This window comes from Canis aureus, chromosome 20 (genome assembly GCF_053574225.1).
Source record: "Canis aureus isolate CA01 chromosome 20, VMU_Caureus_v.1.0, whole genome shotgun sequence".
NCBI classification, from domain to species: Eukaryota; Metazoa; Chordata; class Mammalia; order Carnivora; family Canidae; genus Canis; species Canis aureus.
In genome coordinates, this window is record NC_135630.1 from 37,007,216 (window position 1) to 37,119,325 (window position 112,110).

The 112,110-nt window shown below is 42.4% G+C and overlaps 1 protein-coding gene across 9 annotated transcripts; it reads right to left on the minus strand.

The window, feature by feature from the left end:
- Positions 1-2,420: 2,420 nt before the first annotated feature.
- On the minus strand, positions 2,421-102,569 carry CFAP221 (cilia and flagella associated protein 221). 9 transcript variants are annotated; one of them, XM_077861387.1, is made up of 25 exons: positions 102,415-102,569; positions 100,323-100,507; positions 98,012-98,112; positions 90,571-90,657; positions 90,327-90,425; positions 89,253-89,333; positions 88,559-88,659; positions 70,285-70,388; positions 54,633-54,792; positions 50,741-50,861; positions 50,545-50,656; positions 50,238-50,346; positions 47,547-47,634; positions 42,840-42,929; positions 40,981-41,079; positions 38,054-38,159; positions 35,630-35,763; positions 33,961-34,041; positions 33,196-33,303; positions 32,976-33,107; positions 17,611-17,769; positions 16,535-16,626; positions 10,810-10,902; positions 7,389-7,484; positions 2,421-2,709 (listed from the first exon to the last, which is right to left on the minus strand). In XM_077861387.1, the coding sequence occupies exons 2-25, from the start codon at positions 100,459-100,461 to the stop codon at positions 2,601-2,603; spliced, it is 2,601 nt and encodes an 866-aa protein (XP_077717513.1). In that variant the 5' UTR covers positions 100,462-100,507; positions 102,415-102,569; the 3' UTR covers positions 2,421-2,600. The 9 variants fall into 9 exon arrangements, 8 of the variants coding, with proteins under 8 accessions (XP_077717513.1, XP_077717515.1, XP_077717514.1 ...); XM_077861389.1 differs by having other exon boundaries at positions 102,387-102,559; XM_077861388.1 differs by having other exon boundaries at positions 102,382-102,559.
- Positions 102,570-112,110: the final 9,541 nt, after the last annotated feature.

Genomic DNA, 112,110 nt, shown 5'->3' on the forward strand with positions numbered 1-112,110 from the left:
TTAGACACTTTTCATATTTCCTTCATATTATTTGATTCAACAAACATTTATTGAGAGCCTGTGTTGTACCAAACATCTTGTTGTATGCTGGGGACACATAAAAGTAGCTACTGTCCTTGTGGGGTAAACATACTGTCTGATTTCTTTAGATCCAAACTGATTGATTTTAGGGCCAGGAAATTTTCTCATTTTTGCTTTTTCCACATTACAAATTTTAAAGAACAAATAATTAAGTAAAATATAAATATCATTATGTGATGCTCAGAAACCCCAAATCTGAACATTTAAATAAAAAATAAAGAAATATTAAAACTGTAGGACATCTGGGTGGCTCAGTGGTTTAGTGTCTGCCTTTGGCTCAGGGCATGATCCCAGGGTCCTGGGATTGAGTCCTACATCAGGCTCCCTGCAGGGGGCTGCTTCTCCCAATGCCTCTGTCTCTGCCTCTCTCTGTCTCTCATGAATAAATAAATAAAATCTAAAAAAAATATAAAACTGTAAAACTCCCATTGATTTTCATGTGGTATAGAAAACACTGGATTCAGAATCAGGCAGTCCCGGTTCTGTCCAAACCTGGCTCTTCTGTTAATTGGGCAAGTCCATGAACCTCTTTGGGCCTCAGTTTCCCCATATATGTCTCCATAATAACAGGCAGTCTATGTCTCAGAACATTGTGAGGATCATTGAGAAAATACTTCAGAAACCGAAATCCCTAAAGAAGGAAGCAATTATAATTACTTGTAAAATGAAGCAATGGTAGTGACTTACCCTAAGGTTCTGTGGTTTTCTATTTCTCTGGCTTCAGAGGGAAAAGCTGAGATAATCCGAGTAAACACAAGAGAGAAGGAGCTGGCAGGTCTTGAGAGACCACTGTTTAACCCTGAGCTCCTCATTCACGCAGCCAACCTTTGACTATATCCATAATCCCTGTAGAACCTGGCTAACTGATCTGATAGGAAGTCCCCAAACTTCATGATGTCAGTGATTCTACTGAAGAAACTTTTTCTAATGGGGTTGATGGTGGAAAACAATACATATAAGGTTTCCTTGCCTTTTCCTATCTAAAGGTGGTCTGAAAAAGGAAGCAAAGCATAGAGAGACTACTTTCTTTGGAAGTTGGTTTGTTTCATGGTGGGAATTTCGGGCTACAGAGTATTTGGGAAGCAGATGAGGCCTTTCTTGTGGCATCCACCAGGTGGCACCAGGTCCCCAACACAGGCATGCAATCTTTCAGAAGGCCCACCGCCACCGGATAGAGCCTGGGAAGGCAGGGGGAGAAGCAGAAGAAACTGTCCCTTATTTATAGATGGGGAAACTGAGATGGATATAAATATATACACTGACAGGAGCACAGGTTCAGAGCCACATAACTAGCCCTGAGCCCAGGGCCCCTGGGTGGCTCAGTGGTTGACCTTTGGCTCAGTTCTTGATCCGGGAGTTCTGGCATCAAGTCCCACGTTGGTTCCCCACAGGAAGCCTGCTTCTCCCTCTGTCTGTGACTATGCCTCTCTCTGTGTGTGTCTCTCATGAATAAATAAAAAGTTAAAAAAAAAAAAAAGAAATGGGTTTTACAGACTGAAGCACACTTGTGTATCTATTATACTGACAATGACCAAATGGTCATTAACAACATTTAATTATCTAATGCAAGTAATTGCCTCAAACATACCGTAGCTGGAGTCCTGTCCCTAAAGGGTTTTGGTTTTATGATGGAAAAAAAATCCCAGAAAAAAATGTCAGAATCAATGAGTTAAAGAGGAGCTCTTTTAAAACTGTGCATATAGTCTGCTATCGGCTACTTAAATGTATGCACACACACACACACACACAAAAAAAGGGATGAAGAGAATACATCCTAATGTCCTTGGATAGTTCTAGGTTGTCATATAACCCTAGTGCCATCAGTCTTTCCAGCTTGTACAAATGGAGTCCTGTTAACATACACAATCGAAATGCCTGGTTTTCACTGATGTGTTCACAGAGACTCCTGACCCCTTGGCAATGACCTTCTGCCTCAAGTGTTTCTGAGAGTTTCCAGAGGGATATTTTCCAGTTACTTCCAAATGGATCTGCAAGCTTGAGTCACCTGTAGTAGTGTCCCCCTCCATTTCCAGTCCATGCTCATGAGTGTGTGCTGTCACATACATGCCTGGGGAGCCAGTGTCCTCACGAGGGCTCTGATGCTCAGGGGCTGAGGGGCTGCTTCTATGCAGAAGGGAGAGAGCAGCCCCTTTCTGGCTCCTCCTACCTCTGCCCCCACCCCACCTCGTATGTACCGCACCTACAAAAGGCTCTCAGGGATGCTGGTCAGCACTGGCTCTTGGCTCTTGGTCTCTCCACACAGTGGGTGGCTGGAAGCTTGTTCCAGAAGTCTCTGTGACAGCACTGAACCTTGGACCAAGAAGCTTCAAACACTGCTGTCACACTAGGGACATTTTATTTTTAAAAAGAAAAATTATCACTTAAAAATATATACATTATCCACATTTCAGGTTGATCCTCTAGGAAGTTTAATTCTGAAAATGGCTGGAATGTAAATGAACTCAGAGGACCACAGCGATTGGCGGAAAGCCAACAAGAGGAATGGACACTGGAGATTTTTATTCTAGAATCAGGTAGGAGTTGAGAGCTTTGCCCCGCAGAGTCTTCATCTCCTCCAGCACCTTTTCTCCTGCCTTCTCCATTGGCTGTGCTTGTTCTTTGGCCTCTCTGCATATCAAACACCCAACAAGGACACATTAGGGTACTTGGTGACAGCTCGGGTCACCCATCCACACCCAGATGCTGGTTTAGGATTGCAAGGGTTCAGTGAAAGGCTGGAGGACTTGTTTTATGTTTTTATATATGATTGGTATCATACATATATATATTTAAACAATATTTAGTGATAATTTAGTTTCCAGTGAAAACACTTGGCTGTTGTGATTCAAACCTGGCTTCTGATCTTAGCTATACGAATTCTTTTCTTAATTTTTTTAAAATTTAAATTCAATTTGTCAACATATCGTATAACACTCAGTGCTCATACCATCAAGTGCCCCCCTTAATGCCTGTCACTCAGTCACCCCATCCCCCCACCCACGTCCCCTTCTACAACCCTTTGTTTCCCAGTTAGGAGTGTCTCAGGGTATATCTTCCTCTCTAATTTTTCCCCACTCAGTTTCCCTCCTTTCCCTTATAGTCTCTTACACTATTTCTTATATTCCACATATGACGATTGTCTTTCTCTGATTGACTTATTTCACTCAGCATAATAGCCTCCAGTTCCATCCATTGCTACAAGAATTACTTAGCATGACCAAGTTCCCTAACTCGGGTTCTGTTTCCTGATGGACAGACAGTGGTCATTCCCTCTCTCCATGTTGTCAAAAAGATGACATGAGAAACTACTCATAGACATCTTAGCATGATGTCTTCTAAACGTTCAGTCAGTACTAGTTGCTTCTTCATGTCTGCAAATAACGTAGACCTGTAATAACTGTGAGTCTGACAGTGGCTCCAGAAGTGGGGGAATCAAGAGCAAGTGTTCTGTACCTGGACTGAGTGGTGCCTGGACCTTTGCTGGGTGTGGCAAGGGGGTTGCTGGGTAGAACTTTCCAGATATCTGGGAAGGAACTGAGGGGTGCATTTGGCTGAAAGGACAGATGTCTGAAGATTGTGAGCTCAGCTATATCATCTGCCTAGATGGGAGAATATTATATAATCTCAAGTACTTCTGGAACGTTTTCTAAACGGGGTGAAATGTAAAGTGCCGGCAAATGCCTGGCAGTTTTGAACAAGCAGAAATATCTGAAAATGAAGAATTAAAATGTCCCCTGATGCGTGTCATAAAAATATTAATTGGTGTCATTCAATGGAAGCAACTTTAAACATATATGGGTCATGTCTCCCTTTAAAGATACTAATGGATGAGTGATCCTGTGGAAATCGTCACTCTCGCAGTTTCTTGGATATTTTACATGATTCGCTTTAGTGGGTCTTGAGGTGCCTGAGATCACCACCAGGACAGAAAAGAATCTCTTGAGTTAATTACACAGGCATGGAGGGATGATTCTTTGCATCCACGAAAACAGAATTTTCCAAAGACCAAATAGCCTTCATGGGAAATGAAACATCACTGATATGTTCTTTTTGTTCTATCCAAGCTCTGGTTGTATGTGTGTCTGACAGCAAGGATGCTGGTGGCTTCTGGCTGAGGCTGAGAAGGTGAGGAAAGGGAATGAATATGGACACAGAAGACAAAACTGAGCATCAGATAATGCTTGATATGAGCTGAAGAGAATTTCTGAACCAATGGAACTTTCCAAAACCATCCAGTGGCTATCAACCTGTTGGAATATTCTTCAGCCAAGAAAATGATAATTATGTTGATAATTTTGACCTGAAAAAATGTACATAAAATAATTTAAACTGAAAAGTGGGTGAATTGAAAATGCCATGATATGTCTATTGAAAGTGGGTAGAACGTATCTGTGTTTTGAAAAAATTAGAAGCTAATTTGTCGTGCAGGTAATGCTTAGAGTTCACTGTTAGTTTATTTTTGTGGGAAATACATAAAAAATACCATTTGGGTGAATACATAAAGTAATAACTTCTTTCATTTAGTAATAATTTGAGGGACGCCTGGGTGGCTCAGTGGTTTAGCATCTGCCTTCAGCCCAGGGTGTGATCTTGGAGTCCCGGGATTGAGTCCCATGTCAGGCTCCCTGCATGGAGCCTGGTTCTCCCCCTGCCTGTGTCTCTGCCTCTCTCTCTGCCTCTCTTATGACTAAATAAATAAATAAAGTCTTTAAAAAAATAATAAGTTTATAATCAAGTGGCGTTCAACATTTGCTCTGTAGTATAAAGGGTGAAAGCCACATTAAAGAGCACGTGTGAGCAGAGAGGGTATTGGACATTACTCCATTCACGTGGCAAGCATTATTTTGGGGGGGGGGTAAGTTTTGAAATAGAAAAAAAAAAGGTTTTTATTTAAAAGTCTCAGTCTATTGTTTGAAATCTAAAACAAAATGCAATGCAAAGTGCATCTATCTGTTGAGGCCTATGGGGGTTTATGTGTTACGTATTATAACATGATATTTTATTGGTAATTACCTGATCAAAGCACACAGAGGCTCACTGAAATTCTATTTAATGTTTTTATTTCCTAAATTTTCTTTTCCTAGAAACCACTAATCAGTTTTCTGAGAAGTGCTGGTTCCTGAAGGCCTCTAAAACCATCACAAACAAGCCAAAGGAAGCCCATACTACTTTAAGATATGTGGGGAGAATCCCTTTCAGAAAAGGAAGGGCCTCCCCAAACCACTCCAAAGTTATAAGACAAACTGAGATATTTATAACATATCTAAGAAAGGGTAATTATCCTTAAGGTATGAGAGACTCATAAATGAATAAGAAATAGATAAATGCTTCCTACAGAAAAGGCAAAGTAAGTCCTTCATTAAAGAAAAAAAGTAATTGGTAAGCACAGGAAAATTTGTAATTTCTTTTTTTAAAGATTGTATTTATTTATTCATGAGAAACAGAGAGGCAGAGAGGTAGAGACACAGGCAGAGGGAGAAGCAGGCTCCCTGAAGGGAGCCCGATGTGGAACTCTATCTCGGGACCCCAGGATCACGCCCTGCGCTGAAGGAAGAGCTAAACTACTGAGCCACCTGGGCTGCCCAAATTTATAATTTCATTTGTAAACACAGAAGTTAAAGTTAAAATAATGAGAAGGTCCTTTTTAAATCACTCCTATTGCTAAAGAAGAAAAAAATGATAGTTTTCCACATTATTTAGGGCATTTGAATGTGGACAGTCATGACCTCTGCTGGTAGGAGGTATGTTGATGTACACTGAATGGCAATTAAACCATATACAATAAAATCTTAATATGCACATTGATCTAGCATTTATGTTTCTAGAAATTTATCTTGAGGAAATAGTTCCTAATAAGTATGCAAGGAATTATGGCACTATTGGTAACAACAAAACACTGAAAAGAGTTTACATGTTCATCAGAAAAGGGTTGGTTAAATAAATTATGGTGAAATATAAGGATATATAGCTATATATACCTATATTTATAAATATGTCCATAGTATATTGCTAGATAAAAGTGCAGAAGATAAAACAATATGAATAACATGATTAAATTTTGTCAAAACATGTAATAATATGTAATTAATATAATTGTATTAACATTAATATACATTATCATATTATATATATTAAATATATATATCAAATAAGTAAATATTTGGAAGACTTAGCATCAGAATATACAAGTTATTGCCTCTGGGTGGCATTATTGTTTTTATTTTTAAATTTTTAATTAAAAAAATTTTTTTAAGGGGAGCCTGCCTGGCTCAGTCGGTTAAGTATCTGCCTTTGGCTCAGGTCATGACCTTGGGGTCCTGGGATCCAGCCCTGTGTCAGGCTCCCTGCTCAGCAAGGAATCTGCTTCTCCCTCTCCTTTGCTGGCCACTTCCCCTGCTTGTGCTCTCTCATTCTCTCTCTCTCAAATAAATACATAAATAAATAAACAAAATCTTTGCAAAAATCTTTAAAAGATAAAATCTTAGACTTTTTTAAATCTCTACACCCAATGTGGGGTTCAAACTTAGAACCTTGAGAACAAAAGTCACATGCTCTACAACTGAGCAGCCAAGCAACCTTTTTAAATATTTTTCTGTATTTCTGATTTTTTAGTAATAAAAAAGGCATTTTTTTTTCAAAGAAAAAGAAGTTTTAAAAGCCTATCTGGAATTTCAAACTTATAAGCCATTGGAACTATAATGTGGTTATTTCCATTACAACCATATTCATTGAAACCAATTTTTTGAGGGATGATGACGATGTGTTTGCTTAGCTCTTTGGCCCTTGATGGAGAGGGGGAGGGGAAGCATATATGTTTGCTGAGCATCTATTTCACATCAAGCAACTGGCTGGACATCCTTGCACTAATATCTCATTTAAACCTCACACCGCCTGTGAGGGAGACTATTTTGTGTAGGGCATAAATGAAGACTCTGAAGCTCAGTTAGTGAGGGAAGCAACTTGGCTGGAGATCTCACGGGTCATAAATGGTGGGGCTGAGACTTGGCCGCAGGTCTCCTCTGGCTCCAGAGCCCAGGTTCCTTATACCGGATGAAACTTATTCAGTTATCAATAACAAACACACCTCTGAAATTAGATGATAAGCAAGTGGGAAAACTAGGTTCAGGTTTTAAATATTTACTTGCCAACCACATTTGAGAGAACGTAATAGTGCATAAAATAAGATACACACAAACCTCTCCTTTTTTTAAGCCTGAGATATTTAGATTTAGACAACATGACAATTCTCTACTTCATGTAGGACAAATTCTATCAAAAGGCTGCCTTTGCCTAAGGCATAGACTTACTTCTCCTTTTTGGTGTCCTTGTGATCCAACATAGGGAATTCTGCTTCAATTATTTCTGGAGTCAACATAACTTCTATATTCTGTTCGCAGAGCTCACTGAAAAGGAAGAAGATGCTTAGCTGGAACGGGTTTTCCTTCCCAAAATAAAATAGAGTAATATTGTGATCATTTAAGAGTTCTGCAATTCTTGTGACTTCCTTTATTTTTAAGATTTTATTTATTCATTCATGAGAGACACAGAGAGAGGCAGAGGCTTAGGAAGAGGGAGAAGCAGGCTCCCCACAGGAACCCAATGCAGAACTCAATCCTGGACTCCGGGATCATGTCCCAAGTCAAAGGCCACCCAGGAGTCCCAATTCTTATGGCTTCCAATGTTAGTTCTCCCCACTTTTGTTGAGTCTATGTTAAGAGAAGCAATAAGGCTGATAAACTGCTTTCCACCAACAATGGTGGGAAGCATTATAAACAGAATAAAAAACAATTTTTATTTTATTAAAGATTTTATTTATTCATGAGAGACACACACACACACACACAGAGAGAGAGAGAAGCAGAGACACAGGCAGAGGGAGAAGCAGGCTCCACGCAGGGAGCCTGACGCGGGACTCGATCCCGGGACTCCAGGACCACGCCCTGGGCCAAAGGCAGGTGCCAAACCGTTGAGCCACCCAGTGATCCCCTAAAAAATAATTTTTAAAGTGGGGTTATAGAATGCATATTCTTTTCAAGTGCACATGATATATTTACCAATACTGGCCAAATCTTGGACTGTAAAGGAAACCTGAATGATTTCAATTTCTTGAAATCATTCACAGTATGTTCTCTGACCCCGGTGGAATTTTTTTTTTGAAGAATTTATTTATTGTTCATGAGAGACACAGAGAGAGAGGCAGAGACATAGGCAGAGGGGGAGAGGGCTCTTCACAGGGAGCTTGATGCAGGACTCGATCCCGGGACCTGGGATCACACCCTGAGCCAAAGGCAGACGCTCAACCACTGAGCCACCCAGGCACCCCTGGCCCCAGTGGAATTTAAATAGAAATCAATAGTGAAGAAGACAATTACAAAAAAATCCACAACTGCTTTAAAAATGAAATAATATATTTCTTTTTTTAAAAAAAAGATTTTATTTATTCACGAGATACACAGAGAGAGGCAGAGACACAGACAGAGGGAGAAGCAAACTCCTCGCAGGGAGCCCAACATGGGACTTGATCACGGGACCAGGATTGCGCCCTGAGCCAAAGGATGCTCAACCGCTGAGCCACCCAGGCATCCCTAAAAAATGAAATAATATATTTCTAAATAACTTGGTAAGGGAAGAAATTAAAGAGATCGAGGTGACTTTTATCCTGTGGTCTGCTATCTGCTAGAGCAGGGGTCAGCAAACTTTTTTGTAAAGCACTTTGCAGGTCATACAGTCTCTTTTACAACTCTGCTTTTGTAGCATGAAAGGAATAAAAAAAATTCATACACGAATGGGTATGGTTATGTTACAATAAAACTTTATTTACAAAAACAAGTGGTGGCCAGAGTTGGCCATGGGCCATAATTTGCTGACTCCTGACCTGTAGCTTTGTTGTCTGATGGTTAAAGCTTGTTTGCTGCAGGTATGGGTTCCAGCTGGAGGAAAGTGGAGAGAGAGAGAGAAAGAGAGAGAGAGAGAGACTGAGACCATGGAGGAGATACAGTCACTCCTCCAAGGGTCCTGATAAGAGTGGAATATCTCTCATCTCACATTCCTTGGATCAGGGCCTTGTCAAATGGATTACTTTCTTGCAAGGGAAATAACATTTTAGTTTCAACAACTCTACTATTTTAGAAGAGAATGGATATTTTGATAGTGGCTCAGCTAAGAGAAATGCTTCCAAGATCAACAAAGGTGTCAAAATTTGGAATTAAAAGCAGGAACACAGGGGTGCCTGGGTGGCCCAGTTGGTTGAGCATCTGCCCTTGGCTCAGGTCATGATCCCAGGGTCTTGGGATCAAGCCCCTTGTCAGGCTCCCTACTCAGGGGGAGTCTGCTTCTCCCCCTCTCTCTGCTGCTCCCCCTGCTTGTGTTCTTTTTCTCTCTGTCAATCAATTAATCAATAAAATCTTAAAAAATAAAAGCAGAAGACCATTCAGCCATGATACACAGAAGTGGCATAGCAAGGTTCTGTTATGGAAAGTACCCTTGGAAGACACAAGAGCTGTTCCAGTCCCATACGATTGAAAACTAATGACTGCTAAGCAGCCGCATGATGGTGCTTGGCAAGCATTAATTTTCCGTGAATAGTTTCCTGTCTCTAAGGTGGGGATAACAGCAAGACCTCACTGTGGGGGATAAATGAGACTGCATGCAAAGCATTGTGCTGGACACACAGATATTGCTTGGTAAATGTTTGTTATAATTACCACCCTTGTCATCAGAGTCAGCATGATCTCCTGTAACTCTGACAACTTGCAAGAAATAGGTTCTATTATTCTCATTTCAAAGATGGGGAAACTGGGTCATGATAGGCCCCACATCAGTGCTGAGTGGAAGAAAGGTTAGCTATGTTTTGGCTTCCTGGTCATCTCCCCATTGCCCCATTAGACTGGACTTGTTCCTCTGAACCTCACGCAGATGTGTACCATCCAGCACCCTCAAGGTGTCCTCGTATAATGGTTTCACTAGAAGGCACTTGAACCTTCCTGGTTTGGAGCTTCAAACACTCAGGGTAGGTATTGCCAAGTGTTGGTGTGCATAGGCAAGTCTTAGAACTGGATATATGCCTCAGATATTTAGGATTTCACTAATTATTTACATGTAAAAATGTTGGAATGGGCACAGCAACAGGAGATCCAAGGCTGTTGGATGCTCACCAGTAAAATGAAACATAAGCTATTTGGCTTGAAGCCTATAGTTTTTTTGCTTCTCTAAATCCCATCTTCTTTCAAGTACTAACCCAAGTCCATTGAGCACCAGCTCTGCCCTTCCCTCCCTTGAGCTCCTGGAGTACCTAAGGATCGGCAAACGTGAGGCTGCAGAGATCGACTATTCCCCACCAAGAACTTAGCATGCTATTCCGTAGCTAGGGGTAGGGGTCAGTGTTGGCTTCAGCTCATTTGTGTTGCAGACTTGCACTGTGTGCTCTTTGGAAATCCCTCACAGCAGCTAGTGCATTTTTGTGGAACGGACCACTTTAGAAACCAAACATGGGGGCACCTGGGTAGCTCAGTCAGTTAAGCATCTGCCTTTGGCTTGGGTCATGATCCCGAGGTCCTGGGATCGAGTTCTGCATCAGGCTCCCTGCTCAGCGGGGGTCTGCTTCTCCCTCTCCCTGCTCTTGTGCTTTCAGTCGTTCATTCTCTCTCTCTTTCTCCCCCATCAAATAAATAAATAAAATCTTAAAAAGAAAAGGAAGGAAAGAGAAAGTAACCAAAGGTAAAAAAGTACCGTTCAGCTGTTTCCAATCTGTCTTCTTCTGGTAGGGCGTCAAGAAGGGCAGGGACATTTTTAGGAAGCATGGCTAAATTGAAGGAATCACAGCTGTAGAAGAATCACACAGGCAAGGATAAATGCTCACATCTGCATTCTTGGGATCTTCACACAATTTGCTAAAGCACTTTTGCTTTACCTCTGGAGAGGACTTTACCATTCCACCCCTCGCTCCTGAAAAGCTGCTCATGTTTCCCTACAAAGGCAAGGGTCTCCAGGCAAATCCTAGAGAATGTGGCCAAAGAAGCTATTTTTTTGAGTCTGGAAACAGAACTTTCAGGCTGGTAGTGTCTAAAATAATATTATTTCTGGAGGACACAGGATTATATTTGGATAGTTCACTTTTCTTAATATTTTCCCCCATCTTTACAGTCTTCCTTAGTTGTTTTATTCAATTTCAAACCCTCCTCCCCACCCTCTGATGTATTATTTGGTATTATATATTTAGAGCCTTATATAAAAATTCCTGGGTATTGAGCACATTAAAAGCATTAAAATATAGAGAAAAAAATATTATCCTAGAAGTTTGCAGAAGACTGTTTCAAGATGGTAGAACAACCATTTGCTTTTTTTTTTTTTGTCTCAGCTACTTATAAACTTCTATTATTTAAAAAAATTTAAATTACTTATTTTTAAATTTGAAAAAAAATTTTTAGAGAAAGTGAGAGAGTGAGCAAGTGTGAGCCGAGAGGGGCAGAGGGAGAGTAAGAGAGAGCATCTTAAGCAGGTTCTGTGCTAAGCGTGGAGACTGATGCAGGGCTTGATCTCACAACCTTTAGATCATGACTTTGAGATCATGACCTGAGCTGAAATCAAGAGTTGGATGCTTAACTGACTGAGACACCCAGGTGTCTCTACTTAAAAACCTTCTAAAGGAATAAAAATGGAACACACAACAAAGAGAACAGGAGAAGAAATACACATAGATAAAAGTTTTCAACAGTATGCTGGAATAAATTTCTGGCAGCTGGGAAGAGTGTTGTCTTGTGAAAAAGAGTACACAGTGACAGCGTAGAACACACAGGAAGGAAACCAACCTCCTCATGGACTGTAGAAAGATTGCAAGCTGAGGGTAAGGTAGGAGGCAGACATGGAAAAACAGGAGGATTAACTGAAGTCTCTTTGGCATGTGCATATATGTCTCTGGGATAAGTTTTTTTCTCTGTTTTTTTCTTGTGCAAAAATGCACGGGCTTGTCAAGTACAGAGTATGAATAAAACAACGACGAGTAGTTTTGTAGCTGTACAAAAGAGTGAGAAAGAGAGCTATAAATTAATATCCAGTGATTTTCAGGAGATGTAATAAGTAAAAAAAGCAAAGTGCAGAAGAGCATATCTAGTGTGGTACTTTTTGTATAAGAAAGAAGGGGAGGGGCGCCTTGCTGGCTCAGTTGGAGGAGCGTGTTACTCTTGATCTCAGGGTAGTGAGTTCGAGTTCTACGTTGGGTATAGAGTGACTTAAATAAATACTTTAAAAAAATGAAGAAGGGAAGTAAGAAAAATAAATATATTCTGCTCAGCATTATGAAAACTGGAAAAATAAGTTAGGAGACTCAGTCAGCTATCGACAAGGATGGGAGGGAGGTGGGCAGCACTGACACCTCTTTGAGTATGCCTTTTTGTGTAGTTCTGATTTGGAGAGCATGTTATTGTTCTACGTATTAAAAAAAAAGATTAAAAAGATAACAGAGGGGCTGGAAAAACTCCAGAATGAAAGTAAACTGAAGCAAATACTATTTCATGTGGATTCCATCATTATGGTGAAGGGGAAGAAAGAGAGAAAGAAAAAGGAAGAGAGAAGGAAAAAGAGAAAAAAGAAAGAAGGAAAGGAAGGAATGGAGGGAGGAAGGAAAGAAAGAAAAAGAAAAAGAAAGAACTAATTCAAGAAACTTACAGTATTTGACTAGTCATAGATTTTTGTTGTTGTTGTTGTTGTTGTTATCTAGTCATAGTTTTGGTGGGATGTGGGTACAGGGGAACTGCAAATAAGCCTGAACTCTGTTTATCATGTTTATTAAAGTGGTTATAGGTGAAGCAGTTGTGAAACTATTTTGGACGTTCTATGAAACTGATTAATGAGTAAATGTGTTAGGAGCCAGGGATCTCACAGTGGAAGAGGGGACATACAAATACAGATTGGAGGAAAGCAGGCCATAGCTTCATGGATATGGACTGGAACCGTAAGCATTGGTGTGAAATTCATAATTTGTAAACTGCGTGCGTATGTGTGCTTGTGTGCGCACTATAGGTACGTGTGTGTGTGTGTGTGTGTGTGTGTGTGTGTGGCTTGTCTGCTGTGGAGGCCAAGAAACAAACCCTCCCAGTGGCACTGTGTACACCTAGCAGCCAGGTTTTGGTTTTAAATTTTTTTTAAATTTTTATTTATTTATGATAGTCACAGAGAGAGAGAGAGAGAGGCGCAGAGACAGGCAGAGGGAGAAGCAGGCTCCATGCACCGGGAGCCCGATGTGGGATTCGATCCCGGGTCTCCAGGATCGCGCCCTGGGCCAAAGGCAGGCGCCAAACTGCTGCGCCACCCAGGGATCCCTGGGTTTTGGTTTTAATACTGTCCCTCGCTAAGGGGAGCTGGGTGCCACCACCCTGACTTCATGACAAAGCATGCACGTCCTACCAGACAAGGCCACCGCCAGTTTAGAGCAGGGTGGTCAGAGGGGAATCCGGCCGAGCAGTTACTGGGAAGTGGAGAGTCCGGACCACTCCCCGGGGGAGCAGGCTGGTCTGGGAAGCCAGCCTGGCCACCACCAAGCTCTTTTCATGAGACCAAACTTATCCAAGTTTTACATTCTGAGACCACGTTCCTCTTTCTTTTGAGTGTGTGTTAATACATTCTTCTGAAATTGAAATGGGGAAGACAGTAGATGGAGGTTGGGTACTTTGTTTTGCTTTCCTTTGTTTTAATGCTTTTCTTGGCAAAGCAAAACTCTGATAGCCCTAAAATGGTTCTCAAAATTCTTCTGGACAGGACTCTATGTTAATTAATTGAATTTAAAAAAAAGAAAATCAAAAAAATTCTTTTGGACATTTCACTCATCCATAAAATCCAGAAGTCAGGGTGCTACTGGATTAGATAATTTCTTCTGTTGGCTGCTGACTCTCAAGATTTTTATGGAAGTCCTGGAGAGACTTAGCAAGTTCTCACAGAATTTATTAAGGAGCAAAAAAGCAAAGTGGGCTGTTTTGCTTATTATGAATACAAAAAGGACTTGGAATAAATAAGCAGTAAATAACTACACCACGTGGTTTGACAACACATGGATAATTCTCAGGGGCAAAAGAAACATCTCATAATAGGTAATTTATTCAAGCAAAATGACTGCGAGGTTGAAGTATCACTAATGGATTTATAGGAATAAACAAGAATACCATTATTATTTCATAACTGTTTTTTTAAAAACAAAGACATGGTCTAGAATCTTACATCATGGAAATCTATGATAAGGAAATGTAGCCTCCTCTCTTGAATTTATCATCTGTTATGCAATTATGGTTTATTTTGAAACGAATTGGCCCAACCGAGCACTCAGGCACAGAAGTTGAAAGTAACAACTCATAGTTGGAGAGTTTTCTTTAATTCACGTAGAATTCATGTTTAATTCATGGTTAATTCCAGCCCAGGTAAGTGCATGCTGACTGCTTTTTGAAAGAACAGCCTCAGGAGGTTTTTCCAAGGACATTGCTTTGGGAAAAAAAAATAGGATTTTTTTCCCCCTTAATTCTTGAGACTTGTGTGTGCCGACGGCTGGTGGCCACTTTTCGCCATTTATCCATTGTTCATTTTGCTTATTCAGTTTCCTGACAGCATCCCATAGACAGCTCCGCCTGGTTTACTGAGTATGTGGGTGAAGCCAGTAAAGTGTCCTCACCCCACAGGGAAGGCAGGCAGGGTGGCAGACTGTCGCCATCTGGTGGCAGCAGAGGCACCGCAAGGTTTAGTGGCTGGGGGCGGTGGGGGTGGGGGGCAAGGGGACACGCAGTTATTAAGGATGGTGCTGGATGCTCCATATCATCATTTCACTCTGATCCCCACAAGGGCCTGGTGAAGATGCCATCACCGTCTCTGCCTCACCGATCAGGGAGGGACTGTCCACAGGGCTTCCGTAATAAGTAACTTGCCCAAGGACCCAGAGCAGGTGACTCAGCTAGTGAGAAGCAGAGGCGGACTCCAAGGTCCCTCCAAGATATGCATTCTCTCTGCAGTGCCACTGTTTCCTCTGATTCTGGAGATTTCAGACTGTAGAAATACGCTCAAGGGAAGGGCAAAGATGCTGAGATTTTCCAGATGGTTCCAGGATGGATGAAGCATGGATGAACCCACAGAAAAGAAACTTATATTTTTTGAGCCCCTACCAGGTCCCACACCCCAGGTTGGGTGATTTTTGGTATGTCTTCTGTTCATCTCCAGGCAGAGGATAGTAGCTTAGATGCGCTAACAGAAATAACCTGAAAGGGACAGTGTGTGCAAATGCCTAGGGGAAGGAGGCTGAATGTTGCTTAATTCAGGAGGGGCTTTTCTTCCAGCAATGAAGAAGTTAAATTCAATGTCCTAGAGTCACAGACTGGCTTTTCAGGGACCCCTCCAATACCTGGGGAGGGTGGAGAGACAGGTAGTATATACAGGGTCATGGCACATCCAGAGAGCTCTCTTACTCCTATAAAATGAAAATGTTGATCCCCTTGTTCTGACAGACAAGAGGACTGGGAGAAGAGACCGAGGAGCATGGCTGACGTCACACAGCTCCTGAAGGCCAGCGCACTCTGGGGAGGGATGGGCTTGAGTTCCTGCCTCAGAGGATCGAGGGGATGCTGCTGGGAGTCAGGGCGTGGGAGTGAGGGCGTGGGAGTAAGGGGGTGGGTGGTGGAGTGGTATCTTGCTCACCTGCTGATCCTGCATAGTGGCAGAGCTCAAGCTTCTTGGGGTAGGCTCATTTTGGATCAAAGGACTTGAACGAAAGGTGACTGCTGATGGCCATCATTTTGGACACTAGTGACACCCACTCGCCAATAACCTATTTAACTATGTTTGTAAGGACAATGGGCTAAATAAGCAAATTCAGAGGCTTAGGAGTGGATAACTAACCAACCAAAGTCCCAAAGAAAAGGTGTTAGACTCCTTGTTTGAGATCTTAGGGTTTGAAGAGGTGCTAAATGAGTAAACTAGCAAAAAATGTGTTTTCTCTAGATTTTTTCTTTGTTTCGTTCAACAATATTCTTGCCTGCCTGTTCCGTTTCTGCAGCTGAGCTCTGTCTGTGTATGACAGTAGTTGTGGGAACTCACAGAAAATGCCAGGCTGTAGAGGAGAGAGAAGTACCTCCTCTGGAATTGGATATAGAGGGTGTAGAAAGCTAATTTTGGCAATTCCAAAATGTTAAAAATTGACCATGAGTATTTCAACTGAATTACATGGATTGGTTGTCCACGTTTATCAAAATATAGACGATCAACCACTTGTGACATTAATTTTTTTAAAAGTATATCTCAATTAAGATAATTCAAAATATGTGAATCAGTTATACATCATCATATCTCCCCAGCTAGCAAACTTCCCTCATGCACCTATAGTAGGATTTGACACAATATTGGCAGTTAACTTTGAGGGTCACGGCCTCTGTAATCTGTGGGGCAAACATATCTCTGGGAGACGAATAGCTGGGCTGTGGCTTACCTCTGTGTTGTGTCTATCTTCGAGGTTTCAGGCAGGGATGAGAGAGCCAGGGGCTGGAACTTCTTCCAGTGCATTATCCCCGGAATGATGTCCTGTAGTGAGAGTCAGGCATAGAGTCCCACATATAAGGGAACTGGCTGGTGAGGTCAGGTCTAGGAAGGACTTTCATTTCATGCAACTGACTTTTTGGCAGTCTTGAAAGCTTAGCTACAAAATTTATCATTTCATTAAATTCGACTGAATTTTTCTGAGGCTAAAAGACAACGTCTCTAGCAGAAGACATTAAACAAAGCTACATGGCACTTGTGTCAAGGGAAGATTTCCAGGGAGGGCCCACTGCACAGTGATGACTCACGGGGTGAAGTGGGAGATTTGCTTGCCCCTCTGTGTGTGGGGCAGACTGGGGGATCCAGTGATGGGTAGGTGTGAGGGATGCAGGAGACGGTAGGATTAAGGGCCACATGGGTCCCTGCACAAGAACATGTAGATCAGAAAGGGAAGTGGGGAGCCCAGGAAGAGGAGGTGGTATGAGGTGTGGTTGGCAGCAGCAGGGCAGATAGTGATCTGAGTTCGGGGACGTATTGAGTTTACATGGCCTGAGGGCCACCTCTAAGAGATGTCTCTGGCCATTTGGGCCAGGTTGGTCATCTAAGGGGAGAAGGAATTCTCTGGAGCCTCTTCCATACTGTGCATTGGTCACATCACCACCTCATCCATTCTGATGTTATACTCGCTGGAGCCAAAGAAAGAGGAGGTCAGACTAAGGGGTTTCGCCTGGCACGTGACCAGTTTTTACATGATTGAACTAGGACTAAAATGAATATTAGGCACAGCTTTCAAGTGCAAAATAGAGTAATAAAGATGGAAAGGAGGGCCACAGACAGCCCTTGGGAGGTGGGTATGGACAGGATGAGAGCAGAGCCGTGGCCGGCCAGTATGAGAGTGTTCTCTTTCTGCTCTGCAGCTCTGGCTGCAAATCTTTTTCTCAACTCCAGCTGTATCCCTGCATCCCTGCCCCCCTGCCCTTCCCTGAAGCCCAGGGCCAGCTCAGCCGCTGAGCCTGCCGCTGGCATTACCGTGTGATGGAGAAATTGCTTTTGGGTGAGAGGAATGCTGGACCCCCTGTGGGACTCCTTGATGAACTTGTACTTGGGGTGAGGGCACAGATGGTAATCTATCAGGGTTTCTGCGTAGGTCAGGGGGTGCATCACAGCAAATAATCCTGGGCTGGGATTCTGCAGGAGAGAGGGAGAAAGAAAGAGAGAGAGAGAGAGAGAGATAAAAAAAATCTCTTTTGTTTACCAGTTTCTAAGCCAGGCCAGGCCAGGCGGGCGACGGCGAATGTCGTCCATGGCTCCTGCTAGCACTAACACTCTGCGTCCCTGTCAGTTTGTCTGGGAAAGAGAAGCAGCTACAGAGAGCGTCCTCAAACTGGCAGCAGTCACAGTTATTCATAACTGTCACTCTTCCTGGTTTAAGAGCTTCAGTGCATGCCATGTGGCTTTACTAAGTTCTCATGGAAACAACTAGAACTGAAGCCAGGACTTAGAAGACTTAAAACAGCTTAAAGTTCTGTATTTATTCTAAATTTGATGAATCAGGGGGAATTTATTAAATAAGCAAACTGGTTCTAAAAAGCAAATGAGCTTCTGGTTTTGAAAACAAAAATAGCTTCTTAAAAACTACTTTAAAGACAAGAAGAGGATGACATTTGATAGATCAGGAAATGTCAACATTTAATGTTGTTTTGGTAATGTTTTTGGTTCAGGAAGGCTCCATTTGGATGCAGTATCTGGTTTTAAGGGAGATCCTGTTTTTTCCCCTAATTTTCCAACAGAACTGATGGAAGCCCAGAGCAATTATATCAAAATATGAAAATAGAGAGCCTTTCAATTTCGTGTCCTTTCTGGGGTTGGTCTAACAAATCCTACCTACTCTTGTCCCACACAACAACGGAGCTTTTGCCCCTCATGGCTGTTTCATATCAGATGTTTAAGAACAGCTAGGTTGCCATTTTGTTCTTTTTGTCTGTTCTTATGATTTTCTGTGACTTTTTTTTTTTCTCAAAACGACGAACTCCACATAGCTTATGGAAACCCCATCTCACTGCCAAGAACCAACAGTCTCCCACGATGAATACAGCTAGACTGGGAGGGGTGTGGGCACCAGAGCACCCAGATGTGAGGGAAGGGAGAGCCTCACTGTGGCATAGGAATCAGGTGTGGCCCAGGCAGGAACACTGCAAGAGGGACACCTAGGTGGTCCGCGGTTGAGCCTCTGCCTTCGGTTCAGGTCATGATCCCAGGGTCCTGGGATCGAGTTCCTCATTGGGCTCCCTGCAGGGAGCCTGCTTCTCCCTTTGCCTATGACTTTGCCTCTCTCTGTGTGTCTCTCATGAATAAATAAATAAAATATTAAAAAAAAATAAAGGAACACTGCAAGAGTGTCCACTCTTGGTGCAGACAGGCTGACCTGTGGCTAGAGCTAGAGAGGAAGGTGGGGAGAGGACCCTTGCCTGAACTTCAGAATACAAAGGAAGCCAGAGGGCAGAGAGAGAAGGATGCCCACCTATAGGGGTCTGCATCACCCATAGCAATGGAGAAACAAGCAAAACCTTCAGGGAGCACTTGTGGTTGGAGGAAGAGTTAGGGTACATATCTACATATCTATGTTTGACAGCAGCAGATTCTTTGTGGGTTCCTCAAAGCACCGCGTGGGGACAGAGACAGAAGAGCATGTAACATTGGGTTCCACCCTCTGGAGCTCAAGGGAAGAACCCTTACCCAGAAGGGGGTTAGGGAGCTGGAAGGGAACCAGGTGAAAGGTGGGGGCCCTAGTGGGACAAATCTGAGAACAGATGGGAAGGTGGGTGGGGTGGAAAGAGGACAAGGAGGGTGGTGGCAGGGGAAGTAGGGGACATTTCCTGTTCCAGTGTATTATGGAAGAAGAACTCAAGGATGGAAGACAGAGAAAGCCCCCTCCCATCCTCTCTGGGTGGGCCAGGTCCTTTGCATAATTATACCCCAGAGATATCCAGAAGAAGAACAAGGAGAACTTTGGCCACCCCCTGGCCAGGAAGTGGGGGAGACCAGTGGGTCTGAGGAAGGGAAAAAGGAGTACAACTCCACTTCCTGGGTAGGGGGAGCCACTGGAGCATAACAGGCTAATAACTGCTGACTCCTGCTGCCAGGGAGTCCCCCCACCCCACCCCAGGTGATGAAAGGCCAATCAGGAACATGCCTGGGAAGGAACTCCAGAGGGAATAGGGTAAGAGTGATCGAGAACCCCCTGGGGAGGGGAGCTTAGCGCGTGACCTTCAGCAGTATCCCTTATACTGCTTGACTGAGGGTGTGTGTGAAGTTGCTATGTGGCCAACTCTCTCAATCTGTCCTGGGGGCCAAGCAGATTGAATGACATATTTTTGGAAATGGCAGTATCACTGTCTTTAGTGGTTGTCATATTTCACATTCCCCAGGCGTGGCCTCTCTTACCAGAGCAAGTGGTCTGAGTGGTCATCCCATAATGGTTTTAATTTTTCTCAAACTGATGCGTGCATGTGGTAACAACTCACTCAGCCTGGAAAGATTTATGAAGAAAAGCAATGGGGATCCCGAGGACCCTTCCTGTCCCCTGGCCCATATCCCAGAGGCTGTTCCTTCCCATTATTTCTGAGTTTTGTGTCTCTAATGGTCACTACTCTAAACATTATACTTATTCTTCCATTTCTCTATTATTAACCTCAGACAGAGAGTATCCATTGACTCATTACTATGCAAGATAAAGATTTTGTTCATGTACACAAATGCTCCTTCCAAACGTATTCCTTCCAATTTTGAAAATCATATTGTTATATTTAGTTCTCCTGTGAGTTACCTTTGAGACATGAAATGACCCTGATGTGGGACTTGATCCTGGGTCTCCAGGATCACACCCTCTGCTGAAGGTAGTGCTAAACCGCTGCGCCACTGGGGCTGCCATTTTTTTTTTAAGATTTTATTTATTTATTCATAGAGACATAGCTAGAGAGAGAGAGGCAGAGACACAGGCAGAGGGAGTCTTTTTTTTTTGTCTGATTTATTTTACTTAGCATAATTATTCTGAGAATCATCCATGTTGTTACATGTATCAAGAGTTCACTTCTTTCTAGGTCCCTCAAAAAAATTAAAAATAGAAATATCATATGATCCAGCAATTCTACTTCTGAGTATTTACCTAAAGAAAATGAATATATTAATTTGAAAAGATATATACATCCCTATGTTCACTGCAGCTTTATTCACAATAGCCCTGATATTGGAAGCAACCCAAGTCAAGTGTCCATCAATAGATGAATGGATAAAGAAGATATATAAAATGAAATATTACTCAACTCTAAAAACACTGAAATATTGCCATTTGCAACAATATGGATGGACCTGGAGGATATTATGCTAAGTAAGTCAGATAGAGAAAGACAAACACTGAATGATTTCATTTACATGGAATCTACAACAAAACAAAACAAAACAAACAAGAAATGAGACTCTACAGAGAATGCACTGGTAGTGCATTAGAGGGGAGATGGATAGGGGGATGGGTGAAATAGATGAAGATTAAGAGGCATAAACTTCCAGTTATAAAATAAATAAGTTATGGGGATAAAAAGTACAGCATTGGAAATATAGTCAATAACACTGTGATAACACTGTATGGTGACTACACTTACTGTGGTGAGCACTGAGTAATGCATATCAATGTTGAATCACTACATTATACACCAGATATTAATATCTCATGTCAAATGTACTTCAATTTTATTTTATTATTATTCTTTTTGGAGAGAGTGTGAAAGCAGGGGGGTGAGGGGCAGAGGGAGAGGAGAGAGGGAGAATCCCAAGCAGGCTCTATGCTCACCACAGAGTCTGACATGGGGCTGGATCCCATGACTCTGAGATCATGACCTGACCCAAAATCAAACTGACTGAGCCACCCAGGTGCCCCTATACTTCAATTTTAAAAAGAGGAATTCATTGCTTTCTATTACTGAAGCGTATTCCATTGTATAGTAATACTACAGCTTGTTTATCCATTTACCTGTTGGTAGATACTTGTTTCCAGGCTGGGGAACATATAAAGCTGCTATGAGCATTTTTGCATAAGTTTCATTCTTCTGTTTATCTTGAGTAAATACCTAGGACCAGAATAGCTGGATCATATGATAGGTACATGTTTAGTACTAACTTTTTAACTTTGTTAAAAAGAAGCTGTCAAACTGGTTTTCAAAGTAGTTGTACCATTTTACATTCCCACCAGCAATCTTAATTTTAGATATTCTAATGAGATCTATCTCACTGTGGTTTTAATTTGTATTTTGCTAATGATGCATTATTTTGAGTATTTTTTCAGTGTGTATTTGTCATCTGTGTATCTCTGGTGGAGATATTTTTCCAATTCTAAAATTGGGTTATTTTCTCAGTATTGAGTTTTGAGAGTTTTCTGTATTCTGGATACAAATCTTTTACCAGGTATAAAATTTCCAAGTATTTTCTCCAAATATGAGATTTATCTTCTCCTTTTCATATTTTTAAAAGATTTTATTTATTTATTCATGAGAGACACACAGAGAGAGGCAGAGACACAGGCAGAGGGAGAAACAGGCTCCCCACAGGGACCCTGATGCAGGACTTGATTCCAGGACCCTGGGATCATCACCTGAGCTGAAGGCAGATGCTCAACCCCTGAGCCACCCAGGTACACCTTCTCCTTTTCTTAGCAGTTTCTTTAGAAAAGCAGGAATTCTTACTTTGGACCAAGTCCAATTAGTCCAGCCCCCCCCCCCCCCCCCATTCATGGATTGTGATTTTGGTGTTGTATCTAAGAAATCTTTGTCTAATCCAAGGTCACAAAGATGTCCTCCTGTGTGTTTTCTAGTTTTCAGTTTTGTATTTAAGTCTATGATCAACTGACTTTTGTAAATGGTATGGGTTTCAGATTGAAGTTCTTTTATTTTCATTTTTGGTAAATGTATATCCAAATGTTCCAGCACTATTAATGAGGGATAGTCAGAAGGAAGGCAGGCAGGGACGGGGCCCCTGTCCTAAGATGAAATTACCCTTAAAAGGAAAAAGACCCCTTCCTGTTATTCTAAGGTTTACTCAGTGCCTCAGTTTTAAGTCTTCCTACCGGGAGGACTTATAACTTGTATGTGACAGGAAGGGAATAGCCTTGGGTGTCCTAACCCAGGCCTGGGGCCAGCTTACTAGCCAGTGGAATATTCAAAGAGCTTGATCTGGTGGCCTGTGCTGGCCAGCATGCTTTCAGGCAGTGCCTTTCCCAAATAGATGGATGAGTGTGCTGACAAAAACCTGATTGGGTGACAGGCACATGGAGGGCTAATCAGGTTAAAATAGCCCACACCAAAGAGCCCATAAAAGCTCCTAGATTTAAATGCCAAATTGGCAACTCGAGTCCCTTCCCTCAGTCCCTTCCCTTCCCTTCCCTTCCCTTTGTATTATCACTCAATAAACTTTGCTTTCCTATCGCTCAATAAATTATGCTTTGCTCTCTACCACTCTTCGTCTGGTCTACCTCTTCATTCTTTGATGCAGAGTGACCAAGATTGCAAGCACCAAGAGAAATGAAATCCTGACACTATTTTTTCAAAAGACTATCTTTTCTCCCATGAATGTCCGACCTTTGTCAAAAATCAACTGGCTACGTATGTATGGATGCATATATTTCTGAATTCTCTATTCTGTTCCACTGATCTGTTTGTCTATTTTTATGCCAATATACTGTCTTGATCACTGTAGCTTTATAGAAAGCTTTGAAGTATTTGTGCTTCAAAGTTGTTTTGATGTTTTTGCATTCCAAATAAATTTTAGAACAAGCCTGTCAATATCTACCAGAAAAAAAGGTGAGGGGGGGCTGTCCTTCTCCAATTGACTTACTTCACTCAGCATGATACCCTCCAGTTTCATCCACGTCGAAGCAAATGGTGGGTATTCGTCCTTTCTGATGGTTGAGTAATATTCCATCGTATACACAGACCACATCTTCTTTATCCATTCATCTGCCAATGGACACCAAGGCTTCTTCCACAGTTTGGCTATTGTGGACATTGCTGCTATAAACATTGGGGTGCGGGTGTCCCGGCGTTTCACTACATCTGTATCTTTGGGGTAAATACCCAGTAGTGCAAGTGCTGGGTCATAGGGTAGCCCTATTTTTAAGTTTTTGAGGAACAGCCACACAGTTTTCCAGAGTGGCTGTACCAGTGCACATTCCCACCAACAGTGCATGAGGGGTTCCCTTTCTCCACATCTTCTCCAACATTTTCCTGTCTTCTTAATTTTTGCCATTCTCATGGTTGTGAGGTAGTATCTCATTGTGGTTTTGATTTGTATTTCCCAGATGGCAAGTGATGCAGAGCATTTTCTCATGTGCTTGTTGATGTGTATGTATTCTTTGGTGAAATTTCTGTTCATGTCTTCTGCCCATTTCATGATTAGATTGTTTGTTTCTTTGCTGTTGAGTTTAATAAGTCCTTTTAGATCTTGGATACTAGCCCTTTATCTGATACGTCATTTGCAAATATCTTCTCCCATTCTGTAGATTCTCTTTTAGTTTTGGTGACTGTTTCTTTTGCTGTGCAGAAGCTTTTTATCTTGATTAAGTCCCAATAATTCATTTTTGCTTTTGTTTCCCTTGCCTTCATAGATGTATCTTGCAAGAAGTTGTGGTGGCCAAGTTCAAAAAGAATATTGCTTGTGTTCTCCTCTAGGATTTTGATGGATTCCTGTCTCACATTTAGATCTTTCATCCATTTTGAGTTTATCTTTGTGTATGGTGTAAAAGAATGGTCTAGTTTCATTCTTCTGCACATGGCTGTCCAATTTTCCCAGCACCATTTATTGAAGAGACTGTCCTTTTTCCAGTGGATATTCTTTCCTGCTTTGTTGAATATTAGTTGACCATAGAGTTGAGGGCCCATTTCTGGGTTCTCTATTCTGTTCTATTTTTCTATGTGTCTGTATTTGTGCCAGGACCACACTGTCTTGATGTTCACAGCTTTGTAATACAAAAAGCAATGTGAAATCTGTCATTGTGATGCCCAGCATTGGTTTTGTTTTTCAATATTCCCCTGGCTATTCGGGGTCTTTTCTGATTCCATACAAATCTTAGGATTATTTGTTCCAATTCTGTGAAAAAAGTCCATGGTATTTTGATAAGGATTGCTTTGAATGTGTAAATTGCCCTGGGTAGCATAGACATTTTCACAATATTCATTCTTCCAATCCATGAGCATGGAATGTTTTTCCTTCTCTTTGTGTCTTCCTCAATTTCTTTCTGTAGTTTTTAGAGTATAGATCCTTTACTTCTTTGGTTAGGTTCATTCCTAGGTATCTTATGCTTTTGGGTGCAGCTCTAAATGTGATTGATTCCTTAATTTCTCTTTCTTTAGTCCCATTGTTAGTGTATATAGTGTATATATACACTATAGTGTATATAGTGATTTCTGTGCATTGATCTTGTATCCTGCCACTCTGCCGAATTGCTGTATGAGTTCTCGCAATCTTGGAGTGGAGTCCTTTGGGTTTTCTGTATACAGTATCATGTCATCTGCAAAGAGAGAGAGTTTGGCTTCTTCTTTGCCAATTTGAATGCCTTTTATTTCTTTCTGTTGTCTGATTGCTGAAGCTAGGACTTCTAGTACTATGTTGAATAACAGTGGTAAAAGTGGACATCCTGTTGTGTTCCTGATCTTAGGGAAAGGCTCTCAGTTTTTCCCCCATTGAGAATGGTATTCCCTGTGGGCTTTTCATAAATGGCTTTTAAGATATTGAGGAATGTTCTCTCTATCCCTACGCTTTGAAGAGTTTTAATCAGGAATGGATGCTGTATTTTGTCAAATGTTTTCTCTGCATCTATTGAGAGGATCACATGGTTCTTGTTTCTTCTCCTGTTGATGTGATCTATCATGTTGATTGTTTTAGGAGTGTTGAACCAGCCTTGCATCCTGGGGATAAATCCCACTTGGTCATGGTGAATAATGCTCTTAATGTACTGTTGGATCCTATTGGCTAGTATCTTATTGAGAATTTTTGCCTGTGTTCATCAGGGATATTGGTCTATAATTCTCCTTTTGGTGGGGGTCTTAGTCTGGTTTTGGAATCAAGGTGATGCTGTCCTCATAAAATGAGTTTGGAAGTATGCTGTCCCTTTCTATCCTTCAAAACAGCTTTAATAGAATAGGTATTATTTCTTCTTTAAATGTTTGATATAATTCCCTTGGGAAGCCATCTGGCCCTGGACTTTTGTGTCTTGGGAGGTTTTTTGATGACTGCTTCAATTTCCTCACTGGTTATTGGCCTGTTCAGGTTTTCTATTTCTTCCTGTTCTAGTTTTGGTAATTTGTGGTTTTCCAGAAATGCATCAATTTCTCCTAGACAGCCTAATTTGTTGGAATATAGCTGCTCATAATATGTTTTAAAAATCATTTGTAGGGCAGCCCGGGTTGCTCAGTGGTTTAGAGCTGCCTTCAGCCCAGGGCGTGATCCTGGAGTCCCAGGATCGAGTCCTGTGTCGTGCTCCCTGCATGGAGCCTGCTTCTTCCTCTGCCTGTGTCTCTGCCTCTCTCTCTCTCTCTCTCTCTCTCTCTCTGTCTCTCATGAATAAATAAATAAAATCTTTTAAAAAAATAAAAATCGTTTGTATTTCCTTGGTATTGGTTGTGATCTCTCCTCTTTCATTCATTATTTTATCAATTTGAGTCTTTTTTCTTTTTAATAAGACTGGATAGGGGTTTATCTATCTTATTAATTCTTTCAAAGAACCAACTCCTGGTTTTGTTGATATGTTCTACAGTTTTTCTGGTCTCTATTTCATTGAGTTCTGCTTGAATCTTTATTAACTCTCTTCTTCTACTTGGTGTAGGTTTTATTTACTGTTCTTTCTCCTGTTCCTTTAGGTGTGAAGTTAGCTTGTGCATTTGAGTTTTTTCCAATTTTTTGAGGGATGCTTGCATTGCTATGTATTTCCCTCTTAGGACAGCTTTTGCTGTATTCCAAAGACTTTGAACAGTTGTATCTTCATTTTCATTAGTTTCCATGAATCTTTTTAATTCTTCTCTAATTTCCTGGTTGATCCACTCATCTTTTAGTACGATGCTCTTTAACCTCCACATGTTTGAGTTTCTTCCAAATTTCTTCTTATGATTGAGTTCTAGTTTCAAAGCCCTGTGGTCTGAAAATATGCAGGGGACAATCCCAATCTTTTAGTATTGGTTGAGACCTGATTTGTGACCCAGTATGTGGTCTATTCTGGAGAAAGTTCCATGTGCTTTTGAGAAGAATGTGTATTCAGTTGCATTTGGATGGAAAGTTCTGTATATATCTGTGAAATCTATTTGGTCCAGTGTATCATTTAAGGCCCTTGTTTCTTTGGTGATGTTCTGCTTAGAATATCTGTCATTTGCTGAAAGTGCTGTGTTGAAGTCTCCTACTATTAGTGTATTATTATCTAAGTATCTGTTTACTTTGGTTAATAATTGATGTACTTGGCGGCTCCCACATTAGGGGCATAAATATTCATGATTGTTAGGTCCTCTTGTTGGATAGACCCTTTAAGTATGACATAGTGTTCCTCTTCATCTCTTACTACAGTCTTTAGTATAAACTTTAATTTATCTCATATGAGGATTGCCACTCCAGTTTGGTTTTAAGGACCATTTGAATGGTAAATTTTTCTCCACCCCTTTATTTTCAGGCTGGAGGTGTCCTTAGGTCTAAAATGAGTCTCTTGTAGACAGAATATAGATGGATCTTGTTTTTTTTATCCAGTCCAATACCCTGTGTCTTTTGATGGGATCATTTAGCCCATTTATGTTCAGAGTAACTATTGTAAGATATGAATTTAGTGTTATTGTAATACCTATTCAGTGCCTGTTTTTGTGGATTGTTTCTTTGGACTTCTTCTTTCTTTTACAGGGTCCCCCTTAATATTTCTTGCAGAGCCAGTTTTGTGGTCATATATTCTTTCAGTTTCTGCCTATCTTTGAAGCTCATTATCTCTCCTATTCTGAATGAGAGCCTTGATGGATAAAGTATTCTTGGCTGCATGTTCTTCTCATTTAGTACCTGGAATATATCCTGCCAGCCCTTTCTGACCTGCCAGGTCTCTGTGGAGAGGTCTTCTGTTAATCTGATATTTTTCCCCATATAAGTTAAGAATCTCTTGCCTTGCACTGCTTTAAGAATTTTTTCTTTATCTTTGAAATTTGCAAATTTCACTATTAAATGTCGAGATGTTGAATGGTTTTTATTGATTTTTTGGGGGGGACCTCTCTATCTCCTGGATCTGAATGCCTGTTTCCTTCCCCAGATTTGGGAAGTTCTCAGCTATAATTTGTTTGACTATACTTTGTGGTCCTCTCTCTCTCTCTCTCAGCTTCTTCTGGAATCCCAATCAGATGTATATTCTTCCTTGTCAAGCTATCATTTCCCTAAGCCTTTCCTCATGGGCTCTTACTTGTTTTTCTCTTTTTTCCTCAGCTTCCTTCCTTACCATCAACTTGTCTTCTATGTCACTCACTCTTTCTTCTACCTCATTAACTCTCACAGTTAGAACATCCAGTTTGGATCACATCTCATTTAATCTATTTTTAATTTCGGCCTGATTAGGTCTCAATTCTGCAGTAACGAAGTCTCTAGAGTCTTTTATGCTTTTTTCCAGGGCCACAAGTGGCTTTATAATTGGACTTCCAAATTGAATTTCTGACGTCGTATTGAAATCCAAATTCTGTAACTCTGTGGCAGAGAGTACTGTATCCAGTTCTTTCTTTTGTGGTGAATTCTTCCTTCTAGTCATTTTTTCCAGTGCAGAGTGGCTGTATGAGCGGGCTAAGTCAAAAATATCAACCATGACCTAAGTAAAATACACCCTAGATGATTCTGAAGAGGTCAGAGACAGGAAAAATAAATAAAAAAATAAAAAAATGAAACAAAAGGACCATTAATGTGAAAAACAAATTTTAAAACAAAGTAGTAAAAATAAAAAGCCAAAACCTAAAAACAAAGAAGAAAAGAGAAAAAGAAAAAGAAATAAAGAAAAGAGGAAAAAGAAAAAATAAAGGGAGGAGATGGTGGTGGTGAGGAAGTGGTAGTGGAGAGAGAATGTAGTCTACCTGAGGAGTCCTAGAGGGTGATCCTCTTGGTTCTGAGTGTATTTTGTCTGTTAGAAGATGCTTAATCTCACATTTATATAAACCAGCAATACTTATATAAAGCCCCAACTTTGACAAAAACATAAACAAGATAAAAGAGGGGGGCAGAATGGGAAGGAAGAGAGAATATAATCTCACAGATTGCAACAGCGCAGTATTCCACTTGGTTCTGGGTGTATGTTGGTCGTGTTTTAGAAGGTGCTAACTTCAACCATTGTAAACCAAAACGAGGCAGAAAAAACAGAAAACAAAAGAACAAAAACCCCTGTCTCATATATCTACCAAAATTAAATTGAATATGTTGAAGGGAATCCAGAAGTGAAAAATATATGTAACACATGTAATTGCAGAAATATTAAAGTCAAAAGGAAAAAACTTAAAAATGAAGAGCTGGTAAAATATTGTAGTTAAGATGGGAAAGGAGAAAAAATATTGGAAGTTCTTAGTTTGATATAAAAATGAGTCATAATGGAAAAGGGGAAAAAAAGGACCTTCTAGTTCTATATACTATTTTCCCTCAGTCCTGGAGCTATCCAGCACTGCTTGGTCAAGAACTTGCTCTTCCCCTGTCCTTCTAGCTGGTCTTCTGGGGGAGGGGCCTACTGTGCTGATTCTCAGGTGTGTGTACCTGGGGGAGATGCCCCGCCCCCTTCCGGGTGCCAGGCTCAGTGGGAGCTGTTTACCCCCTGAGGACTCTGTTCCCTGGTGGCCTTGCCTCTCCCAGTCACAAGGCACAAAGAGGAAAAACAGCACTGGCAGCAGCCAGATTTCCAGCTCTGGAGTCAGCTCATCCCGTGTAACCAACTGCAGTCTCCCAGTCCGCACTGGCCTAGGTGCTCCTGGGGCCAGTGTGGTTCACTGATCTGCACAGCTTGGGGGCACCCAGCGGCAGGAGAGTCCTCGCCATCCTGTGCCCTTCCTGCCTCCACCCTGGTCCAGGGAGAGTGCAGGATTGCCGGCTTTGTCCGCTGGGCGCCCTGGGATCCGGGGCTCTGTGCTGTTGGGCCCGCAGTCCCGGGGCCACCTCTCCCGAAGGGAATGGGGCACAGCCACCTCCGTCTGGAGCACCCCCCCTCCCCGCCGTGCACCACAAATTCAATTTTTAAATAGACATGGAGTTAGTAGAGTTATCAATCCCCTCTTGAATAAGATTTAATAGTTTGTGCCTTTTAAGAAATTTGTTCATTTAACCTGTTGAACTTACTGGCATAAAGTTTTTTATAATATGAACTTATTATCTTTTTAATATCTGTAGACTCTTTCATTCCTGATAGTGGTAGTTCATGTCTTTTATCTTTTTCCCCCTAATCTGTTAGATTATAGGTTTATCCATTTTATTGATCTTCTCAAAGAACTAGCTTCTCTCTGTTGTTTTTCTTTTTTCTATTTCATTGGTTTTCAGATTAAAGATTCTATTCATTTATTTATGAGAGACACACACAGAGAGAGGCAGAGACACAGGCAGAGGAAGAAGCAGGCTCCATGCAGGGAGCCCGAGATGGGACTTGATCCTGGGTCTCCAGGCTCACACCCTGGGCCGAAGGCAGCACTAAACGGCTGAGCCACCAGGGCTGCCCTCAATCTAATCTTTATTACTTCTCTTCTCTGCTTAGTTTGGATTTCATCTGTTGTTCTTTTTTGAGTTTAAAGGGGAGGCTGAGGACATTAAGTTCTACCCTCGTTTTCTAATGTAGGTGTATAGCATTATAAATTTCGCACAAATTTTTTTGTGCTCTCATTTTCATTAAGTTAAAAATACTTTCCAGTTTTTCTTTGGATGTCTTCCTTGAACAATAGGCTATTTTAAAATATTTAAAATATTTAATTCAGGGTCCAAATTTTGGGGGGATTTTCTAGACATCTTTATGCTATTCATTTTTTATTAAATTTCTTCAAAGTCAGAAAAAAATACTTTATATGATCTGGATATTTACAATTTTATTGAGCCTTGTTTAATGGTTCCAAATATGGTCTATCTTGGCAAACCTTCTGTCTATACTTGAAGAGAATCTGCATTCTATTGTTTTGGGGGATAGTGTTCTAGCAATGCCAATTAGGTCAAGTTGATTGATAATGGTATTTAAATCTTTTATATCCTTACTGATTTTCTATTTACTTGTTCTATCAATTATTGAGAGGGAAGTGTTGAAATCACCAACCATAATTGCAGATTTGTCTGTTTTTTTTCCCCCCTTTGCAATTCAATTAGTTTTTATTTCACGTATTTTGAAGCTCTGGCATTAGGTGCATAAATATTTGGAATTGTTGTGTCCCTTTGATGAACTGCCCCTAACCTTAGGTTCCTAACCTAAGGCATGCTCTAAGTATTTGTGGAATTAATGAATTAATAAATAACTGCTGATATTCTCTAAGGAAGTATGAGTGTGACTATGGAAAATTCCTGTAACTCCTCTAGACCAGTTTCCTTACTTTTAGAATGGTAAGGGAGTGGTAATAGATGAATCTGGGGGTGGTGGTGGTAGATAGGAGATTGAAGAGTGTTTTTTAAACCTTGCTGTGCAGAACCCCATGGTTTAGCAAGGACATCATCCTCAGGAGAGCCCCCTACCCCACTGCCATCCCAGCAAGTAAGTGGGACTCTAGGTATTTTATATATTGACTTCCTATGTCAAGTTTCAGGTGACTGGAGGGCTCTTGTACTAAAGGAAGTTTGAAAAGCACAGAGTTAAACATCCTGTGAGGTTTTCCCAGCTCCAAGATTCTAAGTCTCCAAGGCCACTCCTCTCAACCAACAAGACTATGAGAAAATGCCTCATGATACCCAATGCAAACATTACAGCTCTCAGTAGGAAGGCAGCAAAATTCAGAGGAAGAGCTCCTGAGGGAAGCAGCCACGAAACAGGCAGCTTTCTGTCCATGGCTCCTGCACTGACTGGCTGAGTGACCTTGAGTATGACCACCAGCATCTCTGTCCACACTAGAGATACAGATTCTCATTTGGAGAGTCTCAAAAAGAGACTTTCTCAATTAGTATTTAAGATTCTCCAGAACGGTGTGTATGTGTGTGTCTGTCTTTAAAAACAGGGATGCCTGGGTGGCTCAGTGGTTGATTGTCTGCCTTTGGCTCAGGGTGTGATCCTGGGGTCCCTGGATCAAGTCCCGCATTGGGCTTCCCATAGGGAGCCTGCTTCTCCCTCTGCCTCTCTCTCTGTGTCTCTCATGAATAAATAAAATCTTTAAAAAAATAAAATAAAAACATAGACCATAACTTGGGCAACGACTATGGCATTTCACTGGTGATCTCACTGTTACATACAAGCTCATCAGATTTCCTGTCTGGGTTTCATTCATTTGGGACTTGGGTAACAGGAAATATAAGGGTTGGAGGGGGTGTCCCATGAGGGCAGGCTGGCATAAGTGAAGGCCTGGAGGAGGAGGGAAGTGTGTGATGTTTGGCAGAGACTTATGCAGGGGTGCAGAGAAGGGGGGTGGTTCTGTTGTTGGCCTCACGCAGGCTTGGATTTAATTTAGAAGGAGATGGGGAGTTAGTGAGTGTGGAGCAGGATGGTGGCATGATTAGGAGGTGCTTCAGGGAAGTTAATTGAGTGTGGCTACAGAAACGAAGTGGAACAGAAAATCTATAAGGCAGAAGCATAAGTATGGAAGGGACACACTGCCAAGGATAGAATCAGGGATCAATATAGCTCTGAGTGATGAGGTTTGGGCTGATTTTACTTTCTATTGTGTTTTCTTTTTTCTTTCTTATTTTTTTTAACACTCCATATATATATGTATGTGTCTATATGCATATATACACACATATATCATATATATAATTATATGATATTAGAAAAGATCATAAAGCTATTGTCATAAACATTAATAAATACTGAGATTGTTAAAAGGCTAAGGCATTGATATTCTTCAAACAATAAATGATGGCAAGCAACTTCAAAGGTGAGATACCGTTGAATGTTTGTAATTCCAAAAACAGAAATATATTCCTAATTCATGCTTCTTTTTTTTTTTATTTATTTATGATAGTCACAGAGAGAGAGAGAGAGGCAGAGACACAGGCAGAGGGAGAAGCAGGCTCCATGCACCGGGAGCCCGACGTGGGATTCGATCCCGGGTCTCCAGGATCACGCCCTGGGCCAAAGGCAGGCGCCAAACCGCTGCGCCACCCAGGGATCCCCTAATTCATGCTTCTGTTTTCTTATAAAGTAAGTCCTGAAACAGGGGAACATAGAACATGAGACTTGCTGAGTGGTCACTTACGAATATATAAAGCGGGTCATAATTTGGAGACATGGCTAAGGCGTCAGGTGGTCTCATGCCCAAGACCGAGGTCTTGCCGGGGAGCTGGGGTGTAGAGTCCTGCTTGGGTAGAGTAATGATGGTGGCCTCATCCTGTGAAGGGACCAAGCATTGTGTTAGTCTTGATGTTAGGACAAGAGGGGAAATGTGAGGGCAATTCTTACAGGTGGGGATATATTACCTCTGCCCCTTGCTTCAGAACTCGAGCAAGCTTTTGAGGTTTGTAGCTTGTTGATGACTTCTGGACACAGAATGGCTGATACCCTTTAATTTTGTACTGTTGAGGAACCTAAGGTCAGAGGTCAGAGAAGACAACTGATTGAATGTTCTTAAATACTCATCACCAATTAATGGGATTTAATTCTCAATAGCCACATTTTTGAGTTGCCTGATGATGATAAAAGGAAAATGACCACCATGTTGTAAACATCACATTGTGGGAACTATTAGTATGCCCAGCACTGGAGGGATGTTAGTACAGGTCCCAGACCTGCTCCAGGTCCCTGGTCTGGGTCCCAGCACACGTGTTGTATATTTGCAATTACTCTCGTGTACCATAGGGCTTCCCTGTAGAAATACATGGAACACTGATTTGTGAATTTGCAATATTGATATTTTCAAAACCAGGAGTGGCTATATACATCAAGAAAGGCTGACTAACTTTTCTTCAATTCACCTTGTGTTTTTTCTTAAAATCGCTAATAAATGTAGTTCAGATAGCTTCATGTATGCATAATACATCGTATATCCAGAGTAAAGATCCTGGTTTCCATAAATCACGTATGTTATACTTTGCACATACATAAAATAACAGCAGAAAAATACATGTAGTATGCTATGGTGTATAATCTATAATAGAACAAAACTAATAAAATGATATAAATTCAAGAATATTTCGTTTACTTCATAAGAAATCCATTAATTAATATCATATGACAAGTCTGACCTGCAGACTGAGGAAGGAATAACTCTGCTTGATTTGAGTTTCTGAAGATTTAATTGGAACTGGTCCAAGGCCATCAGGAGCCTAAAATGTGGAAATTCAAAAACATTGACACATAATCAATGAGGAGCAAAAGTAGCTGTGTTTCTATTGCCATACATCCTGTAACTTTCCCGTGACCACAGTTTCTACTTGATGTGTAGGGCATGGAGGCAGCGTTGACCAACCTCTCCTCCTTGTCTCGTGGTGTATGTGATCCCTTTTTATTTTCTACTATTGTGGGTACTGCCACTGACACCCAGAATCCCCTCAGGCTTAAAGGATTCAGTTCCACTACTTGGAGGAGTCCTGTTAATGAAAACAATTTTCAAGGATCAGTCCTCTTCAGGAGTTGCCTTGGCTGAAGGGAGCTGCCTCACTGAGGTTATGTGTTCTTCCTAGGGCAGCCTGCCTTCAATCACAAGTTGAAACAAAGGTATAAATATCAGGTCCTCTGACTTCATTCCAGCTTTGGAGCTCTTCATGAGTCCAGCTGAGGCTTTTGTCCAGAATAGCCGTGCTCCTTCTCCCTGTCCACACTGGTACCCACTGCTTCCCTTCCATAGGAGCTAATCTCCAAAGCACTATTTTCCTGCATGCTGTTTGCTTTAGTCATCCAGAGAACCTGGAACAGTGCCTGACATACTATGGATACTCCATAAATACTCTACTTCACCTAATCTAGGACACCATCATTTTAAAAAAAGATTTTATGTATTTATTCATTCATGAGAGACACACAGAAAGAGAGAGGCAGAGACACAGGCAGAGGGAGAAGCAGGCTCCATGCAGGGAGCCAGACGTGGGACTCAATCCTGGGGCTCCAGGATCACACCCTGGGCTGAAGGCAGCACTAAACCGCTGAGCTACCCGGGCTGCCCAAGGACACCATCATTAAAGTAATATGATATATTGCTAGTATGCGGTTGCTTATATGACATTTCCCAAATTCAAAGCCACTAAATATAAAAAGAATTGATGAAATAAAGTATCTATGGAGTGAACTACAAATCTTTATAGACGGGAGTGCTGAGCGTTCTTTCATCAACCCTAAGTTGATGAAGAGAAGTCTTTGTAGAACTAAGGCACCAAATGAAACGTGTAAGATGGGAACTCCTCAAAAATAATGAGGTGGGCAGTATTGTGCCCATAGGCAAGAAAATGAACTGTCACACCTCTTGCCAGAGAAAGACAGAATTGTGAGTCTCTTGGGTTGAGCATCAGATCTGGGGGCCACTCTTCTCTGGCATCTCCATTTGCCTATAAAGCAGGAGGGCCCAGCTGAGCAGGACCTGCCTGCCTAGGCCAGGCCCTCTTAGATTCTCCATCTGCCCTTTGTTTCTCAGGCCCTGTTCCTGGTCTATCAGGAGGGGACTCTTGTTGGGTTCCAGGCTGGAAAGCACCCAGCCCAGGTTACCAGGGAGCTCTGCACAGGTGTATCAGGTGCCAGGTAGGTGGCAGTAAATGATCTCTGGTTTCCCACTGATCATGAGTCCCTGGGCAAAGATGTCCCCTGGGAGCTTCTCAGGAGGAAGTGGAAGGACAGAGACTAAGGTAGGTCTCTTGCCTTGATATCTGCCTAACAACCATTTGATGGTTCCCGATCCCTACCCCACAGCCTAACAGCACCCACCAACTCATTGGAGCTCTGAGGAGGACTGTAGGATGGGAAGGCGAAGGGGAGCACTTCCTTAGGTGACACAGAGAACCTGCTGGAGTAATCATCTTGACTGATCTGACCCAGGAGGTATCTGGAAGCATTTTTGTCTGTGGGTGAAAACAAAAGAGCACTTTTAGGGGAGCTCTTGGGGAGTATTTGTATGTGAAACCATCATCTTTATTTGCCACACACCAATCAGTGGGCACTTGCCTCACGCCATTTGGAGAAGAATATATATATATGTGTGCATGCATACGGTCCCATTTCTAGTTTTCTTTTGTTCTTTACCCCACCCTTTCCCCAGTTTTTTTTTAAAGAAGATTTTATTTATTTATTCATGAGAGACACAGAGACACAGGCAGAGGGAGAAGCAGGCTCCCTGCAGGGAGCCCAATGTGGGACTCGATCCCAGGACCCCAGGATCATGACCTGAGCCAAAGGAAGACACTCAATCACTGAGCTACCCAGGTGCCCTTCTTCTCTAGTTTTTAAAGACTTATTTACTTCCAAAAGCTACAATTCCTAACGAAAGCGTCTCTGATGAATATTCTTTGTCCTTGTCAGTAAAGAAAAAGATGATGTGAGAAAAAGCTCATGAAGACATTTTACAGGGGTCCTTACATAATTTCACAGATGAACATTACAATATTTTAAACAAAAATTTCTTCTTTAGAGACATCAATAATGGACATCAAAATAACATAGGAGGAATTTTTAAAAAGCATAATTAAAGAGCAAAAAAAAATGGCTCTGAAAAACAAAATACCCATCTAGATCTTGCAAGGGAGGAAGAAGAGGAACAGGTGCTCAGGGTCTGAGCCTGGGCACGAGAGCTCCTCCTTCCCTTGGAGCTGTGTGGATCCTGTGCCCTGGACATGGTTTGGGGGCACTGTTTATGAGGAGGGACAGGGTCCCACTGTATGTCATGCTCAGTGGCTGCTGGGTATGTTCACAGTGAAGGACTAGACAGGCTGCTTGTCTTCTATAGGACTCTAAGCCCTGCACCTGCTGCCCCCCAGCCCACTCCTTTGGTCCACCCTTCCATGGTGAAGACCAGCCCGCCCTTTTTGTGATGAATGGCAAGTCTTTTTTTGCCTCTCATGATGGACTCAATAAACAGTACTGGATCAGGCTGAAAAACACCCCAAGAGCATTAAAATACAATAAAATGTTTTGAAAAAAGTACCCATCTAGCTCTTGAAAGAGAGGAAGAATGAAGAGCCAGGCTCAGGGGTTCAGGCTAGGGAGGGCAGGAAGGGCTTGGAAGGACTGGTGCCAGCCTGTGGGTCTGCATACGAGCTGCAATCGCTTCTCGGCCTTTTGGCTAAGATCAAGTGCATACGAGCTGCAGGGTAAAGAAGATGGTGATGGGAGCCCAAACAAAAGCCATTGAGAGTGTGCCTCCAACGGCTTAGTCAACCCAGGGCATCCAAGGACTGGAATTCCTTTAAGTAGTGAAGATAAAATGAGATAAGAAGCTTTACATGCAGGACACCTCCATGGCTCAACTGGTTGAGTGGCCAACTCTTGATATCAGGGCTGAGAGTTCAAGCCCTGTGTCGGGCTCCATGCTGGTCATGAAGCCTACTTTAAAAAAATAAAAATAAAGCTTTACGTGCAAGTGCTAAATTGTGACAACACTCAATGCAGCCAGTCAGTCAACAAGTATGAATGTCGACCATCCTGGTCTCTCTGGTGTTGAGAACTGAGGGCACGAAACAAGAGGTCAAACCACAGCCAAACTTCACAGATTTCACAACTTGGCTGTGTCAGCTGGCCTAGCTAACTATCGGTTGGGCAGGCATTTCAGCCAAACCTGGCATGGAGGTCTGAATCATGTCCTGGGCGGTAGGCTTGATGGCAGCCCCCCTCCCAAGAGGTACACATTCTGTCCCCTGGAAGCTGTGACTTTGTTACCTTCCACGATCAAAGGGACCTTGCAGGTGTGAGTAAGTTAAGGATCTTGAGATTGGGAGATTGTCTTGGGTCATCCGGGTGGGCCCAATGTTGTCACAGAATCCTTGTGAGGGGAAGGCAGGAGTGTCAGGGTCAGAGGAGATGTGACAAATGAAGCAAGAGGTCAGAGTGATGTGAGGAACGGGCCTCCAGAAGCTGGGAAGGCCAGGAACAGACCTCCAGAAGGAGCCAGCCCTGCTGGCAGCTTGATTTTTAGACTTCTGACCTCCAACAATATAAGATCATACATTTGTACTGTCTTAAGTCATGAAGTTTATGGTGATTCATTACAGTGGCCACTAAAAAAAAACCCAACAAGGACCTAATAGATGTGATTTACGAAAATGTTTTACGTCTATGCAGCTAACTTTATTATACAGAAAAGTTATGCTCAGAGGACTTAGGGTCAAAGCTTTGCTGCCCTTGGCAGCCGTGCTCTACCTGTTACTATAGACTGTCTTCCTTTGCTCAGCTTTCTGATTATGGTCTCTTTGTCTATATTATGAATAGCAGTCAGCATACTGAGTAATCTTCGATGAACCATGATCTGGAATTAGAAGAGATGATTTCAAATTACTAATTGGCACATGTTCAGTTTGACATTCAGTTTGATTCACGTTCCCCAGCCACGGCTGAGCCCCCTGCTCTAAGTGAGAATTCACAGGGGCAGTGGCACACTGCCCTAAACTGAGGCCATGGGGACTTCAAGGTCTTGGCAATGTTGACCGGCCTGGATACAAAAAAAGACGGAGTTGTCATCTGGCCTTGTCCCGCCCAATTTATGAGCCCCATTTTTCTATTTCCAGAGTGGAAAGACTGACTAGTTCCACATTCCTTCTTTTCAGTGTATCTGAATTATAATGCTCCCACCGTGTTATTTTCAAAGTGGAGGGACCAAATAAATGGATGATTCCATAGGACTAGGGCTGTGGATCATGGGCGATGCTAACTGTATACCACTGGGCTTTGCACTCTGAATGCATGCTGCTGGAAGGGACTGCTATCTGTGCACGAAGCTGTGGCTGAAAGGACCACACAATTAAAGGACTTCCACAATTAATACCACTTTCCATCCTCTCAGGGACTCTCATTTAACAAATAGATAGTATGAATTGCCAATGCTATGACCAGTTCTGTTCAAGGCATTACAGATACAGTGAGATCAAACAATTGCCCTGCTGTACCCAACTGGGGTGTGTGTGTGTGTATGTGTGTGTGTGTGTGTGTGTGTGTGTTGGTGAGGGGTGGTCGTGGTTTACAATAAACATTTAAATGAATCAACAAGATAACTACCATGAAGAAAAGAAAAAAGAGTAAATGCATGAGGGCATGCCAGAGGGGCTGGAAAGGGGGGGTGGTCTGGCCACTGATGCAAGGGTAATTAGTGAAGACCTCACTGAGGACATGAGGTTTGATCTAAGACTTGAATGATGAGGAGAGAATGATCTAGGGAAGAGAATTCAGAGCAGAGGGGGAGCAGCAAGGATGAAGATTCTGTTTCAGGAAGAAATGAGATATGTCTAAGGGACAGAGAGAAGTCCAGAGTGGCCTGTGCCCTTGAAAGAAGCTGTGCACTTCATTCCAATTGCAATGGGAAGGCTTTGGATGGTTTTACCTGGGAGGGGTATCATGGCCTTTCAGCCCTGGGAATACTGCTCCAGCTGCCGTGTGGGGACTGGAAGCAGAGAGAGCCATTGCACTGGCTTTGTGCCACCTCTCTCCACCACTTTCTTCCCCATGCTGAGCATCTTGTGGCCACCTCTGTTCTACACATGCAGCCCATGCAGACAGGGCCTCAGCAGGGACATGGTCCTACAGGGCAGGTCACACCGAACAGCAAGTTCTGCCTCTCTTCCCCTTAGACTGTCCTCAGTCCAGACCGAAAACACTGCTTGAAGGATAACTTGTTACATAAAATTTGGAGTCCCTTGTACATATGCACCCAGTTAATCTTCACAACAACTCTGTGGGACAGGTCTTATTGTGCTCCCCAGTTACAGAGGAGGAAACTAATAGAGGTTATATAACTTGTCCAAGACCAGAAAGTTCATAAGTGGCATCAAGAATTAGGGGCAGGCAGCCTGGCTCCAGAGTCCAGATCTCAACCACTGTCCTCCCTGGCTTGAGGTGTGGCTTTCCTCCTCATTTGGCCACATTCCAGTGGCCGGGACAAGAGATCTACAGGCAGTATAAGATACAAGAAGCACCACGGGGATCTCTGGCAGCTAACACTTACAGGGGCTATTTCTTAGAAGAAAATAAACTTCCACTGGCCCAAAGAACAAGTGTGCACTGATGAAGGGGAGATGGAGTGGCTTCTCAGTTGAAGGGTGAGGAGCAGAGACACGGGTTTGTAGCAGGGAATAGGCTTGTGTGTTTGGAAGAAGATGAGGACTGGGACAACACAAAGGGTGGAGGTGAGGAGTTGCGGGGTGTAGCACGTGTAGCTGAAGCCAGACCAGGGAGTCATTTGACACCTTTCATTTTTTATGCCCATTGCAGGAAGCCATTGGAAGCTCTAACAGGCTGGGGGGAAAAAAACCAATGTGAAAGTGAAAAAGGCATGGTAGTGAAATCACATGACTTGAAGCCTTAAGACTGGATGAGACACGATCCCACAGGAATTCTCAAGTACTCTAGAACTAACTGATCAAAATCCAATTATGCTAGAGTTTCCATATGACCCAGCAATTCTACTCCTATGTATGTCCCCAAGAGAATTGAAAACACATGTCCAGAAACATGTACATGAATGTTCATAGCATTATTATTCATAATGGCCAACAAGTGAGAACACCACAAATGTTTCAGCTGATAACAGATACGATATGGTGTAATCACACCTGATGGGATCCAACCATAAAAAGAAATGAAGTTACAACATGGATGAACCTTGAAAACAAGCCAAGTGGAAAGAGCCAGTTACAAAAGGCAATGAGCTGTATGATTCCATGCATATGAAATGTCCAGAAGAGGCGACTCCATAGAGATAAAAAGCAGATGAGTGGTTGCCAGGGACTGGAGGATGGAGAGGACCTGCTAATGGGAACTAGCTTTCTCTTTGCGGTGATAAAAAATGTTCTAAGATTAATTGCTGAATCTCTGTGTTGTATATGCCTGAAACTGATATAACAGCATAGGTCAATGACAGACACTTCAATAAAATTTTTTTGAATGTTCTAAAGTGAGATCATGGTGATGGCTGTACAACTCTGTAAATATATTAAGAACCGCCAAATTGTGTGCTTTACAACAGTGAATTTTATGGTAAGTGAATTATATCTCGATAGAGCTATTAAGATTCATTTCTTGATTCCTTGTGAAGAGGACCAAACAAATTATAATTTCTGTCTGGTGCTGGGACTCACCTTGCGTGCTGCTTGTTGAAACCGCCTCTGCGCTCTAAACCTGTTGACCCAAGTATTATTAATGAGTGGGTCAAAATTAGGATGGAATTCCTTGATTTTCTGTGAAAATGGAACACAGGCACATCTTAGATTTAAATTTTAACTCCAGATATGAGCACTTAACAAAAATGTTTTAGAGTCTGATCCTAAATCAAGTTATTATTTATTTGTTCTGACATGCATGGAATGAGCATTTATTCATCACTTTTGGTGTACATAGCAGTATAGGGAATCCTTCTTGTGTGGGGGTACCAAAAGTGGGATTTGAGAGCTGGGTTTTAAGAAATGGACAGTGTGGTTAGAGAAGCTCAAACAAACACATGCAGCCCTGAAGAAGAAGAAGGAAGTCATAGTGAAATCAGTCCTACGTGGTGGGTGCTGGCACTGCCTACATAAGCGAGAGGAGCAGACCCTATGGTCACCACTTCGCCCACCCCTGCCTGGGATCACCACCTTGTGCCTGCGTATTGTGGCACTGGGTGCATACACTGTGGAGCCACCGGTGCCTGTGGGTACACTAGGACCAGCCAGAGCCTCAGGCACTGTAGGTGCTTCAGAGAGAAGCCATATGAAGAAAAAGCCATCAAAAGTGAATTAGGGGCACCTTGGTGACTCAGCTGGTCAAGTGTCTGCCTTTGGCTTAGGTCATGATTCCAGGGTCCTGGAATCGAGCCCAGAGTCGGACTCCCTGCTCAGCTGGGAATCTGCTTCTCTCTCCCTTTGCCCCTCCTCCTGCTTGTGCCCTGTCTCTTGCTTTCTCTCAAAATAAATAAATAAAATCTTAAAAAAAAAAAAAAAAGCAAATTAGTCTTTTGAGATGCTTGGGTGGCTCCATTGCTGAGCATCCAACTCTTGATTTCAGTTTAGGTCATAATCATTGGGGTTGTGGGATTGAGCCCTGCATGCATCAGGCTCCACACTCAGTGGGGAGTCTGCTGGAGATTCTCTCTCTATCCCTCTTCCTCTGCTCATGTGCACACACTCTCTCTCTAATAAATAAATAAATAACCTTAAAAAAAAAGGAATTAATCTCACATTGGCACATGCAGTGGGCTACAGGGGAGAGGGAGAAGGGGCAGATACATGAATAAACAATCTGTCCGATTAGTTGAGGGCAAGACATGAAGGCTGAACTCAGGTGTGGCTTTGTGCAATAGCTACAGGCAAGACTTTGTGGCCAGATTAAACGTGGGAGAGAAGAAAAGAGGTAAAAAAAATTCAGATGTGACTATCCCAGAGATGAAAATTGAGAATGATGGGGTCAGGGGGACATCAGGAAGAATTTTGTCACTGTTACAATTAATGATTGGGGTTTTAACCAGATATTATCACATGATAGAGAACTCTGATGAAGGGGCCACTGTTCCCATTTTATGTTTGGGACACTGGGTTTTTCCCAGGTCCCAAATCTGTAGGAGAGCTAGGTCTCTGCTTCTGGCTTCCTGTTGTATATCCTGCCCTCCAAGCCAGGGGACGAGGAACAGAGGCCCAAGGACCCACCAGGAGGACCTGCAGACAGAGGCTTGGAGAGCAAAGGAAAACAAGGAGACCAAGAAGGAGAAAGTATACAGGTGGAAAGGAGAAGCCAAAGAATTTAATGCTATTGATTTCAGGGGAAACATTAATAATGACTTTTGATGCCTCACTTGCAAATATATAGTAAAAAACATTCTGAAAATACAAATGAAAATGTAAATGCAAATTAAAACTTAGTAAACATCTCTTGGTAAAAGCATGTCTATAAAATTGTTTAGTGTTTTAAAAATAAGCACATAAAGGGTTGCCAATAATTAGCTCCCAAATAAAGGAAAGTTACTTACTTCTTCTAGGTTGTGAACAACACGTTTGTGGTGGACTTCCGTCGTGAGGCGCTGAAATTCCTCATCCAAAACAGGATCTCCCCTATCTAGCTGGGGTTTTTAATCATTGAAAATATTAAAATTGCATACAAATACACACAACTGTTTATCTCTTTAAAACTGATAGAAACCCATTAAAGGATTGGTCACATCCACCCATGAGGTCTGGTTGGGAGTGGGTGACAAGGTTAAAGTGACCTCTGTAATTAAATTCACTGTTTATATATAGGGGATTGTTGCAGACACATGGATTCAGCACTTTATTTTCATAACCAGGGGACAGTGGCTCTAGAAATCATTTCCAAGCCATTAAAAATTCACAGAAAAGATTTTAAGAAACTGAGTAACCATGGGAGTGGATTGATTTCATTTAAAAGAAACTTCTCAGTAAAGTTTCAAGCTCTTCAGAGCTGATTATCCCAGGATGGGGTTTAACAAAGGCGCGTAATTCCTGCCCTCTCCTGGGTGATGTAGCTGGATCAGGGTCTGCCCCTTCTCTGGAGTAAGTGTCCTCTCATAGGCTGCTCCCCTTCCCCACCTCTGGCTTCCCCGTGCCTCCTCTCCTACCCCCCAGCTCTCTCCTATTCCCCCAGAGCCACGAGCCATGGGACACTCCCCTCCAGGCTGGCTGGCTGGGCTTGGATTGGTGTCTACGTACACCTGCCTCCATGGAAAAGGGGACCCTATATGCTGCAATAGCTTGGTTTGTTTTTAACCTGTGGTTTTTATTACTTGTTTGTTAAATTACTTCTAAATATAGCTTGGCTTGTATGTATGCTGTTCATGGTCCATTTTTAAAACACTTAACTGGAAGAAATCTATTCTGGTCAGTACATTAACAAGAGAAGAGAGTTCTATTATGGTCACCAGGTGGTGAGCTGTCTAGGTCTGATTAGCACACTTCAGGGAGTTGAGTCTGAGACCGTGGACTTTTGCCTCAAAGTGTAGATTTTGTGGGGAGAGACTCAGACATCCACCACCACTGAAAATTAAACAACTTAGAAAAGGGATTGGGGGACGTCCGGGTGGCTGAGCCATTGAGCATCTGCCTTTGGCCCAGGGCGTGATCCTGGAGTCAAGGGATCGAGTCCCACATTGGGCTCCCTGCAGGGAGCCTGCTTCTCTCTCTGCCTATGTCTCTGCCTCTCTCTCTCTCTCTCTGTGTCTCTCATGAATAAATAAATAAAATCTTAAAAAATCATTACAACAAAATACTTAAATCCTCTGTCTCTAACAAAACAGTTAAAAAAAAAGGGATTGGCAAGGTAGTTAACTAGAAGAGAGAGGAGGGTGGGGGAGGTCTTATATCTTTATCAAGGCTCTATTTATTTATGATGAATGTTCTAGAATTTACCATCACTGGTCATCTCCTGAGTGAAAGCCCATCATCCCACTGTAACGCCCACACCTGCCACTTCTTCCACATGCCCTGGGCCTCCAGGTGTTCCTTGCCACTGGGTCACCTGCCAGGATTCAGATGCCTGATGAAATCTCCCAGGCACACAGAATACAGTCTCTGTAACACTTGCTATCCATCTGCACTGGGGCTCGTCCTTTCCTGCTTCCCGTGGGCACCTCTGCAAATGCTCACTCCTCTCTGCAGGCCTCTCTCCAGCCCCTGCTCCTGGCTATCTCTGCAGCTGGGTTGGCTTCCTGGGCCACCCAGAAGGACAAGGCCACATGCAGCCTTCAACAGCTCCCTCTCTGCATGCAAATCTGACTATACCATGGTCCCTTCTCCTGGTCAGTGTCAACCTTTCTCTCCAACCACGGCCTACTCCCAAACTTCTTTAGCCTTTTCCTCTGTGATTGCTCTTTGCCCTCAGCATACAAATATTCTCAAGTTTTCCAACTTAGAAACCCCCTCCTTGACACCTCAGCTCCCTCTAATGGTCCATGTCCTGACTCTTCACCCCCAGTCATCTCAACTTCTCAAGAAACCATCTATTCACTTCCATGCATTCCGAGCCATGGCAGTTTGGCTTTTTACCTTCCCCTGTTTCCCAGGATTGGTATTGCCAAGGCAAACAAGGGCTTTCAAGAGGCCAAACACATCATGTGCTTCTCAGGCCTTGCCATCCTGGATCTTTCCCCATCTGCTTTTTCAGTGTCATCCAGTTCTCCTGACACCCCCTCCTCTGACCATTTCTCTCCTGTCTCCTTCATTGTCTGCTGCTCTCCCCTCAAATCATGAAGTTCTCTGGCTTTCCCACCTTCAGCAACCCCTCCTTGTGGCATTCACTTTCCCCAGGTCATGGCACTGTTTTGTGGTCTACTGTCTATGTCTCTGCTGAGGTAGACTTGATCCTGTGGCTGCCACCTGGATGCCCTCCAGTCCCCCCAGATGTAATATGTCCCACATTGAACTTTTCGTCTTCCCCTGTCTTGTTTTTAAGATTGTATTTATTTATTTGAGAGAGAGAGAGAGAGAGCAGAGCAAGAGAGAGAGCACAAGTGGGAGAAGGAGCAGAGGGAGAAGCAGACGCCCTGCTGAGCAGGGAACCCGATGTGGGGCTCTATCCAAGGACTCTGGGATCATGACCTGAGCAGAAGGTAGAGGCTTAACAAACTGAGCCACCCAGGTGCCCCCCCCCTTCTTTGATATTAGGAATCTCATTTAAAATCACCAGCATGGACCCAAGCTGGACACCTAGGAATCATCCTATCCTCTCCCTTTCTTTACTCCTCAGTCACTGCACTTGGCACATTTTAAATTGTCTCTTAATGTTTCTGTGCCCCTTCTGGACTGTGGCTTCTTGAGGGCAGGGATGGTGGCTTATTCACTAGCACAGAGTCTTACAGACAAAGACCCCTCATTAAATACACTTGCGAAATAAACACACAGTTGGGTTTGCCTGTCGACCAAATGCTGGCAATTCCAGCCTTCACTGTCACATTGACCTGGTCGTCCCACGTTTGTGTCACCTTCATCTTTAAAACAGCTAGAAAATATCATCCCATTGTGGGGTAGACAGAAGACTTAATATTTTGTTTTAAAAAGTCAAATGCCAGGAAATGGCACTACAATCAAACTAAATTTAAATGCCAATCTAACAGGTGCCTTCCCTAAATGCTAAGATATACTAATGTAATCATCCTATATTCTTTCTTTTGTCTCTTACAAAAAATAAAGAAATGCAAGATAAATTTATTCAAATATCTGATTTGGACTCAGAAAGAAAATCTTGAGGGGGCATCTGGATGGCTCAGTCCGTTAAGCGTGTGCCTTCAGCCATTAGCTCAGGTCAGGATATCAGGGTCCTGGGATTGAGCCCTGCACTGGGCTCCCTGCTCAGCAGGGAGTTTCCTTCTCCCTCTGCTTCTGCCCCCGGCTCTTGTACTCTTTTCTTCTCAAATAAACAAATATTTTTTTTTAAAAGAAAAAATTTGGGAAGAAAAGGGTATTCTATATGAGAAATATATTCATATCCAACAAGATCCCTATTTTCCCCCAATCTCTCCTACCCAATGCCGCCTCTGTTTGTAGCTTACACACAGCTTACACTCTCAAGCTTAAATATGTGTATTATGGTTGAATTATGTCCCTCTGAAATTCATATGTTGAAATCTTAACTCCTAGTCACATCTTTGAAAATAGTTTTCGAAAATGTAATCAAGTTAAAAGGAGGTCATAGGGTGGACCCTCTTCCAATGTGACTGGTGTCCTATAATTTATAAGTGGAAATTTGGAAAAGACAATGTGAAGGCACAGGGAAAAGATGGTCTACAAGTCAGATTTGGTCTACAAGAAGACAGATCAGTCCCTTATACCTCTTGGAAGGAACCAACTCTATCAGCACCTTGATCTTAAGCTTTTAGAGTGGTAAGAAAATATATTTCTGTTGTTTACACCACCCAGTCTATGGTACACTTTGTTATGGCTGCCCGAGCGGACTAATATGATATGGGATGATTCTGCAAGTCCTACCCTGCAAGTTCTACAAAGGCTAAACCCCTGAGACAGGAAGCCCAAGCCAAGCCCTATCTCCTCTGGCCCATGTGTGTCCTGTGCTCCAGTGACTATGGGCCTGTCCCCAGTGTCCCCTGCCACCTGCCCTCAGGGAACAAGGTCTCTCACACCGTGGTGAGGTTGGGAGTGTGGCACCACTCTACCTACCATTACCATCTCCACCCTCCCCTCTCTGAGCCCACAGTTACTGCCTTGGGAACCCTGCCATGGTCCCTTCCCCTCAATCAGTTTCCAACCCCTTGCTCAGCCCTCTTGTGTGTCTCTGACTTAGAACTTTTGTCTGGCTCTGGCATCACTCCTGGTCACTGTCTTTGGGTCTCTCTTACTTTCATGCCCTGCAGATCATGGGATAGGTGTACATCATGGCCAAAATTCCAGCCTGAATTTGAGGCATTCCCCTCCCTCTGAATTGAATGCCTTTGTCCTTTTACTACCTTTCAAAATCATACCATGTCTTCCAGGAAGTTTTCCACTCAGATGAGCTCTCTCTCTTCTCTGGCTTTTGACACCCCACAATACTTAGTACAGGTCTCTTGTGACATCTACAGCCAGCCTTGATTTACAGTTAACAATTGTCATCAGCCTCCTTCCCTCCCAACCGAACTATGTTTTCTTTCTTCTGATGTGGCATGTTGCATATAGCAGGAATTCAAACTATTTAGTGCAATCAATATCATTGAATTGGCAGTGATTCTGACCTTATATTTGGCGTTTTCTCTTTGCCGTTGTTCAGTGAGGTCTTTTCTAAATTTAAAAGACATATGATCTTTACCAAGGTGCACCTGCCTGGAGAGAAAAAAAAAAAAAACTTCCAGCTTCCAGAACCCGTAAGAATACCATGGTCAATTTGGAGATGGAGTATCTTGTTGATTCTCCACAAAGGGTGCTGAGGAAGGGTGCTGAGATTCTGGAGGAGGGCCATGGGGCAGAGAAGATGTAGAGACTACAGCAGCATAACTGACATGAAGACTGTTCTACAAAAGGAAGCTTCTCTTCTAGCCATGCATACTAAATATGTATAAGTTAAAAAAATCTGGATTATCAACATCACTAGTCATTAGGGAAATGCAACTCAAAACCACAATGACTGATGTGCTACATTACACCCACTAGGATGGTGATGATGATGATAAGAGTGAAGGAAAAAAACAGGCCTTGCCAAGGATGTGGGCAAATTGGAACCCTTGTACATTGCTGATGGGAACATAAAAGGGTGCAGCCGCAGTGGAAAACAGTCTGGTAGTTTCTTAAAAAGTTAAACATATAGTTACCATATGACCAAGAAATTCCTCTCCTAGGTATATACGCCAGAGAACTGAAAAGATATGTTCACACAGGAACTTGTATGTAAATGTTCACAGCAGCATTATTCATACTAGTCACAAAGTGAAAACCACCCAAATGTCCATCAACTGATAAATGGGTAAACAAAATGTAATATGGCCGTGCAATGGAATAGTATGCGGTCATAAAAAGGAATGAAGTCTTGATAGATGCTATGATGTAGATAAACCTTCATATCACATTAAAGAAGCCAGTTACAAAAAGGCCTCCTAGGTATATATGATTCCATTTATTTGAAATGTCTGGCATAGGCAAATCTATGGAGATATAAATCAGATTGGCAGTCATCAAGGGCTGAGAGGGGAGAGAGGAACTGGGAGTGACTTTAATGGATGTGGGGTTTCCTTCTGGAGTAATGCAAATGTTTGAGAGTCGAGTGGTGGCAATGGTTGCACAATCCTGTGAATAACTTCTGCATTGTACACTCTAAAACGGTTAACATGGTGAATTTTGTGCTTGGTGAATTTGGCCACAGTTTAGACAACTCTAATATATAATATATCAATCATGAAGCCTGGCACATGTTCAAAATAAATAGTAGCTATGGTTTTAAAAGGGGAGAAGTTGTCTGGAGAACTGTTTGACCGAAGCAAACTAGAGAGACTTGGAAGCTAAATACAAATTGTCTGACCTTTGTTTGGATGCTGGATTCTTCTCCAAAAACAAACCAGCCAAAAGTACAGATAGAAAGGGCATTATTGAGACAATCAGGTAAATCTGCATATAGGCTGGTGATTATAATGTCATGGCATCAACACTCGATTTCTTAGCAGTGATTATGGTAATATTGGAGCATGTCCTAGTCTTAGGAGTACGTGCTAATGTGTCTAAGAGCGAAGCTTCATGATGTCAGCAACTTACTTTCAAATGCTTCAAAAGCAGGTGTGTGTGAAGTGTGCATTTGTGTGTGTGTGTGTGTGTGTGTAGACAGGGGAAGTATATTTGGCATAATGTCAACAACTGGTGAACCTCTGTAAGTGTATATGGGTGTTACTGGCAGGTTTAAAAAGTTTTCAACAAAAAAAAGTCGGGGGAGAAAATATTCAGTGAATAACCCAGCAATCAAAACTGAATTTAGGCTGTGATTTCAGGTGTGTTACAAAGAAGCACAGGAGGAAGGAAATACACCAGTGTTAAAGTGGTCATTGCGTTACAGCAGATTTTTTTTCCCTTATCTCCACTTAAAAATATTTTTTTCAGGTTTCCTACAATGACATTGTGGCCATTTTTTTTTTTTTTTAATAATAGGGAAAGAGTATTTTAAGAAATGATCTGCAGTTACTTGGGATACTTCCCATTTACCCAGGGCCAGACCATGAATAGAGGCTGTTGCGGAAGGAGAAGGTACTTCTATGAGGAACAAAGGCCACTGTCCTGTGCTAGCAGGGTGGCTGGGGGACACCTGTGAAGGCCTGGGAGGTCAGTGCATATTCTTTCTGTGCAGAAATGTAGAGGTGGGGCATGGGCAAGGGGCCTCTCAAAGACTCCTTCTAAGAGTCTCTTTTTCAGCTCACGAGTTTCTAAAGTTTACTTCAGTGAAATCTCTGTGTGTGGATGCATCTGGTATGATCCAGTAGGACACTGTGGATAGGGCTGCCTTTTGACTGCAGGAACACAAGACAGAGAGGTCTCACGGCTGAGTTTTGGAACATCCCCCGGGAGCCTCGCCCACCCCAGCCTGCACCGCTGGGCTCCCCAGAGACAGTGGGGGCACACAGCCCAGGGCACAGGGGGCTGGGGCAGGATTTGGGGCACCTGGGGAGAGACGGGGTGCTGGTGGCAGTGGCCAGCAGGGAGCAGTGTCCTGGTGTCTCCCACAGTTCACTCTGGTTATGCGACTGTCTGGTGTCACTTAGGCAAGAACATAGCTTGGTCACAGTGATTTATGCCCAATGGAAACTTCTAAGGTCCATTGGAGGAGAGGGAATAATCAAACTTTTCAAAGGGCATAAAAAGCTATTATGTTTCATCATGTCTCATGTATAACAAGCCATTACTAAAAACACTGTACTGTCCCTTGGTATAAATAATTGCTCAATATTTACCACTTAAGGTGATTTTCAATCTCTTCATAAGTGTCGTGTCTGACTTTCTGTTCAAAGAGTGCTTCCTTCATCTGTCTTGTTTTTGAAATCTCGTGGCCTTGGTCCAAGACTGAGGGCAGGAGCAAACAATGATTATACTAGTAATCAAATCAGAATCATTTGCTGAGAGAAAAACACATTTCTAATGGCAAAACATAACAGCAGTCTAACTCAGTTTTGCTGTTGTTGTTCATAAATAGTAAATGTGACAAGCAATAATTCTTTCCTGTTCTGCCAGCGGCTGATTTATAATGGATCAACTAGTTACCTTCTCTTAATTCTTTAATCTTCAATTTTCCTGGTTCTTGGTTTAAAACAGTTGCGACAGCAAATGGATTCGATAAATCTACTGGAAATCTCAGGTTCTGATAGTCAATTTCCTGAGACCAAAATCAGGAGGGAAAATTCATTATTTTGCTTCTCTATTCTTCCTTCCATCATGCTGAGAATAATGCCCAGGTTACCTTAATCTTTGGAGGCTTTAGTTTTTGTGGCATTCGCTGAAAATGTATCTGTGTCATCGCCTTTTCTGGAGGAACGTCCACTCTTTTAGAAAGAGCATTTAATCTTTCAAATTCTTCTAATCTATAGTTTAAAATAGGTATTAAATTACTATATGTTCCAATAACTCAAGGTTCCTATTTTTTAAGGCTTTTTATTTTTAAGCAATCTCTGCACCTAACATGGGGCTCGAATTTACAATCCTGAGATCAAGATTCGCATGCTCTACTGAATGAGCCAGGCAGGTGTCCCACAAGGTTCCTATTTTTATGTTCCTTCTGATAATATCATAACTTTCGGTCTGTTAATGACTATATCTAAATGAAAAATAAATCTGTGTGCTAAAACAGTGGTCTACTAAAATCAATGTAATGTCTATACCAGAGTGTAATCCTCTATGTCAAAATAGTGTACCAGCGGCTGCTATTCCTCACCTTCTCAAAGAACATAACAAGTGGACAATGTGACATGCTGAAAAATGCTCTCCTGGTCTAGTGTTATTCATTTCTAGGCTGTTGGTTTTCAATAGCTAAATCTACTACATTGAAAAAATCTTATAATGATTTATGCTCCTAGTAAAAGCATGATTATGCCCACTGTTTATAGTAAGATCTTTTTAAAAAGTGGTGCAGATTAATGAAAACTGACTTTGGACATATGGAGGTATAGACAGTGCTACTACCATGCCTAGAGAAATTCCTGGAGTTATTTATTATGAGCTGTAGTAGAACTACATCATGTTCAATGCCATGAAGCACTTTTTTTTTTTTTTAGTTTTTATTTATTTATGATAGTCACAGAGAGAGAGAGAGAGGCAGAGACACAGGCAGAGGGAAAAGCAGGCTCCATGCACTGGGAGCCCGAAGTGGGATTCGATCCCGGGTCTCCAGGATCGCGCCCTGGGCCAAAGGCAGGCGCCAAACCGCTGCGCCACCCAGGGATCCCCATGAAGCACTTTCTTAAAGGAGAATGTGCGAACACTTGTTTTGCAGGATTACATATGTCCATTATATTACAGAAATAAGAATACACCAACATTCATTCATTCTGATGAATGAACATTCGCTGAGCACCTACTGAACAGGCTCCACTGCACAACATAGGAGACATGCCAGCAATCTCAAACTTAAGGTCGCCTATGTAAGAGTACCCTGAATGCTCAATGCCCGAGAGAACGTGTCCTTTGATGAGACACATACTGACCAATAGGCTATGATGTGCAGGGCAGAGACACTGGGTTATGGAAGTGGCTGTGGCCCAGCATCCACACCTCATCAGAGCTTACTTACATCACCTCTGCTATAAATATTGGGAAATTACAAAAATTTTTTGAAGGTGTTAAAAAATTAAGTTCCTTAGGCACCTGCATGGCTTAGTCGGTTAAGGGTCTGCCCTCAGCTCAGGTCATGATCTCGGGGTCCTGGGATCAAGCCCCACATAGGGCTCCCTGCTCAGCGGGGAGTCTGCTTGTCCCTCTTCCTCTGCCCCTTCCCTCGCTCACACTATCTCTCTCAAATAAATAAATAAAAATATTTTTAAAAATTAGATTAAGGAATCTAATTGCTGATAATGGAAATGAAGGGGTCTAAGAAAGTGATAAATTGTAATAAGGAGTTACTCATGGAACTTGAGTAGGTCCCTCACACACCATATTCTGAAACAACAACAAAAAGCAACCTGTGAAACTTTCAGAGAACACCGTGGCTAGGATAATTTTTTTCCTTCGTGGTGCAATTCATATGTTACAGTACTATGCACAGTCTGGGGAGACATGCAGGTCTTGAGATGTAGTCCTTGCAAACATTAAGACTGCACTAAATGAGATGAACTGAACTCCAGCTGGGTGACCAAAACATAATAGTTTAGAGATAGTGTATGTCTGCATTTGCAGGGGGCTTCTTCCAGCTTCTACCAGCAACGCTCTCGTATATTTAAGAACATGTCTGTGGGAAGCAAAAATCCCACTCAAGTGATGTCCTTAAGAAAGCCATTTGTATATTGCAGCATATGATGTGACATGGTAAATAGCATTTTCTTGGCCAGTTATCTAATACCAGAAAAATTACTACTGTCTTTTATTTATATCCAATGCTGCTTGTTTATTGCCAGAATTAGTTTATATCTACCAAGGTTACTTGCAGGATTTGGGTTCAGCAGGTCACACTAACATCCTATAGTTGATTTAGGCTGCTTTGAATTTTTAGAAACAAAATCATAATATAAATATATAATAACATTGGGTGTTATACTATATGCTGGCAAATTGAATTTAAATTAAAAAACATATAATAAATCATGAGGTTAGTTCATATTTTGATATAAGAATGTTACTCTACTTTTTAAAAAGATTTTATTTATTCATGAGACACACAGAAAGGCAGAGACATAGGCAGAGGGAGAAGCAGGCTTCCTGTGGGGAGCCTGACGCGGGACTCGATCCCAGGCCCCCAGGACAAGACCTGAGCCAAATGCAGATGCTTAACTACTGAGCCACCCAGGTGCCCCTGTAACTCTACTTTTAATACACATAATGATGTTAAAATGTGATGTGTATCTATATGTGAGGGGAGAGAAGCAATATCCAGCTATTTATCATTTTCAAAAATCTGTAAGGATTTCCCAAGGTTAGAATTTATACTGTGACAAGTTTTCCTTTAGCTTTTATAAAAATCATGCATACTAGGAGAAGCTTATCATTTTGACCAAGTACATTGGGATATAAAAATACAAGCTCACATTCAAAAGGAAGTAGAAGTTCAGAAAAAATTTGTTATGAAATAAAACTTAATCCCATTTCACACCTTTACTCTGACCTGAATGCTTATGATTCTTAAAAAAACAACACCCCCTCTCTGCCAAAATCCAACAAAACCTCCCATGTGGCACGTTTTCATTTTTGCCTTACACTGAAATCACTTGTTAAACATGACTTATTTTGGCTTCTCTGCTGTAAGCATCTTCAGAATGTGGACTGCGTCCCATGAGGCTTTGCAATGGACACCGCACACAACAGGTACTCAATTAATTATAATGTTGGGACGCCTGGGTAGCTCAGTGGTTGAGTGTCTGCCTTGGCTCAGGGCGTGATCCCTGGGTCCAGGATAAAGTCCCGCATTGGGCTTCCTGTGAGGAGCCTGTTTCTCCCTCTGCTTGTGTCTCTGCCTCTCTCTGTGTCTCTCATGAATAAATGAATAAAATCTTTAAAAAAATTAATTATAGTGTTATACTGGCATTTCAAAAATGGTTATGTTCTTCCTGTCTTATGATTTAAATTTGAAAGAGTGGGGTGCCTGGGTGGTTCAGTCAGTTAAATGTCTGGCACTTGATTTCGGCTCAGGTCGTAATTCAAGGGTCGTGGTATCAAGCCCCTTGTCGGGCTTTGTGCTCAGTGTGGAGTCTGCTTAAGATTCCCTCTCCCTCTGCCTCAGGCTCTCCCACTTGTACATACATGCACTCTCTTTCTCAAATGAATAAATAAATCTTTAAAAAATAAAATCGAAGGAGTGCAATACATATGGTCATATATATACATATATGTAACATACATATATATAATACATACATATGGTCAAAAGTTGACCAGCACAGTAGCAGTAATCAAGGAAAGCAAGTATCCCTCCATCCACCTCTTCCTGATCATCTTTTCCCCTCTTGGCAGAAATGACTGCGACAAGCCTAGAGCTATTCTATGCATTACTGTTATATTTTAAAGAGTATTTTCTGAAAGCTCAACATTTTAAGTACAGTTTTGATGGCATTCTGTTATAAGAAAGACAGAATGCAAGAAATAGAGATTTGGATTCTTTTTATAACAAAGTTTTAGGAAGAAACAAAGACATTCCAAAGCTGCCATACGGTAAAGCCACGTTGGGATGGCACGTTCCGGTGAAGACACATTCATATGGCTGAGAGTTGAACTGTGAGATCCACAGCTGCATTTTTATCTGTGCAATCCCATACTGAAATGGTGTGAATTTGACAGTCACGTTCATCTTCCCATTAGCTGGGATTATTCCTGAGGGGAAAGAAATGAGACAACAGGATTCTTTCTCTTGTGAAGCCCTGTCAAAGAGGCTCACACATGCACATACAGACACGTTCTTCCCGTGGCAAGCACAAGTATTTCTATTTTCTTTATATATAGTCTTTTCATTAAATCCATGTGAATCAACCTCTGCATGTTTGCATTGATCTTATTTGCCAATTGCTGTGTTAATTATTTATAATAATTATTTGACTGTCAGTTATATAAATACACATCCATTAGTGTGAGTCAGATACGTGCTCCTAGAACTATAATGTTTAAGCCAATTACCAGATGTTGGTGTTTGGTGTTTTTTTTTTTTTTTTAAGATTTTATTTATTTATTTGTGGGGGGGGGGAGAAAACAAACAGTGGGGTGGGGCAGAGGGAGACAGAGAGAGAGCAGCAGATTCCCCACTGAGCAGGAAGCCTGATATGGGGCTCGATCCCAGGACCCTGGGATCATGACCTGAGCCCCAAAGGCAGAATGCTTAACCGACCGAGCTACCCAGGTGCCCCCAGATGTCAGTGTTAATGCTGTAACAAGGAAAGCTAGGAACATACATACAAGTTTCTGTCCAAATAATCCAGTTCCCAACATTTTGGTGTCATTTGAATCTCTCCTTCCAAATCTTTGGGATGAACCACCGCTCCCTCTGAAGTCCAATATCCCACCATGCCTTATTCCTCTTTTGCATCTCTAGTATCAACAGGGCTTGGAACATAGTAAGTGCTCAACAAGCATGAGAAGAAAGATAAAAGGGAGAAAGGGAAGGAGCGAGAGAGAGGGAAGAAAAGAGTAGTAGACACAAGACAGGCTAATGTTCTCTCTGATTGCCACTGAAGGCTCTTTGGTTTGCCTTCTAGATAATTCCTTATGCCCCTCCTGTATCTTGCCTTTACACGGTCCCTGTAGGGGCTCTACACAATTCCCTCATATTTACTTGGCATACCCTCCTTCCTATGTAGGCACTTCTCCAAATCTTGTACCACTGTCTCCTTTGTTCTCTATGCTCAACCACTTGAGCCTTTCATTTGGCTATCTAAGTATTCACTAAGCACTTACTGTGTGCCAGGCAATGTGTTAGGCACCTGAGAAACAGGAATAAACAGAACAAAGTCCCAGATCTCACAGGGTTTACATTCTAGCTGGAGACAGCAAACAAGCAAACACAAAATGAATATAAAATATAAAGTCATGTCATGAATACCAACAAGAAAAATAAAGCAGGGTATGAGGGAGGCAGGCAAAACATGTCATGCTATTTAAGAGGGGATGAACAAAAGGCTTCTCTGGTGAGAAGATGTTGCAGCCAAGACCTGAAGGAGGAAAAGGACCCAGGCACTCACCATCCCACAGTGAGCTCCTGCTGCCTCAGGGCCTTGGTGTTTGCTATTTCCTCAGCCTGGAAAGCCCTTTGTCCAGATCTTCTTTTAGTTTTTTTAATCCTACTCTCTTAAATCACTGTTTTGCCATCTTCCCTCCCCTAGGCTCAAATACAGTTTTACAAAAGCAAGGTACCTGCCTGTTACTATGTTCCCAGCCCAATAAACACTTGTTGAATGAGTGAATGAACCAAGTTTCACAGGAAACTCCTCCTGATTCTCCATCCTTAGGAGTCTTCACCCCACCACACACTTCTGTCAGCCCTGTGGTACCCAGGTGACACCTAGTCTGTTACCTTCTCAAGTTCATAACTCTCCCACTAGACTGCAAGGCCCTAAAGCTGACACTGGGCCCCAAAGCCCTGGATTCCTAGTGCAGTGCTTCAGAAATAGCTATTTGTCAACTTCCTGAAGTACCAGTCCAAATCTTTTTTTTTTTTTTATTCAATATGTTATTTATTTATCTGAGGCAGAGAGAGAGAGAATGAGAGAGCACAAACAGGGGGTGGAGAGAGGGAGAAACAGACTTCCCGCTGAGTAGGGAGTCCAATGTGAGGCTTGATCCCGAGACCCTGAGATCATGACCTGAACTGAAGGCAGATGCTTAACCAACTGAGCCACCCAGGTGCCCCCAGAAGTCCAGATCTTTAAATGACATCCATTAGTGACCCAAGAGCTCACTGCAGGGGTGAGTGAATCAGCAGAAAGGCAATGTTCCATAGGCCAACCTAGGATCAGCTGAACAGAAACTCCAAGGTGTGCTGTTCAGTACCTTGACCACCTACTAGGTCAGAAAATACACTATCTGACCTGTAGTTCACTGGGGGCTTTAGATGAAGAACATTCTATTGCTTCTGTTCTAGCTCATTAACTTACAAAAAAAAATAACAAGCTCTGGAGCAAGGATTAATGTTTGCCTTGACCCGGCTGATTTATTTTTAAGTGCTTTCAGCCCACACCTAATACATAAAGCACACTGGAGGTGTAGCCCGGGCAACCAGAGTACACTGCTTTTTTCTATTAGCAGGGATACCAGTTAGCACAGCTCTGTTAACGGAACTTGGCTGCAGCTGATTGTCAGATGTTAATAGCTCTTAGCGGTGTGCCTACCTAGCAGAGGCAGCCTACTACTTGGTGAAAACTAATGGTGGGAGAAGGGACTTGCTAGTCTCCTGTTTTGTTTTGTTTTTTAAAGCTTTTTTTTTTTTTAAAGATTTATTTATTTATGATAGAGAGAGAGAGAGAGAGAGAGGCAGAGACATGGGAGGAGGGAGAAGCAGGCTCCATGCTGGGAGCCCAACATGGGACTCGATCCCAGGACTCCAGGATTGCTCCCTGGGCCAAAGGCAGGCGCTAAACCGCTGAGCCACCCAGGGATCCCCAAGTCTCCCGTTTTTAAAGTGAAAAGGCTTCCCCTGTCCCCGAATTACAATTCTGTTTTAAAAAACCCAAACCTCGATTTAATGGCTTCAGTCCAATTTCAGATCACCACCCTTAACATCAGCAGGGATAATGTTAAATCACAGGGCAGGGAGGCTGGTAAGGCAGAGGGAGAGAGGAAAGGAAAATTAAGAAATAAACTAAAGGCTAAGAAAATCCTAGTCTATCAATAAAATGGGTATAATGAAGAAAATGTAGCAACCTGAAAAATGCCGTAATGATTAACGAAGTGACCAGAAATTATCACTGGATCTTTGCCTTGATGATAATTATGTAAAGTATGCATAAATACAGCCAATCACTAAAAGGAGATAGGAAAATAAAAGTATGTTATTTGCTAGGGCGGTTAGGCCCAGGATGGGGATCATTTTTTAAACATTTTTCTTTCATGTCCATACAGCATCATTACAATATTGTTATACTTTTAAAATAACTTTTTCTTCAAAATCCTCAGAAAGCACAGATTATCCTTCCTAAATTATCACAGAGTCATGTAAGCCACATGCTTGAAGTGTTAGTAAGTATTGGTTTTAATCTTCCAGGATTTAGGGTTTTACGAGCTGTGTGATTTGGGGTAAATTTCTTAATCTCTCTAAGCTTTGGGTGGGAATTTAATAGCTGTGTAGTTTAAAAATCGTCCATGAACAAGCTGTTGATGAACTCTGTTTTGAATTCACTGGGCTACAGAAGGGGGGGCTTCAAGAGTGTTCCTCCCATCTGACTCACCCCTATGAATCACATGCCATGCACTGGGACACTTGCAGGCCACCATCACTGCCCAGGGCGTAGGGACAACACTGACTCTGACTCGTTGGGCCCTGTATGAGCTCTGTGGCTTGGCTTGCTACTTCACCCAAGCCTCAGTTTTCTCATCAGCAAAATGGGACAAGGTTTAAAGGAGAAAAGAATGTACAAGGTCTGGGATAATGCTAATTACTCAGTACACAGTGTGTGTCCTATAAATGTGTCCTTCCCAACATTTGTGCCAAACAAAATGAGTAATAATTTATTGTGTCAGGAAGAGCTCCTGGCTGGTCAGTTGGTGGAATGTGTGACTCTTGATATTGGGGCTGTGAATTGGAGTCCCACATTGGGCGTGGAGCCTATTAAAGAAAAAAGTTACAAAATATAAAATGTCAGGAGGCTCTGGGTAACTCGGTTAAACAGCCAGCTCTTGATTTTGGCTCAGGTTGTGATCTCAAGCTCCCTGGATGGAGCCCCACTTCAGGCCCCACATTGGGCCCCATCCTCAGCAGGAAGTCTGCCAGAGATTCCCTCTCCCCCTGCCCCTCTCCTGTGTGCTCTCTCTCTCTCAAATAAATAAATAAATTTTTAAAAAATAAATAAAATAGGGAATCCCTGGGTGGTTCAGCGGTTTAGTGCCTGCCTGCAGCCCAGGACATGATCCTGGAGTCCTGGGATCGAGTCCCACATCAGGCTCCCTGCAGGAAGAGGAAATATTTCTTGGAAAAAGTTATATAGTTGACTATGAATCATGACAGCGAGGGGCACTGACGCCCTGTGAAACTGAACACCCATATATAACTTTTGCCTCCCCCAAAACAACAAATAGCCTACTGTTGACCCAAAGTCTTATCAATGACATGAACAATTAATACATATTTGTATGTATGTTCTGTGTATTATAGGTAATATGCTTACCATAAAGCAAGTCAGAGAAAAGAAGATATTAAAAGAATCATAAGGAAGAGAAGATACATTTGCAATTGTGCTGTACTTATTGAAAAAAAATCTGCATAGAAGTGGACCTGCGCAATTCAAACATGTATGATCAAAGGTTAACTGTACCTGACTCATTTGAGTTCTAAAGAAGGAAGACGCAATTGCCTCATGATGCCAAGCCACGGATGAGTTTCCCAAAGCACTAGGTCTTTCTTTTTGCAGCACAAAAGTGCCAAATGCAGGAGATTCTACTAGTCAAAACAAGGGCTGGGCTGCCTCTGGGAAGGTCTATTTTAAAATTTAGGCCCAGGGGAGCCTGGGTGTCTCAGTCGGTTAAGTGTCTCCCCTCACCCTCTCATCCCCAAACCCCAACCCTGCTCATAAGTATGCTCTCTCTCGGAAGAAAAAAAAAATTTAGGCCTGGGGACTTTCTGTAAAGGGGTGAAATATGAGCGCTGAGGCTTTCAGTTACCAGTGTTCACTTCTAAGTTTCCCTGGGGAAGAAACAACTTGCTCAGCTGATGCAGAAGTGGGACAGATACTGCTAATTACCCCAGGACTTATTTTATTTATTTATTTATTTATTTATTTATTTATTTATTTATTTATGAGAGAGAGAGAGAGCAAGGGAGAGAAAGTGCACACACACAGATGAGAGTAGGATAGAGAGAGAGAATCTCCAGCAGACTCAGTGCTAAGTCCCCCTTCAATCTCACAACCTTGAGATCGTGACCTGATCCTAAAGCAAGAGTCAGATGCCTAACTGATTGAGCCACCCAGGCACCCCTCCTAGCACTTATTTTAATCTTTAATTCCCTTCTCTCTCCAGCAAACCTTGGTGACTGAAACCAGAAACAATCAGTAAAATGGAGTCTTTGGGGATCTTTTCCTCCCTGACCATCAAATGGCCAAAATGCAGACACTGGGAGCAGGAGCAGGACAGCCTGGGGGCCCTGCCCATGCTAATGGAAGCTGAGGAGCAGTCTGAGTAGACGGATGCTAGGGAGAGCCAAGTCAGGCCAGTAATTCATTTGCTGTCAAGCTGTAACCTGCAGGCAGGGAGCAGTGAGTGCAGCACACATGTATTACATGGCCACCGTCCTGGGTGCTGTCCAGCACACAAAGAGTTCTGGGAGGCCAGAGAAGCTGTATGGGTTGCTTATCACTGAATTTAAGAGCTGCATGAGGCATCATGCACAGCGCCTGTATTTCCCCATCACCTAGAGGGATGCCAGGAGCTATGTCCCCTGTCCCCAGCCTCACCAACCCTTCAGTAAAGCCTGATTATGCTACCATTTGCCATCCAGGCCAAGCTGGGCTTCCTTCCTAAGGCACAGTCTGTGTCTCATTGGTGCTACTTCAACCCACTATCCCCTTAGGAGCACAATGAGGCCATGCCACACCCCCTGCTGAAAACCCTCTCCTGGATTCCCTCCCAGCTCAGAACCAAACCCTAACTCTTACCCTTCTCAGGTCACTGAGGCCTCTCCAGCTTGGTCTCCCTCCACCTTCTTCCCCTTGGGTGCACTGTCCACACACTTTGGGCTTTGGGGCTTCCCTCAAATGTGACCCTGCTAAGCCTGTTCCAACCTGATGGCATTGGGAGCTTCCTCCATTTGAAACCATCTTCTCTGGGTCCTGACCACCAGATAAGAGCAGTCACTTGGTCACATCCCTGTGTATTGTTTTTCTTCACAACCATTTCTACCCTGGGCACTATCCTCTTGGTGTGCCTGTCTCTCTTCTCCATACTGGGACCTCAGAGCCGGGAGCAGGTCTGTCTTGTTCCTGGGGCAGCCCAGCGCCTACCACAGCACCAAATGCACAGCAGGCCCAGAGTGCTTAGTTCTAGAATGAATGCAAATGTAGGGCCACAGGGCAGGATTAAACCCATCCACAGGGACAAACAAGCCCAGCAGCATTTCTGGTACAAGACAGTGAAGTGGAGCTATTTGAACTTGACTACCCTCCTGTAAAACTCAACAAAACAACAAGAAAAAAATGTTTAAAATGAAAGAGAAAGAAAATCTTCTGTTAAATGAGGGAAATGACTATACTTCCAAACCCTTGTACAGTAAGGTGTAGGAGAGAGAGCCGAGAAGGCAACAGATTTCCCCAAGGGTAAGAGGAATGGCCCTGAAAACAAACACCTACCTACTCTTTGTTTTTTTGTTTTTTATTTTTATTTATTTATGATAGTCACACACACACACACACACAGAGGCAGAGACATAGGCAGAGGGAGAAGCAGGCTCCATGCACCGGGAGCCCGACGTGGGATTCGATCCCGGGTCTCCAGGGTTGCGCCCTGGGCCAAAGGCAGGCGCTAAACCACTGCACCACCCAGGGATCCCCCTACCTACTCTTTGATTAAAGTGACAAAATAGGGAATGTGGCTGGACTCTGGAAAAGTGGGGATTAGGACAGAAGAGATGTGACCTCAGCATCCTGGAAGAACAGGGAGACAGCTTTAGAAGTAACTATGTTGACCTGACATTTCTATTGTTTTAGACCTGGGACTGGAAGGCTGGAGGTGACATCATGGGGACAGAAGGGAGGAACTGACCACACAACGGCAGCACACAACACTCATGATGACTCACCTGGCCCTTGTGAGCCTGGGGGGGGGGGGCGGGCAGCAATGGGAGATATTCTCCCAGGATTCAGGAGACCCCAGACTGTGTGCCAGACCCTGGCTTCCAATCCCAGCTCTGCCCTTGGACAACTTATCTAAACACCCCATGCCTTGGGTTCCTCATCTACAAAGTGGACACACTAATAGCATAGACTCATAAATACTGTTGGGAGTATGAAATGAGTGGTGCTGATGCTTGGCACATTGTAAGTGCCATGTAAGCATCAGCTACTATGATAATTATTATCACCATCATCATTCCTTTCCCATGTTATTCTTCTGCTGGCAGCAGGTCCTACTCAAAGGTGAGTAAGATGCTGAGTAGAACCAGTACCAAAAAAAAGGTATTTTTTAAAGATTTTATTTATTTGAGAGAGTGAAAGAGAGAGACTGAGAGAGACTGAGAGACAGAGAGAGAGAGAGAAAGAGAGAGAGAGAGAAACAGACTCCCTGCTGACTGGAAGCCCCATGTGGGGCTCAAACCTGGGACCCAGAGATCATGACCTGAGCCAAAGGCAGACGCTTAACCAACTGAGCCACCAAGGTGCCGCTAACACAGTTATTATGCATAAAAACTGCAAATTCAAAAATTAATACACTTTGAAGGAGGAAAAGGACATGAGTAAAAGCAGGTGAAGAACACACAGCACAAGAGGGATGACCTCAGAACTCAGAGGGTTCACCAGAGTCTTGAAAAAATTATAGACAGCCTGATCTTGCCACAGTGAGAGTCACCAGTTTCAAGGAAGCAACAGTAGAACACACTAAAAGGAGATGAAGAGAGAGTTGGTGGCACTTAGGAATCATGCAGAAAAAAGAAAAGGAACAGTCACTGAGGTAGACACTGTATTAGACAGAACTACAAAACCCCCACACACATACATATATGCACATGTATGGAAACACAGGCAGAGCCATGGCAGGCAGGAATGAGGAATCCACACAAAGTTAAAAAGTTAAATTAATTTAAAGAAGGTAACAGGGGCACCTGGGATGCTCAGTGATTGAGCATCTGCCTTAGGTTGTGATCCCAGGGTCCTGGGATCAAGTCCCATATCGGGCTCCCCACAGGGAGCCTGCTTCTCCCTCTGCCTGTGTCTCTGCTTCTCTCTCTCTGTGTGTGTATCTCTCATGAATAAATAAATAAAATCTTAAAAAAAAAACAAGGAAGATAACAGATACCAAGGGCAAGGGTAGCCAACACCTACATATAATTTATATTCCTGAGCAAGAGAACAAAGCAAATAGAAGATTGAAATATTCCTAATTTTAATTAGTTGAAAAATTTCCTCAAATAAAGAAAGTCCTTTTTCTCCACATCACATGCACATGCCATGGTCAAGGAAAACAAATGATACAGAGCAACACCAATATGTATCCTGGCAAAGTACTTAACTTCAAGACTGAAACAAAAACAAAAGCAAAAAGAATTCTAAGGGCATCCAGAATTCACCTTGGGTGGGTAAAGATTCCAGGCAGCCTCTGAATTCCTAGCACATTCAAAGTAAAGAGCAGTTGAGCGATGTCTACCAAGTTCTGAGGGGAACAGAATTGTAAATCAAGACAAGTCAAGTTGTCCTTCAAGATGACAGACGGCAGAGACATGGTCAAACATGTAAGCATCCTCGGTATGTAGCCTCCGGGAATTTATGGTTAACAAGCTGCTGGATTACACAATCCAGACAAGCCAGGAACGGAATAGACAAAAAACTTAGAATGGAGAAAATGTGTATCAAAGAATGGAGGTGACACCCAGGTTCTACTGAAATAGAAACTAAGTAACTGTGGCATTTCTGGTCATAAGACAGATGCAAATGCTGTAAACCCAGATAAGGTTAGATAATCTCACGGAACACAAAGCCATTAGGAGGGAGGGAGGGACAGTGTGTGGATGCTACCTCTTTCCTTTCTGCACTGCCAAGTTTCTAGCTGAACTTCAAGTGTGCAGCTGAAGACAACAGTGGTTCTGTCCTCTTAATGTCTTTATAATCTCTTTTCTTAATTTGAGCAGTAAATTTTAAGAATATCACACATACCAAGGAAGTTCATCAATTCCTTTGGCTTCACCATTTTTTAAAACCACATCAAGTAACACATATTTCTATAACAAACATACTTGATTTTTACAAAGCCACTTCTTAAAGAACTATTTATGTTTGCTCAACCCACTATCTCCCACACTTATTTACACCCAGAGCTTTTCTCTTCTTTCTTTCTTTTTTTTTTTTTTTAAACTTTGTTGTTGCTATTACCCGGTTTTAGGTATATCATCTTTTTCAGACCAGCCCTGTGGGACCCACAGAAAGGCCTGCTCTCCTGCAAGCAAAGCTGGCATTCCCTTTCAGTGTCCTGGAAGATAGGATTTTCCAGCAGGATTTTCAAGCCATCCCTGAGCCTCAGTGGGACTGGCACTTCTGGATGAGCAGCAGAGGTACTGAGTTTGGTCAAGGTACAGGAATTGGTCTCTGGGTGAGGTTCACTGAACCCTGCTGGCCAACTGAACTCAAACCAGGCCAGACAAATGGTCATCTTGAACAAGAGATACCTAGGGACTCTGAAGGCAAGAACACACAAGGCCTGGTTGAGAGCTATTTTTAATCTCCTAAATTTCCTCTCACAAAATAGAATTTTCCTAAACTCTTAGTCTGTAATAAAGTTCTATTTGTTGTCCTCTCCTGTATCAAGGTGTCCTAGCATCGTTACTCTTCCAGTTTAGGGGAGAAGGTGAGAGCTTGAGTCTGGAGTCAGACAGACCCTGTTGCCTTGAGCGTGTCATCTGGCTCCCTGAGTCTTGGTGTTGATGGCTGTAAAAGGCAATGCTACTATCTCCTTCCTCATAGGGTTGTGGGATGCAATGGGGAGGTGCATGCAATATACTTAGCACAGCGACCGTCACGTGGTTAACAATTAGTAAATGGGAGCAATTATTAGCATTAGGCCAGCACCCTGTGTATAACCACTGCCACCCTCAAGGAACACAGAGTATCAGGGAAAATACGGCATTGCTACCCATGTGACAGAGTCGCTCAGAGCCTGTGCATAAAGAATTACCACCTGCCTGTCTAGCTTTTCCTGCTTTTTTCAGAATGCTGCAATAAATCAATTATATATGTCCTTAAATAAGAGGCTTAGGGAACTCATTTGCATTTGATGTATTAACTGTCCCTAATTGTTCTCACTTACTCACTATTAAATTTTGCGCTTTAAAAAGTCATAAAAACATCTGATCTCTTGATTTTACTTCTCATAAGCATTCTATTCCAACTTGGCATATCGCTTCTGGCTCTTCTCTGGTTTGCTGAACTAGAAGGTGATCAGAAGCACTTTGCTGGTATATTTTACTCATTTCTATCACTTGCCAAAGATATAGCTGTATGTCTCCATTTCTCTATGTAGCCATATGATCAGTATTCTTTTCTAGGATGAAGCTATCCATGATGGTCCTAGCCACCAACAAGAAACATTTTATGGGGGCTTCTTTTGTGTGCTGAAGATCCAAAGACTGTACCATCGTCTCGACAATCCTGGTCTGTCCCCTGCACTTATACAACACAGGTGCATAGTGAGGTGGGTAGAAGAAGCAGGGGCAACCTTCCCTATTCATATTATGGGTTTGCTCATAGATTCCCAAAGGCTTCTGGAACCTGCTGGTAAGGCTTATAATATGATAGAATACCTCAGTCTGGGGATGGGGAAGGGATGGGGAAGAGGGCCCTTGGGAGAAAAAAGAGGCAAAAAAGAAATGAGTTAACACTCACTTCCTTTTTTTTAATATTTCATTTATTTATTCATGAGAGACACAGAGAGAGAGGCAGAGACACAGGCAGAGGGAGAAGCAGGCTCCACCTGCAGGGAGCCCGACGTGGAACTCGATCCTGGGTCCCCAGGATCAGGAGCTGGGCTGAAGTCTGCGCTAAACCGCTGAGCCACCAGAGCTGCCCAACACTCACTTCCTTTTGAAACCAGTAAATGCTGGGGTATGAGGAGCATCTTGGAAGGTATTGCAGGAGTATGAATGAATCCGACTGGGATCACATGATTGGACTAGGAGTCAAGTCTTTATGCTCCTCCCGCAAGAGTAGGTATACAGAGGTGCCTTGGACTTTGACAGGTCAGCTGCAGTGTTTATGGCATTCTAGTGCTCATCCCAGGGGAAGGGAAGCTGTTCTTTGTCAAGATGTGCTGTCTGCTGGGCCTATAGGTAACACTTACAAACAAAAAGTAGTGTAGGTCCAAAGAAGGGGAAGAGGTACTGGGATTATGCCCAAATCAATATAAAATTGTCATAAATTTGCATTTCATAAGAAAATGCAAAATATAAAATTACTTATGATGGCTGATGTATTCCTTGGTAACGAGAAAAAAGATAACAAAAGTATTAAAACTTTCTATAAGAACTCCACGCAAAAGTCCTCAGGGACTCTTGCTTAACTAGCCATTTTATGCTACAATTTGCTATTTATATGAATTGTATGCATTCCTCCTGGTGTATGTGACACCAAGCAAATGTCCAGGATCTCAAAGTTGTCCAAAGTAAACAAGTCCAACAATTTTGTGTGGCATTTGGCTGTTCTCCAACACTAATAAGATCTTGGCCAAAGTCATGTAGTGCTGGCTCTTCCAAAATGATCAACAGAGTGTTCTTGATGTTTTAATTGCATGTGATTTCTTGTCAGCCATATAAAGAAGGTCACAAAATCCTGTACCTCTTGTCCCCAATCAAGAAGATCTTGGCACCATCAGCAGATCCAGCTTCTGACAGCTGTAGTGCACTCATGCATCTTAAGGATGCCCGGTGGGCAAATGGCCAGTTGAGTTAAAGTCGGGGGGGGGGGTACTATGTCAGATTCACAGCTTGTAAATGGAATTAGCTTAATTCAAATTTTTTCATTTGGCAAGCCTGAGCACAAAATGCCTGGGAGGCATGGATAAATGATGTTTCTCATTCCTAGAGAAGATGTTGCTTTATAACCCCATGGACCACAGATGTCTCCATGGGGTGTAGACAATCAGTTACGAAAATATGCCCAAGAGTATGTATATTTATACATCCTAACTGGGTAAAATCTGCCCATGGTGCTTTGTCTATCAGGGCCCAATGTGTAAAATGGGGGCAATAAGGAGTTACTGGCCAAAAAATGATCCATGACTGTCCAACCGTATAAAATCTATGAGTCAAGTCAGATGCCTGGCAAGTCGCAAAAGCCCAGAATCTGCCTGGGCCACATACCAGCCGAACTGCATTCACTGTCCTTGCAGTCAGAGCTTTTTACTGCAGGTGGGTAAAAGTCATTGTAAATCCCATAGCCTCAAAAAAAAAAATTCCCATAGCCTCAAAGATGTATAACAGGTGTATATAGAGACCTCAACAAAAGGAAACCAAAGCAAGAAAGTGCCTGAGAGACCAGTGGACCAAGGAATGCACTAAGCCTCATAAAATGACTCCTGAGAAGGCTGAAGGATCCAGCTTAGACCAGCTTGTAAAGCCACATCAGCAATGCCATCCACATGATGCAGAACATTTAATATCATAAAGATGGGGTCTCCATTGTTAAAGAGCCCTGGCTTGTTCTCATTTGTTCGTTCATTCATTCACTTGCTTGCTCGCTTACTGTCTTCCTCCTTCCCTCTCTCCCTCACTCATGCCTTCACTTGCATCACACTCTTCTGATTTTCCTCCTAGGTCTCTGTCCCAGACCCACTTCTCCTTGGTGTCCTCTGAGGGCCAGTGTGTCCAGGGCTTGGTTCTCCATCCACTCCTCTTCTCTAGCTAAACCCACGCCTTGGGCAACCTCATCTCTATCCCACAGCTGTACATTCCATCAGTACCTAGGTGACACTGAAATTTATGCCCCTATCTCACACCTCTCTCCTGTCTCCAAACTGGTATATTCAATTTAATTTCACTTAAAGGAGGAATTTAAAAGACATGCAACAAACCAATCACTGGGAACAACCAGAAAGCCTATCAGATGGATCAAAGTGCTCATGGATCACCCATTTGTCTGAATCATGTGGCTGTGCAATTTATAATCTGAGGACTCAGAGAAACGCCTGTATGATTTTGAAGTGTTTTGTGTATAGTTGTCATCCATCTATGTTCAACACTGTATTTGTTTATTGTGTATGCAGTCTTCAGATTTTGAATTGGCTGTGTTTCAAACGCTTTTAGTAGATTAATACTCTGTATCCTGGGACATAGTTCTTTGTAGAAGTACAGCTTGGCCATAAGAATCTCTAGCTTGCTTTCAAAATCTCCCTGCCTTTTCCTTGTCATTGACACCAGCTCAGTTCAGGCTCTCAAAGTCTATGTGATTTCATTCCCAACACACTGGTTTCCTGGTCTCTTGCCTGTATTCACTTCAGTCACCCCTGCACACTGCAGCTGTGCTGACCTTCCCAAACAACAGGTGGTTCCCTTCTGCCTATGGAGCTTAACAGAATTATAGACCATCAAGTGGGGCAGGATCGTTTAGATGAACCTAGTCCAGTGATTGCCAAACACCACTCCAAGGAATGTCCCCATCAGGATCACTGGGGGAGGGGGGGGATGCTTGTTACTGGCACAGAAAACCAGACTCATAAATCACTGGGGATGGGTTTTTTTGGCTTCATCACTGTCTTAAGTGTTCAGCATCTTGGGGTAGTGTCCAACTCTAAGCCCCATCTGCTGACTCTCCTCTGCAACACCCACCAGTCTTCACTGATGGTGAACTAGCTAGTGAATAAAACACCAATTCCATATTTGGGCATCTTTGATGATGCACCAGGAGCTGCCAGGCCCAAGGCTTTTCCTTTCTACACCATAGGGATTCTTCTTACTGACACATCTGGCCTTCCTCCAGTACCTTTCTCTTCTCCACGTTCCTACAGTGACCTGATACCCTTTTACCAGGGTTTATCTGGATATGCTTAGTGTGTGTCTTTCAGGGACAGTCCCAGGGGGCCAGGGTAGTCTGATGGCCTAGAGTGGGCCAGGAGTCTCTTCTGTCTTGCTATCATCTCTTAAGTCGAGTCTAGACTAAGATCACAGGAGATAGCTCACTTTACCAACTTACCTCCTAGGTCAAATTCTTACAAGATCTTCAGAGTTAAGGTAAAAATTCAATTTTATTTTATGAGGCAGTACACAGACTTTGGAACCAGAATGTCCAGTTTCAAATCCTACCCCTGACACTTAACTGCTGAGTGTCCCTGGACAAGTCATTTAATCCCTTGGTGCCTCATTTCTAGGTCTATAAAATGGAAAGAATAATTATACCAATCTTACATAATTTTGGTATGGATTAAATATACATGTACTTATAAAAAATGTATCTATATCTGTCACTTGGAATAGTACCTGCACATAATAGTCACTAAGTAAGGGCTACTATTATGATTCTACCAAAAGACAGTGAGAACACCAACTATAATTAAAAGCAGAAATATAATCTTGTTTAGTATAATTCTGGTAACTACTTATTCTCTCTTTTTAAAGCCTAGAAATAATAGAGCTTCTCTCTGGAAAGAGAATTGAGTCTTGCTTTTACAATATAAATAGTAAGCTATATTGTATTTCAAAAATCTCAGAATGGCTCCTGGTTCTCTAATAAATAATCTACATACATCTCATAATTTAGAAGTAATTCAAAATTTCTGCTTTGAACACTCATAGATGTACTTGGAATCAGGATATTAATGGCTACCTACCCAGACATTCAAAAACAAAACTATTTTTGTGTTCATAATAGAACACTGTAGACAGATATTTCAAGCCCAAACCCAAACATCAAGAGACAGATACTGGGAAGCAGAAGCATCACTTCAGATGGAGATTTTGCTTTCAAAAGTTCTGAGCAGCATTAGGATCTATGCCTTTTGGGGCAGGCAAAGACAGACTGCATGCATGCAGTAAATTCATGACAGCTTCAATTATATTGAAAGTTTAGTTAGAGATAGTATTCCCATTTTATCTGAAATTGAATAAAATGGATACACCAAAAAAAAATAAAATAAAAAAATAAAAAAAAATGGATACACCAAGGATACACCAAGAGCCAAAATTAGAATAGGAATGGTTAACTTCAGATTTCAAGTTTTGGTCTTAGAAGAAATTTATCTGGACACTATTATAAATTATCTGCATGATACAAATGATCTCAAAGTGTCCTCACTCTCAAGTGTCCAATCCCAATTTACAATATGTCAGACACATCAAATTTGTTATTGTTACACATGTGAAAATATCATATTGAAATGTAGTTTACTCTCTTTAATAACTTGAGGCCTACTCTCCAAATCCTCTTTGATCTGAGAATTCTAAGGAAATTGGAAACTTGAAATCTTGACTGTCCTTACCTGATACTGGGTCAATAGTGAAGGCTTCATGAGACTGAACCAAAGTGATATGAAACTCGAAGTCTACAGGGCAGTTGCACTGCAAAGGGAGAACATATTTTTTGCTGCAAAAAAAAAAAAAAAAAAAAAGGAAAAAAATTTCTTTATAACTAGTTCTTTTGATATCAAGTAATAGAGACTCAAGCTACATAAAAACAACCACAACAGGGATTACAATCAACGCAGGTATAATAATTCCTGGGTGCCACCTATCACACATGTGTCCTAGATATTAACTCTTCTGATCTCATGATCATCCCCACTTACAGACAAGGCAAATGAAGCACAAAAGAGGGTAAGTGTTGTGCCCAAGGTGACTCGGCTAGTTAGTGGCAGAACTGGGATTCAAGGCAGGTCAACTGTGCCCAGTTTCTAACACTCCAAGTACTTCTGTCCACACTGCCTCTTGTGTACTGTCAGGTTTATCCTGTGGATACTGTGAGTGACAGGGAAAGGGCTTCTCTGCCACACAATGGGCTCCAGGAAACCTAGGGAATGCTGAATGAGCAGGCTTTATACAAAGAAGCCTGAGAAGCCCCTGGCCTTTGCAGAGCTTGGACCTAGACCGTGTTAAAGAAACCACACTTCCAGTTGTATTTGACCGCAATGTACCAGAGACTCCTTGTTTGATAGGAAGGCCAACAAGCAGTAGAGGACCTGGACAGCTCCCTCTCCCAAGACAAGTCCGACTTCCAAGTGTGCTTGAAGTTGTCCCTTATGGCACTGTAGGAGTTGCTATGGCTGTGGCATTTCTCAGAGAGCCCTGAGTTTCTCCTCATGTCTTCTCCTTCTATCTAGGGGGCCAGAGTTTGCAGGATGAGTGAGGTATGGAGAAGCTGAGTTCTCTAGTTGTCACTTGGCATCCCACAGATGCAGAGCTGGGACAGGTGACCAGAACTCCTTTCAGCAGCTGGGCACTGAACTCCTCCCCTAACAGACTCAGCCCTGCCCTCCATCCCTGCCTTTCCTTCTGCCTCCTCCCTTATCTACCTCATAACTCCTGTGCCCCTGCAGTCCATCTTGCCCTCCTGCCCATGGTTGGTCCCTACCTCTTAACATTTTGATGAAAGCCTTCCTGCCAAATGCCCTTCTCCCTCTCATTTTCCAGTCCATGTGGAAGAACGTGACTGTGATTAGGTTCAGCAGAGCTGCCAGGCCAGCTAGCATGCTGCCTTCTGGGTGGTGCCCATCCCGACCTAGTCTACCTGGAAACTTCTCCTGTCAGGACACACTTCCTTACCTACCTGTCTAGTAGGAGAGTCTAAGTCCTATGAAGACAGAGCTGAGCCTACTTGCTTCTCCAGCATAACCTCAACAAAATTCCAGAGTCCTGCACAGGCCAAGTACTCAATGAATATTTGTTGGAGCAAAGTAAAATAACTCTTTTTCAGTAGTAATTCTGGGGATACGGTATAGTTCAGATGTGGTTTTAAAAATTATGCCAAGAACATTTTTATTTGGCTTTAAATTCATTATCTTTAAAAAATTTATGGACTATTCCAAATGTAAAGAAAAATATAGAGAATAATGTAATAGAGATCCCTTTACTCACTGCCAAGCTCTTGAATCTTCTGCTTTGAGCAAATCAGTGTTTTATTTTTAAGGTTTTTTTTTTTTTTTTTTTTGAGAAAGAGAGAAAAAGAGAGAAAGAGAATAAACAGAGGGGAGGGGTAGAGGGAGAAGAAGAAGCAGATTCTCTGCTAAGCAGGCAGCTGGACATGGGGCTTGATCTCAGAACCCTGAGATCATGACCTGAGCCTGTCAGAGGCTTAACCAATTGAGCCACCCAGGTGCCCCCAGTGTTTTATTTTTAAAGAAATAAAACATTACAGAACACTTGAAACTCCCTGTACACCTCTCCCCATCTTCTACTTCATCCTTCCCCAAGGGTAGGGGAAAGGATGTCTCATGCCCATGCATTTTATAACACCACAACATATGTAGGTACTCACAAAATACATAATATTGTATTATTTGTTTTCAACAATATCGCTCTAAAACTTGCTAATGCTGCTTAATGCTATCTTTCTGAGATTTATCCACAATAATCAATTTTTATCTACGACACATGAAGTATTGTTCATTCATTTTACTAGTGAAGAGTATTCTATTCCATGACTATATCATTCTTACTTACCTACTCTTTTTTTGTTTAAATATTTTATTTTTTTAATTTATTTATGATAGTCACACACACACACACACACAGAGAGAGGCAGAGACATAGGCAGAGGGAGAAGCAGGCTCCATGCACCGGGAGCCCGACGTGGGATTCGATCCCGGGTCTCCAGGATCACGCCCTGGGCCAAAGGCAGGCACCAAACCGCTGCACCACCCAGGGATCCCATTACTTACCTACTCTTGCTGAAGGGCATTTAGATTGGACTTTTCCACTATTGCAATGGCCATTCTTGTGTGTGACTCCTTATGGCTCTGTACCAGAGCTACCCTAGGTGTACCCGAGAAATGGAATTGCTGGGTATTAGTAAAGTAAAATGATCAGTTTTACTAGATATGGCCCAAATGCTCTCCAAAGCCCTTTTACCGATGTATACGTCTATTAGCAGCCTACGAGAGTGCTTGTTGCTAACTAACACAGGATTTTCAGACATTTTAACTTCTACTGACCCAATGAGGGTGAAATGGTATCTCATTTTATTTTCATATTCATTTTTCTGAGGTTGAACTTCTATTCATATGGATCCATTTGGGTTCTCTCCTTTATCAATTACCTGTACAGATCCTTTACCTATTTTTCTGTGAACTTGTTCTGTTTTCTTATTAATTTGTAAATTTTAGATATTAATTTTGTCAATTATATCCAGTGATATAAATTCAAGATAAGGGTCATTATATAGAGTAATCTCTTCAGCCAACAGTGAGATGAGCCCTCCATAGGCTTTTTAACCAAGCTCATAAATCCTGTGCTCAGTCAGGCTCTCTATAAGTACCTAGTCCATTTTAACTCTATGAGATGCTTCCTAATTCTGAAACACAGAATTAATGAATGAAGGTCATTACATTTTCAAGCCAATTTACCCTAATAGACTCTCGGGCCCCACTGAACATCAGCTATGCCACAGCACTGGGGAGATAAAACTAACAGTACAAGTTACAGATGCCCGCCAAGAAGTGAGTCTTGGGCAGTGGTCAATGTGAAGTCTAAACTGCTCAGACATGATCTCTGAAGATCAGGCCAGTAACTCTCATAGCCACCAGAGCCAGATAGCGCTTGGGTTGGTAACCCCAGTGATCTACTCAGAGCTGCCCATGGGGGTAAAGCCAGCTACTCAAGAATGTTTTTGCTAAGAGCTGAATATTTGCATTTTCCTGAACTAAAACAAAAAAAGACTACTGGACTTTTTATATATCCCCAATTTTAAACTAATTTGAGCTCTGATAATTCCCATAGAAAAGGTGTCAAGGTGTTTGTTTAGTGATGATTACATGAAGCCAAGTTCCTGATGCATTAACTAGTCTGGAAAAACAAACAATTCCTTAAGGGCACAGAATTCCAAGTAATCTGATTCAGAATGAGACATGGCAATGTAAATAACACAGATTTGCTTTCATTACTGCAGCTCATATTATGGAAGTTGAATAAGCATAGATGATCACCATAATCATAAATCTAGCACAGTCTAGATGAATTTGGGTCACAAGGAATTTTGACAAATATATGGTTTGATTAGAAAATTTTCATATTTGAAAAAACCAGGATCCTGTTAGAATCTAAGAGGACTTAGAAATTCTAAACTAGGAACGCCTGGGTGGCTTAGTGGTTGAGCATCTGCCTTTGGCTCAGGGCATGATCCCGGGGTCTTGGGATTGAGTCCCACATCAGGTTGCCTACAGGGAGCCTGCTTCTCCCTCTGCCTATGTCTCTGCCTCTCTCCTGTGTCTCTCATGAATAAATAAATAAATAATATTATAAAAAAGAAATTCTAAACTAAATACGCATCCTAAATACCATTAAAACTGATCCACACTGAAGAAACATGAATAAATACATATATCTTATGCCTATGGTTCCTCAGGCACAAACAGGACCCTGAGTTCTCCTAACTTTGAGGAAGCAGCCAGTTAAAATATCAAAGCAGATATAAGCAGGTACTTTTGAAGTTAACCACAATTTTTATCCCCGTTACCTTATCATTTAAACATTTTATCAGTTATGCTAAGGCTACATATAAAGTACTTTTAAATGATGTATAAAAATATACCAAGTTCTGGGCAGCTCTGGTGCCTGAGCGGTTTGGCGCCGCCTTCAGCCCAAGGCCTGATCCTGGAGATCCAGGATCGAGTCCCACATCGGGCTCCCTGCATGGAGCCTGCTTCTCCCTCTGCCTGTGTCTCTGCCTCTCTCTCTGTGTCTCTCATGAATGAATAAATAAAATCTTTAAAAAAAATGCCAAGTTCTATAAAAGAATTATTCCCTATTTTGAATAAAATTCAACACAAACCACTTATTTTTTTACTATCTTTAAAATTTAAACTCAATTAATTAATATAGAGTGTATTATTAGTTTCAGGAGGTAGATAGAGTTCAGTGATTTATTAGTCTTATATAACACCCATTGCTCATTACATCACATTTATTTTTTTAAATATTTTTAAAATCTCTACACCCAATGTGGGGCTCGAACATGCAATCCTGAGATCAAGAGCTGCAGATTCCACTGAATGAGCAAACCTGATGCTTTCCAACCCAAACCTTTTAAATACTAGACTTACATCATAATTACATACAAGTTGTGTGCCTATTAAAAGAGGAGAGTGTACATTTTCCTTATGGAAATTGGATATTTCAAAATAACAATATAAATTCAAATTTCTTCCTTCTTCCTTCTCTAAATAAGTACTAATAAAGGGCCAACCATCACACTGATTTCCAGTTAATTATATAACATTCATTTTTACCTTAGTCTGATGTTATTTTCATCATTTACCCTAAAATTTAACATTGTATTTATTGAGGAAGTAATCAAGGCTTTTTTTGAGAGAAGGAATGATCTTGTGAATTTGTAGACAACATAAAATCAAATTTTCTCCCTAATTCCAAAATCTCAGTATGCAGAAAGTGGAATAAGCACCTTGCCATACATAGGATTTAACTTCTTTTTGAAGAACGAAGGTTAACTGGCAACAGCATGACAAATGCTAACTTATGATAAGATTTTGGACTCAGATGGCACAATAAATTAACCATTAGCTATGATGCCTGTATAAAATCTGAGGGTAACATCCTCAAGATAAAGAAAGGCATCCCTACAAAGACGTATGGAGAATTTAAACTATAACATTGACTATTGCTTGTCAATTTTGTAAGACTTTTTCTTTGTCAACTACTCATTGATGAAGGATCCTGAATATATCAAAAGACATGTGTGGTAACGATGTATTGATGTCACATTCCTTCCCTTGGAGATGTACAGGAGACTCATGAAAAAATCAGATCTGGGCAAGCTTTGGGATCATACACTGTGGCAGCTTTAAAACAACTCTATAAACTCTTTCCAAACTCCTTCCATTGACAGGGGGATCCTAGGCCTTCTTGCCTGAAATCTGGGCTCTATGACTACTTAATTGCCAGAATGCCATGGAAGTGATGCTGTACTGCTTTCCTGAGACCAAGCCTAAGAAACAGGTACCTCTAGCTGCTCTTGAGATACTCACTCTGCAACACACTGACCATGTTGTAAGAAAGTTCAAGCACCTGTGGAGAGAACCAAGGCTCCCAGCCCTCAGCCCAGCTGAGTACCCAGCATGTGAGTAGAGCATCTTGCAAAGTGGAACTCTCAGCCCCCAGGTGAGCAGCCCCAACTGACTCCACATGGAGTGATGATCTTCTCCACTGAGCCTTGCCCACATTGTATACCCACAAGCAAAGCAAGTGATTGTTGTTCTTTTAAGCCACTACTTCTAGGGTGCCTGGGTGGCTTAGTCAGTTAGGCATCTGACTTCAGCTCAGGCCATGATCCCAGAAGCCTGGGATCAAGCCCCACATCAGGCTCCCTGCTCAGGGGGGAGCCTGCTTCTCCTTCTCCCTCTGCCTGCTGTTCCCCTGCTTGTGCTCTCTCTCTGTCAAATAAATAAAATCTTAAAAAATAAATCACTACTTCTAGGGTGGTTCATTACAAAGCAATGGAAAATAGACACAAATGGCATTCCCTCTTTCTCGTTTCTTCTTTAGTGAATGATTACCCTCATTTCTGATTACGGTCTTAATTTGGCAATTTTAAGGTTTTTTTTTTTTTTTTTTTTTGTATTAGCCCTTATACATAACAATCACTATACTCGTATTTTGATTAACTCTCCTAACAACTTGCTAAGTACGATTACTACGCTCATTTTATGGACAAATGAGCTGACCTATAGCTAGTCCAAAGGCACGCACTTCATAAGAGATGAGTATAAATTAAACGAAGGACCACAGAACCTGAGATGTTCATTGCTATGCTACATTACCTATCTGTGGGCTCTAATATCAAGGAATAGCTAATGACATACCATTGTTTGCACTGTAGTCCTCTTCTCTATTGACATTCTCTATGAAACTGAGCCCTCTGTGCTTTATTTATTGAGATTTTTAGAAGGTGTTTCCTTTAATTATCCTGTCAGCAAGAAAAGCCTAGAAAATCCCAAGACCTCTTCTCAAATGTTACAACCTCCTCTCAAGCACTGTATGCAATATAGAGCCAAAGGAAGAAATTTGAGGACTGGCTAGTTATTTTCCTTGAAGTTTTAGATGTCAATTGTTGTACCCAGAATACAATCCAAAACCAGAAAGAAATCAGATAAAGTGATTAGTTGCCTGATGAACCAGACCCATCCCCCCACCCTCCCAAATAGGCAACGATTTGAAAAGATATAAAGAGCTGAGGGTAAATTATGTTTCAAATTTCAAAGTATGCCCTTTTATCGAAGATAATTTATGTTCTTATGAACTTTCATGTGCTGCTTATCTTATTTTCAAAGACACAATTAATCTCACCGGGATTGGAGCCTCAAACCAGAAGCAGAGTGGGCCCATGATACTTAATGATAGAGTCAAATAAAGACAAACATAAAGAAATATTCAAGTAGCAGGCATTTAATTATTTTTTACACCTGGAGAATGAACATCACCCTCATTTGAGCCTATGCCTAGGCCAATATGGGAGGCAAAGAGCAAGAAGGTGGAGAATCAGGGAGGTTTGATGTCTTTCTCTTGCTGACCTGGGCTTTGCGCTCTTTTCTTGCCTTTGGTTCAACTCTTTCCTTGACCTACTTACTTAGTCCTCCCTGTTGGTAAACCCCCCCGCCCCCCCCCCCCACTCCCTGCCTTTACTCACGCCTCTGTAGTTTAGGAAAACTGCTCCTAAGGAGCAACCAGAATTAAATGAGGTCACTTCTGCATTTTTGGTAAAAGAAGCTAAGGCATTTCTCTAGGGGCTGTAATAGAACTGACTTCAGAAAAAGTTAGAGGTGGCCATGACGTGTTATCCACTTTTTGCAGAGATAATCTATGCCTTATTCATACTTTAACACACACACACACACACACACACTTTAGCAAAATATGATAAAACAGGGCACCTGGGTGGCTCATTCGGTTAAGCACCTGCCTTCACCTCAGGACTTGATCCTGGGATCAAGTCCTGCATTGGGGTCCAGCTCAGCAGGGAGCCTGCTTCTCCCTCTGCCTCTCTCTCTGACTCTCATGAATAAACAAATAAAATCTTTAAAAAATATATGGTAAAACATCTATAACCTAAAGTTTACCATTTTAACTATTTTTAGGTATACAGTTTAGCACATTTGCATTGTTGTACAACTATCACTTCCATCCTTCTCCAGAGCTCTTTTCATCATACAAAACTGAAACTCTGTCCCCAGTAAACACTAACTGCCCCTTGCCCCACTCCCCAGTCCCCGGCAATTGCCATCTCTTCTATTTTCTATCTTTGAATTTGACAACTCCAAGTACCTCATATAAGTGGTTTCATACAACATAAAATAGCTTTTAAGAGTTAAACATTAACTTCACTAAAAAGTTAAAGTATTCATATAAATAATAAATACTAGAGAAAACAGCCATTACAACTCACTGGAGTTGCAGATAATGTGGAATAAGATGGGGTAAGGAGCAAAAATCAGGGGTGGCTCCTCTGAGTCAGTGCAGGGCCCCTGGCCGAGACCACAGAACACAGGGGCATCTGGCATCAGGAAGGAAGTCAAACTCAAGGGAAAGGAAGCAACTGAGCTGTGATGTGAAGGGAGATGAAAAGCCTCCTGCAGGCTGATTTCTTCTTTTATTGAGAAAAATATAGCATTTATTCAGAGAAGATAAAAAGATACACTAAAGACTACTGTTAGGCCTTTTCTTCATTTAGAATAGAGGGCACAAGAAACCGCATGCTGACTGCCTTCAAAACATACCCCCTCAGAGCTCTGTGACTTACAACGTTGGGCCTGACACAGTCGGCAGGGCACCCAGCTGCTGGCTTATGGTCTTGCGGCTTACCCATCAGCAATTATTAGAACAAAAAGCTCACTTGGAAGAGGAGTCAGAGATGAATTTTTAAAGCAAAGAAACTTAGGTGCAAATAAGTTTGGTCTTGAAATGATAGTATATAAGGATTTTTTGTGAGAAAGATGGGGCCTATTTAAGAAAAAAGAGGCAATTCAGTTGACTGGTTGCTAGTTACCCTTAAGTATTCTTACAAGCATTAGGTAATCACATTCTAGAAACTGTATTCTGTTTTGTTTTTAAATTTTATTTATTTGTTTGAGATTGATTGATTGATTGATTGATTGATTTATGTATTTGAGGGAGAGTGAACATGTGGGAAGGGACAGAGGGAGAGGGAAAGAATATCCAAGCAGACTCCCCACTGAGCATGGAACTCAACTGGGGCCTTGATCTTACGACCCCGAGTTCAGGACCTGAGCAAAAACTGAGTCAGATGGAAAAAAAATGACAATAACAACAAAAAACTGAGATGCTTAACTGAGTATGTCATCCAGGTGCCCCTCTAGAAACCATGTTAAAAGCACCTATGTGTATGCAGGTATCACAAACCTGTGGAGCACAGAAGCAGTGGTGACCAGATGTGGCTGCTCAGTGTTTGGTATGAGATTTGACAGCTGCATAAACCAAACAAGGACAAGGGGTGCCCAGAAAACACTTTCCCCTTAAGAGCGTCTCTCTAGCATTGAAAACAATCCCATGTTTGTCTTTGCTTCTTCCACAAATGTGCTTTGGGTAGATATGGAAACTCCTCGTGTTTTGTTTTTTTTTTTTTTAAAGATTTTATTTATATATTCATGAGAGACACACAGAGAGAGGCAGAGACATAGGCAGAGGGAGAAGCAAGTTCCCTGTGGGGAGCCTGATGAGGGACTTGACCCCAGGACTCCAGGATCATGACCTGAGCTGAAGGGAGACGCTCAACCACTGAGCCATCCAGGTGTACCCTCATGTTGTATTCTTAAATATCAGAATTAGGAACTGACCCTGAATATTTGTTGTAGAATTTAAAATGTAGAACATTTTAAAGTTCTTACAGCTTAGTCCATGACACCAGCTTGGTAGTTTCACATAAATCACAAATATATGTGCTATGGAATTGAAGGAATCATTCCAAGAACGTATACAAAGCCTAGAGGACCCTCAGCAACAGAAATACCCCACCTTTAATTACTGTCACTGATACACACACTCATTTGCTCAAGATGCTGGCCAAACATTGGTGTCACTCTGTCCCTTAACCCCATGCAAACCAAGTGAGTAATTTTCCAAATCAGATTTGTACAAAATCAAAGGGAGAAAAGCAGAGTATTATAGTCTCCTAGGCGGGCTTTAATAAAGGTCAGTATTGCCTACCCCATTTTCAGTTTTCTATCCTTTCCATCACTTTTCCCAGGAGCCAAAAATTTAGAATTCAACATTTTGTAAGAAAAACTTTAAAAAGACATAATTCAGGCCTTCCATGGAAAGTTCCCTTTGTTGACCGTCTCAAGTTGGCAGTCACTTCTGCTGAATGAAAGGGGGATACATTTATGCCCTTTCATTATTAACATAAACCCCTATGGTATAGGGGATAATTTTCTTTTCCTGCTAAAATTCACTAAAAGAGGCTGGGTCAAGATAGTAGGTCAGCAAAGGGTTATTAAATCAAAGCAATTTTAACTATAAAATATAGTAGAATTTTTCATATAGGAGAAATTCAGGCTATTGGTAAGTGACAGTGATTTTTTTTCTCTGAATACCAATTTTGAAGCAATTTGGAAATATAAGTTCACTATTGCTCAATAAACTCAAGTAGGAACTGGAATAAAGCACAAGTGTGTCAATGACCTCAAGTCACCATTGTCAGAATATTTCCATAAATTGCTGCTGCTCCTTCAAGTCAACTTTGGCTTAGGGACATAAGAAATGAGTCCCTAGTGTAAGGAGTGTGTTTCCCTGGATGAGTCAAAAAATGTGAACTTACTCTCTTTGAGTAGGAAGGGCTTCATAAAATCCTTCTGAATATTGATGTTGTAGTCATTCTGACCCCTTCATTCTAACCCAGTTAGAGCTGGTTCATGGGCCCTTCACACAGAGGCTCTTTACTGGCACAGTTCAAAACGGGACCTGGTAGCTGTCTATGTCCATCACCCTCACTGTCGACCCTTCCCTCCCAGTGCTAGTTTGAGGATATACATCCTCTTGTGATCCACATGCTTTCAATTCTAGGCGAGTGAGAGAACTAGGTTTCATTTAGACATCTTATCCTGACCTTGACTACCACATTTTCTGAAATGAGCCATGAAGTTCGCTGCCTAAGGAAAAACATCCTTTGGTAAGTTCTTAAACTTATAATATAGAAGTTCCAGAGATAAAAACATTCTGACTTGGGAATGGTGTAGCCAAGAACCTGCTCTGCCAGTATTGTTAATGTGACCCTGTGGTTTACACAGCATCTGTAGCCCTGAGATGAACTCACAGTACCATGTGCTTTGGAGCCATAGGACTGCCTGACCCATGGCACCAACCAGGTCCAGAGTGGAAAATGGGGAAATGACAGGGAATCCAGGAGAGGACCCACGTGACTTTCATGTAAGCTTGTCTATAGCACACTAATTAACAAACAGGTTAATAGTCAGCTTTGGTGCGAGGAAGATCAGTTGATGCCCCATGGAGAGAACTGGTCAACTGACTGTGTTTGTTATAGATTTTGACCAGTTATTTGGTACCAGGTAGACACTGCTAGGGACACTACAGGGCTTGATGAATCTATACAAATCTTTTTGAAAAGATACCAAATTTCAGCACCTAATAGAAGCATGTTCTTACTTACTTGCATCTATAGGAAGGAGAAAATTTAAAAAAAAAAAAGGAAGGAGAAAATTGTATTTTATCTGCAGTATAGATATGAAGTGATTATGAAATTTAATCAGCCATGGTGGTTAGACTACTTATAAAGCAGAATTTCAACCTACAAAAGGGAAAGAGAGCCAAAAGTCTTCTGCACTCTACAGTGTTTAGTTTAGAGATGTTGGACAGAAACTGGAATGCAACTCTTTGTTATTTACAGAAGCTGTCAAAATACATTTTGCCAGATCTTAAGCCACCATGGTTGTTTATAGGTAGCTGGCAAATGTCCATGTGGAATTTACTTTTAGCAAGGAAAATTTACAACCAATCCAGCCAATGAAAATGTAGTTGATGAATGTATACAAGTCTACTTCATGATCTTGTAGGAAAGGAAGGCTATTCAGTCCTCTAAGAGGCACTACCCAGACCATGGCTGCCTCTCCCCAAAGCAACATCAAAGTAAGAAAGCAGACTTGGTGTATTAAATGCAGATCCTATAACTTCTGGAAGTTTTGTCTGAATGGGTTCGGCATGCAAGGAGAAAGCACATTCTCTGAATCTATCTTCTGTTAGATTTGTTTTCCTATAACCTTTGTCTTTTCCCATAACGCACAGTAATTTTTCTTTAGTTATAGACATGGTTGCTTTCCTCTAACGTTTACAAATATAAGTGCCATTGGAACTCATACATTGCTGGTAGAAATTGAAGCATGCAGTTACTTTGTAAAGTGGTTTGGCAGTTCCTCAAAATGTTACACGTAGAGTTCTCCTATAACCTAGTGGTTCTACTTCTAGGTATATACCCAACACAAATGAACACATATCTCCAAATAAAAACATACACACAAATGTTTACAGTGGTATTATTCAAAGTAGCCAAAAGTGTGGTATATGCACAGATTGGAATATTAAATGGCAATAAAAAAGGGACGCCTGGGTGGCTCAGCGGTTGTGCGTCTGTCTGCCTTTGGCTCAGGGCGTGATCCTGGAGTCCTGGGATCAAGTCCCACATCAGGCTTCCTGCATGGAGCCTGCTTCTCCCTCTGCCCATGTCTCTGCCTCTCTCTCGTTCTGTCTCTCATGAATAAATAAATAAATAAAATATTTTTTAAATAGCAATAAAAAGGATGAAGTACTGATAGAGGCTGTAAGTTACATGAACCTAGAACATTATGCTAAGTGAAAGGGGTCAGTCACAAAAGCTCTTCTAATGTATGCTTCCACTTGTATGAAGGTCCAGGACAGGCAAGTTTATAGAGATAGAAAGTAAATTAGAGTTTGCTTGGGACTAGGAAGTTTGAAGGAGGAATGAGAAATGGGTAATGCGTTTCCTTTTGGGGTAATGAAATGTTCTAAAAATTGATTGTGGTGACGGCTGCCTATACTAAAAACCACTGAGCTGGACATGTTAAATTAGTGAATTTTATGATATGTGATTTGTATCTCAGTAAAACTTTTTTTTTTTTTTTTTTTTTTAAGTATAAAGGCCAAGAAAAAGAGAACCTCCTCCTGGACTTGCAGCCACACTCTCCTCCCTGCCCTGCCCCTCTGAGGACCTGCTAGTGGGCTGGCTGCTCTCCTCAGCTGGAGCACAGTCCTTGACTGGCTGTTCTGGAGCTTGCCCCTCGGCTATCAGCCCCATCACTCAGTGTTGGAAGCTTACCTTCAACTTGGCCACTGGCCTTCCCATTCCAAGCTTCTCATTGCAATTTCTCTATATATTGTCTACCTTTGCTGAAGTGTGAGCCAACCTGTCTGGGTCTCACTTGTGTGTTACTTAGGGAAAAATCTCTTTGGTGATGATGATGGTGATAGCTACCACAAATCAGTAGCTACATGCTAAGTGCTGTTTTTACTACTATTATGTATTAAAATTTTTCAAATATTGTTAACTATTGATATGTTCTATTTTAACCTGTTTAATCCTCAGAGCAATTCTACAGGTAGGTACTCTTTTTAAAAAAGATTTATTTATTTTAGAGAGAAAGGAAAAGAGAGAGTGTGCACAAGTGTAGGGGAGGGGTAGAAGGAGAGAGAGAATCTCAAGCAGATTCCATGTTGAGCACGGAACCCAAAGTGGGGCTCAATCTCATGACCCTGAGATCATAACCTGAGCCAAAATCAAGAGTCAGATGCTGAATCAACTGAGCCATGCAGGCGCCCCTACTAGGAACGTACTCTGATTTTTTTAAGGTTACTTATTTGGTTGACCACTTCTTCCTTGTCTTCCAACAATCTAAAACTTCCCTAGAAAACCATGCTGGGCTTTAGGTTTCCCATGAGGAGGTACAAATGGAAAGGCTAAGGCTGAACAGCTATGATGGGAACAGGAACAGCCAGAAGCCAGATGGCAAGCAGCCAGGGGTCCCATCTCTGAAAGACATGGTGATGCATGGGTGAGAGTAACAAAGCAGAAGGAGCTGCTCACTGGATTTGCCCCAGGGTGGGGTGGGGTGGGGAGGAAAAATGGGTGAGATGGGACACAGAAGCCGCCAGGCAGCTGGGACAAGTGTAGGGCACAGCATGGGCAATGCATCTACTTCTGCCCACGTCCACCCCCCACAATCTGATCTCACAAGCAGCCCCTGCAGAAATGAATGGAGCCATGTTGGGGGTGTTCATGGGCACAGGGGGTAGGGCCTCATGCTGAGGCACAGGAAGAACAGGAGCCCACTGCATTCAGTACCGCTGGAGATGGTCTAATGGGCCCCCTGGAGGGGGGCGTGGAAACACTGTGATAAGAACAAAAATGAGGCCTCAGGGAGACCAGAGATCACAAATGAGGTGATTGCTTCTTCCCGTGTGTCTGGGCGGTGGCTGGGAGCAAGTCTGCCCTTTAGGGAGGAGTATTTCATCACCGGTAATATTTAGAGTTGTTGGTGCATGGTGATATTCAAAAGCAGACCGATTACTAGAAGGTTTTGTTGTCTTTAAATTTTTTTTGCAGGGGCACTTGGTGGCTCAGCAGTTGAGCATCTGTCTTTGGCTCGGGTTGTGATTTTGGGGTCCTGGGATTGAGTCCCACATCGGGCTCCCAGCATGGAGCCTTCTTCTCCCTCTGCTTTTGTCTCTGCCTCTCTCTGTGTGTCTCTCATGAATGCATAAATAAAATCCTAAAAAAAAAATTTTTTTTTCTACAGACAATGATCTCATATTATTGCTTATGTGTGGTGAGACCACTCCCGCGACCTGCCTCTTGCTGTGCCATGTAGAGAAACCTCCTCCCTAGGCCCTGTCCTGTCCTGGGGAGGGAAGGCAACCCGGAGACAGCTAACCTGGTGCACTACCCAGTTACAGCACAGTCCACCAGGAGATTGTCACCTGGTACAGCTCATATCAGCTTAACTGGTTATGGAATCCACACCATCAGTCAGAAGTACGGCTTCAGAGCTAGATGAAACCAGATGGAGTACTGATGAGGGGACATCTAAGTCAAGGACCAGTTTGCTTACTGTAGGTTTCTAGTAGATGCTGTTGGCACACTCCTTCCCCAGCTGGTGTACTCATCACCCAGCTCTGGAACTGCTGTTGCTTGACCTTTCACCAGTGAAATACCCTTGGCTGGGATCTGGGCAACCCCCATCCCTATCCTTCACTCATTTGTAGGTAACACCTTAATATGTCATATGCAAGGAATCCTTGTTTCTAAGAAAACTGGCCTGAGGGATCCCTGGGTGGCGCAGCGGTTTGGCGCCTGCCTTTGGCCCAGGGCGCGATCCTGGAGACCCTGGATCGAATCCCACGTTGGGCTCCCGGTGCATGGAGCCTGCTTCTCCCTCTGCCTGTGTCTCTGCCTCTCTCTCTCTCTCTCTCTCTCTGTGACTATCATAAATAAATAAAAAAAAAATTAAAAAAAAAAAAAAAAGAAAACTGGCCTGAGACCCTCCTGCTACATATATACATATTTGCAACTAATGGCTATGTTTAAACTGTCCCAGGTGTCCTGGGGGAGTAGGGGGGTGGGGATGGTCCTGGCCAAGCCCCCTCAATTCCCTGCATGGGCCCAGTCACCAGAGTGAGGTTTCTGAAAAGTGGATCTGACCATGCTTAAATATTTCAGTAGTAAAAATCTAAAATTTCCCACCAAAGCCTATGAGGCCCTTCTTGCTCAGCCCCTGCCCTGCTAGATGAAACCAGATGGAGTACTGATGAGGGGACATCTAAGATGTCCTGCTTCCCCTGCCATGGATCTTGCAACTCAAATCCAGTTGCACGAATGTTTTGGACAGGCCTAAATGTGCTGTGCCATTTCACACCTCTGACTTTGTGCAAGCTAGTCCTGCCTGGAACACCCTTCTTTTCTCCTATTCTGTTCCCTTCTTCTGCTGGCTGATTTCTGGTTGTCCTTCAAAAACTCAGCTCAGACATGTTCTCCTCTAGGAAGTCGTGTCTGAGCTCCTCCATCCTGACTGCCCCCGACTCACTTCCCACTGCACTGGGTTAGGTGTCCTTCCTCTGAATACACCACATTAGATGTTAGTATTGTCTGCTTAGTCATGGTATCAGCTCTCAAGCATCTCTGCATACTCAATACCTAATGTGGTGCCTGGCACATACTAGCATTCAGTAAACCTCTGAAGAGTGAGTGAATACTGAATAAGGAACCAACTCAGGTGATACCTTCAGCCTTCAAAGTAGCCCACAAAGAACTGAGAACATTTCAGGTGAAAGCCCTTTCAAATGCTTTCCTTCCATCCTGCTACCCAACATTTTAAGAGTGAATGCAGCAGAGGACAGTTTGGATGGTTAACAGTTGGTAAAAAGCCATTAAGTAAAGTGCATTAAGTCTTGGGAAGACATTGCCTGCTGCCAGAATGTTTATAGGAAAAGAGGAGCATGCTTATCTTTTGAAGGATTTTTAAAAATCTCATACTACTATATACAATAACTTAGTTTAATAAACTGTTTGGCTGAGATTTTCATTCGATTATAAATGAAGGGCATTATGTTCAGAATAGTTTGGGAGAAGTTTCTAGGGAAGTTGGTAGATTTATGTATTAATAACGAAGACTAATGTTTGCATTACAAGCCACATCGTTTCCACCAGCTTATTAGATCATTGTACTCAACTCCTAAGCCTACTTTATTACCCAAACAAAACATAATGTGAAATTTGTGGAGGTGAGAAAGAAAAGAAGGAAGGAAGAAGGAATGGAGGGAGGAAGGAAGGAATCATGAACTAGGAAGCTATTTGTTTCCTTCCACTTGGGTTTTTGTAAAAGTTGCTATGTTCGCTCATTTAAAGGAAACAGCTATGTTTGGCCTCAAAACACATAGAGTGAGTGGGTCCTGCCAGGAGGGATTCACCTTTGCAGACCACTTAGTACTAACAGGCCTGGGTGAAGACGGGAAGGTTGAGGAGGGAGAGGGAGAAAACAGTAGGATAGAGTTCTGGCAGAAAATGTCAGGGGAAAATAAATAGAGGAATGGGAGAGCAAGAGGCCAAGAATATATGTCAGTGAAAATGTCAAAGTTGATAATACCCATTGTTGGCAGTGATGCAGGAAATCAGGAATTCTCATGCACTGAAGGTGGGCCTGTGAATGGGTACAACCATTATGAAAAACAATTTGGCATTACACAGTAACACGGAACTTGTGCTAGACCTACAATTCCACTTCTGGATGTATACACTGGAGAAAATCTAGAATACGTGCCCCAGACCACAAACAGGAATATATAACCACTGTGCTGGTCATGGCCAAAAAAAAAAAAAAAAGTGTTAACAACCCATAGGTTCATTTGAACTAAAGCAGATAAAAAAAAAACTATAGTCAATCCATTCAGTGGACACCCCAGTAGTGGTGAGTTAACACGGTGAAATCACAAAACCACAATGTTGAATTAAAAAAAGCAACTTACAGAAGAACTTACATACAGTATGGTTCCATTTATATAAAGAACACACACTGGCAATGTGAAACAATGTGTTATTTAGAGCTGCTTAGGTATGTGTCGAAACTATTAAATCAAAGACATGATTATCACAAAATTCTGAGTAGAAGCTGCAAAGTTACTGGTCATGTTTTATGTCTTAAAGCCAGTGTTCATTATATTATTACCATTCAAACCTTACAGATGATTAGATATCTTTTTGTAGGTATTATTTATTTATGGAGGGAGGAGAGCTCAGGACATTATATATTTCCCAACCAGTATAGAAGTATTAACAACTGGCATGGTCATTATATATCTTTATCTAACAGTTCAATATCCATCTTTTTAGATCTCGAGAGACAGGTAGTAGGTATTTAATAAATATTTACTGAAAAAACAAACCCAAGACATACCTTTTTTTTTTCCCAAGACATATCTTAAATTACAATTGGAATCTTTAACTATTTTTCCAATAAGACAGAGGTGAGGAATCTGAGATTTCGCTTGAATAATGACTTTCTATCCTCTCTGCTTTCTCATTCAAAACAGAGATTGGTTAATGAACGGGCATGTGATCCAAGTTAGTCTAATAAGACTTAATCCTGGGACTTCTGCTTGAACACCCCCAACCCCTTTAGCCCCTACCACCCCCATTGCCAATAGTATTTGAAACTTCTGGCAGCTTTCTTACCCCTGATAGGGGAGTCTTTTGTGAAAGGTGACTGCACAGAGAGAAGCAGAACCAAGAAATGAAGAGAGGTTCCTGCAAGCTGATTTAAACTCTTAGATCCAGCCATGCCTGAAGATACACCTCTTGGTTATATGGCCCAGTGTATTCCCTTTCTATTTAGATAGGGCTTTTGTTTTTGTCTTGCCTTTTCAACTATAAGTCCAGTCTAACTCAGCCACAAGCATAACCTGGCATTAGGAAAAATACAAATCTAAGTTTCGATATGCATGTCTCTTAACTTTTCATGACCTATGACATTTTGGTAGTTCATGTTTGTAACTCACCTTTCACCAAGGAGAACGTTGGATAGATTTATAAATGAGGGAAAGTCCAGTGTGTTGGCAACAGGATAGGCATGGATGGGAATAAGCAGAGTCTCATCTCCCTAAAATTAATGGGGGAAAAGAAGGTGAAGTTTACCATACTGGAGGCTATAATTTTCAAAGATGAACTTGTAGATACTTTATTTCTTATGTTGTTTTCTATCACTAAAAACTATTTCCTGAAGAAACCTGAGTGCTTACTTATAACATTAGAAATACCGAGCTTTCCTAGCTATAAACCAAGTGTAGGAAATTTTAAGTACGTTTCCTCCAAGCAGTATTCATTATTACCCAGGAAAGCTAAAGATAATGATGCCTTCATGTAGATACAAAGACAGTAATCTACCTGCTTCTATTTGAGAAAATTATAAGCAAACACAATTTTTAGTAGCCTGAGACATAGAAACCATCACAGAGTTAGCTGATCCAGACAACACCCGTTGGTCAACAAGGAACTGACATTGGGTACAGAGGGCTGCTGGCTGTCCTGGTTAATATATGACCTTGAACAAGACCTCTCCAGCCTTGTTTCTTCCTTTGCAAAATGGGAATATTTCTGCCTTCACTTGAAAGGTATTCTTAGGAATTGAAGCAGATGATGGCCTGAAAGAGTTAAGAGCACTGTGTAAGTGCAGATAGGTATGATTAGCATTACCATTGAGTAGCAGGAGATGTGCCCTGGCACTCTGTACCATACTTGTCCCTGAGATTCATCTTCTTGGTACAAATACTCCTTCTGAAAGCGTACTCTAATTTTGTTTTTATTTTTTTATTTTTTTAAAAGATTTTATTTATTTATTCATGAGAGATACAGAGAGAGAGGCAGAGACATAGACAGAGGGAGAAGCAGAAAGCCCTATGTAGGATTCGATCCTGGGACTCCAGGATCATGCTCTGAGCCAAAGGCAGATGCTCAACTGTCTCTCAAGATATAAAAAGATGGATATTGAGCTGTTAGTTGTCCCATCTAATTTTGCTTTTAGTTTAGCTTTTTAATTTTCCTTTTAAAGACTGAAACTCATTGGTTACTAAAAGATAATCTTCTACTTTAGTTCTAAAAATTTAAGTTTAGTTCATCTTAAGGCTTCTTGACTTGTAAGAGCTGGACCTAGGAGAGCAAAGGGAAGCGTAGGGGGTATTGTCTGGAGAAAGGGATTGACAGCATGCAGAGCTGGCTCTGGCTGGAGGCCACAGGATGAACTGGGCAACCTAGAAAAGTCTCATAGGGACTCACATGGCACAGCCATCTGGGGTCAGGCCACACAGGCTCCTATCTCCCTGCAGACCCCAGAATTGCTTCTGAGGATATTCTTACATGACACCATCTAGTCCCTAGAGTTTATCATCACAATTCGGGGGTGTTGCTAATTTGGTAGCCTAGCACTTAAAGGAGTTTATTTAAGCTCTTTGAAAAAGACTTTCTCAACTCCTAGCACTACATGATAAATAAGGTTTCTGGGCCAGGGCAGACAGAAAACCTGAAGCAAATGATATCTCATGGCTCTGTCCTTGTTCTTGGTGGCTTTTGTACCTGGAACCCATGTCACTGGACAAGGACCCTCTATGCCACTCACACTGGCTGCCCAAGGAACCCATGCACTGGGCGAGAAACCAGAGAAAAACTACACAAAGTTCTCATTCCATTCCTCTTTGTTCTTCCCTCAGGATATAAGTTTTGACATCCTCCCCCTCCCTTAACCCCCCAAAAAACAATTTTAAGAAAACTTACCTGACAGTGAACCCGAATACAGTCATAATAGTATCGCCACTCATCTGGAGAAAATGTAATGGTGATTGTGAGGGACAAGCCGGGGACAAGGCAGTGTTCCTAGAAGACAAGTGGGTTCAGGGCACACAGCAGGGCTGTGGATGCAGCACACTACATGCTCCCCTCTTCCCAAGTAGATCCACCACACAGAAAGCCACAACTCAACAAAGAACAACACAGAGAAGAGGCAACTGGACATGCTTACCTTTTTCACATACTTGATCTGAAAGTATTTGGTTTGAGGGGGTAAGATATGCACATGTATGTCTCCGTTGGAAATATTGACCAGATTCTACAAGAGAAAGAAACACTCAGAGAAAACATTGTTTTATCTATCTGCATATTCACTTCATTTATTTATACCTCCTCTTGTTTCTAAAGGGATTTGAGGAGATAGAACTTGTTTAACTTTTTAAAAGATTTGAAATGCACTATACACCATTTAAAGAACAATGAACACAACACTATTTACAATTTCTTAAAAGTAGGCTCCCCCAGTGTGGGGCTTGAACTCATGACCCTGAGATCAAGAGTTGCATGGTCTACCAACTGGGCCAGCCAGGCGCCCTGAAAAGAACACCCTGTAAAGGATAACAAAGTATACTCAAGTGACTTCTGCCTAGATTAGGGCATTTACCAGAGCCTCAGTCCCCAGGCATGTATCCTACTTATGTACCTATCATCTCCAATCCTGACCAGTTACCATGTGTGCCTTTTTGTTGAGCTCTGCTAACCTCAACAATAAAACTTCCAGTTATCTTGCCAGCAAAAGTGAGTTTATTCAGGACTAGCAGAGAATTGTAAACCAGAACAAGTAGGATACTAAAAAAATCATAGACCAGTCCCCAGACCAAGGGAGAGGAATGGTCTTTTATGGGGGGGCGGGCAGTATTATAAACACAAAGTCCATTGGAGTAAACTGGGAGTTTGAAGTATAGGGGCTTAGTTGTGACCGTCCCTCATTGGCTGGGCTGTTGCTGGGGAAGAAGGAAAACTTTCCTTCTTCCTGCTAGGATAGTCAAGCAATACCTAACATATGGACTTGCAAGTAACATCTCTTCCTATTGGGTCTGTAATCACAGAGGAGTGATGGGGCATGACAGCTCTCCCTGCTAGCCTCCCACCTCCACTATGAACCATGTTGTCTTTCATTAATGAATTTTCACAACTCCATTTCATTCTGTGATTCAACTAAGAAGCCAGCCACCCACCAACTTCCACAATTTCTCAAATTACATGCCACTGATCCTGAGGGCCCTGCAACACTGATCCTAGGACCTCTCCTAGGTCCAGCTCTTACAAGTCAAAAAAAAAAAAAAATCAGGAAAAAGCATGTGGCTAGCGTAGCCTCCAATCCATCGCTGGGGCAAATGGAAAAGAAGTTGGAAGTCAGGAGTTCTCTGATGGTGGCAGGAGAGGGCCACTCCTGTGAGGCAGGACAACCTGCTGCATAAATTAACTGGGTCTCTCAGTAGAAGTGTTTCCCCCCTTTGCTTGAGATGGGATCAAGAACCGTGGATCTGGGGATTTGAGCTTCACCTGGGCTAGGGGACAGTTAAGAGGCCTTTGGTTTCCAAAGTCCAGGCCAGAGGGTGGGCCTGTCACGGGGCCCATTGCCCAAGGCCTCATGTTCATTGAATCTGTAAATTAAAATTCAGACATTATTCCTGGATGAGGTTACAGTGGTGTTTGCATTTGTTAAAAGTTATTTGTCACCTGTAAACATTCCTAAAGTGACCCTGTTCTGTACCCTGTTTTGGCATAGCTTTTCTTTTTTTTAATATGCTAAAAGTTAAAAAAAAAAAGTTCTCCAGGCTGCTCTGGACCTCCAAAGTGCCCTGCACAGGGGCAGTGTTGGGAAAGGTGTGGGCTCTTGGGTCCCTACCCACAAGATGGTCCTTCCAAGAGAGACTGGGGAGACAGGTATGCTGGGACCCAGGATGTCCGGGGCCTGTGCCCATCACACCTAGAATCTTGGGGTGGTGGGACCTGTCTGGGGATGGAGAAGTAGCCATGCAGTCCCACAGCCTGGATGTCTTGACAGAGAACTCTGTCCCCATGCTTGTCATCAAGGGAGGCCCTCAAGTTGGAGACCTTGAGCCAGAGTCCAGGAAGAACTGGGAGCAGAGGAGGTTATATTGGCTGTCACTTAAAAAAAAATCCAATAAGGACAGGGAAACAAACAAGGGTATAGGGATTGCTTTTAATATGCATCTCAAGGGTGGTTAACCTTAGAAGAAATCAGTAATCCACACTCTGGGAGTGCTTAGTACACATTGCAAGATCCTAATCTAGAGTCCTTATTCCAGAGGTGGCTACTAAGAGCATGTCAGTCCTGCTCACCTGAACTGACACTGGAAGGTCTACAATATTAGCATAGGGGATGTTCGGGATATATGTACTAACTAGAACTTTCCCATACAGGCATTCCTGCTCTTAAATAAAAGAGATCTGAGAATCTGGTGAGCCCAGAGCCCAGTATTCTTTAGAGTGACTTCAAAGACCCAGAAATCCCTTTTTTGCACAGCACAAAAAAGTTCTGTCAGCCAGTCGGAAGGCTGGCCAACCCTACCAATGGATGATACTACATGTGTTGCTAGCAAAGCTTCCTTGCAAGGAACGGTGGCTGGGCTTTCCTGGAGCTTGCAAGTATGGCCATTCTTTTTTGCCTGCTTGCTTGCAAGTGTCATATGCATGCAGAATTTCTTCTCAGACCTGTTTTTATTGCAGTAGATGTACCTAGTAGCAAGGTTGGTGGGAGGTTACGTATGGCTCCCACCTCTGGTCAGAGTTGGATTCTCATTATCTATCTGACAATGAGAAATAACTTCATAGGTTTAGGTCAATTTGCAACAAGCAGCATCATAGTCTAAAGACCAGAGGTCTGTGCTCTAAGCTGCTGAGCCAGCTCAGCTGTTCCAATATTCCTGGATGGTCCCAAGGGAGGAGACAGGTGCTGGCTCTCCTGAGACTGGAGATGCAGCCAGCACCTGTGGGTGATGGCTGAGCCACATCTTGATTAAAAAAAATACAGAAACCTCAAGCTTCTTCCAACCTGACTGTGGCAGAGCAAATTGAAACACGCCCAACTACTCATTTGTATGTGAAGGCTGAGCATTGGAATTTAGTAAAAATATCTACATTGTCAAATGAATACAAAATTAGCAATAAGAAAATATTGAATTAATTTCTTAAAGATTTAAACAACATAAGGGTACCTGGGTGGCTCAGTCAGTTAAGAACCCAACTTTTGATTTCAGCTCAGGTCATGATCTTGGGGTTAAAGATCCAGAGCCCCAAGTTGGGCTCCACACTGGGCATGGAGCCTAGTTAAGATTTTTGCTCCCCTTCTCCCTCTCCCACCACCTTCTCCTCACACCCCACCCCTGCTTGCGCATTCTCATTCTCTCTCAAAAAAAGAAATTTAAAACTTAAAAATTAAATGGGTGCCTCAGTGGCTCAATTGGTCAATCCTCCGACTCCTGATTTCAGCTCAGGTCATGATCTTGGGGTCCTGGGATAAAGCCCCACATCCAGCTCCACACTTAGGGGGGGCATCTGCTTGGGATTCTCTATCTTCTCTCCTTCTGCTCCTCCCCACAACTGGCTTGTGTGCAAGCACTCTCTTTTTCTCTAAAATGAATAGATGTATCTTTAGAAAAATTTTTACAAAGAATTAAAACAACATAGATCCCATTCATGATAATAAAAGATGTATTTGGTTATGTATTGAGGGAGTGGTGTTAAAGGCTGCAATAGGGAATTGAAAACTAATATCATTATTTCAGAACAGATCAGCCGAAGGAATTGTTAATTTATGTGAGATGAGGCTGTATAGGCTAACAACTTTGTTTTGGGTTGGCAACATCAACACCGGTTGTCTCATGAGAAAACTAATTATTTACTTACTAAATACAGTTTTCCAGACAAACAAAATCTTTCTACAGAGGGGAGAAAAACAATTTAAGAGATCTTGTTTTGAGAAAATTGCAAAACATTCTTTCAAATTTTAAAGTAAGTCAAAGCATTGATCTCAATAAGAATCCAAATAAAACACTTTAAATCCTTTAACCATCTGGATCAATCTCAAATGTTAATGAACAATTTATTGTGGTTTTAACCCACATTCAATCATTCCATTCTTGGGCAATTTGCATAGTTTCCTGTAGCAAAACCAAGATAAAAGCAGAGCTGGATTTTCCCTCTTGTTTGGCAAGAATCTCAAGGTAATTGCCTTAGCCTTCCGCTTAATTTTGCTGGTGGAAATAGGAGGCTGGCCCTCCCAAGATTTCCCAGAATGTTATAAAGATGAAATCATTTTGTACTTTTATCTATGCCTGTTTGTTTTAATGTCTGATAGAAGCAGTATGATTATTTAGACTTTACACTGCATTTACTTGGAGTGAGTCTTCACCAAGTCACTCTCTTCCAGTAAAGTGAATTCAGTGTCATTCACAAGTGTTTACTGAGTGCCTCCTATGTGTTAGGCATTGTGCTGTATAAAAGAGATGGTGTCTGCTCTACAACAGAATGAAGCTTTTATTTTCCTCCCCAAACCCTGCAATCCAGGTAAACCAGATGGTATACTAGTGCCCAAATATGCAGCATGCACCATGAACCTCTCTCAACATCCTCCTTTATGCCCTGAATATCTCCTTCCCACTTCTCTTTCCTTTTAGGCTATCTCTTAGGTTTCTCTTCTATAAGCTTTCTTTTCTTTTTTTAAGGTTTTATTTTTAAGTAATCTCTACATCCAATGTGGGGCTGGAACCTATACCCCGAGATCAAGAGTCACACGCTCTACTGACTGAGCCAGCCAGAAGCCCTCACAAGCTTTTTTTTACATCATGACCAGTAAGCTCCTGGTCTAAAGATGTTCAACATCATTAGTCATTAGAGTAATACAAATGAAATGTACAAGTAAAAAAATACAAATAGCGAGTTGAGCAGACAGCATCTGCTCTGCTGTCCTGTCTGCTGCTCTCTTGTGGTATATTCAGTAAGCTTTTATTTCTTAAAAAAAAAAAAAAAAAAAAAAAAAAAAAAATATATATATATATATATATATATATATATATATATATATAATGAGTTGAATGGTGGCCTCAAGAAAGTATGTTCACATTCTAATACCTGGAACCTGTGAATGTGAACTTATTTGGGAAAAGGATCACTGCAGATTTTAAGTTAAGGACCTTGAGGTGAAATCATCCTGAATTACCTGGGTAGGCCCAATCTAGTGATGTATCCTTTTAAGAGAGGAGAAGACAGAGAATTAGAGGAAGCCATGTGAAGGTAGAGGTAGAGAATGGAGTTATGTAGCCACAAGCCAAGGAACATCTGCCAGAAACTGCCAGAGGTGAAACAAGATTCTCCCCAAGAGCCTCTGGAGGGAGCACAGCTCTGCTGACACCTTGATTTTGGACTCTGTCCTCCAGAATAAATTTCTGTTTTTTTTAAGATCCTCAATTTGTGGTAATGATAGCAGCCACAGAAAGCTAACATACTATACAACCCAATAATTCTATTCTTTGGTATATATCCAAATCTAATTCTACTGAAAATATGTCCACACAAAAACACATGCACAAATGTCCAGATAGTGTTATTCATAATAGCCTCAAAGTTGAAACCCAAATGTCCATCAATTGTTGAATGAATAAACAAAATGTGGTAGAGCAATATAATGGAATAGCATTTGGTCATGAAAAGGAACAAAGTACTGATAGATGCTATAAGCTGGATGAGCCTGAGAAACGTTATGCTAACTGAAAGAAGTCCCACAAGATTAAATGTTATATGATTCCATTTGAAATGTCCTGAACAGTTAAATCCATACCAACCAAAAGCAGATTCATGGTTGCCTATAGTAGGAGTAGACTGGGTGGGGGGAATAAGGAGATTGAGGGAACTGGGGGGTGGGGAGTGAATTGTGTATTCATTACATTCATTATTTATTATAAACAGTGAGCAATTACAAAAGATAATGATTTTAGATATACCCTATCGCCATTGAGATGGCAAACCTAATACCAGGAAAAATAGGCTCCAAAATGAATTATTAACCTTCATCTTTGAGGCTGTATTCTAAGAAATACATCCTTGTAGGCTGATGGGTGGATTTCATAAATCGCTGTTTTAAATTGTAACCCTTTAAAAAATAAGTAACCCTTTTCCTTAGGTGAAACACTTGGCACCTAACAGGTTTGTCTCTGGATTTATTCTCTCTACCCACTTCAATGCACAAAAATGGCATCCTCTGTTTGTTGGGAACTGCCTGATAGAAACCTAACTTCACTTCCTGACAGCTTTAGCATTTGTCAGCTTCTTCCTCTTGCTCAGAGAAATCTAGCACAAGAGTTAGAATTCTTTCTTAAAATGATCCACTTTAAGACATGGCTTCTAAGAATGCATTACATCTAAAAGTAGAGACTCTCGTGGTGTCTGGAGACAGAGCCAGAGGGAGTACATCGTGTACAGAGCCAGAGTCTCAGAGGGCTCATGTGAAGGGAGCCTGCCTCTGCCCCGCTCCAACCACACACAGAGGTCATTTTACTCAGATCCAGAGCCCAGTGGGAGTAGTTCTGAGATGTCCTGCTCAGTGTGACCTTAGGGGATCGATGTGAGGTCACCAAGGTTGTAGAGCTGACTTAAATCTTCAGGTCTTGGGGCACCTGGGTGGTTCAGTCGGTTAAGCATCTGACTTTTGATTTCAGCTCAGGTCATGATCTCAGGGTTGTGAGATCAAATCCTGCATCAGGCTATGGGCTGGGTATGGAGCCTGCTTAAGATTCTCTCTCTCTTTCTCCTTCTGTCCCTCCCTACTCTCTCTCTTAAAAACAAACAAACAAACAAAAAAACAACTGTTCAGGTCCCTATAAGCAAAGAGGTTAGGAATGTTATAGCCACCCAGAACCCACCCAGTCTGAACATGCAGGTCAATGAAGGGGACCCAGGAAGCTCTGTGGTGGACTGCAGCCCATCCTTTTAAATGTCCCTTCTGGAACCTGTTCAGTAGAGCTGACCCTTGCCACCCAGACATGGCTAAAATCTATCTGATTTCTAGACCTGACCAGAATGGCTGATTTAGGCATGGGCATTGGACCTGAGCAGGTGAAACAGAAAGCTGACTGGAGCCTCCTAGAAGAGGAATACCCCTTTCCCTGGTGGTGTAGGCCTTGACCAAGCAGGCACTAGTTTGGAAGAGGGCAGCTTAAGAGTCAGTTGGTCTCTATCACTTACGAGCTGTGTATTCTCGAGCCAACTATCTAACCTTCTGGAATCCTGGTTTCCTCGCATATATAATGAGAATAATAGAACAACCTCCACAGAGCTGGTATAAAGGATGAAATTGCATCATGTGAGACATAAAGCATAGTTCCTAGTTCCTAGCCTCTAAGAGTCAGTTAGCCATGACACCTCTTGGGAAAGAATGCTTTGAGGAGCCTTTGGAAGGGGGAAAGTAGCTTCTCCAAGGACACTGGTGTTACTTAAGAATTTCTCATCCTAGAACCCCCTTTCTGGACCAATTTAACATCTGCACTTCTGCAGATGCTGCTGTTCTTTAAATGAATGAGTAATATAAATGCAGAACATTCATGTCATTTCATTACTATGATTAATTATCCCACTTAAAAAATACCTACCAGAATCTGTTGGTGTTGTTTGTCTACTTGATAGCCTCCAAAATGCAATATGCCAGGTTTTGCCTGTATGACCTTATTTTTCAGAAGTTTTGCATAAACCTCTATAAAAACAATGTAGATAAGTACACCATGAGATGAGACATAAAAGAAAATATTAAATAAATGAAGATCCTATTAATGTGGGCTCTCTTTAATTTAGGATATTTTAAGCATATGAAAGTTTCAAACAGAGGATACAGCTGTCAACAAGATTAATGACCTATTCCAAATGAACTGTACTGCTTCTCCCTCTATTTTTACACATCATTTGGGAGATGTTATCATCACAATGCAAATTCTCATGTATTGTTTATTACCTACTAAAATAATCAGCTCTTCACATTTTGTACAAGTCTTCATAATAAAACACGAGCTTGTAAGAGCACGCACCCTATCTTTGCTGCTCCATATAACACTGAGATTACTTATTATGTAATGAATGCACAGTTCAGAGAATCCAAACACCAACTGCTTAGTTTTGTTACTGTGTATTTACCGGTTATCATTTGATTTCCTCTGAATAGAATTACAATGTGATAGAATAATTGTAAAGCTCTGAATAATTATCGCTCTGGACAGTAAAGTCTCAAATTGGATTAGTGTAATGTGAATGTCTTTCTTTTTTTCTTCAGTTTTGAGAACAAGGTTAAAACAGCCGATCTCACAAGAGTGTCCAGATCTAACTTGGACTTTTCCCAGCTCTTTATTTAGGCAGGAGCAGGGGCGGCACTGAGAACCCACTACACAACTGTCTCTGTGCTTCCGCTGCTTATGCCGGGCATTTGTTCTTAATCCTCACTCCAGCGCTATGAAGTAGGTACTATTTCCATTGTGCAGGTGAAGGTGCTGAGACGCAGTGAGATTAATCAACTTGCCCATAGCTGGTAGTTTAAAAATCAAGCCTCAGTCTGTTGGATTCCAACCACTAAACTGCCTTCCTTAACACCAATGCATTGTCTGGTTTCTTACAAGTCATGACCTTTCACCTTTGGCTATCACCAAACCCTATGAGCCACACACACCCTCCCCCATTGTTTAGCCTACTGTGATTCTTGTAAACATCTGGAGTGCATTGGTGTTCTTGCTCCTTACCAGGTGAGCTGACACTGTCATGGCTTTGGGCCAGAACAAAAGGCTGGAATGGGGTAAAGATGATGTTTCTGGGGGATGGGTAATTTCTGTAGGTTATTTGATCATTTTGTAAGTATTGAAATGAACATTATTTGGTAAATTTTTTAAATGCTGAACATTTTCCTTCGGTTTTTAGGGCTGCAAAATAGACATCAAACAGGTATTTTTCTGTTAATGCCCAGAAGTAGTCAAATATACTAATTTGCACTCAATAGGTTCTACAGTGACAAAAGCCACACCAAAATATTACATTTCCAGAATTTTCAAAGGGCCTGGAAAGATGTGAGAAGTAACCTAGTGTGATGGTAGAGAGGTGGACTTGGGCTACTGTGATTAAACACCACCTCTCCATCCAGCTGTGCCACCTTGGGGAATTCCTTTGACCTTTCTGAGTTTCGACTTCCCCAACAGTAAAATAAAAACGGAGGTTGATGTGTGTGTGGATTAAGTGAGAATAATGTAGGCAAAATGATTTTTTTTTTTTTATGTAGGCAAAATGATTAACCTCTTATATAAAAGCTAGAGGATTTTACTAGGCTTTCCAGATGCATGGAATGGAAGGGGTGCACATGGGAAAAGGCGAGGTGGTATAAGGTGGGTGTTGTCTTGAAAGAGGAGGAGTAATGGTGTGGTTGGAGCTGTGGATGAGAGGAGCCGGAGCATGAGGATAGTGCTGGGTGGGCAGTCTTACAGCCACAGCAGAGGGAGCCAAATGTCAAGTGAAGGGAATGCAACTCTCTTCCATATGCACGGGGAACTGCTGAGAGTACCTGAGCAAGATAGGGACAGAGCCAGCCATGATTCCATAAAGGAAACTGACAGGGTGTGAAGGGTGATCCAGAGGAGAGCACTATGATATCCTAGTGACCTGCTGAGGATGAGGAACAAGGCGATGGGGACAGATAGGTACGATGTTTGAGGAAGTGGAAGCAACAGAACTTGGTGACTCATTTACACCACAAAACTCTACCACCTGAGTAGATGGACCTAAATAGAACCATTGTTCTTAATAATAAAAGCTATTGTGAGCCTATCAAACAATATAGAGAAATCAGCACCAAAAATCCCATTACACTTTCTGGACTTTGGGTCCTCTGGGAAGATGTAAATTGTAAAGCAAATCTCTCTTCTACTCACTTACTTGATTCTAGAAGGTGATTAGGTACTTCTGTTCTTTTCTTGGGCTCCTCCACTAGGCTCTTCAGAAGCAGGGGGGATATGTTAGTAAAAGGTTCTTCCGCACTGTTTAGTTCTCTGCTGGGGGTTTTCACCACTGCCATTTTATCATGAAAAACGAGTCTTCTTTTTAGAGCCAAAGGTCATTTCCTGGGGAAAAAAAAACAGAGGCAGTATGAGAAAGCACACACATATTTTTTTTCTCAGTCTTTGACAAATGTACCTCTGTGACTGCATGATTTACTGTGAACCAGACCCTCTCTACCTCCCTACCTCTCCTGCTACTCCGTTCCCACACAGGGATGTCCTATTAATCTTGTGTCACACATCATGACCCAATAACATGCCATTGCTCAAAACCCACCCATGGTCCTTAATTCTCCTCAAGAGCTTTTCCCAATGGGACAGCCCGGGTGGCTCAGCGGTTTAGCGCCGCCTTCAGCCCAGGGTGTGATCCTGGAGACCCGGGTGGGATTGAGTCCCACGTTGGGATCCCTGCATGGAGCCTCCCTCTCCCTCTGCCTTTCCTCTGCCTCTGCCTCTGTGTCTCTCCCTCTCTCTCTCCTCTGTTTTCTCGTGAATAAATAAGTAAAATCTTAGGAAAAAAAAAGAGCTTTTCCCAAAATGTAGTCCTGAGATGCTCTCGAGATATGAGGAGCAGCAAACTGAAGGGAAAAATAAAGGCACTCGTAGTCAAATAAAATTGGGAAATGCTGAAGTAAATCATTCAACAGGCCTCTTCTGAGATTTCTCCAAATTGGTTTCTTCATTGCATGTGATCATGAAACCCTTTAATATTTGGAGACACTGGCATTTTGTTGTTGTTTTTATTTTATATATACACTTCTTAATTTAAATCGAAATAGCCAACACAGTACATCATTAGTTTCAGATGTAGAGTTCACTGATTCATCAGTTGCATACAACACCAAGTGCTCATCCCATCATGTGTCCTCCTTAATGCCCATCCCCCAGTACCCCATCTCCCCCAGCCACATCCCTCCAGCGACCCTCCCTTTGTTTTCTAAAGAGTCCCTCATGGTTTGTCTCCCTCTCTGATTTCAGAAATCAGACACTGGCATTTTTGAGCTACCTTCATGTGCCTGTCTCTGGAGTGATGAGGAGGTGGAGTAGCCAATCGACCTCCTCTAGCACCAACAGAGGGGATTTCTAGGACTTCTGTCACAGGATCTAGGGTTCCCTTCATGTGGACCCTTTGTCAGACTTTCTTTTCCTTAACATTCACGTTAAACTCTACCCTCTTCATAAAGTCCCCACCGACCTCAACACTCTTCAACACTCTTTAGCAACTACTGCCTCTACTATTCATCGGTACTAATGATTCATTGCCGTGTACATGGCACTTTACAGAGCCCACACATCTTGCTATCTTCCATAGCTAAGTCTCTAAACTTGGGGTCCTTGTACATGCTTGGGAGTGCAATTCTGTGATGCCACTGAGATTGAACGTGAATCCTATGTGGATCTTTATGTGTCTGGTTTTTGTTTTGTTTTTTTCTGGAGAAGGTCATAGCTTTAGATTCCCCACGGTCCACAACATCAAGCAGAATACACTGAGTACACTGAAGAAAGTACTTAACAACCATTTTGTGAAAGTTTCTCCTTTCCCCTTACTCCCACTCCCTCTCCCTAGCATCTCTGAAAATTCCCCACTCCTCAGCACAGCCTCCACACCTGCTTGGTTCCCCTCCATCCGGCCAACACCTGCCTCAAGTTCACTTCCCAGCTCCCTCTCCTCGGGTCCCTCAAATTCCCTGCAGGTACTTCGGGCAGGAACCACTAGAGGCTAAACCATTTTCACCAGAGCTCCTATCCCAGTTCACTCACTCCAGGGTGATGCCTTGTCTCTTTTCACACCCCCCACCCTCGGTCCCCTCGCTCCATCCTCTACTCGGCAGCCCTCTCACCCCAGGCAAACGCCTGCTCCCCTCAGCGCCCCTTTACTCCATCACCTGCTGGGGGTAGGGGTCGACCCCAGACCCACGCCCCATCCCAATCCTCACTTAACCTCTCCTCTGACCCCAGCTCAGGCTGACCGGAGGCTGGACACCCGCCCGGGGTTCCGGCTGCTTCAGCTGCAGCCCAGGGGGGCCCCTTGGCCCCAGGTCCCAGGCTGCTCTCACGGGAGATGGTTCCCGGGCGGGATTCCGCGGGCGCCGGCCGCCGCCCGGAGCGTCGCCATGACGACGCGGACGCGCTCCGGGGAGGGGGTGTGGCCTGCGGTCGGACGCTACCAAAGCCCCGGGCCGTGGGGCGGAGGGGAGCGGGCGGCAGCGGCTCCAGGTCCGGAGGCCGCGGGCGACTTCTGGGGACTCGGAGCAGTCTGTGGGGCCTGGGGAAGAACAGAGAGAGCGACTTAGGGGTGCGAGGGCAGTGGGTGCCCGAGGAGAGGTGAGAAAGTCGGGAGACACCATAAACTGGCTCCCCGCGAGAGCGGACGGCGGGAGGGGGCGGGGCCGGGGCGGGGCCTCCCGGGCAGTGGGCGGGGCTTCCCGAGCACCTCCCTCACCGGATCCCCGAGCACCTCAATAAGCTTTGCTGTACGCTTTGTTAGGGTAAATTTCAAACATACGCGAAGGTAGGCCGAGTATTATGATGAACCTTCAACAGCCATCTGTAACAAGGCTCAAATCACCATCTTGTTTTGTCTATACCTTTCCCCTACTCCCTGTATTAGTATTATTTTTATTTTAAGATTTTGTTTATTTATTCATGAGGCGCACAGAGAGGCAGAGACATAGGCAGAGGGAGAAGCAGCTGCCTGCAGGGATCTCGATGTGGGACTCGATCCTGCACACCGGGATCACGCCCTGCCGCTCAACCGCTGAGCCACCCAGGCGTCCCCAGATCTTTGTTTATAGTGATCACCCAGTAACTGTTGGTCAAGTGGGTGAAAAAATCCATTTGCCTATGTTAGTAGGTTGTTTTAGTTCTGTTTTGTTGACCCAACAAGGTTGTAGATTTTAGAATAAGTACTTTGTTTCCCACAGCCCCAGACTTTTCCACTCCAGCTTAAATCATCTAATGCTTGTGTCCGTATACTGGTTAATGGGCATTGGGTAACACTTTTTAATTTGTCCTAATTTTTTTTCTTAGAAAAAGTGCCACATTTCCTATTTTATATGTAAACATAGACATAAAAATAGATACATAGATATGGATCTAGATATAATATGTAGATCTCTGTGCGATTCACCAAATTGAGTATGACAGTGCAGTGGACACTGCTGGTTGTCTACTCCCACCCTCCAGCTTTGCTCAGACTTCTTCCCAGTCCCAGTTCCCCAAACCCCACTTCCAGCAGTACAGACTGATCATTCTACACCAGTCATGGAACTCCCCATCCTCTTGCCTACAACTGATTTACTGTTGAGTAAATAACCAATTCTGGCCACAGAGACATTAGGGAAAGGCTTCTGAGGAACCTCTGGAAAAGCCTTCCTCTCTCCTAAGAAAGAGACATAAATAAATACATTGTAATATCCTGAAGTGATTCTTTGGAAGTGCAGAAGCCATCAGAAGCCAGAATGGACCTGAGTGTGAAGGTGACACTGGTGAGGAGGATTGGCAGAGCAAGGAGACAGGAAGAAGATTCTGGACCTGGATGACATAATCTCACCTTTGCTTGCCTGGTACCTGCATCCGTTCTTTCTTTCTTTGAACTGAAAACATTCTGGCACACAATGATTTCTAAACAGTAACTACTCAAAACGTGAACTGTGTGCACAGGATCTTGTCAGAAATGCAGAATTTCAGATCACCCCAGACCTACTGAATCATAACCTGCATATTGATAAGATCCCCCAGAGATTCACAGACATATTAAAGTTTGAGAATCACTAAGCTGATGCCCTGCAATCACAGCTGTCTTCGATGAGCAATTATTTAACCAATTCATTTATGTATTTCTTACTTATTTTACCAAGAGTTTGCAGTGAGCAGAATACAAAGGTATCCCAGCCTCTGCCAAACTAAGTCAATGAAATGGTGTGAAAACAGGCAGAGAAGCTATAAACTAGAAGTTTCAGCAGCACAGGAGGAACAGTTAATTTCCTTGCTTAAAACTCCTCAATGTCTTCATGTCGAATGGAAAAGAAAATGTAAAATTCTTAACACAATTTTTAAGGCTCTACAGGAAGTTACTTAGGGCCTTCTCCCTCCACCTTCTTCTCACCAAACCCCCTGCCTGTGCTCCACCCCCCTCCCACATCCCCTTTGCCTGGTGTAATGGGTAAAAGCTGGCTAAAAATTCTGACGCCCCTCTCATGGGGTCCTTTTGCTCTCCCTTTGAATGTAGGTGGGTCTGTGACTGCTTTAACTCCCAATCCTGTCCTGCCTGAATTTCTGACCCCAGCAATCATGAGAAATAATAAAATGGTTATCGTTTCAAGCCTGCAAGCTTTGGGATTGCTGCAATGATAAACAGAAACTTGGCTAATTTCCACTCAGCTGAAGAAGGATTTCTTTCTTGGGCTTTCCATGGCTTCTTCTTTTTTTTTTTTTTTTAAGATTTTATTTATTTATTCATGAGAGGCCCAGAGAGGGGCCCAAAAGGAGCACCAAGGGCAGGCCACTCCAAGATGGGCCACTTTGGCATGAAAATTATTTTGAGTTAAAAAGCAATAAATACCCAGCAGATTGAAGAAAAGCTCTTTATCTCCTCTTCAACTGCCTGAAAAGAATGTAGATGGAGGAATTACTCTGGGAAGGGAGCTATCACCATAGGCAACTATGTTATACTATGAACTAGGCATGGCAGACAGGGAGGGACCTAGCAAGGCCTGTTTGATCAAAGTCCTCCAACTCCCCTTGGTCCTGAGGGGCCCAGCAAACATTTGTTTACCAAACATTTACTCATTTTCATCTTCCTGTGAATTGCTTTGCTTCCCTTTGAAGTCCCAGATCCCTACCCCCTTCTCCTTGGTCCAGAATTACATATGTAATTTATTTTGCCTGTCTTTGGAATGTCTTGTCTGTGTGGATTCCCTGGATGTATGATATTAAATTTGATTTTCTCCTGTTATTCTGTCTCATGCCCATTAGATTCTTAGTGTAGCTAGAAGGACATCGACAGGTAGAGTAACTCTTCCTCCCCAACAGATTCCGCCTTTCAACGGAGAAGTGTCAGTATCTTAAGAGAGTACCACATTCTCTGTTGCTCGGGCATTGACTAGATGGTGGGGTACAGAACTGCTGTAGTCATCTTACGACCAGCCTTAGCTTATGCAACTCAGAGGAGGGCAGAACCACGAGAACCATGCACAAACAGAACCTGAACCATGCGTGAGTCCACCCTGAAGTGTGTTCGGTCTCTGGACACTCAATCATATGAGCCAGTACTCATCCTTATTGCTATTTCAGCCAATTTGAGTTGGTTTGTCTGTTATATGGAGCCAAATGCCTCTCAATTTGTACATGCAGACCATTTAATTGCACTGATTTTTTTTTCAACCTCATGATAATGCTGAAAAATCAGGATTATTTGCCCCATTACACAGATGAGGATTTTAGCCCTGGAGGGCTAAAGTGACTGCCCAAGGTCACATGGCTAATTGATGCCTAAATCAGGATTTGAACCCAGGTTTGTTTGTTGCCGGCTTCTTTTCTGTATGCCAAGCTAAACTGCCTAATTAGGCAGAAATGTGGGGAGCTCTGGGAGGTCAGGGTACCCCCTGATCTTTCTTTGTTCCCTCCACTGAAGATAAGGCCTTGGGAACACTGGCAACATTGTCTTTCAGATATGGTTTTATTTGCTCTCTTTTATTTGACCTGTTTTAATGATAATATTTCATATAAATATTTAAAAGGATGCTGACAAATGGAGAGGGAAAATAAGAAAAGTAAAGGAAAACTGCTTTCCTGAGAAAGCCAGCCCACATTTCCAGAGTGTAAACAGTGAGCCTGGACTATAAAAACCTCATTAAAATGTCAGCGTTATACCTTTGTACTTGAGCACTGAATAGAAAATCATCCTTGCCCCATTATTTATGGCTCATCAATAATACATTAGCTCGGCTCCAGAAAAGCTCACATTCAAGAGAGGACAGACCTCTTTGTTTGGTTTATTGAGCAGCTGAAGGGGCGGAACAAGTTCATTTCATTGGTGTGGTCATTTGTTGAAGGCCTTAAACCCAGACATCCGGGGACAGCTAATTTCTCACGCCTTCCCAATGCTCTCCTCATCCCTTACCCCCAAACCAGTCCCTTCTGCTCAAATGTCACTTTTCCGTGACGCCTTCCTTAAGCATATGCCAGAGGAAATTGCTACAGGTGACAGAAATGGATCTAAGTGACAGAAATGGATTACAAGCAACAGAATGAACTCAAAAGTAAAAAAAAAAAAGTTAAAAATCTTTCTATCTACCTGTCTCTCTTCTATCAAGAGAGACTTCAGTCACAGCTACATCTAGATACCAGAGGATGGTGTTAGGATCTTGTCTTTCTGTCTCTTGGTTCTCTACTCCATGTTGGCTTCCTTCTCAACCAGGACTCTTCATCACGTGAGAGGGCTGCCATCTTGCTATGAGTTTTGAGAATAATGCTAATGCATAGGTCTTGGTGATGCCCCTCTTATTGGCCCAGCATCAATCATGTGTCCATTCCTGAACAAGCTACTGTGGCTATTTGGTGGAGGTGCCTCTCCTCGCATAGATCTGGGTCATGTGCTCACCCCTGGGCTGCTGTTGGTGAAAGCCCCACTGAAGCCACAAGGTCTGAGAGTGGGAGAGAGGAAGGGAGATCCTTGTACCAGAAGAAGGGAGAATGGAGGCTAGCCAGACACACCATCCAATGTCTATTAGATTGAACCTTTTTTTAAAATGCTTTATTTATTCGTGAGAGACACACAGAGAGAGGCAGAGACATAGGCAGAAGGAGAAGCAGGCTCCTCACAGGAAGCCTGACATGGGACTCAATCCCAGGACTCCAGGATCATGCTCTGAGCCAAAGGCAGACATTCAATTGCTGAGCCACTCAGGAGTCCCTATATGGTTTAATCTAGGGACTCCTCAGTGGCTCAGAGGTTGAGTGTCTGCTTTTGGCTCAGGTTGTGATCCCAGGGTCCTGGGATCAAGTCCCACATTGCGCTCCCTGCATGGAGCCTGCTTTTCCCTCTGCCTCTGTCTCTGCCTCTCTCTCTGTCTCTCACAAATAAATAAATAAAACCCTTAAAAAAAACCCCGATTTAACCTTATAAAATCATTGATATTCAACTACATTTTACCTGTAAGAATGGTGACTGATATGGCTCAGCCTCATACGTTAACCCACAAGGTTTGGTCTGGTCCCTTGGTACATGCTGCTATAGCATGTATCATAGTTTACGGTATCATCCCACCATACATTCTGCAGTTGCTTACTTCAGCTGACCAGATTGTTCACTATGTGGTTATGCAAGTCTCTGAAGTCTTGCAAACCAGCTTCCATCATCTTGCTTGGCCTTCTGGGAGGGGGTGCAATTGTAGTATCACAGGCTTGTGCACTAGGCCTCTATCATTCTGGCACAGTCACCTGGAACAGAGTAAGTACTCAAGGAATATTCATTGAATGAATGTGCTTAATTAGTTCTCCAACAAGTGTTTATTGCTCCTGGAAAAAAATGCAAAAAAAAGCAACCTAATTTCTTGTTGGAGAAGTTATTATTTATTTATTTATTTATTTATTTTAATGGAGAAGTAATTTAAAATAAAATCTCTAGTCAACCAAGTGAACCCTCTTCACAAAATGAAGAAAAGAATGAATCAGTTTTATTATTAAGCATTAAACCAGACTGAGATGTGCATCATTGACAATCCACAAAGAGATGGCCAAGACAAATAAAAATCTTACCGTTTGATAGAGCCTGGCACAAACAATCCCTTACACACAAGTTAATTGTCTTTATCCAAAGGAAAAATGAAACTTCTCATATCTTTTTGACAAGCAGGAAATTACAACTTGGAGCCAAATGTCTGAGCTAACCTCCCACAGTGACAGGGAGCTGGGGCATCACCGTGCCTTATATCCACATTTCACAGAGATGGATCCAACGCCTTCAAGAAAAACATTTCCTGACACAAAGCTGGCAATAGGCTTATTTCACTTTTTAAAAGATTTACATACATTTCAGAAAGATGGAGGAGATTTCTAATTACAAGTTTTATAAAGGAAATACTAAAAGAGAAGGAAGAGGAGAAAAGATCTCTTTCCCTTCGGGCACCAGAGATTTTTAAAATCTAGCTTTTGGGGGGTTGTATAGAAGGGGAGGAAAAATCTTTTATCCCTACCCTCCCGGGTTCAATTGCAAATCAATTTGTTAGAAGACAGATGAACAAGAGCAAAACAGTTGTAATGACCTGCAGATGCACTGACGTTTCATAAGGAAATGAGATTCAGAAAGGTGGTCAGATGATCGTAGTGTATTTATCATTTTAGGCTAAGCAAAAGAAAAGGGGGCTTGGGAGCTTCTGGGCTGGGGAGGCAAGTATAGGAAGAGGAGGCGAGAAAATGTATGATAAATAAGGTTTATCCTGTTATGTGGCTAAGAGTCTCTCAGGTAATACGAGTAGTCTTGGGTGCATAGCTCTCTTCCTGGTATAGACTTTTTTTTTTTTAACAAATGGAAATTTCCATTATAAGTGTAAATTTCCTTTACAAAAAGCATATTTATGGGGGATCCCTGGGTGGTGCAGCGGTTTGGCACCTGCCTTTGGCCCAGGGCGCGATCTTGGAGACCCGGGATCGAATCCCATGTCAGGCTCCCGGTGCATGGAGCCTGATTCTCCCTCTGCCTATGTCTCTGCCTCTCTCTCTCTCTCTCTCTGTGTGTGACTATCATACATAAATAAAAATTAAAAACAAAACAAAACAAAAAGGCATATTTATACTTTATCATTTAGGCAAAGGGGAGGGGAAGTGGGTAAAGAGTTTTTCCTGTGGCTGCTAGTTCTCAATTGCTTTTGGCTCAAAATAATCCTTACGACCAAAGTGGCATATTTGGGGTCCCATATTCTGGTTACCCTTCAGTATTTACCCTTACATTCTGTCTCACTGGGATAAGAATATTTGTATGAAACCAATGGAGAACTAGTTATCTTAGAATCAAATATAAGAACTTCCATCATCAGGGTAACTTCTAAACTACTGTTACAAGAACATGAACTTCTAGAGTTTGGGGTGGTCACGACTTAGGTTTGTATGCCCCACTCTTCCTGTGGGGGTACTAGGAGAAAAGGATTAGAATCAAGATCTAGATAGAAAATCATCAAAATCAGAGAGATGGAAAAAAAAAATCAAAGAGATGGGTGCTTGGGTGGCTCAGTTGGTTAAGCTCCTGACTCTTGATTTCAGATCAGGTCATTGATCTCACAGTTGGGAAATTGAGCCCTGCACTGGGCTCCACACTCAGCAGGGAGTCTGTTTGAGATTCTCTCACTCCCTCTTCCTCTGCCTCTCCCCCTTTTATTGGTAAATAAATCTTTAAAAGAAAAAAGAGAGATAGCCCCTCTTCATCACTCATGGGGATTATAATGCAGTTTAGAGGGTGTATAGTATGACATTTCCCCACAATGGCCATAATATTTGTGGTTTCACAAGTTCTTCTAGAATCTTCTCATTCTCTCATCAAGAGGTTGAGTGTATGGTGCCTTCCCTTGAACCTGGGCAGGCTTTTCTGATTGTCTGGATGTCAGTGAGCCCTCTTGCTCAACTATAGACCCCCAACAGTTATAACCAGAAATAGTAAAGACCCCTTAATTCAGCTCTAACTTAAACCTATTGTGCTTATTTCTTATCACACTTTCTTGAGGCATTGACAAGACATTTTGCAATGACCTCATTCCAACTGCCAGACCAGAAAAGCCTTCATAGCAATGGAATGCCTAGAAGACCACACCCCAATGTCTCCTTCCCCACCATGATCAAGTGCTGAACACATACTGACCCCCACCCATGACCAGGTGCTCTCTACCTGTTTTCTTGCACACACACCCCAACCTCTCTCTATAAACTCTAGATGTCCATCTTGATGTGGAGAACAAAGACAAAAGAAATGTAGATAAAATTAAATTTCCTAATAACCTGCAGCCCATTGACAAATACTTGAGACAGGCAGAGTTTGACATTCCTCCAGGAACTCCCAACTGTCTTAATATTAATGCCTTGCTAGAGGAAAAAACAACCTTAGCTTGACAATAGCCAGGCCTCCAGGATCCTGAGAGTCTTCTTTAACATATGAAAGTCCTTTTGGAAACTTCCTTTGTCTCATAACTTAAAAGTATATAATCAATTGCTCCTCACAATCCCAGGGCAACTCTTTGTGCCCACAGGTCCTGTCCCTGTGCTTTAATAAATACAACTTTCTTGCACTGAAAATGTCTCAAGAATTCTTTCTTGGCCATTTGCTCCTGTACTGAAACATCAAATCACATCACATCTTGAGGGCTGGAAAGGTTGGTTGAGCCTGCTACCTCCCTGCTGCTGCAGGCACCCAAAATAAATTTCTCCCTTTCTTTTTTCCGAACTCTTGTCTCCTGAGTTATTGGCTTCTCTTGCCACGAGTTTATCGGAGTTTGTTGAACAATAATGCTAGCAAACCCAGCCAGGAGCTCTCCTTTCAATTTGTCCGCCCGTCTTGGGATCCCCACCCTACCAACCAGTTGGCTGAGGAGCGTGCCAGGGCTCACCAGTACCTTTTCTGAGTTAGCAACTATGATAGATCAATTGGTAATATGGACAATTCAAAGCAACAGAAGCAGCACTGTGTGATTCCCAAAGCTGCATCATCAATCACAATACAGTTTCCACATGCTCTTTCTTGGGATGCACACTTTTGTGATCATGAGCCACTCTCGAAGCTCCCTGTCACCAAGATCACGTGGAGAAAGCACACAGACAGTGGGAGATGCATGAGGAACCCCCGTTGCTCCAGCCCCAGACATTTGACCAAGCACATCTTAGGATGACTCTGGTCCTAGCCACTGTCTGACTGCAACCCTGGGAGACTTTTTTTTTTTTTTTAGATTTGTTTATTTATTTGAGAGCATGGGGAAAGGGGCAGAGGGAGAGGGAGAAAGAGTCCCAAGCAGATTCCCCACTGAGCTTGTAGCCCAATCCGGGGCTCAAGCCCATGACCCTGAGATCATGATCTGAACCACCTGAGTCAGCGCTTTACCAACTGAGACACCCAGGTGCCCTGGGGAGAGACTTTGAATGAGAACTGCTTGGTTGAGGTCAACCCTAGAACTGTGAAATGATAAAAAATAATTGCTGAGGTTTTCCATCACTAGAGTTGAGTGTAAGGGGTGTGGGATGGAAACAGTTCAAGGCTGGGGACCCAAAGTCCAGAGTTCTGGTACCAGCGAGCCTACCTCCCAAATGTGTGATTGTTGAGCTACAGTCTCATCACATCTCTTTTTCTTCATCTGTTAAATGGATGTAAGATTTCCAAGTGGGGCTATCCTTTCTCCTTTTGCCTCCTCCCTCCCAAATTCATTTTCTCCCTTCTCCATCCAGCAGGTAGACTGTATGGATAGTTTCTCTATCTCTCATATGCCTGTCTTGTCTCTGGCACTGGGTTGTGTTCAGCTAATGGAGACATCACCAGGAGATCAGTGGACAGGAGAAGAGAAGTCAGGGTATTTATCTGACCACCTAACCCCCTTCCAGGGCTGCAGTTTTAAAAGTGGCCACATTCCTTTCTGGTTAAGTTCCTAGGGTGACTCTAGGACAGTTCTTGCCAACTTCTGGGACACTGC

What these genes read in the sequence shown, in the direction of transcription:
- CFAP221 (XM_077861387.1), bottom strand. Translation starts at nt 100,461, where the DNA reads ATGGCAGTGGTGAAAACCCCCAGCAGAGAACTAAACAGTGCGGAAGAA. An exon ending in AACGTTCTCCTTGGTGAAAG is followed by an intron (nt 70,389 to 88,558) that starts GTGAGTTACAAA and finishes TTTTTTTTGCAG; the next exon opens with CAAAAAATATGTTCTCCCTT. An exon ending in GAGAAAACGCCAAATATAAG is followed by an intron (nt 42,930 to 47,546) that starts GTCAGAATCACT and finishes TAAAAACCCCAG; the next exon opens with CTAGATAGGGGAGATCCTGT.